General features: G+C 36.9%; 1 protein-coding gene across 1 annotated transcript; it reads left to right on the forward strand.

Moving 5' to 3' along the window:
- The first annotated feature begins 51,049 nt into the window (after nucleotides 1-51,049).
- Nucleotides 51,050-118,775, forward strand: LOC149778578 (uncharacterized). The gene is made up of 7 exons (XM_089938511.1): nucleotides 51,050-51,182; nucleotides 63,634-63,702; nucleotides 64,463-64,560; nucleotides 66,914-67,186; nucleotides 99,786-99,854; nucleotides 101,822-101,921; nucleotides 117,432-118,775. The coding sequence occupies exons 1-7, from the start codon at nucleotides 51,100-51,102 to the stop codon at nucleotides 117,727-117,729; spliced, it is 990 nt and encodes a 329-aa protein (XP_089794637.1). The 5' UTR covers nucleotides 51,050-51,099; the 3' UTR covers nucleotides 117,730-118,775.
- Nucleotides 118,776-144,179: the final 25,404 nt, after the last annotated feature.

Here is a 144,179-nt window from a genome sequence, read left to right on the forward strand (position 1 = left end):
GGTTTAAATAATTCGTAATCGCCTGCCTTAAATAATGTAGGGATTTGCTAATGTATTTCATTGCCCTCGTTTGAATAGATAACAACGATCATGTATATCGACCAAAATTTGTATATTCCTGCCCACGATCATGTATTTTGTATTAAACCGTATATTACACGAGCGCTCTGTGGCGAACTCGGCGGGGTGGGGTGGGGGGGCTCTATTATACCCGCTATATCAGTTGAGAAATATATTGAACTGATCAGGCCCCAATACTCTCGCTCTGACAAACATTAAAATAATTATATGCAGAATATCGGTATGTCTCCCTCTTGCCGAAAATGTCAGCACCATATATATTTTGCAAGTAATGTAATGGGTATAGTAACACACACACGCACACACAAACACACTTTTTTGGGGGGGGGGGCGCCGGAAATATGCCCCCCCCCCCATTTCCAAAAAATTAAAAAGTATTTTATGTTTGTGTCTTTCCCCCTCAGATGTGTTGTATGTTTTATTTAAAACAAAATTTTATATAAAAAAATTTAGTTTGTAGATATTTTGATGGGGTATTTATGTTTCCATAGTGTTATCTAAAGGGTTGTTCGTCCGAGTCTGGTTTCCCTCACCTTGCTCGAAGTTCCTTCCCTTGAAATATTTTGTGACCTTTGCTATATGTCGCCTAGGTCTCAGTGTTTGCTATATGTAATGGTGCTATATTGTATGTATGCTATATTTTCTTTATGTTTGAGACAGCAAGTATAGATCAACTATCTTTCCCAGTTGTATTTCTTCCTTTATGATGTTATATTGTATCTTTTAATTTGTTTTATGGTTTTCTAATTTTGACGATGGAATGGTGTACTATTTAGATTTTGTTTAAAAAAAAAATAATTTCTCATTTTATTATTCGAGTGATAATATGATCGTTCCTCATAATAGGTTTTAAAGATGTTGATAGGTAGGTTACGCTCGATCCAAGGTTCACGCTTCTTTATTCTTTATGTGTTTCTCCTGGGTCGCATTAGGCTTCCTTCATTTAGTTTATCTGATTATGCTTTATTGAAAGATCCAAACGTATGTATGAGACCACATTATTGTGCAGTGGTCAACCATGCAGTGCGGGAGCTGTATGGATTTTAAGATATAGAAGTTAGTAGGGTTTTAAACTAAGTGTTATACAGTATGTATTTGTGTCTCTGTTTTGTCTGTTTATGTTCTACATGGCGTGTTTTCAAAGACTTTTGATGGGCCTGTCCACTTCGCTTAGCGCCATGTGACTTAGCCCCATGATGTCATCGCTATTTACTTCCCCCTTATATTTTCCCTGTATCCCTTACTATATATGTCTTTAGAATTTTTTTTTCATAGAAAGAAAAAAAAAAATAAATTACAAAATTCTTTTATTGTTTTCTTTCTTCCTTTCTTCCCTTTTCTCTTTTAAAAAAAAAGTTATATGGGTTTCTTTGAAATATTTGAAATATAATTTGAAATTTTCTTTAAAATATGGCTGTTGTGGGGTGCGAGGAGGGGGTATGGGTATGGCATCAGCTCGCAATTGCGCTACGCGACCCTTCGGTCTGTCATACCTATTCCTCTCTCCCCCAATTCCAACATAAATTGCGTTATATCAGCCTGACGGTAAGTATCTGTTCGTCGTAAGACGTACTGAGTTCGTATTGTGGTTAATATTCTTATTTTTACGGCGTATCCTATTTAAAAATCTTTATCACCTGTTCACAGGATATCATCGTAGTTACTATATAGTCTATACATTTTTAGAACGATTTTGTTTTCGTAGTCTACATCTATGAATAAAATGTTATTTTTGTTATACTTATATTTTTTTTGCAAATTTCCATTATTAACTTTATCCTATTATGTTTAGTTTTTTTACATTGGGCAATCGTATGTAGTTTGGTGAAGTTCGCTGTTTTACATAAAGGGCATTTCGGCATTATCCTGAGCATACGACGTTTGATTGCTTCTTCGTCTGTTAGCCAGGTGTTGTGCAGGTATTTAAAAAATTATACTTTGTGTTTGACAGATCTTATTTTCACCAATTTTTCCAAGTGTTTGTCCAATTTACCCCCCAGTTGTCCTGCTCTAATCTACATTTTATATTTTTGGTTACCTCCTCTCTAATCCAAGCGTCACTTTTACTTATTTCTATTTTCCATAAATCTGTTTTGTCTCTATATTTTAAAATTAGTTCTCGTATATATTTAAATTTGCGTGGCACTTCAATTTTTTATATTAATTTGTTATTTTTGTATATCTCTGGTCGGTTTCTCAAGGTGAAGCCGAACCAGTAGATGTACAGTGCTTCCCACGCTGTAGCCGGGTCTGATTGCAATTTTTTAATCTATTGATTATGTTAGTTAATTATAGTAGTAGGGGGCTCGGCAACCCCAAGCCCCCTTTACTTTTGGCCCTATATAATGTCTCTTTTTTTACATAATGCATTTTATGATTCCATATATAATCTATTATTTCCTTGTCTGTTTTGTTTAAAATAGTATTATCCGTATATATGGATTTAATTATGTAGTTAATATTTGAGTATAAATAAGTCTTGGCCACTTGGGCCCGCTCCATGATACGTAATGGCGCCATGGCCAGATTTTCATATTTTCTCTTATTTTGTTGACAATATGTTCATAGTTTTCTACAGCTTCTTTTCTTTTTTTACCAAAGTAAACCCTTAGAGCCTTTACCGTGTCTCTCAGTAGGTGTGTGTGTGTGTGTTGGGGGGGGGGGGGCAATCCAGGGTGGTTGCCCCTCCAGTTAACTATTTTTAAGATTTCGTGCTTGTTGTGGTTTATTTTGGAACCCGACGCTTTACCAAATTTTTCAAATTCTTCTACTAGATGCATATAGCATTTCCCCTCTCTTATAAAGTTGGTGCAATCATATGCATGTTAGAGCATTTTTTATTCTTTTTTAGGTTTGGTATTTGTATGCCTTGCATTCAGGGGCGGATTAAGGCTCACTGGTGCCCTAAGCACTGACAAATCTTGGTGACCCCTCCTTTCAACGTACACCTGGGAAGATAACCCTAGGGTGTACCATGATCAAGAAACAGAACATTATGATCAATTGGCACTAGTTTTATCAATTTGTTTTTACAAATCTTCATTCGCTTTTTTTTTTCTTTTCACCCTTTTCTCAACTTTGTGGTGCCTCCTTTGGCCCTGGTGCCCTAAGCAAGTGCTTAGTCTGCCTAATGGTTAATACGCCCCTGCTTGTATTTCTGGGTTGTTTCTTATCGTGTGACTTAGGATTTCTATTGCCATTACGTATTGTAGCATTGATAGTGGACATCCTTGTCTCACTGATCGTTTTATTTCAAATTATTTCGTGCATTTCCCGTTTAATTGTACACATGAAATTATCCCAGTTTGTAGGATTTTGGTCCATTTCAGAAACTGGGTCTGAAACCAAATTTTTTAAAAACATTCTTTATATAGTTTTGTTCAAATCGGTCGAATGCTTTCTCCTGGTCGAAGAGTACCATAACACTCATCATACATGTTTCATTTATGTAGTTAATTATAGTTTTAATGTTTAAAATTTTGTTTTGTATATCCCTCCCCCACAAGTTTGATTTACAATAATTATTTTGTTTATCCTACCCGTTACTCTATTTGTTAAAATACTACTTAAAATCTTATAGTCCGTGTTTAAAAGTGATATGGGCCTCCAGTTTTTAATCTCGTCTCTATCCCCTTTCCCTTTGTATATAAGTGTGATAACTCCCTCCCTCATAGATTTAGTCATTTTATTTTTACTTAAAAATATATTGTTATACAAAGCGTTTAAGATCGGGGTCAGTTCACCGTGGAACTTTTGATAGAATTCCACGGTGAGTCCATCGTTCCCTGGCGATTGTTGTGAGTGTAGATATACTTTTTGTGATTTCTTGATCTGAGATGACGTCATCACATTGGTCTCTATGTTCTGTTGATGTCATCTCACAGTCGACATTTTTTAAGTAGCTGTCGATTGTGCTGAAGTATATGTTCTGTGTGGTGTATAGTTCTTTATAATATTGGGAAATATTATTTAGGATATCTTCTTTTACAGTATGGGTTACATTGTTTATTTTGATTTTGTTTAAAATTGTATCACCCCCTTTTCTAAATTCTTCTCGTTTATATAAGTTTTTTGCCTTGTTGTAGATCTCTATAAATTTTCCCGCCCTTATTATTCCCCCTTGATTTTCGTCTTCTTCAACGATTATAATTTTGTCTGTCAATCGTTCTTTTTCTCCATCGTCGTTTGTTGTTTTGCTTAGTTCAAATTTGAGTTCGTGTTTGTCTTTTTTCTGTTTTTCCGCCCTCTATTTGAGTACTGAATATATATTCTTTTCATTATGTTTTTCAAAAACATCCCAATCAATTATTATATTAATATTTTCTTCATTTTTGAAGGTTTCAATTTCTTTTTTTATTTTATTATTTGGCCCATATTTTTCTATTATTTTTTTTTTCATTTTTAGGTCAATAGTGAACATGAAATGGTCTAATAGTTTTTGGTTGGTTATTGCAGCATTAATATATATTAATGGATCATAAAAATTCCCGTAAAATTTATAAAACCTGCTAGACTGGTTTTATTTATAGTTAAAGGTAAATTCTCTTCTTAAAATGTTCAGTTTTCTATGAATGTCATGTAAATTGTGTTTATTTAATAAATTTACCATTTCAGTTCGGTATATTTTGTTACTTGTTAGGTCAGCCGTTCTGTCAATTTCGTCCCCTACCCAGTTGAAATCTTCCCCTATGATTAGATTTTCCATCGAATATTGTTGTAGGTAGGTATGTAAGTTTTCTTTAAAATTAGTTTCTTATTTTTATTAGCTGGCATGTACACATTTATAATATGGCAATTCAACATTTTAACATGTAGCAACCGTCCCTTAAAAAAATTCCCCCACCTCAAACCTTTACTAGCTTACTGCCTGTTTTATTAAAAAATATTATTGTTGCAACCCACTCTAATATCATTGTTTGTAAAATTGTTGCATATGTTTATTGCGTTAAGTTTGTCTTCTACTAAAATTTTGAATTCTGGCTTAATTCCATAGTGTGTTTCTTGTATCATTATTATCTCAAAGTTTGTTTCTTTGGCTATTTTGTCTGCTTTCGCTTTGTATATCCCCTTGCTGTTGATAGTAGCGATCCGGAAGTTTGTTTCTTCCATTTTTGCTTTACTCCCAGGTGCCGCATCACTTTTAAATATAATTTAATTGTATATATTTCAGTTAAAGTTATTATATTTACACACACACCAGCACGCTCGACAAAGAGCGCTTGAGTAATATACAGTTTGATACATCCTACATGGTAGTGGGCAGGAATATATATATAGGTCGCTATCCTTCTGGACCGAAGTAGTAATATTGTTCCAATGTTACCACTCGACGTCCTCGATTTGTGCTTCATCGTATTTGCAGTCTATACACTTAAAGTTACAATGGAAAAGTGTACATGAACATATTTATACCATAGACAGAGCCTTGAAGTACTACTTATTTCGGTTTAGAAATGTAAATTAAAAAAAAAAAAAAAAAAAAAAAATTATAAAAATAAAATAAAAACCCGGCTTGTGATAGTTCATTTCGATACATTTGCACAAGAGCATTTGACGTTCATTTTGATGTCAATATTATTTATATCGACTAAGTGCGATTTGTTTTCAAAGTTACTTTATTGCTGGTAGTGCTTCTGTTTTCAAGTTCGATATATAATAAAACCATGGAGCAGTAGTAATAAAACAAATCATGAACAGCAACCATCATCATCATCATCGGGATTATTATTATCGTATATGTTGGTCACAGCTATGATCATTAATAAAAAGCGGTTGAAATATGAACAAGATTCCATCTCTTTAAATAGCAAATACCCTAGTAAAGTGTGTGTGTGTGTAATTTTTTACGTAGCTTTAAAAAAATGCAATCATATCGCTACCATGTCTGCATTGTGACAGTTTATAATGATGTGTAGCAATGTGGCATCATGCCACAAACATACAGCATTTTGTCCCACCCAATCCCATTATCCTGACACCTGTCCGACCAATCCGAACACTAACCTCTTAATGATGGGCGCCAAAAGAGGCAGCTGCTAGTGCCATTTTTACAAGTCTTTAGTATGATTCGGCCGGGGTTTAAATCCGCGACCTCTCGCATCCAAGGCGGACGCTCTGTAGAGACACTGCACCACCGGAGCGATCGCTTAACAAAGAATGTACGATATTGGTTCCTGTTGTTCTTGACAACTCAACCTGGAGACCTACCTGAGGGAAAATGAAGGCGCATTATAAGGTTATAATATACGAATCCAGAATTTTTTTGATAATTATAATTTTCAAGAAAGTTAGTGCCTGTTAGAATTTGACAAAGTATGCTTGCAGTAGCGTACTAAGGGGAGGGGGAGTTTACAACATACTTCGATGCTGACACTACTGATTTCAAGCATAAAATTAAAGCTAAACAACAGCATAACATGTTAATATATTTTATTAAGTACGTCTTCATTTGTCTTACCGTGCGCCAAATGCCTTCCTACACGAACATGTTCCACATAGGTAAATAAGTTGTACCAATCGTAAACGACCACCGATTTCGACATATTTGATATCAATTTATAGGTTTCTCATCAGTTTAAATCGATCTATGCCACACACACACACACACACACACACACACAATAAAAAAATATGGCGAAAATGAATAATAAAAAGTTGCTATTTGTGACTCATTGTCGCTTGCGACTTTACCGATCTTCGTATCCTTGATGCTTCCATCCTTGCCGTTTAGGATGGTAGCACATAATTGGATGCTAATACTATAGATTTGAAGCATATAATTAAAGCTGTATAACAGTAAATAATATGTGTATGTATCTTATTAAGTAAGTCTTCATATATATGTTCGTGCGCCCAATGCCTTCCTATACGAACGGTTTCGATATAAACGAATAAGTTATACCAATAGTAAACAAACACCAATTTTGACAAATTTCATATTATTATATAGGTTTCTCATCAGTCTAACTCTATCTGTGCCAATAGACATGTGTTAACATGCAAAATACAAAAAAGTGTACTTTTTACTGAATATTGGGTTCGACTTTACTGATCTTCATATCCTTGCTACGTTCATACAGCGTTCCCGTTCTGCGATGGTCGCACATACTTCCATGCTAATACTATAGATCTGAAGCATAGAATTAAAGCTGTACATAATTATAAAATATGTGTATGTATCTTATTAAGCACGTCTTTATCTGCCTTTCCGTGTGCCTACATCTGACCTATACGAACGTTTTCCATATGGGCGAATAAGTCATACCAATCGCAAACAAAGAACGATTTTAATACGTTTGATATCAGTTGACAAGTTTTTCATGAGTCTAAATAGATCTGTGCCAATATAAATGGGTGAAAATGCAAAATAGAAAAGTTAATATTTTTCACTCAGTATCGCTTGCAACGTTACCGATCATCGATTCCTTGCTACGTCCATCTGCCATTCCCGTTTTGCGATCGTATCACATTTTTACGATGCTAATTCTATAAATCTGAAACATATAATAAAAGCTGCACAACGGTAAATAATATGTGTGTATGCATCTTATGAAGTACGTCTTGATTTGTACGTCCTTGCGTTTAGTGCCTTCCTAACCAAATATTTTCCATATAGGTGAATAAGTCATACCAATCGCAAACAACCAGCGATGTTGACAAGTTTGATATCAATTGATAGGTTTCTCATGAGACTAAGTCGATCTGCCAATAGACATGTGTGAAAATGCAAAATCAATCGTTTTGTTCTTTTTACTGAATATTGGATGCGACATTACCGATCTTCATATCCTTGGTACGTGAATCTACCATTGCCGTTTTGCGATCGTACCACATATTTCGTTGCTAATACTATATATTTGAAGCATGTAATTACAGCTGTACAACAGTAAATAATATGTGCATGTATCTTATTAAGTACGTCTTCATTTGTCTGTCCTTTCGCCCTCTCTTCCTATACGATCGTTTTCCATATAGGTGAATAAGTCATAACAATAGTAAATAAACCCGGATTTAGCCAAATCTGATATCAGTTGATATTTTCTCATCAGTCTAAATCGATTTGTGCCAACATAAATGTGCGAAAATGCAAAATAAAAAAGTTTATATTTTTGGCTCGGTATCGGTTGCGACTTTAACCATCTTCATATCCTTGATACGTCCATCAACCATTGCCGTTTGCCACGGTACCACCTACTTCAATGTTAATAGTATAGATTTGAAGCATATAGGGAAAGCTATACAACAGTATATAATATGTGTATGCATCTTATAAAGTACATCTTTATGTGTCTGTATGTCAGCTCAATGTCTTTCTCAATGTGCGTTGTCCATATAAGCAAATAAGTTACAACATTAGTAATTTTTTTAAAAACGCGATTTAGAAGAATTTGATATCAATTGATAAGTTTCCCATCAATCTAAATTGATCTGTGAAATATATAAATGTGTGAAAATGCAAGTAAAAAAGTTGATATTTTTTACTCGGTGTCGCTTGCGATATTACGGATCATCAACGGATCATCATATTCTACCTACGTGCCTCTACCCTTGCCGCTTTGAGATGGTACCATATAGTTCGATGATAATCATTTGAATGTTAGTGCTCCTAGATCTTTACAACACGAACGTTTATCTTAGAGTCGAATAAGTCATACCAATCGTAAGCACACAAAGATTTTGACAAATCTGGTATTATTTGATAGGTTTCTCATCAGTCTAAATTGATATATGCCTACAGAAATGTGTGAAAATGCAACCTAGAAAAGTTAATATATTTTACCCATTATCCTTTGCGACTTTACTATTACCAATCTTATATTCTTGTTACGTGCCTCTACCATTGATGTTTTGCGATGGTATCACATATCTCGATGCTGATACTAATGATATGAAGCATATACTTAAGCAATAAAACAGTAAAAGTTATGTGTATGTATCTTAAGTACATCTTCATTTCTCTGTCCGTGCGCCTATATCCTTGCAACATGATCGTTTTCTATAAGGCTAAATATGTCATGTTAATCGTAAAAAAAACCCCAAAGATTTGGACATATTTGATATCCATTTATTGGTTTCTCATTAGTCTAAAACGACCCGTGTCAATATAAATGTGTGAAAATGCTACCTTGAAAGTTGCCTTTTTTGTCTCGGTATTGCTTGAGACTTACCGATCTTCATATCTTTGCCACTCGCTTCTACCCTTGCCGTTTTTTGATGGTTTGTATATAATCAAATAAGTCATGCCAATTGTAAAGAACCACCGATGTTAACACATTTGATATCAATTTATAGGTTTCTCATCCTCCAAATCTTTCTGTTTTTAAGAAACGTTTTTCTAATTCAACTAACGGGTCATCACGCTAAAATTATGCTACTGACAAATGTCATCTTAATATCCTACATACTAAACTTAGATAAGCAGGTAGTCTCCTGAATTCCGACCTTTACATGGTGAATTTAGTTAACTCTTTCACGTGTGCATGTGCTTATGATAATGAAGAAGTTGAGCACTTTGTCTATTGCCCCTTACCTAATGCCAAAGATCCCAGCTCTTTCGCTCTACCTTTCAACACACTTCTTGGTTAAGTCTAGATTTATCATTGAAAAGTGACGTGACTACCCAGCTACAATAAGATGTCTTTCTGCTTGTGTGATGATCCGTTAGTTAAATTAGAGAAACGTTTCTTAAAAATAGAAAGATTTGGAGGATTTCGGATAGCATCAGGGAGAGAGTTCTAAAGACGAATCGTATATGGTAAAAGGTCGTGTGAAAATATAAAGTTTGGTAGAGATTGGTGTGATACTTTGAGAGTAACGTAGACGATAATTAGATGCCTCATATCTCCTTTGTGGAAGAAGTTCGCTTAAATAGTTAGGTACTTGAGTATTTATAATCGAATACATAATGCATAATCTCTTCCTTTTCCTTCGTTGTGCAAACCAAAGAGTTTCCGCATAAAGAGACTATCTAGAAGAATTAATGGGTATAGATCTGGAACGATCCGTGCATCTTCCATCTGATTTTCCCCCCTTTATTCTGATCTTTCCGAATCTTCAATAGAGCAATTATCCCAGACTCCAGAAGTATATTCTAAGGTTGGACTTATGAATAGTGTATATAATTTAGCCGAAGTCAACAATTAGTCTGTATTTAGACGGTAGTGTTTTATCTCCTTTCTTATACATCGGTATGTCATACGCTAGCTTGCACTATGTTAGGAACACGCTGGCTGGGAGTGATTTATTTAAAAGTATTTGCAATGGAACATACATTTCTTCAACTATACTTGTACAAGTTTATTACTTATTGGATTGGTTCCAGCGGTTTTGTTTAGGTCAAGACTAGTTATTACATCAATAATTTCTTGTTTATATATAATGATGGCAGAAATAAAAGTTTGATTTCTAACTTCAAAATGCGGTAACTGTTTATCATAATTTTTTAAACGTGTAACATATCAAACTTGCGAGTTCAACAGATCGCACTTCTCCTGATCACTTTTTGCAAATTTAGATGATCATTTCGTACGTTTCAGTGGAAGTAATAGGTTCCATGTCTTTGTAGAATGTACTTGTTATCTCATTATTTTCCAATAAGGTCGAGGATTTGATCCGATGGCAGGGGTTGAACCTGCATCCTTTCGGTCGCAGGTCTGAGACGCTAACCACTGAGCCAATGTGGCTCCTCTTAAGATTAATATACCCATATGATATTTTCCAGTATCATACGTAACTATATGATACGTTTAATAACACCCAATAACTCAGCAAATGCCGGCATGACGACATATGAATTGAAGGTGTAATGACGAATGTAATTTAAAGTCAATTATGTAACCTATTTTTATGCTTTTTATTGAATATCATTTCTGTCATGTGATACACATAACATAATCTTACATTTAAGATTATTTAAAATGAAATTTATGAAATTCATTAAATAGTTTCAATCTTTTGCGACTCTCGTAAAAGATCCTTCATTGTTGTTCATGTAATTTTACATGTCATTATATTCCTTTATTGATTTGCACTTTGGTTATACAAAAGAGACAACTTTGTTACAAAAGAGACAACTTTGTTACAAAAGAGACAACTTTTGCAATTTAAAACTTATTTCATCTATACTACACTAGTATAGCTAATGAAATGAAGGCAGTTTACTTGGCCTCTAATTCATCTATAGGGAATGATACCTGCGGGAGACTGCTCTATCTGATCAGTGTGTAACTATGGAAACGGTAATTTAGTGACCTCTTCTCCAGCATCGAGCTTTAGGTTAAGACTGAAATTCGTTGTCTTATGTAATGTTCTGTCTCTGCAGTTTAAAGCTGGGAGAATTATACAAAGAGAAAAGCAAGTAAACCCTTCTGTAAACGGAGCAAACTCGCACTTTTACATTGTAAAACTAATTTCTCTTACAATCATTTATGAATAATTAAAAATTACTGAGTAGTAACTAAGAATATATAAATTCTTTAGATGGAGACCCAAATTTCATTTTTTAAATTATCGTATTTTTTTATGTTTACTTTCCAGATACATTTTAAAAAAATTTCTCAAGAAAATATGAAATCTAACAAAAGATGAACGAAAGTCTTATTATTTTGATTTTTTGTAAAGAGCAAAGAAAGAAAACTATTGACGACATAACCTTTCATCATGACATATACACACTAGCCTCCTCAGAAGTACTTTTATGACAGTACGGTTAAAATAGAAATAAATATGCATATCCAGTTGTAAACTTTCCCGATTTATGACTAAACATTTATACTGTGATAGGGTATTCTTAGTAAGTAAAATGTGTATTATACAATAAATGAATAGGAGGTATTCGATGAATGGACTGCATGCATTTCAGGTGCAGTGGCTACTCAAGATTATTTACTGATGCACAAACTAGTTAGAGTTGTCATACTGGTTGTCATTCCAGGGATACTGACAGTCAGTGATTTCCACCTTGTAAAATCTTTCCTCTAGGGCGGACAATAATAATAGTTTCTGAAGCTGATTTTATTAGCAATGGTTTGCAAAACAACAACAAATATCCTTGTGTTTTATCAACTCATTATGGTTCCGCTGCTTTGATAGAACAAAAAGGAATGCTCTTTATTGTTTTATGAATGTTATGCCCTGTGACAATGGCCAACATTATGCAGGTCACAATCACTTTGGCATAAACTTATTTTATGCATGGCAGTTGGAAACTACGAAAATCTTCTTAGAGGCGAGCTGTATAATCGGCAATTACATTGTTATTCTGAAAGAGTTCTGATAACTAAATAAAAAAGTAGATAAATAAAAACACCAACTTTTATCATTAAAAGTTGCCAAGTGTTGTTTATACATTGTACGTGGCGTAATTCGTAAGTTTACTCGGCATCTTTTCAACTCAGTAACGCCTGGTAACGGTCATAATTTTACCTAAATATGTGGGTCCTTTGAGAGCATCGTAAATGTATGGAGGAAAAGAAATTGTCTTTTATGCTCATCTCAAAAGATTTGTTTGTATTTCTGCGAAATAGTCATGCCTAACCAAAGAATAGCAAAGAAAATCCCCCCCCATTGTAACTACAAAACCTTGAACAAGTGCGAAGTTACCAGTTAATTTTATTGTTTGTTTCTATTTTTCAAGTTGTCTTCGTGTGTGTAAATTGAAAGCTTGTTATTACTAGTCAATATCGTCAATCATATTTGCTCCATTATTCCATGCATATAAGAAAGGAACTAATTTTGTGTTGAATTTGTGCCCCCACCCCCCACCCCACCCCGGCACGGTACAATAAACAAACACTTGATTGAAAATAAAATAAAAGAAACTAACCTTGCATTGTTATAATGTATTCCTTCTTTTTTCATCATGCGAAATTTAGAGAACAAAATATATCAACGAACTCCGTAAATGTAGCGGATGCCGGCATGCGTATGCATCCTTACTGTGTGTGTATCGCTAATGTCAAATAAAAAAAAATATCGCAAAAGAAACGAAAATATCACCAGATTGCTTGAAGGCGCCTGCCATTCACGCATGATAAGTTACAAGGTGCAAACGGACCAAGATTGTATTGTATCCAGGTTAACTATACGACGATATCTCGCAAATAAAAAAAAAATCATTATTTTAAAGAACATACAATGTGACTGCAAATGATAATCTTTCGCTAGTATGGGTTACGAAAGTATTATTATTTATTTTTTTTTTTTTTTTTGGGGGGGACGCACCAGACAGATGCACCCCCCACCACAAAAAATAAAGTGTTTTCATGTACTCTTGTATACCCCAAGATGTGTGTGCTTGTTTAAAGTTTTAAAAAAGGAATTTTGATCAAACGTTTAGTTTATAATTAGTCCCAGTGTTTTCTAAAGGGTAGTAGTCTGAAACATGGGTCTTATTCCCATTTTCAGATTTCATATCCTTGATTTTTAGTGATCTTTGCCAAGGATTTCCTATGTTCCGTGTATGCTATGTGTATCAATGCTATGGTGTGTGTATGCTACATAGTCTGTGTATAGGGACAGCAATACTATGTCAAATTTGTCCCTGTTGTCTTAATATATATTTTTCTATGGACTTTTCAAATTTATTTGTTTGTCCTGGTATAAATTTAGTTGCTTTTGAATTAATTTCAATTTAGAATTCCGGCGAGATGAACGGTATACTACCAGTTGAAATTAAAATAAAACCTATTGTTTTATGTGAGTGACTATGGTGTGGCGTTTCTCACATTAAAGTCTATTTTCAAAATGAGGCAGGTTGTATTCGAGTCAGGGTCCGCACTTTCTTTAATTATTTGTGTTTCTCCCAATTCGAGTTAGGCCTCCTCTCTAGTATTTCATTTATAATGTAAAAGAAGTAAATATCCAACCCAAAACCCCTTAGGAAGCTTTATACATTTACGGGTTTGGTTTTAGCATGAAAAACGTAAGTGACATCTACAAAAATAATAAACTGGTAAAAAGACTAGAAAAACCAAGGACCTTTAGAAGTATAAAGGAACTTTTATGTAAATATAGGGAAAATGAGGAACTTTGGGGAATTGAAACTAAGGAAACATATAATTGGATAAGGGAAAACTTAACCTCTAAAATTAAAAATAAAGTAGAGGAGGAAATATCTCGGTTAATTGGGACAGACCTTGGAGGTACTGGACCAACATCGGCTCTCCAAAAATACAAAGCTTGATATTCAAATATCTACACGACATATGGCTGACTGGTAAAGTGGCACTCCGAAGGAGAATGATACGCATACATGTAAAATATCTCATGTGCAAATGTGCGAACTCCACAAAATATCATGCGATAGCACAGTGCGAGTTTAGGAAACAAGACAGGATACAATTATTATGGAGATATCCAAGAAATAAGAATACAGAAGAAACCAAATTTTATATCAAGATGGCAACTTTAACAAAAATTTAATAGGAAAAATAACAGATTACATAACTAAAACCATGATGGCATGTGACCAAGTCATAAACATAAAAAAATGAATAGGCCAATTTTTTTGTAATCCTTTCAAATTAATTAGAAAAAAGACCTTCTAGGAAGATTTGTGAATGGGAGGGACGGGGCTGCAAAGGGTGAAAAGAAGGGGAGGGAGATGGGGCAATGGATAGTCTCCCCTTAAAGGGGACCACCACAAAGTGAACCCTTGCCCCCATACCCCCACCCCGGATTGGAATCTGCTGTAGCCGCCACCCTTTTAATTTCTTATAAATTTTCCTAAAAAGCTTCAGTTTCTTTTTATTATCCATTAAAATTAAAATTAAATAATTAAATAGACTTTAATTATATTACGCAACCTATCACAAATCTTAATTATCGGGACAGAGAAACTATATGGGAAAAGTACGAGATAATGACGTCATGGGCTATGAAAGAGTCGGGGAAAACACCCCATATAGGAAACTTTACATACAAACACGAAAACAAAGGATCTAATAAGTCTCTCTTCTAATTCTATTCGCTCTAAATGTGCAGCTCTCGCACTGCACGGTAAATCCCCACTGTGTGTGTGTGTGGGGGGGGAAGAACAACCATTTTTAGAGATTTTGGCAGAAATCCAATGAATAATTTGAGACGGCCTAACTCTAGGTGGGAGAAATACAAGCAAATAAAAACGTGTATGGACTCCAACTCGAGTACAGCGGATTTCAATTTACAAATTCAATATGTGAATAATGACACAATATATTTGCACACAGAACACATTAAGGTTTTTTTTTCTTAATTAAATTATAATACACCGTTACTTCGCCAAAATTCCAAAATATATTAAATAAATAAAAATAAACCTTTTCTTGATCCGATTATAAGGTCCTAAGATTACTGGGGAGATTTGGGAAAAAAAAATATAGGATATCCCAACATGGAAGCAAAATATAGCATACACAAACTATAGCATATATACATATAGCACACACGGGATATAGGCGACCTCTAGCCAAGGTCAACCAAGAGTATAGGGAAGGGATTTCAAGTCAGGTGATGGAAAGATGGAAACCTACTCGGAAAAACAACCCTATAGATAAAACTAAGTTTAAAAAAAAATACCCCGTTAAAAATTAGAATTAAATGTTTTTTACCTAAATTCTTTTGCATAATATAAAACATACAACACATGGGGGGGGGGGAATAAATACACATAAAACACCATAATTTTTTGGAAAAGTGGGGGGGATCTGTCTGGTGCCCCTCACCCCCCACCCACCCCAGTACTTCGTCTTGTGGGGATAAATGTACGTCATTTCCTGCTGGCGTCCTCTATAGGTGGAAAATCGTAGCTAAGTAACAGTGATGTATACTTTTATTTCGAGAAATTAAATTATTTTTTCTGTACACTTGATAGTTTTTTTTTTTGGTTCTTTTTGTTCAAGTATAACTACTTTTAATCATGTTATGCAAATCTGATGCAAAAAGAAAAATGTTGGTGCATGGCCGGTAACTTTTATTCGTCATGGCAACGGAAATTAAATTCCGCGCATGCGCATTTTGTGTGGGAGCACAAAAAACCCCACACAAAAACAAGCAAGTGAATGCAAACATCTACTAAAACAAGCCATTATGTGAGAACTTGGCCTGAAAAGAGCAAATATAGGTACTATAAAATGTTGTCTAGTCTCGGATTTGACAATCCTTATTTTTTTATGCTGATGAAACATTTTTCAGTAGAATTTTTTATCCTACAGTTTAAATGCCTATATTTACTGTTTATAATCATACCTGTTCAAATGTACTGGTCACATAAAATAATATCGTCGAAATATTAACTAATACCATGCTGGATTTAAATAGAATGTCTAAATGATCATAAAACTAAAGGTGTAATTGATTATAACCAATATATATTTTTTGCAATAACAAGATAATGAGATCCGAACATTGACCAAACAGTACTTAGAGAAATTCAATATCGATTAGTTCATCCTCAACCTCCAACTGATATACTTTATTGCAAGGGGTAAATGGTACCCTACTGAAATGGAACCGTATTGAAAGACGTGTTAGGATAAAAGATACCATTGTTAAAGAATATTCTGACCGACTGAGATCTCAACATCGTACATCATAGCTGAAAACAGTGCAAGCCAGTATACATATTTGCATTATGCTCACGCAAGAAATATTGTATCAACCAAAGGGGTTTCTTGACCGAGCGATGTCAAGCCCTTGCGCGAATCCCGCTACGAGTCATAAGTTTCCCCTGATTCAAAGGAATCCTGTACAACTACTTCTGCAAACTGGAAAGTCCAACGCGTCCATTCTATCAATAATGTTACTCTAATTAATACATGACCACAAATCCCAATTTCCCAATTGAATGTCAAGGTCACAACTGCAAAGCTTCTCTTCGTTAACTTTCCGTAACTTACCACCAGTATTTCACGCCGTGAAACTATACAACTCAACAACCTAATACAGGGAACCGTTTTTACTACGCCACCTTAGGCCATTTAAATCATGATTTTTTTGCTTAATTACGCCTGTAACTTTGTAATATATTTACCACCATAGCAACAATAAATGGCGCCTGCCGACGGCGGAACAGTCCTTTCCTGTTGATTCCATTGTATAATTTACCAATCTCCAGTCATAAATACTGCACCTGGAGTCACACGATCAATTCACGCAACTAGATTTGAATAGGGACTACTGAGTGACAGGGACACTCATGCGGCTCTGACCTGAATTCACCAAAAGTAAACCATGTCATCTTGAAACTCACTTACACTTCACTCCGTAACGTTTGCCCCTAGTAACTGGCTAATTATTTCGGTCTAAAGACTATAATCCCAGCACCGACTTCCCATATTCAAGCAAGTATATAATGAATCCTTAAAATGGAGAGCTGTAAACAAATGCGCATACTCCAAAATATATTACAATATTATACATACTTTGGAATTTTATTAACTATTTTTGTTTATATATTTTCATTGTACTCGTGAATGGGCAATGTGATTTTGCGTTCTGCCTTGCTTATAAAATGTATTGTCTTTGGTCAACAAAAGTTGATTTAGAGTGGATAAGAAAAGAAGTCTTGTTAAACGATGATGGAATTAAATAAACACTGGGGACAATATCGTACGTTGCATCAAAATGATAACACATAAATCGCAGAGATTAACTGAGATTTTGCTTAACGGTCAATCAGTCCGCACTCGCAGTAGGGAAATAAGTGAATAATGCAAAAGCCGACCATTGTCTGATAATCGACGTACATCTGCCACTGCCATATATTGTAAAAATCCCATTACTACAGGGAAAAAAGAATTAACTACAACTGCTTCTTTGGGGCGTCATGTGTGACCAGTGTATATTAGTATTGTGTTAGAAAAATATTGCGACAAACCAAAGTAAAGAAAACAGTCACTTTTATCAATCAGTCCATATCGTTTTACAAATTATACTGAATAATTGACTTCAGTAGAACTCAGAAGAATGTATTCCTGTAAGCACATCACGATTGCGGTGTTTGTACATTTATATAAAGTGGGATCATTTTACAAGCAAAGTATACATTTAAAAATTAATACTACAAATGAGACAACACATAAGTACATACGGATTATAATCGTGAGATGGCAAAGAATGGTTCATATGTTGAGAGGTAACCAATACACCAACAAAATAAGAGTTCGTAAGAACATCTTATTTCCTTCTAAGATATACTTAGCCATAATGCAAATTGTTTCATAATATGAAACATTTAAACATATTCCGACCATGCTGGAAACAAAAATAGTAAATTTAATTTAGTTTAGAGTAAACTGTAAGTTAGTTCTTTCCTTTTGGCATGGTGTCTGAATAAAAAAGTATATTTCTCAAATTTGCTAACCACTACACTGTCATTATGTAATTAGATACCTAATTGTTGTACCATGGTTGTATACATATATCTATAAATATATATAGTTTTGTGGACATGTACGGTTGAATAATACCATCCCGTGTTTGTGTAGGACAATGCGTACATCACAATCGCACTCATAAATTTGAATCAATACCATCTCATGAATGGTTAGGGGCCGTCCATTTAGTATGTACGCATAGAGGGGGGAGGGGGGTAACCCAAATGCATAGGCTTGCGTATGGAGGTATGCTGATAATAAATGTACGCATTTAAGGGGGGGGGGGGCGCTGAAACGTCGAAAATAAGTTGTATAATACGTATCCTGTTCGACTTGGTTCAGTAGGCTTTTGCAGTTTAGCGGACACAAGACAAACTTGTCCCACCCAGTCACACTATCCTGACAACAGGCCGGCTAATCCGAACACTAACCTCTTAATGATCGGCACCAAAAGTGGCAGCTGCTAGTACCATTTTTTATGTCTTTAGTATGATTCGGCCGGGGTTTGAATACGCGACCACTCGCATCCGAGGCGGACGCTCTATAGACACATTGCACCATCGGAGAAGTCGCTTAGAAAAGAATGTACGATACTGGTTCCTGTTTTTCATGACAACTCGACCTGGAGACCTACCTGATGGAAAATGAAGGCGCATTATAAGGTTATAATATACGAGTCCACAAAATTATTAAAATTATAATTTTCCAGCAAGTTAGTGTCTCTTAGCATTTGACAAAGTCTGCTTGCAGTAGCGTACTAAGGGGAGGGGGGTTACAACATACTTCGATGCTAATACTACTGATTTCAAGCATAAAATTTGGACATGAGGATGTTGATGACAAAAATGAGAATGTTGTATTTGAAGGTGTAGTTAGACGTAGAACAAGGCGCTTTTATGTGGGTGGCATTGGCGTCAAATCTACTGCTGAAGGCCTCGGTAAATTATTGAAAGAATACGATATAGATCCGTTATCCATAAAGTTTATCCACAGTAGACGTAATTGTCTATCGGCCAAGCTGACTGTATATAATTCAGACTGCGACACTGTTGAAAATGATGTAACATGGCCAAAAGGTGTTTATGTAAGAAGGTGGTATGGGAATCAATCTTGGCGAGACAGGTTTAGCAATCGCGATCAGGAGGCAAATGAAGGTGGAGGATGCGATATTCTGTGACTAGGGTGACAGTTAATTGTTCATAAATTTGCCATTATGTTCTGTCGTAAGTTAATGTGTTTTGTCATCTTTGTCATTTTAGTCCTGCTTTCACGATGCATAAGTATTAATATGCCTATATTGCAAGTTAATATGAATCTTAATATACTGACCTGGAATGTTAGAGGAATTATGTCCTCTGCTCTTAGCTTTAGTGCAATGCTGGATAAATATAATGTTGACGTAGCTTGCGTAACTGAACATAAACTATTACAGCACATACTTCCATTTTGCGATACTATTCGTTCTGATTATAAATGCACTGCTAAGGCAGAGGATATTTCCTCTAATTGTATGTTAATAAAATGTGGTAAAGGAGGAGTTGCAATCTTCTGCAAAACTTCTCTCATGAGATATGCTAACTTTATAGATGAAGTTAATAGTGACAGAGTTGTTGGCATAGAATTCAAATTTCCTGATATGCAAAATGTATATATTTTTTGTGTATATATGCCGACCCTATTATATGGCATAGATTGTTACAAAGCGCAAATTGAGTTGATTCAAAATCTCTATGATCAGTACTCACAGCTGGGGGACGTGTATTTTACTGGTGATTTCAATGCAGTAGCTGAACCAGCCACTTTCAGAGATTACAAAGATAGAGTATTTCATGAGTTCTTGCGATATAATAATCTAGTGAGTGCTGGACATTTAATAATATGCACTGGTTCCCGCTATACGTTCACCCCAGCAAGAACGATGATTGATCATTTTGTACTGTCGGATCAATGCATAGGTAGATTACGAAGTGTGCACATTGTTTCAGATCACGAAGAGCACGCGATATCTGACCACCTCCCTATCCTTACTTCCCTTCGTACAGTGACCTGTGGGAGAGACTTCAGACAGTCTATGAAGAGAAACAACATAGCCTGGAATAAATTAAACGCTGATATCTTGAAAAACTATCAATCTGAGCTGGACCTTCGCCTGAAAACTTTAGATATAGATACTATTTCGGACAATGTTGATAGCTTTTACCAGCACATTGTTAATGCAATACAGCAGTCAAGCGACATCGCGCTTCCAAAGTCTAAATTCAATTATCATGCCAAACCATATTGGTCAAATGAACTCAAAGAAGCACATAAACTTCAAAGACAAGCTAGGTATACTTGGATAAATGAGGGAAGACCGAGGGGTAGTCAATTTAATTCTTACAGAGAATATAAAGACAAGAAGAGAGACTTTAGAAACGTTCAAAAACTGGCTGTGGAAAAATATATGGGGGAGGTGTATGAAGAAATTGAAAAAGCACATGAATGCGATGTAAGACACTTTTGGAAAATGATCAACATTAAGAGAGGGAACAATACAAATTTTTGTCAGGAACTATCAACTGATGGAGTTTGTGTCCGTGATGATGATTCCATCGCAAATGGCTTTGCTAGATACTATGAGGACATTCACACGCCGAATTTAAACCATAGTTTTGACGGAAACTTTTATGAATTTATAGAGAGAGAATTAAATCGGGGTCTACAGGACGAAGTAAGCCATATCGAGGCCTTACAGACCAGTATCAGTTTAAATGAAGTAAGAGAAATCATTAAAGGTCTAAAGAAATCAAAAGCATCGGGCCATGATCAAATTTGCAATGAACATTTGATCTATGGCAGCGACTACCTCATCGAGTGTATGACAATTTTATTTACTCGGATGATTGATCAATCTTACATACCTGTAGATTGCAAAAAAGGGTTAGTAATACCACTGTACAAAGGTAACAGAAAATCAAAGAACTCCCTCGAAAGTTACAGGCCTGTTACTTTACTGCCTGTTATCTACAAAACCTTTGAGAAAATTATTCATGAACGTTTGGTAACTTGGCTCAAAGATACTAATTCTAGTATACCCAGTTCACAACAACATGGTTACCAAAAAGGTTTAGGCTGCACAACAGCGAGTTTTGTGCTGTTGCAATCAGTACAATATAATGTAAACATGGGTTCACGGGTTTTTGCTGCTTTTCTTGATACAAAAAAGGCATTTGATGCCGTGTGGCACGAAGGACTGCTTTTTAAATTATTCACGTTGGGAATTACGGGTAAATCCCTTTTGATATTTTTTAACATGTATACAAATTTACAGACTAAAGTTCTTGTAAATGGGCAATTTTCAGATTGGTTCTCAATTGGCCAATGAGTGAGACAAGGGGGTGTTTTGTCAACCTTGATGTACACAATATTTATAAATGACTTGCTGCTACAGTTAGAAAATAGTGGATTTGGAGCAAAGATTGGATCCTTAGCTGTGGGAAATCCAACCCTAGCTGATGATATTTCACTTTTGGCTATATATCCTAGCAATCTACAAAAGCTGTTAGATATAGCATACGACTACAGTAATAAGTGGCGATTCGAGCTTAGTGTTACAAAGTCATACATTATCATTTTCGGACCCCAATACAAGAATTTTATCAATATGAAATGGTATCTTGGCCCGTCATGTTTGCCGGTCACCGATTCGGCAACACACCTGGGTCACCGGATTAACTCAAAGCTGACGTCGCATGACGCAATACTCGATGCATGCAAGAAAGGGAAAAAATCTTTTCACGGTCTGTTTGGTATTGGCATTAAACCGAATGGTTTAAATCCTTTGGTTGCTGCAAATGTAATTAAAAAGGTAATTTTCCCTTCAATGTTTTATGGAAGTGAATTATGGTGTAACATTTCAAAAAGTGACCTCGCTTTATTGGATAAAACTCTGAGGTATTTTGCCAAACATTTACAAGGTTTTCCAATACATACAAGATCAGACATTGCCCTGGGAATGCTAGGATGGACATCAGCGCAGTCCAAAATTGATAGAAGAAAATTGATGTTTTTACACAGATTGTGTTTGATGCCTAACAATGTACATACTAAACGTGTGTTTAACGTTGCGTTATTTCACTTCATTCTGAGCGGATGCATGTCAAGCTGCGGGTTAATTTCAAATTTATATTATACCTCAAAGAAGTTTGACTTGCTCGGGTATCTAACTGATTATTTACATTATTCTGAAATTCCAGATAAACATAATTGGAAAGAAATTGTAAGGTCAAAAATTGTTGGTCTTGAAAATAGCCTCTGGAGAGTTCGTATGTCTAATCAAGCAGATTTTGATAGATTCTCTTCGATACACGAATACTTACGACCTGCCTCAGTGTGGCAGTCGGCTAAAACTAGACAACACACTAAGGTATTTACATATGTAGCTAAACTATGGGCTGCTGTTCCACAAACACAGCTTGATATGTGTATTAGATGTGGGAATGTTTATACAGACTTGATACTTCATTGTTGTGTTAGTTGTCCTTATATGTCGAACTTTCGAAATTCTTTCTGGGATTTCCTTACTGATAAATTTCCCCTGAGCCTGCACATTACGTTATTTAATGCAGAAGATGAGCTGCAACTACAATATCTTTTAGGTAAAAGGTTACCATCAGGAGTAATCGACAAAGAAAACTCCAAGCTATTCGTCCTGTATGCAGCATACTTTGTCATGCAGTGTGCAGCTATCTTCTGTAAATAAGGTACTGAAACTTGCAACTTATGAGTTGACGAACACTTTGTTGATTGATATTGTGTAAGAATTTGTATTCCAATATAGAATATTTTTTTTTTTTTTTTTTTTTTTTTTTTTTTTTTTATATTTATTGATTGTATTCAGATGATTTATTCTTATATCATGTAATCTTCCATGGAAGGAAATAAAGATGATGATGATGATGATGATGATGAAGCATAAAATTTAAGCTAAACAACAGTATATAACATGTTTACATATATTATTAAGTACGTCTTCATTTGGCTTTCCGTGCGCCAAATGCCTTCCAACACAAACATTTTCCATATAGGTAAATTAGTTGTACCAATCTTAAACAACCATATATTTCGACATATATAATATCAATGTATAGGTTTCTCATCAGTTTAAATCGATCTGTCCCCCAAAAAAGTCGAGAAAATTAATAATAAAAAAGTTGGTATTTATGACTCATTATGGCTTGCGACTTTACCGATCTTCATATCCTTGATATGTGCATCTACCCTTCCCGTTTAGCCATAGTATCACATACTTGGATACTAATACTATAGATTTGAATGATATAACTAAAGATGTACAACATTAAATAATATGTGTATGTATATTATTAAGTACGGTTTCATATGTCTGTTTGTGCACCCGATGCCTTCCTATCCGAACGGTTTCCATATAGGTGAATAATTTATACCAATAGTAAACAAACACAGCTTTTGACAAATTTCATATTAATATATAGGTTCTCATCTACCTACATCGATTTGTGCCAATAGACGTGTGTGAAAATACAAAATAAAAAAGTTCCACTTTTTACGGAATATCGGGTGCGACTTTACCGGTCTTCATATCCTTGCTACTTTAATACACCCTTCCCGTTTTGTGATTGTAGCACATACTTCGATGCTAATATTAGAGATCTGAAGTATAGAATTAAAACTATACAATATTATAAAATGTGTGTATATATTTTAATAAGCACGTCTTTATTTGTCTGTCCGTGCGCCTAGATCCGATCTATACGAAAGTTTTTCATATGGGCGAATAAGTCATAACAATCGCAAAAACAAGGTTTTGACACATTTGATATCAGATAAAAAATTTGATTTTAACTGATATGTTTCTAATCATACTAAATCGATCGGTGCCAATAGACATGTGTGAAAATGCAAAATAGAAGGTTTTGCTCTTTTTACTGAATATCGGGTGCGACTTTACCGATCTTCATATCCTTGCTACGTGAATCTACCATTGCCGTTTTGCGATCGTACTACATATTTCGATGCTATTGCTATATAGCTAAAGCATATAATTAAAGCCGTACAACTGTAAATAGTATGTGTATGTATCTTATTAAGTATGTCTTCCTTTGTCTGTCATTTCGCCTAATGTCTTCCTATACGATCGTTTTCCATACAGGTGAATAACTCATAACAATAGTAAATAAACCCCGATTTTGACAAATTTGATATAAATTGATAGGTTTCGCATCAGTCTAAATCGATCTGTGATAGTAGAAATGTAAGAAAATGCAATATGAAATTTTTGGTATTTTTGACTCTGTATCGGTTGTGAATTTAACGATCTTTATATCCTTGATACGTGCATCTACCATTGCCGTTTGCCTCGGTACCACAAACTTCAATGTTAATAGTATAAATCTGAAGCATACAAGGACAGCTATACAACAGTATATAATATGTGTATGAATCTTATTAAGTACATCTTGATGTGTCTGTATGTCCGCCCAATGTCTTCCAAAGCGAGCGTTTTCCATATTGTGTATTGTTCCACTTCCTATTTTTACACTACCTAATTTTGACCTAGTTTAATAAACACCCATTTCTACAGAGGACACATCTGTCGCAGCCTCGACATTTGTTTTACACATATCAGCATTGAGTCACGCAGACTAAAAGATTTGTCAAAAGTCATATCATTATTATTAATGAAGTGAAACAAGGACACATACGATGAAAAAAATAATACATTTCTCAAATTCACTTTTTTCCAACCAGGAAGTCCTCTTACAATCTTTACCAACTATTCTGACAAGGCAAATACAATTCCTACCATACCAAGCATCCAGTCTGCTACTCAACATGTGTTAGCTATGTGACTCACAGCTGATAACTGCATCTCCAACACTTTTTTAGAATTGTGTTTTGTGTTTTACATGAATATGTCATTACTGATTTTCTGAGGTGGTTCTTGGATATTTTACTTTGGAGTAATGAACATGAAACACACGTTTATGGTATATTTCATAAATAAATCAGCATCCTCTACATTACTGTTAATTCAAATAAAGTACATGTATTACTATTAGGATTTTTCTCTCAAAAATAGGCAATTTTACTTTAATACTAAATTTTCAAACGTCCATTAAACTAATCTTGATATTTAACTTATTTTGACAAATTAATTCTTTCTAACTGTCTTCTGTCTCCTATTATTTGCACTATTAGATAAATAAGTTATGAAGTATGCAAAACAGTTTTGTACCTTAAACAGTACATGTACATTACTAATTAGCATTATTGAAAACTTCTTAGATATCATAATAAATAGTATATATGTAATTATGTATGGTGCTTTTTGGCGACATTGGCAGATTATTCACTCCACATCCTGGTTCCCGGGCAGTTGTGATCTCTCACAATAATAATCACGGGCACAGCGGCTCGTTACAAAGAAAATCAACAGATGTGGGTTCTAACCTGTAACAATATTAACATATTATATTGTTACAGGTTAGAACCCCATCCCTTGATTTTCTTTGTAACGACCCCCTGTCATCATGGGCAGTAAATTTGAAACATACTACTTCCGGGTCAATCTATTTTTACCATGTAAGAAATGCTTGTACATAATGGGAGGTAACTCAAGTTGTGCTATTCAATTCAATTCATTAATGAAAAAATGGAAATAAATAGGTAAAAAGGCAATTATTTATTTTGCAGATGAATATTTATCGAATATTTAACATTCAGCAGCGTAAATATGCATTTATTTTATTTATATTTGTGGCAAGAGTGCAGAAAAGGACGACGTGCTTCATGGGCAGATTTCCATCTGCCCACGAAGCTTTCATCTGCCCACGATACCAGTCCGAGGACGACAAAACTGCCCACGACCCACCTTAAATAATAGTATATATATATATATATATATATATATATATATATATATATATATATATATATATATATATATATTTATTTATTTATATATATATGCAATAACTGACAACGAACAGTGCAAAACTAGTGTCTAACATGCCTGAGTGCGTTTAACTCCTAATGAGTTTTGTTCAGGCAAATACAGAACATAGGCAAGACAAACAATTAAGATACAAGAGCCATTGTGCTTGCAAAACTTTACATGGCTGTTCCTACAGGAATTAAACATTTAAATGTATTATGTTTCAACTAGTTTATTTCAACTTTTTGCGGATGATGGAAAATATTTGTATTAACCATAAATTCATGAACCATACCGACATGTTGTTTTATGTATATCACTTGCTAGATATACCGCCTTAGAACATTGAAGCCAAGCGGTTTAAACCAAGAAGATTAGAAAAAGGACAGCTATGCACAAATAAAATTATCTTTTTCGGCTAACATATTTTATTTTAAATTATTCTCAAAATTTTCTTAATAACCTATAATTACCGCTATCACCATTCAATATCCGGGAGATAATTTGAGATTAGATAAATTTACATAAAAACAACAGATGTCGCTATGGCTCATCCAAACAACCATCATAACCATGTACATTTTTGCAAACAACCTGTTGATTTAGATACTATAAGCTACCTGATTTCGTTTTTGTTTGCTTCATTTTGTAAAATTTTTAAATTAATAATATGGACAAATTCTCAAAATTTTAAAATACATATCCTTTAAGTTTAACTCAAATTTCAATACAAATAAGAACAGGAAGATAACATTTCACTTTTGGCACAATTAAAGTAAATTTCCAAAAGAAAATCCAAATTTTAGCATCAACCCTCCTGGAATTGGCGACGTATAGCCGACAGGAAACGAGTCAGGAGCCATCTGTTTCCTGGAATGGTCAAGTGTACCCCATCAGGAGCCATGAATACACTACGGAAGCCTTCTAGCCGACAATACACAATTCTACTTCTACTGGTAGTACACGAAATAACTAAATTTACAAGTCTCATCCTCCGACTGTACTGTGCATGAGACAAACCTCGAGGCACAAAACGTGGTAACAACGATCCGACCATGATAAATGGAACACCTTGTTCCAGGAATAGTCTACATAACTGTAGAATTTGATTGACAATTATATTGGGCTCTAGATACCCAATGTCATTTTCTCCCAACTTGATCACTATTATGTCTGGCAATGGATCCAAAACGCTAGGACGATTAATAAAAGTTTCAAGTCTTGCCCCTGGACGGCCGTCCCAGGTAACAACATAATCCGAAGGCATTCCACAAATAAAAAGCAAATGAGGCAATTGGCTCAATCGTGCCACAAAACTATGTCCGACAAAGTGGATATACATGGTAGAAAAAAATATACGTAATTACTTTCAAATAGAGTACAGAAGCGTAGAAAATAGCTCTCACACAGAATACGATCCGGACAAAGAATAAAAACGAAACAGAAATGGCCCTGACCTAAGAAAAGCCATGTTTTAGATTTTTACATTTATTCCTTACCTCATCACTACTGCTAACGTTGGTGCTACAATTCATCATTACAATGTACCAGTCGCTTGCCAGTAGCTTCTCGTGGGTCGGTGGTTCTTCCCGGGGTTTTCCCGGGTTCTTCCTCCACCATTAATACTGGCCGCCATACATAGCCTATCATGTGCTGAAAAATGGCGTTAAACCCCACAACAACAACAACAACAATATACCAGTCACTTGTAACTACAGTATGTATAAAACACATAAACGTTGAATGTTGAGTAAGCATTATTTTCTTTTGACAGATGGATATTTTCCTTTTCACCTTTTGGCGAAGATCATTTGTTAATTGTCGTTTTTCTTTCTTAAACAAAGATAGCGTTCCTTTCACAAACATTCAGATCATTGATTAACACCACACACGCCATGAATAACTTTCGTTCTGAGGGGAAAATTTTTTTAAACATCTTTCGTATGTAATCCTCTAAGTCTTTGGCTTTTGGAATTATGTGTACCATTGCCACAGGGTAGGAAGAAGTCATAGCGTGGACATTTGTATTCGTTATGGAAAATTGTTCAATATGTTACCATTTGAACACTTTTAAAACGATGAATCATCAAATAGCATTCACGTACACTGGTGAAAACATCTATGTGGTAAAGGATAAAATTGTAAATTGTGTTTAACCTGAACCTGTTCAAGTGCACTGCAAATGCATTCTCGTTGGTCAAGATGCAAACTACGACTGTTTTCTTCTAAGGTATCGATGTGGTTAATTCGTAGATCTTTACTCCACAACTGAGCCGTTGTACTTTCTCTCCTTCTCAAGTAGTGGGCCTTTCACTATGTTGTTATTTTTAATTATTAATCTTCTGTTGGACGGTTATTGTATTTGCAAGGAATTGTTTTCTTAGAACGTTTATTTTATTATATTTCAGTGTGTTCTTTCTATAAAGTACTGTACTTGAATTCGCACTCGTTTGTGGTATACAATGGTCAACTGAAAACTTTTTGATTTTGTGTGGGTCCAATGGTTTTCAGAGAATCGATCCTACCCGGGCTCTAAAGCTTCCTTTTAGACGACAAAAGGTTACACCTTGACAGGAATGATAGCTGAATATTAGAACTTTGAGTTTGTATTTTGTATGAATTTCTACATGTTGGTCTATGTATTTGTGTCGCTAATCATTTTGTTATCCGCTAGCTAAACTCGCAATTGTGCCTGCTGTGGGTTTGTCACTCCATGCAACAAACGGTCCTCTTCGATATCTGGGTGACGGCTATGAAGGCAATGTATGTACATATAACTGTAGGCGCCAAAATAGAGGATATGATAATAAATGTCAAGAAGCATTATGCAAATTTAAAAGGGCATTGGAGGTCAAATACGATGAAGAGACTAAAATTCCCAATGTGTCCTGGGGTGCAAATTCTGTCACTTCTTAACTTTTCAAACCTTCACCGAATATTTCCATATGTTTTTCCCCCTGCGGGTCCGGGGTTGTAGAATTGGCCCGACGTGCCTCGCTAAGTGTCGTAAAAGGCGACTAAGTAGAGGCAACCTGTTTGCCGTGGGTTGCGTCCCGTGTCGGGGGAGGAAAGGATCCTGGTAGTTGAGCAGAGGCTTTCCCTGCAATACACTACTTTGGCCTCTACTTCTCTTAGACGGGTGGTCGGGATGGGCCCGGTTCCGACAAATCGGCTGGTCACGCCGAGCCCTAGGAGGTCTTTATTAACTTTCTCACCTTCTTTCTCTTTCTCCTTGTATCTCTCTTGATACCACCGTTGCCCCTATATTCTATTCCTTCATTTTTCCCTTTTCCAAGTCTTACAAGGCTTCCTAGAAGGCGGTGCCTTAACGGGTCAATCGGGGGGTAATTTTACCGACCTTAGAAATTGGCGACTTCAGGGTCAATCAAAGGTAATTTTATCAACTGAGTATGGCATTTGTGTATCCCTGGCACTTGAAAAGTGTCCCCTTGTTGGGCTCCTTGGTGGGTGGGGAGCACGGGTGCTGAATTTTTAATCTAGCCATCATGGATAATTAAAACAAAATTCAAAATAAAAGATCGAAACCCTTATCAGAGTCTAACGATGAACCATGTAGTGTGGAGTCATTTCCACGCTTCATGGTCATACAGTCAAAAGATGCCACGAAACCGCTTGCCGCACTATCTCCATTTGTCATGGAAAACACTATCACAGGATCGATTGGCACACCCAAAAGTGTTAAAAATTTGAAATCGGGTTGTCTTCTTATTGAGTGTGAGCGACGAGGTCAATCAGACAATATCAGGAAAATGAAAACGTTCTTTGATATCCCAGTAACCTCATTCGCTCACACCACACTGAATACGTCCAAAGGCGTGATTCGCTGCCGTGACTTAGCTGGAGTCACCGACGCTGACATCATCGAAGGAATGAAAGGTGAAGGTGTCACTGCAGTCCGACGAATACGTATTAAACGTAATAACAATCTGCAGGACACCAACACCATTGTACTCACCTTCAACAGGCCAACTGTACCCAAAGTGGTAAAAGTTGGCTTTTTGCAAGTAAAGGTAGAGATTTACATTCCCAACCCCCTTCGGTGTTATAAGTGTCAAAAATACGGCCATCACGAAGACCGCTGCTCTAAAACCCAAATATGTGGCCGATGCGGAGACAATGCTCATCAGGAATCTGATTGTAGAGCAACTCCGCATTGTGTCAACTGCGGAAAAGAGCACCACGCAAATTCCAAGAATTGCGATACCTGGAAATAGCAGAAGGAAATTCAGAGGGAAAAATACACAAATAATATTCCCTATCCAGAAGCCAGAAAAATTGTACAGGCAAAAACAGCCCATCCTGGCCCATCCTTCTCCACTGTACTGAAGAGCAATCCTAAAACAACGAAGGACGCTCAAACACAAACAGAAGCACCCGATTCAACACCAAATTCAAACACCCCCCCATTACCAAGCACGGAAAAACACGGCATCTACTCAGACTACATTTAATAATACCCAACAACCTAAATCACCAAAGAGTAAAAAATCTCACGGAAACAGGCAAGAAAAGGGGTCAGATGACCCCATCAAACTTTATAACAGGTTTGGAGACATCGAGAGAATGGATGCAGAAGAATCTGCTCCATGCGCCCAAGGGAACTCCAGACCTACAGACAAAAAATTCACCCCCGTACTTCCTCCAGAGAAATAACAAAACAAATTCCCTCTGTGAAAGGTCTAACCTAGCTCCACAATCTTTAATTTAAATTTATAATGAAAAACACTATCATACAATGGAATTGTCGAGGACTTAAAGCAAATTACAATGATATTCTTCTGCTTTTAAGCGAACATGATCCTGCAGTACTATGCCTTCAAGAAACATTCTTGAAAGATACAGACAATATCACATTTAAAAACTACTCCCTGTTTAACACCTGCTCTCCAAATGTTGATAGGGCATCAGGAGGAGTTTCTGTTATTGTAAACAACAGAGCTCCTCATAGCTTCATTCATTTAAACACCAATTTACAAGCCATTGCTGTAAGCGTCACTCTAAATCGAGTGATTACATTTTGCTCTATTTATTTACCACCAAACACTAACCTAGTACCAAACGAACTCGATAATCTTGTTCAACAGCTTCCCGCACCCTTTGTTTTACTCGGGGATTTTAATGCCCATAACATTTTATGGGGATCAAATCATATAAGTGACAGAGGTCACAAAGTTGAAGACTTTATTTCTAGACACGATCTGTGTCTATATAATACCAAAACACCTACATATTTACACCCAGGCACGGGTACATACACATGCATCGATTTGACAATTTGTTCTCCTCCTCTGCTTTTGGACTATGAATGGAAGGTCGCTGATGACCTTCACAGCAGCGATCACTTCCCAATCTTTCTTGTAAATCTTAACTCTACAGTCGATGAAGTAATTCCACAATGGAATTTAAAGAAGGCCGACTGGGCCAAGTTTGAAACACTTTGTAAAACTAGGCTGAATGAGGATACAGTTTTCAATGTTGACGACACCATTCAGCATTTTACATCTATTTTAATAGAGATTGCAGAAGAATCCGTTCCCAAGTCCTCGCCATATTGTAAAAGAACCCCAAAACCTTGGGTCACTAAGGAATGTAAGGAAGCCATTAAACTACGCCGAGAAGCATTAAGGAAATTTAATAATGAACCGACGCCCGAAAACTTAAATATATATCGCATTTCCCGGGCCAAAGCTCGCCGCATAATCAAGGAAAGTAAAAGAGCATCATGGAAGAAGTATGTTTCTTCTTTAAACTCTCGTTCCTCTGTTAAAAAAGTTTGGGACACTATACGCAAAATAAACGGAAAGAGAAAGCAAAACCCTCTCCGACATCTGACACTGAACAATAACAACTTTAGTTCAAAACGTGACATTGCAAATATTCTTGCTGACAGTTTCTCGAAAAATTCCTCATCATCTAATTATTCAGAAGCCTTCCAAAAACTTAAAACTCAAAAAGAAAAGTCACGTTTAAAATTCACATCCAACAACTCGGAAAGTTATAATCAATTGTTCTCACTATCGGAGCTTAGGGAGGCTTTAGATAAGGCCCATGATAACATCCGCTGGGCCTGACGAGATACATTACCAGTTTCTGAAACACCTTCCAGAATCATCATTAACATCTCTTTTGAAACTCTTCAATGATTTATGGATTACTGGTAATGTACCAAAAATCTGGAAAGAAGCAACTGTAATACCAGTCCCCAAACCCGGTAAAGATAGCGAAGACCCCAACAGCTATCGACCAATTGCACTCACAAGCTGTGTGTGCAAAACAATGGAACGAATGATCAATTCTCGGCTTGTCTGGTATTTGGAAACTAACAATTTAATATCTCCTTTCCAAAGTGGCTTTCGATATGGCCGGAGCACCAATGATCATCTGGTTAGACTAGAAACATTCATTCGCGATGCATTTATTAAGAAAGAACATTTAGTAGCGGTTTTCTTTGATTTAGAAAAGGCCTATGACACGACATGGAAGTACGGGATAATAAATGACCTGAACGATCTAGGTCTAAAAGGCCGTCTGCCCTCTTTCATATCCAATTTTCTCTCCGACAGAGAATTCAAAGTACGAGTGGGCTCTACCCTCTCAGATCTACACGAGCAAGAGATGGGTGTGCCCCTGGGCAGTATTTTATCTGTGACGCTCTTTAACATCAAAATTAATAGCATCACCAAGTGTTTGACTCTTGGTGTGGATTGTTCGTTATACGTTGATGATTTTCTAATATGTTATCGGTCAAAGCACATGCATACAATTGAAAGACAACTGCAGCAAAATATAAACAAAATTCAAAATTGGGCCAATGCAAACGGTTTCAAATTCTCAAAATCAAAAACGATATGCATGCATTTCTGTCAGTTACGAAAACATCACGATGAACCGTACCTCACGCTGGATGGAACACCTATTCCAGTTGTTCAGGAAAGCAAATTTTTAGGTATAATCTTTGACAGAAAACTGACCTTTATTCCACACCTAAAGAACTTAAAAGCTAAATGCTTAAAAGCACTTAACCTGCTTAAAGTAGTAGCGCACACTGACTGGGGTGCTGATAGAAAAGTCATCCTAAATTTATACAGAACGTTTATTCGCTCCAAAGTGGACTATGGTTGCGTTGTGTATGGTTCTGCCAGAAAATCGTATCTTAAAATGCTTGATCCAATTCATCATCAGGGAATAAGACTGGCTCTGGGAGCATTTAAAACATCCCCGTGTGAAAGCCTTCTAGCTGAGGCGAATGAACCACCGTTATCGCATCGTAGAGAAATGCTTTCCGCACAGTATGCTCTCAAATTAAAATCAAACCCTCTGAATCCTGCTTTTTCGGCTGTTTTTCAACCCAAATACAAAACTTTATACGAAAATAAACCAAACGCCATACCTTCCTTTGGCATTAGAATATCATCCAGCCTTGACACTACAAATATAGATCTTTGAAAAATTCAGAAAACATCCATCTCCGAAACACCACCCTGGCTAATTAAACAACCAAAAGTACGTTTTACGCTACACGATGGAAAAAAATCCGAAACAAACCCTTGTATCTTCCACAACTCTTACCATGAACTCCTCACCGAATTTAAAAACTACACCAGAATTTACACTGATGGATCAAAGGATGAGGAAAAGGCTGCTGCAGCCTTTGTTTGTGGAAATCACACAACGCAAGTTCGCTTACCAAATGGAGCATCAATTTTTACAGCCGAAATCAGAGCAATAGACCTTGCTCTGCAACATATAGAAAAGAACCGTATTTTAAACAGTATCATCTTCTCCGACTCGCTATCAGTACTCCAGTCACTACACAATAGAAAACTGGAGAACCCATTATTGAAAAACATACTCGTAAAAAATACCGAGCTGAGTGTCTCCCACAAGATAATATACTGTTGGTTACCTAGCCACATTGGTATTAAAGGTAACGAAAAAGCAGATCGCGCTGCTAAAATGGCCCTTTTTCAAGAACCATCTGATTTTAAAATACCATATACTGATTTTAAACCTTGTATCAGAAAGTTCTTACGTCAGAAGTGGCAGGCATCATGGAATGATGCTGTAAATAACAAACTTCATGCAATCAAACCAACTCTAGGAGAATGGACTCCTTCCTACAGAACCATTCGTAGGGAGGAGGTAGTCATTGCAAGAATCCGAATTGGTCATACTTATATCACCCACACCCACATACTAAAAGGTGAAGACCCACCCGAGTGCGTTTCTTGCAATGAACCATTCACTGTCAAGCACTTTATGATAGAGTGCTTTGACCTACAACCTACGCGCGATCGTTATTACGTTGTGCATGATATGAAAGAACTTTTTGATAATATAAACATCACTCGTATTATCGAGTTCTTGAAAGCCGTAAATATTTACTCTAAACTCTGACTTTTATGCTATCACCTTGTGCAGTTTTATGCAATATACATTCCGTCCCATTTTAATACCTATTCATCTTTTTTACATCTCCCGTTGATCGGGAAGCTTTATTTTGCACCGTTACCATCTTACCGTTTTTAATTTCAACCATTTGTTCTTTTATATCACTGGTCGATATAGAACCTTTTATAAGTTTTAAAAGATTATACAAGTAACACTTTGTTTGGCGCTAAATAGCCTAAGAGTGCTGATGCGCCGTTAAAAAACAAACAATCAATCAATCCATATGTTTTATGAGTTTTCCGTTGTCGTCATCCAGTTGAAAGCAGTGACTTGGATCTGATGTCTGTAATATTTGTCGTTCTACCAATTCATCCCACGAACAAATCAGCATCACTTTCTCAAACGATCGTCTCCTTTCGTTCTTTACCACCTGTTTCAATGTGTTCCAATGTGATGCCTTCCTGTCTATGGTACAGTTCTTTCGATTTGTCCTCGTCTTTGTGAAATCAAGAACGATAACCACAAGTTTCTTCTTTCAATTCTGGCAGTTCGTTGACGTATCATGAGCATATTCCTAAACGTGCGTCGTCGTCTTCTTTGTATTGTTCTTTGACCGGAAACTGCCAAATATTGTACACTTTTAAGCAGTTTATATACATGGTCGAAAACATTTAACAATTCGAATCTCGCACATATTCCGGTCAAGGCATCTTCTTCATTTAATTTTGTGGCAAAAAGCTTGATCATTATTGCATGTCTCAGCAGAGGCGGTATAAACAAAGCATCAGTTTTTCTTAGCATTGGTGTGGTATGACAGGAGGTAGAAGTTCGTTGCGTGCAATACTTTATATTAAATCAAGTTATCATAATGACGAATCTATTCAGCATCTTTTTGTAATTGCAATATTTCAGGATGGCCCCCCTGGGAATCTCTGATACTGGCTCAACCAGGGATAAAGAAAAACACGTATCGAGTATTGAATGTCATCTCCTTCAGATTCGTTCACGTCCTACGACACTAGTATCGTATTGGTTCGTCCTCCAAACAAACTCTCGCATGTTTCAAAAGCTCAATGTCAACCACGGCATAACTTTCCGCAATGCACCTAATTTCTCAGTCGGTTTCGAAACGTCCATCGTTAATGTGATCGCACACATCTATCACATGGTATAATAACTTTCTAAACTAAAATGTTTTTGTTTGTTAGTACAACTCATTCATTGCAAACTCTGACACAATACATTTCAAGCGTCGTTGAGGAAACCAATCCGGACATACCTGAAATAAACATTTAATGGAATTTGTACACCATCTGCTTTTTTGATAAACTCATGGTTCTATAAAGACTTCAAGTTTACTTGTCTCCACCTTGTCAAGCATGTTGTATATATTGATCTTAAATTTCACACTAATACTAGAACCGGAGTAAACCTTTGGGCTTCGAGGGTTAATCAAGAAATATGATTGAATGGTATGTTAGCTAGTGTATTATCGGTCATGAATTTAACTTTGATTCGTACATTTTAGTGAAGGCAGAGGCTTCCTTCACCGTTCGATTCCTCTGTGATCCTTCAATAATTATCAAAAGTGTTCGTATCAACGCTGTCTACGTCAGACTGGTAATATTTCTTCTTTTACAGTCAACGGGTCTTAAGAGTGAGTTTGGTAACAAGCGAATAATGCTCATCGTTCTATATCTGTACCATTGGGGTCATCATAGCTTCTGTTTTGAAAACGTGCACAAAAAAGACTTTGGCCATTTCAATCATTCCAAACGTTATAGGCATTATGCTTAAGGCTAAAGAAGCATTGTAATCTTTAACACGTACCTGTCAAACATCCAATGAGTTTGATTTTGTTGATGGTAACTGCTGGATAGTCGTTTCCTTGTTCTGATTAAAAGGAAGGTTTCCGACGTTACCCATGAAATTATGAGCCATAACGGTATCGTATCGACAACAGTCTCTGTAACACTGAATGTCCTCTTCGCTCTAATGAACTTCGATTGGGGTTAAGATCTTTTCCGAAAAAATAGGCAAACGTTTTTGTCTCCGAAATATTTTTGCTATCTTTCAGGAATCTTGTTACAGTTCGGACAGTGACAAAATATAAGTTCTTAGCAAGTCGAACATATATTTCCCTTATTCAATACTCAGTAACTGAAACTTAAATTATATGACAAAACAGAAAGTAAGACGAAACAATTTTTATACTTCAAACATACATACCTATTTTTGGTGTTTATATATATATATAATGTTAAAACCCAGGGGTCTTTGCTTGACCGTGCTATGTCAAACCATGGCGTTATTCCCGCTAGAAGTCATAAGTTTACCCCGAATTTACAAACACTTCCATACAACTTCAGTTGTAAATTATTAAGCCCAATGTGTCCGTTCTATACATCAATTATATTCGAATGAATGCAAGACCACCAATCTCACAACCTGCTAAATATATATCAACCGCACATCTGCATGGTTTCTTTTCCCTAGGTTTTCGTTCCGCACTCAGTTCACGCCGTTGAAACTATACCACTATCCCTTAACACAGGGAACTAATTTTACTGCGCCACCTTAGGCTAGTACAGTTATTGTTTCTAGGCACATTTCGCCAGTACAAATGCATCAAATTTGCCACCATGGCGATATAAAATGTATCTGCCGAGTCCCTCCTGATTGATTCAATTGTGTAATTTACCTGTTTCCTAACATAAATACTGCCACTGAAGTTGCACCGCCAATGTACACCACAAGGTTCTAATAGGGACTTTGTTGTTTCAGGGACACTCATTCGGTTTGAACCTGACTTCACTACTAGTGAACCATGGCATGATGGAAACTCACTACCACTTTACTCCGTGACGTTTGCTCCAAGTAATCGGTTAAATATTTTGGGCAAACGAACATTTATATTGCACCGAATTCTAATAATCAGACAAGTAATCACAAAAATCTAAGAAAACTTAATACGGTGCTATCACGAAATGCGCATACTCCATATATATATATATATATATATATATATATATATATATATATATATATATATGACATTTTTACTGTGCATGAAACTTTTAAACATTAAAGCAACTTTGTTCTTGTGGGATATAGTGGGTAGAAGGATATTGTCACAAATTAATAAATTGGGAATTTTTGACTAATCCAATCCCCACCCCCGTTGAAATACCTCAATATCGGCTATAATTACTGATAGCAGTTACAAAAATAACGTTGCAATTTATTTACCAAATGGAGACGAAACAACAATAACCGCATGCGTCTGTGAAGTCTTTGCATGAATTTTAATAAAAGAAGATAATTTTACTAAACCAGCTTTTATTTATGAGTCATTACAGTAAAGATTCGTTTTCAAACCCCTAAGCCCCATGGATGGGTGGCTGAACCTAAAAGATGGACGGGCGGACTAAATGAAATACACACACACACACATATATATATATATATATATATATATATATATATATATATATATATACATATATATATATATATATATATATATATATATATATATATATATATATATATATATGCAATAACTGACAACGAACAGTGCAAAACTAGTGTCTAACATGCCGCCCCCTGCGGGTCCGGGGTTGTAGAATTGGCCCGACGTGCCTCGCTACGTGTCGTAAAAGGCGACTAAGTGGAGGCAACCTGTTTACCGTGGGTTACGTCCCGTGTCGGAGGAGGAAAGGATCCTGGTAGTTGAGCAGAGGCTTTCCCTGCAATACACTACTTTGGCCTCTACTTCTCGTAGACGGGAGATCAGGATGGGCCCGGTTCGGACAAATCGGCTGGTCACGCCGAGCCCTAGGAAGTCTTTATTTACTCTCTCATCTCCTTTATTTTTCTCCTTGTATCTCTCTTGATACCACCGTTGCCCCTATATTCTAATCCTTTATCTTTCCATTTTCCAAGTCTTAGAAGACTTTCAAGAAGTCGGTGGCTTAACGGGTCAATCGGGGGGTAATTTTACCGACCTTAGAAATTGGCGACTTCAGGGTCAATCAAAGGTAATTTTATCAACTGAGTATGGCATCTGTGTATCCCTGACACTTGAAAAGTGTCCCCTTGTTGGGCTCCTTGGTGGGTGGGGAGCACGGGTGCTCAATTTTTAATCTAGCCAAAATGGATATTTCCAAAAAATATCAAAATGAACGTACGAAAACTTTATCTGACTCGGACGACGATCCATGTAGTGTGGACACATTTCCACGCTTCATGGTAATACAATCTAAAGATGCCGCAAAATCCCTTGCTTCACTCTCTCCGTTTGTGATCGAGAAAACAATTGCAGGTTTGATTGGTACGCCAAAGAGCGTCAAAAAAATGAAATCGTGTTGCCTTCTCGTGGAATGTGAGCGACGAGGTCAGTCAGACAATATCAAGAAAATAAAAACTTTCTTCGATATTCCAGTGACCTCATACGCTCACACCACACTCAATACGTCCAAAGGCGTGATTCGCTGTCGTGACTTGGCTGGAGTCACCGACGCAGATATAATTGAAGGAATGAAAAGTGAAGGTGTCACTTCAGTCCGTCGAATACGTATCAAACGTAATAATAACCTGCAGGACACCAACACCATTGTACTCACCTTCAACAAGCCAACTGTATCCAAAGTGGTCAAAGTTGGCTTCTTGCAAGTGAAGGTTGACATCTACATTCCAAACCCCCTTCGATGTTATAAGTGTCAAAAATACGGCCATCACGAAGACCGCTGCTCTAAAACCCAAATATGTGACCGATGCGGAGAAAATTCTCATCAGGAAGCTGACTGTAGAGCAACTCCGCACTGTGTCAACTGTGGAAAAGAGCACCACGCAAATTCCAAGGATTGCGATACCTGGAAACAGGAGAAGGAAATTCAGAGGGAAAAATACACAAATAATATTCCCTATCCAGAAGCCAGAAAACTTGTACAGGCGAAAACAGCCAATCCTGGCCCATCCTTCTCCACTGTAGTGAAGAGCAATCCTAAAACAACGAAGGACGCTCAAACACAAACAGAAACACCAGATTCAACACCAAGCTCAAACAACCCTCATTACCAATCACAGAGAAACACGGCATCTACACAAAATACATTCAGCAATACCCAACAACCTAAATCACCAAAAGACAAAAATAAATCTCATGGAAACAGGCAACAAAAGGGGTCAGATGACCCCATCAAACTTTATAACAGGTTTGGAGACATCGAGAGCATGGATGCAGAAGAATCTGCTCCATGCGCCCAAGGGAACTCCAGACCTACAAACAAAAAATTCACCCCCGTACTTCCTCCAGAGAAATAACAAAACAAATTCCCTCTGCGAAAGGTCTAACCTAGCTCCACAATCTTTAATTTAAATTTATAATGAAAAACACTATCATACAATGGAATTGTCGAGGACTTAAAGCAAATTACAATGATATTCTACTGCTTTTATACGAACATGATCCTGCGGTACTATGCCTTCAAGAAACATTCTTGAAAGATACGGACAATATCACATTTAAAAACTACTCCCTGTTTAACATCTGCTCTCCAAATGTTGATAGGGCATCAGGAGGAGTTTCTGTTATTGTGAACAACAGAGCTCCTCATAGCTTCATTCATTTAAACACCAATTTACAAGCCATTGCTGTAAGCGTCACTCTACATCGAGTGATTACATTTTGCACTATTTACTTACCACCAAACACTAACCTAGTACCAAACGAATTAGACGACCTTGTTCAACAGCTTCCCGCGCCATTTGTTTTACACGGGGATTTTAATGCCCATAACATTTTATGGGGATCAAATCATATAAGTGACAGAGGTCACAAAGTTGAAGACTTTATTTCTAGACACGATCTGTGTCTATGTAATACCAAAACACCTACATATTTACACCCAGGCACGGGTACATACACATGCATCGATTTGACAATTTGTTCTCCTTCGCTGCTTTTGGACTATGAATGGAAGGTCGCTGATGACCTTCACAGCAGCGATCACTTCCCAATCTCGCTTGTAAATCATAACTCTACAACTGATCAAGTAATTCCACAATGGAATTTAAAGAAGGCCGACTGGGCCAAATTCGAAACACTCTGTAACACTAGGCTGAATGAGGATACAGTTTTCAATGTTAACGATCCCATTCAGCATTTTACATCTATTTTAACCGACATTGCAGAAGAATCTATCCCCAAGTCCTCAACAAACTGTAAAAGAACCCTAAAACCTTGGCTCACTAAGGAATGTAAGGAAGCCATACGGCAACGCCGAGAAGCATTAAAAAAATTCAATAATCACCCGACGCCCGAAAACTTAAATATATATCGCATTGTCCGGGCCAAAGCTCGCCGCACAATCAAAGAAAGTAAAAGAGCATCATGGAAGAAATATGTTTCTTTAAACTCTGGCTCCTCTGTTAAGAAAGTTTGGGACACTATACGCAAAATAAACGGAAGGAGAAAACAAAACCCTCTCCGACATCTGACACTGAACAATAACAACTTTAGTTCAAATCAAAACGTGACATTGCAAATATTCTTGCTGACAGTTTCTCGAAAAATTCCTCATCATCTAATTATTCAGAAGCCTTCCGAAAACTTAAAACTCAAAAAGAAAAGTCACCTTTAAAATTCACATCCAACAACTCGGAAAGTTATAATCAATTGTTCTCACTATCGGAGCTTAGGGAGGCTTTAGATAAGGCCCATGATACTTCCGCTGGGCCTGACGAAATACATTACCAGTTTTTGAAACACCTTCCAGAATCATCTTTAACATCTCTTTTGAAACTCTTCAATGATTTATGGATTACTGGTAATGTACCAAAAATCTGGAAAGAAGCAACTGTAATACCAGTCCCCAAACCCGGTAAAGATAGCCAAGACCCAAACAGCTATCGACCAATTGCACTCACAAGCTGTGTGTGCAAAACAATGGAACGAATGATCAATTCTCGGCTTGTCTGGTATTTGGAAACTAACAATTTAATATCTCCTTTCCAAAGTGGCTTTCGATATGGCCGGAGCACCAATGATCATCTGGTTAGACTGGAAACATTTATTCGCGATGCATTTATTAAGAAAGAACATTTAGTAGCGATTTTCTTTGATTTAGAAAAGGCCTATGACACGACATGGAAGTACGGGATACTAAATGACCTGAACGATCTAGGTCTAAAAGGCCGTCTGCCCTCTTTCATATCCAGTCTTCTCTCAGACAGAGAATTCAAAGTACGAGTGGGCTCTACCCTCTCAGATCTGCACGAGCAAGAGATGGGTGTGCCCCAGGGCAGTATTTTATCTGTGACGCTCTTTAACATCAAAATTAATAGCATCACCAAGTGTTTGACTCCTGGTGTGGATTGTTCGTTATACGTTGATGATTTTCTAATATGTTATCGGTCAAAGCACATGCATACAATTGAAAGACAACTGCAGCAAAATATAAACAAAATTCAAAATTAGGCCAATGCAAACGGTTTCAAATTCTCGAAATCAAAAACGGTATGTATGCATTTCTGTCAGCTACGAAAACATCACGATGAGCCGAACCTCACAATGGATGGAACACCTATTCCAGTTGTTGAGGAAACAAAATTTTTAGCTATAATCTTTGACAGAAAACTGACCTTTATTCCACACCTAAAGAACTTAAAAGCTAAATGCTTAAAAGCACTTGACCTACTTAAAGTAGTGGCGCACACTGACTGGGGTGCTGATAGAAAATTCATCCTGAATTTATACAGAACGTTTATTCGCTCCAAAGTAGACTATGGTTGCGTTGTGTATGGTTCAGCCCGAGAGTCATATCTTAAAATGCTTGATCCAATTCGTCATCAGGGAATAAGACTGGCTCTGGGAGCATTTAAAACATCCCCGTGTGAAAGCCTTCTAGCTGAGGCGAATGAACCACCGTTATCGCATCGCAGAGAAATGCTTTCTGCACAGTATGCTCTCAAATTAAAGTCAAACCCTCTGAATCCTACTTTTTCGGCTGTTTTTCAACCCAAATATAAAACTTTAGACGAAAATAAACCAAACGCCATACCTTCCTTTGGCATTAGAATATCACCCAGCCTTGACACTACAAATATAGATCTTTCTAAAATTCAGAAAACATCCATCTCCGAAACACCACCTTGGTTAATTAAACAACCAAAAGTACGTTTTACGCTACACGATGGGAAAAAATCAGAAATAAACCCTTCTGTCTTACACAACTCTTACCATGAACTCCTCACCGAATTTAAAAACTACACCAGAATTTACACTGATGGATCAAAGGATGAGGAAAAGGCTGCTGCAGCCTTTGTTTGTGGAAATCACACAACGCAAGTTCGCTTACCAAATGGAGCATCAATTTTTACAGCCGAAATCAGAGCAATAGACCTTGCTCTGCAACATATAGAAAAGAAACATATTTTAAACAGTATCATCTTCTCCGACTCGCTGTCAGTACTCCAGTCACTACACAATAGAAAACTGGACAACCCATTATTAAAAAACATACTCTTCAAAAATACCGAGCTGAGCGTCTCCCACAATATAACATACTGTTGGTTACCTAGCCACATTGGCCTTAAAGGTAACGAAAAAGCAGATCGCGCTGCTAAAATGGCCCTTACTGAAGAACCATCTGATTTTAAAATACCATATACTGATTTTAAACCTTGTATCAGAAAGTTCTTTCGTCAGAAGTGGTAGGCATCATGGAATGATGCCGTGAATAACAAACTTCATGCAATCAAGCCAACTCGAGGAGAATGGAATCCTTCCTACAGAACCATTCGTAGGAGATAGTCATTGCAAGAATTCGAATAGGTCATACTTATATCACCCACACCCACATACTAAAAGGTGAAGACCCACCAGAGTGCGTTTCTTGCAATGAACCATTCACTGTCAAGCACTTTATGATAGAGTGCTTTGACCTACAAGCTACGCGCGATCGTTATTACATTGTCATTGACATGAAAGAACTTTTTGATATTGTAAACATCACTCGTATTATAGAATTCCTGAAAGCCGTAAATATTTACTCTAAACTCTGACTTTTATGCTATCACCTTGTGCAGTTTTATGCAATATATATATATACCGTCCCATTTTAATACCTATTCATCTTTTTTACATCTCCCGTTGATCGGGAAGCTTTATTTTGCACCGTTACCATCTTACCGTTTTTAATTTCAACCATTTGTTCTTTTATATCGCTGGTCGATATAGGACCTTTTATAAGTTTTAAAAGATTATACAAATAACACTTTGTTTGGCGCTAAATAGCCTAACAGTGCAGATGCGCCCTTGAAAATCAACCAATCAATCAATCAATCATCAGGGAATAAGACTGGCTCTGGGAGCATTTAAAACATCCTCGTGTGAAAACCTTCTAGCTGAGGTGAATGAACCACTGTTATCACATTGTAGAGAAATACTTTCCGCACAGTATGCTCTCAAATTAAAATCAAACCCTCTGAATCCTGCTTTTTCGGCTGTTTTTCAACCCAAATACAAAAGTTTATACGAAAATAAACCAAACGCCATACCTTCCTTTGGCATTAGAATATCATCCAGCCTTGACACTACAAATATAGATCTTTCTAAAATCCAGAAAACATCCATCTCCGAAACACCACCCTGGCTAATTAAACAACCAAAAGTACGTTTTACGCTACACGATGGATAAAGATCCGAAACAAACCCTTCTATCTTCCACAGTTCTTACCATGAACTCCTCACCGAATTTAACAACTACACCAGAATTTACACTGATGGATCAAAGGATGAGGAAAAGGCCGCTGCAGCATTTGTTTGTGGAAATCACACAACGCAGCTTCGCTTACCAAATGAAGCATCAATTTTTATAGCCGAAATCAGAGCAATAGACCTTGCTCTGCAACATATAGAAAAGAACCATATTTTAAACAGTATCATCTTCTCCAACTCGCTATCAGTACTCCAGTCACTACACAATATAAAACTGGAGAGACCATTATTGAAAATATACTCGTCAAAAATACCAAGCTGAGTGTCTCCCACAATATAATATACTGTTGGTTACCTAGCCACGTTGGTATGAAAGGTAACGAGAAAGGAGATCGAGCTGCTAAAATGGCCCTTACTGAAGAACCATCTGATTTTAAAATACCGTATACTGATTTTAAACCTTGAATCAGAAAGTTCTTACGTCAGAAGTGGCAGGCATCATGGAATGATGCTGTAAATAACAAACTTCACGCAATCAAGCCAACTCTAGGAGAATGGACTCCTTCCTACAGAACCATTCGTAGGGAGGTGATATTCATTGCAAGAATCCGAATAGGTCATACTCATATCACCCACACCCACATACTAAAAGGTGAAGACCCACCAGAGTGCGTTTCTTGTAATGAACCATTCACTGTCAAGCACTTTATGATAGAGTGATTTGACCTGCAACCTACGCGCGATCATTATTACATAGTCCATGACATGAAAGAACTTTTTGATACTATAAACATCACTCATATTATAGAGTTCCTGAAAGCCGCAAATATTTATTCTAAACTCTGACTTTTATGCCATCACCTTGTGCAGTTTTATGCAATATATATACCGTCCCATTTTAATACATTTTCATACTTTTTCATTAACATAGAACATTTACATCTCCCGTTGATCGGGAAGCTTTATTTTGCACCGTTACCATCTTACCGTTTTTAATTTCAACCATTTGTTCTTTTATATCGCTGGTCGATATAGAACCTTTTATGAGTTTTAAAATATTATAGAAATAACACTTTGTTTGGCGCTAAATAGCCTGACAGTGTTGATGCGTTGTTAAAAAATCAATACATCACCAAATTGAATCGAACACTAGCTGAGCGGTTATTTGGATATCAATATGAGAACGAAATAATTCAGAAATATATGAGATCTCGCGAATGGGTTGCTAGATTACCAAGTATGATAGATGCGTTAAATAATGAAATAAGGACATGACTTTTCAAAAAACTAGTACTAGGTTTGATTGATTTTATTTTTAACGGCGCATCAGCACTGTTAGGCTATTTAGCGCCAAACAAAATGTTATTTGTATAATCTTTTAAAAAATTATAAAAGGTCCTATATCGACCAGCGATATAAAAGAACAAATGGTTTAAATTAAAAAGGTTAGATGGTAACGGCGCAAGATCAAGCTTCCCGATCAACGGGGGATGTAATTGTTGTATGTTAATGAAAAATGATGAAGCGGTAATAAAAAGGGACGGTATATATGTTGCATAAAACTGCACAAGGTAATAACATAAAAGTTAGAGCTTAATGTAAATATTCACTGCTTTCAAGAACTCTATAATACGAGTCATGGTTATAGTGTCAACAAGTATGTTTGGAGCTACCTTGAGCGCATGGAGCAGTTTCTTCTGCATCCATCCTCTCAGTGTCTCCAAACCTGTTATAGAGTTTGATGGGGTGATCTGACCCCTTTTGTTGCCTGTTTCCATGAGATTTATTTTTCTTTTTTTGGTGATTTCGGTGGTTGGGTATTGTTGAAAATAGTTTGTGTAGATGCCGTGTTTTTCTGTGCTTGATAACGGGGGGGTTGTATTAGAGCTTGGTGTTGAATCGGGTAGATCTGTATGTGTTTGAGCGTCCTTCGTTCTTATAGGATTGTTCTTCACTACAGTGGAAATGGATGGGCCAGGATGGGCTGTTCTGGCCTGTTCAGGTTTTCTGGATAGGGACTATAAGTTGTGTATTTTATCCTCTGAATTCCCTTCTCCTGTTTCCATGTATTGCAATCCTTGGAATTTGCGTGGTGCTCTTTTCCACAGTTGACACAATGCGGAGTTGCTCTACAGTCAGAGTCCTGATGAGAATGGTCTCCGCATCGGTCACATATTCGGCTTTTTGAGCAGCGGTCTTCGTGATGGCCGTATTTGTGACACTTATAACATCGAAGGGGGTTTGGAATGTAGATCTCAACCTTCACTTGCAAGAAGCCAACTTTGACTACTTTGGGTACTGTTGGCGTGTTGAAGGTGAGAACAATGGCGGTGGTGTCATGCAGATTATTATTACATTTGATACGTATTCGACGGACTGCAGTGACACCTTCATCTTTCATTCCTTCAATGACACCTGCGTCGGTGAATCCAGCCAAGTCACGACAGCAAATCACTCCTTTGGATGTATTGAGTGTGGTGTGAGCGAATGAGGTCACTGGAATATCAAAGAAAGTTTTCATTTTCTTGATATTGTCTGTCTGACCTCGTCGCTCACACTCAACAAAAAGGCAACCCGATTTCATCTATTTTACGCTCATTGGTGTACCAATCAATCCGGTAATAGTTTTCTCAATTACAAACGGAGAGAGAGAAGCAAGCCTTTTTGTGGCATCTTTAGATTGCATGATCATGAAGCGTGGAAATGACTCCACCCTACACGGTTCGTCATCAGAGTCAGATAAAGGTTTCATACGCTTGTTTTGATTTTTTTGTGGAAATATCCATCTTGGCTTAATTAAAATTGAGCACCCGTGCTCCCCGCCCACCGTGTAACCCAACAAGGGGACACTTTTCAAGTGCCAGGGGTACACAGGTGCCATACTCAGTTGATAAAATTACCTTTGATTGACCCTGAAGTCGCCAGTTTCTAGGGTCGGTAAAATTAGAATGTGGTAAAAAAAGGAGCGACTGATCCTATTTGGTGTATTACGACACATTACATTTCCAGCATGGTAAGATCCAAGGGTAGACCAACAGACTAGATTCAACTGCTCCTCAGCGTGGATTTGAACGTGAACAATTATAACAAGTAATGCATGAAGACACACAATTACCACCGCATTCATTTTTTGTAAAGTAGCACCTCGACGTCGATAACATTCAAGACAGGTCAGCATTATATTTCCGCGTGTACGACCAAGACTAATATTGATTCTGTTTACGGTAAATTATCTAGGATTATTATTTGAATAATGCCACAACATTACTGTGTTACAGCTCGCACAATAAGTATTCTGTCATTGTTTCAATGTCATGATAAATTCTACATCGGAATCAAAGTCGCGTTTGTTGTTTTTTTTAGGTCACACTGTTTGTAACTATTTTTTTTCTTACTAATCCACCGCTAGTTTCATGAATTTGATTATTATTTTCTGCGAAGTCTATGACAATTCTCCGCAGCTAAGATATTCTTCTGACTCGAGACACTGAGATATAAACTAAATTTGACCATTCGATACGATCATCGATGATCCAAACATTTGTATCAAAGATGGTTAATTATTGTGATGAATGAATTGTCATTGCGTATCCTAGCGTCCATGGAGTTTTGACCATAATTAACGCGATCTCAACAACACTGACAAGAACTAAAACAATATAATTTAATACAAGATATTGTTTTTTTGACGATCCTGGTATATCAAAGTCGATAGCCTGTCCTCGCGTATCTGCTGCTCGATAACACAATGGTAAGGGTAGACTTAAAAAAATTGTAAAAGTGTATCACGAACTACCTTTCTACTTGCATTGTCAAACCATTTGGTCTCCATAAATTGCAAAAGTTGCTAAGAGGAGTTTCTAAAATTAGTTCACGTATTGTTTCACACTGAACTTTATTCGGTTGTAGTCTGATTAATTTCTTAAACTCTCTTAATTCTGGATCAAGTGCGCTATAATCATCAGTTATTTCTCCATAATAATCTACAAAATTCCTCAGCCAATTATTGGACAAAAAGGCGGTGGTTGACTATGATCGCCATCAATAAATATGTGTAACGTTTCTAATGAAACAGTGCATATTTCATCCCAAATAATATTCCCAGGAATGTATTTCTCCCATTCGTTCAGGAGTCCTATTATCTCCCTTCCATCGAAAAAATTTGTGATATGTGCATGATTTACTATTTCTTTCTCTCATTTCTCGTGCAGGTCTGTGTGTAGGTGTGAATACAATGAATTCCGCGGCCCTGACTTGCATGGTTTCACCATTACAATGAACAGTAGCCATGCAAAGTAGATGAAACCAATACTGGTTCCAAATTTAATTATATCTTGGATATGATTTAACTGTGATCTTTTGTTTAATCAGTGCATACATATATTGCGATATGAATTTGCTTAGGATGTATACTACCTGCACCAAATGGGGGTTAATGGCTGAATTATTGCACTGTGAATTCTGCAATCACTTTCAGGACACCGATATTATTTGTAACTGATGCCATAGCATGTTTTCATCCATCCTGAATGGTGGTTGGGAAAGTCTCATTGTAAAAGAGATAAATTGAAAAGTAGTACCTGAGTAATTAGGCAAACAATTACCAGAAGAGAGTGTGACTTTAAATTTATAGAAGGCCTTTGCTTGACAATAATTGTACTTAAATTCAGCTAGTCAAAGAAACGTCTTACATGTATTTTCTAATGTTGAATAAAATTGTAACATTGTCCATGTTTGGACTTATTTTGAAGGCCTTTAATATATGCTATCAGTATTTCTTCTTGATCATCATACTTAAATTGATACAATCAATGCGAAGACGTGCATTATCTTTGACATTTATAGGGTATGTCTCTTCGAAACAGATGCACTTGCGATAATGTTAGTATCCCTAAAAAGGCATGATAAAAGTGGCAATTGCATTAAACGCGGGAAACAATTTCCGGGATATGCATTTACTAACGTTAAAAAGCCACCTACTACGAATTACGGTTACGTTAATACACCATTGCCTGTATAATAATAATGGCATAAATTAAGGAATCGATACAAGTTCATGTATGGATCGTATACAGCATTTACTCGCGTGTTACCATTTTATTATAATAAACAAGGTCATAAAAAGATACATAAACATTACAAATAGTAATACGACCAATAAATTTACAAATTTTTACATGATTGATCGATTGAATGATTTTTAACGGCGCATCAGCACTGTTAGGCTATTTAGCGCCAAACAAAGTGTTGTTTGTGTAATCTTTTAAAAATTATAAAAGGTCCTATATCGACCAGCGATATAAAAGAACAAATGGTTGAAATTAAAAACGGTAAGATGGTAACGGTGCAAAATAAAGCTTCCCGATCAACGGAAGATGTAAATGTCTATGACAATGAAAAAAGATGAAAAAGTATTAAAATGGGACGGTATATATATTGCATAAAACTGCATAAGGTGATAGCATAAAAGTAAGAGTTTAGAGTAAATATTTACAGCTTTCAGGAACTCTCTAATACGAGTGATGCTTATATTATCAAAAAGTTCTTTCATGTCATGCACAATGTAATAACGATCGCGCGTAGGTTGCAGGTCAAAGCACTCTATCATAAAGTGCTTGACGGTGAATGGTTCATTACAAGAAACGCACTCTGGTGGGTCTTCACCTTTTAGTATGTGGGTGTGGGTGATATGAGTATGACCTATTCGGATTCTTGCAATGACTATCACCTCCCTACGAATGGTTCTGTAGGAAGGAGTCCATTCTCCTAGAGTTGGCTTGGTTGCATGAAGTTTGTTATTTACAGCATCATTCCATGATGCCTGCCACTTCTGACGTAAGAACTTTCTGATACAAGGTTCAAAATCAGTATGCGGTATTTTAGAATCAGATGGTTCTTAAGTAAGGGCCATTTTAGCAGCACGATCAGCTTTTTCGTTACCTTTAATACCAATATGGCAAGGTAACCAGCAATGTATTATCTCGTGGGAGACACTCATCTCGGTATTTTTGACGAGTATGTTTTGCAATAATGGATTCTCCAATTTTCAATTGTGTAGTGACTGAAGTACTGATAGTGAGTCAAAGAAGATAATACTTTTTAAAATACGTTTGCTAGTTATATGTTGCAGAGCAAGGTCTATTGCAATACATATGCCGTCCCATTTTAATACCTTTTCATCCTTTTTCATTAACATAGAACATTTACATATCCCTTTGATCGGGAAGCTTTATTTTGCACCGTTACCATCCTACCGTTTTGAATTTCAACCATTTGTTCTTTTATAACGCTGGTCGATATAGTACCTTTTATAATTTTTAAAAAAAGAGTATACAAATAACCTTTTGTTTGACGCTAAATAGCCTAACAGTGCTGATGCGCCGTTAAAAATAAAGTTAATCAACCTTACTTTGCATGTTCTTTATTGAATAAGCAAATATCTTCCTTGTTAAAATTTGTATTTAACATCAAGAGAGCTGAGAGTTTCAGTTTCCGCCCTTTTCCGTGTTGACAGTAGAATACATTTGGCTGGTCGATATGCAGGCACGTTTTTAAGTTTATGTTGCTGTTTAACAGGGATGGAAATAATTGTTTTCTTTATTCGTTCTTTCCTTAGTGTGGCATTGTCACAAGTCTTTGTAACGGATGCAGAATGGAGAGGGTAAGTAAACATAATGTATCTGTGAGAAAGTAATCGTTTCTCCCTCCCACTGTCTCGCAGAACATCAAGACACTATCACGTGTCTGAGTCATTCAATTTCACAGAAAATATGCAGCTAACAGGAGTTGAAGGGTTGATTATAATCGTGGTTGGAAGATAAGAAAAAGCAATTTCAGAATTTCTAACAGATCACCTTTATAAAACTAAATTTCATTCAAGGTTATTACATAGCCACAACATGCTTGAAAAAGGAGTGAAAGACAACTTAGCCATTGCTGATCATCAATAATAATAGTAATAATTTGTTTTTGTGCTTGAAGGGTTTAACGCTTGTTTTCAGCATACGATACATGGCGGCCAGTACTAATGGTGGAGGAAGAACCCGGGAAAACCCGGGAAAGAACCACCTACCCACGAGAAGCTACTGGCAAGCTTTCTGACATACCCACATTGGCTGAATCAGAGACTCTAACCCACGCAGACACAGGTGAGATGGCAGTGATCCGTAACGGAGAGCAAATAATGATAATAATAATAGCAGTGTAATAACAGTAAAATATTCCCTGCATAGCTTTCCTCACATCATTTTAAGCTACAAAATGTTTTGTTGCTACTTTGCAACAATTTGTCTGGAATAATAGGACATATTCTTTTCTTCATTAGTTTTGTTTCCATACCTGATTTCTATCGTTTGCATTATTTAACTCATTGCACCAAAATTGTAATCTGAAGTCTTAGTGTACGTGTGTGCATTTATGCACCCATCTTAACCGTACCCTTTCTTGTGTGTATTAATTTTATGTATTGTTGAATATGAAAGAGCAACGAATTTCATGGATACTTTCCTGTCTGTAACTAGATATGATTTTTTCAACTGTACTACCCACTGGTTTGCGGTTGTTCTAGTTGTATCCATGATTCAGTTCAATTAATAGGTCTTGCGAGTATGTGTTTTCATGATTTTAGGTTTTCATGCTTGTGGGTGAGAACATGTGTATTACTACTCGTACACAAAGTATCACCTCGCTCGGCATTTATATCTGTTACTGTACCTATGAATTATTCGAAGAAATAACAACCTATCCTTTGTTTTATGCATTGATAAAAGTGGCTTTGTTTGGTAATATGCATGTGTGTTTATTTGTTAGTTAACTAGGATTTTTGCTTGTTTGTCCATAAGAAGCTGCGAACGACCCTCGCCTGTTTCACTTCATACTATATTTTTTGTGTATGCTGGTTTCTTCATTTAGTGTGAGATTAAGGCCATGTCAGCTTGAAATGTTTAGCTTTGCGTTTAGTTTTTCTATATTTTAATACAATATTATGACATTTGCTCTTAGATAAATTCCGTGTTAGATTCAGAAGTGTAGCATTGCATTTAGACCTGACGATATCTTTAATAAAACATGTCGGCTTATTTTATTTAGTTGCTTTGTTTGGGCACTCGTCTACTACTTTTTGTCTAAACCGTTGTTATAAATATTATCAATATTTATCTAATTAAATACCCCTCTCAAATATTAATATATTGTCATAATACCTTTATAATGCTAAACTTCGCTTGTCCCCAAACCTTCATATTTTTCAAATGCCGAAATCATATGCCTCTCAGGCAAAAGTGCCACTAAATATCTCACACGTTCTACTCCAGAATGACATGTTTTTGCTACAGCGTTTGGATGGTAAGGTTATAATTGTGTGACACTGCCAGTCTAAATCAGCTTAAGTGGGAAATGATAGGTATGAACTCTGTTTCTGCTAGAAGACTGATATCTAGAGATACGAGAAAGAATGGTCTGTAAATGTGCATAAACTTGTAGAAGTTTCATTAATCCCCTGGTGATAGCGACCTTTCAAATATGTATGATGCATATAAATTTTGTATTAGGTTTGTGAAGTTTATTTTGAAACTATCACTACGTTGCTCAAGACAGTGACAAAAAAACCTCTAACTAGATATGAAATATGTATTACTGAAATAAAAGCTATCAAAATCTAATTATATTGATTGATTAAAGCCTACATAGATATTTATTTGTAAACTCCTAAGATGTATGTAAATGTTCGATCAAGCTCTATATCATTTTCGTCCCATCGTACAGGTTACAGTACCATCTGATTCTTTTGGCATGTGTTTTATGGCGCAGATATATGAATATGTTATTGAACGTTGCGGCAATTTGAGTAATGTGCTTTGTTCAAAGACGAATTTAGGTAGCCATATTGTATTGATCCAATGGTAGGATTTGAAACTACACTATTTGATTAATAGTCCGGCATACTTACACCTGAGCCACATTCACTGCTTTCCTCCAATATCAGCCTTTTATAACACACTGACGTATTCTACATCCCCGTGTCTGCAGGGGTTTAATTGTATGGTATATGTATCTATTTCGTATGATTAAATTTGTCAAAACAAATTGAAAAGCCAAAGCTCTTCATTCTTGAATCTCATGATACTGTTTACACTTATATACAATCAATGATAACAAATGACACAGCAACAGGAAGCAAACTTAAACTAAATAAAGTGCTTATACAGAATGGTACCAAACAATGGGTTTTTGACTCTAGTCAAAGATATTCATTTATTGTTCTGCCTTGTAATCACTCTACATCACTTCAAAGATCTTCCTTAGGATAGCGGAACTATTATATTTCCGAGCATATAAATGCAGTCATTAATACTAACAATTAAAAAGTAATCGCATTGTGAACTTATCACGCTTTATCAACATCTAACACAGTTTTCAACCTTTAACCTTCAACAAGACCAGATAAAAATTATTAAAAAATACTTGTGCAATTGTTTTATGGTATTATTACAAAATTTATAAATGAATCATCTCTCTCTCTCTCTCTCTCTCTCTCTTTCTGCATGTATATATATATATATATATATATATATATATATATATATATAGATTCTCTTAAAGAGGCAATCCCTCGGCGGCGTCTGGACGCGCCATATTGCAAACGATTAAACGATTTTATGGACTCGGAATTCCATAACTATTGCTGTGAAAGTGTTGTTGATTATCAACTGACCAACCTGACTGTATCTATATAATTTTCTATCCTTCAATTCATCCACCCAGCCATCCAGTAGTGAGGACAAGGAAATGGGGTTAGGAAACCAATATTCGAAGTCAATTTCACACAAATGAAATACATTCGAGTAAACCACGTTCTTATAATTACATTTTCAATATCTAGACAGAACGACAAAGCATGCTCACAATATGGTATATTGTTGGGTATCGCAGCAATTTTGGTATTAAAACTAAGGAAAAAGCAGGCCGCTCTGTTGGAATAATATCTGAAACCATTTGCTTTTAAAATACTAAACACTGATTTTAAACCTTGTATCAAACAATCCGTATGTAATAAATGTCAGCAATCGTGGAATGATAATAAGAATAACAATTTCCATATGATCAAACCTACCTTCGGCGAATGGCCTCCTTACTGCAGGTCTCAGGGAAGAGGTGGTCGTTGCAAGAACTATAATTGATTATAACCAAGATCAGCATGCGTGCGTTTCTTACAATGAACCCTTCACCGTGAATTACTTTATTTGGATCTCAAACGAAAACGCGATATTATTATAATGCTCAGCACATGAAATATCATTTTGAGACGGTACATGTGAGTAGCATTTTACATTTCTTGACGAAATTCCACACTTATTCTTAAATATAACTTACGTGCAACCCTATTTGTTGAGTATTTTAATCAACATTTGTATTGTTACTCACCCTAATTATGTCGTGTTTTAATTACCGTTAATACGCTCTATTTTCACCTCTTGACCGCGAACCTTCACATATTCTCATTTATTTATGCTTAATAGTTTATCGTGTAGTTTTTCGTTTCGTTATATATCCTTAAAGTACTTGTCAGTCATACAATCCTAAATAAATCAATCATACAACAATGGAGTTCTTATTAATAGGTAACTGTTGTTGAGCTTGTATGTTGGGACAAGTCCCTGCTATAACGAAGCTGTCGTAGAACATAGTTCAAGCCCGTGTTATATTATAAGAAATAAGGCACCCTAAACTTTGAGGATTTGCTTTCTTGTTACTCTATCGCACAAATTTTAACAAAATTCAGAAATTTTAAGCTGAGATTTAAGTTTGTTATTTTTAGTTTGAGTTCAATTTTGAGCTCGGACTCTTTGGTGACTGTTTTAGAGATGAATAAAACACACAATCAGTAAACAAAGCACAACTACATATATGTACATGGTTCACATTATAATTGACTTTAAGTTCCTGCCGATGATCTTCATTTTTCTCAAGAATGTATTGATATTCTACAGTCTCTGTTTTTAATCTCACGCTTCCCTTACTGAAATAATATTCATATCAGATATTAATGCCATATATAAGGTATTGTCCTATTCTTGTGGTTCATTGTACAAAAGCTAATTGATGACAAACGTTATAGACAAAAACCACTTAGTTGCCGTAAACAATATAAACCTGAACATCTCTTGATTTTATTCTTGCTGGTAAATGTGTGCTATAATAGGTAAATGACTGCGAGGTCATTACATTTTTTCTAATTTGACAAGTTTATAAGTATATACACCTACATAGGTGGAAATGAGGAACGAAAAATAATAACTACAATTTAGAACGATCAGCATCCGAGGATAAAATCATTCAGTTATGCAACAGAATAGTTCAAAGAAACTGGAGGAATACAACCCAATTCCCCATTCGCTGGCTGATTTATGTTCATCTAAGTCACATCTGGACACAAATATGACATTGTTCTCGAACATTTCAACAGTTGCATAATTATTGAAATCGCTGAGAAACAACGTCTGGGTTTTTTCTCCCATAATTTTAAACAACATTTTGTTTTACAAACCTGATATAAAGAGAATAAAGTGAATTATGAAGAAAAATTATTTTAAATGATCTTAGAAACACATTGACCAAATTATAAAAGTTTAATAGGAAAAATAGTTTGCGGAAATGTATTAGTGAAGATGACCTTCTATAGCCTCCAAATCAGACCATTATCGGAATGATCATCACATGATGAGTTCTTATAATGTGAAAATATTGATAAATTATATTTAAATTGAATTATCAACAGGCAAAGGTTAAACATAGAAAATATTCATTTATTCTACCTACAATGAACGTTATGAATATTTGAGATTTATAAGAGTAGGAAACAAATTCTTAATTAATAGATACGATAAATATGTAGACATCTGTATTTCCCTTACATGAGAAGGTGAATAGCAATGATCTTGTACCCTGTATATAGAAAATCTAAATGATCACGCCTATAGTAAAACGAGTTTGCTGGGAAAATGCTAGAGCTTTTGGAGGGGAAGGTTGGAATAACATCTGGATAGGAAACGGACCACAAAAGGATTCCATATTACAATCGATGATATCATTTTTAAATAAAAGTGCAGTTCTAGTAACATATATGTGAAGAACATTTATCTGAAACTACACCATCTTATTTGTTATCAAATTTTCTATAAGACTTTATGTATACTGTTGTGTTTAAGGTTTGTTGAGTATTTTACACCTAAAGATGTAAAGTCACTCTCCCTTCAAGTTATCTGATAACTGTCACAGCAATAAAGATAATACTAAAAATAATGATAATGAAAATAATGGAACGTATAACGTGTATGTAAAGTACAAGTCCAAAGATGTAGGATACAATTAAATGAAGAATAATAAATAAATGTTCATAATAAATAATAATACTCCCATACTTTTAATATTATAACTCTCACTCAGTATTGTCATCATCTTTATCATTAGTGGTAGTTACCCTTGTTAGAACGAAGTTATTCGGACAGTGTTATTTTGCTAACCAGGTTCCAGTAGCCTGGAATGAATTGGCGCCAGATCTTAGACGTAATTACACAGTGTTATCATTCAAGAGTGCAATTGAACCTGATCTATTCCGACTGCAAGAAAAAGACTTAAAGATAACATTCAGCCCTTATATTAGTGCGCTTCTGTTTCGTAATTTCATGGTGATTGCTTTTATAGTAATCTCGTCGTGAACTATGTTTTATATATTATATATTATTGCATAGCTCTTTGGTTTTGTAAAGACTAAGGACTGTACTAAGTCCACATTATTATTTAATAGTAGTAATGCAAATTTTCAATGTGCTAATGATATCGGTGACTATAGTGATATTAATGCAAAGAGATGTATTAACAGAACAAATAGAAAATACGTACGATACAGTTAAAAAAGTGGAAAACAGTCAATCCATCATGTTTCTCAAGAAATAGCAATAACGATGAAAACTGCATAAGCATACTCAATAAGGAAATGGTAAGGTTAATAGGACTGAGGATATATTGTATTTGTTTTACAATGTACATGATATAACATATTCTTCGCATAATACATATTAAAATCATTATGACTGAAAGTGAATGCAATTTCTGTTTGCAAACTAATACTTCCACTGCTACGACTACCACTAATATTATTAATACAACTTATAATAATAATAATAATAATAATAATGGGCTCAATTGTTTACACATCTAACACCTTTCCAATGTTAATGTGCAGTTAGAAAATACTGACACGTCATGGTTGAACTTCGTTTCGTAAAAGAAGAAAATTTCGAGTAAAGAGTACAAACGGTACATTACTCATTTAGATTTAGGGTACATTTCTAAAGATTTGATCCTTTTTGGAACATGTTTTGTCATATGTGATGGTTTGATGCTTTCAATTAAACATTTCATTTCGCAAATGTGCATGCACACTCTATGTTTAAAAGACGATCTTTTAATTACCGCACGTATGTGCTGAGCATCGTATTATCCCTTTCCGGGAAACAATATAAATTTGTGTCAGCCTCTCACCGTTAAGTGCCACAATTTTGAGACATGACCTCTGCTGCCAAGGACGGTGAAAAATTGAGAAGCAATTATGCAAATTATGGATGGAAAATATTATAATAGTCTACATTTTCTAGATACGGAATGAAGTTAGTTAACGATTCCTGATTCCTAGGATCATGACCTCAACACCAAACTATATAAAATAGCTTGAATTTGGTTTCAGTTCGTTTCTCTACAATTTGCAAGAATCAGACGACAGCGTAATTCGCACTATCTTAAAGAATCATGAATATATTTCATTTCGACTCATGAATTTTGTCATTGGCTATAGCTGTTTACCCCATTTGTTGTACTCGGAGATTTCAGTACCCATATAATTTTCTGGGGGTCAATGGCACACAAATGACAGAGGCAAAAATGTGGAAGGTTACATTTCCTGCCAAGATTTGTGGCTATATAGCTCCAAGTCACCGACATATCTGCATCTGTTAAACAGTATATATATATATATATATATATATATATATATATATATATATATATATATATATATATATATATATATATATGCGTAAATCTGTCAATTTGTTCACTATGTCTGCTTTTGGATTACGATTTGAAGTCCACTAATGTCCACCAAAGAAGCAGCCACTTCCCAATGTCTCAAAAATATATTAACACATCCACTCTATCATTAATGCACCGATTTCACAGCAGAAATTACCAGAAAATGACGCGACTAAATTTGAAGCTGTTTGCATAACTAGACTTAACAAAGAAACTTTGATAAACATCAATGACCCTTTATGACTTTTAACATCATTTTTACTTGAGATTATGGAAGATGAATCCTTAAGGCCTTGATTATCTATCACGACGACTTTTTCATAAAAGATATTTTAGTTTATGCACCAAAGTCAAACATTTGGTTGTTAGTACAAATATGTAGTCCATGAGAGAAAAACTTGGTCAAGAATTCAAAAGTGCATTTATGTAATGGAAATGTTTTCGTGAAAGTCGCTCATAACACGTTAAATTGAGAAATGTTTGGAGGTTGGACAAAATACCCTTTCATCTGACATGAATGCTCGATCCTGAGGCGAAACAGACTCATCTCTTTCAACAATGAGTATTGTTTTCCCGATGACTAAATCCTTAGCCATGTTTCTCAACGCAGTCTCCGTATCCCAGAAATCCTGTGATCGTAGTAACAGCATGGAAATGATATTTCTGATAGTAAATGTGTATGTACTTTCTATCTGTGACATTAGGTACCCGAAACACGAGTTTTCTGCAAACATGTTAAGAGTAATATTTAAGTGTATAACAAGGCGCCAGCGCGTTTCAAAGATTTTGTATATGAGGAATTTTAAGCATGGTCTCTGTGGAAATACCAGTTTGGTCCAAAGGAGCAGCTTATTTCCGTTGTTTGGCTATTTCAGATCCTCTAATGTTTTCCAACGAACATTGCTATGCTGCTGTACCGTTTTGGTCTGTGCATACTTTTGAGACAACATGATCGCACGAACTCAACACATCTGGTCTTCATCATCGTTAATCTAGAAATTATTAGTTTTGGTACGGCGCAGTTGATGTACCAATAAAACTTTGCATCACCCTCGCCCTCTTGGAATTAAACATGCCTCACGTGAATGATACCTTGAATTTGTAAATGTAACAAAGCAAATATAAATCTAGGCAATAATATTTTCACTCCTCGTCCTAGGATACAAAAAGCACTTCATAATAGTAGGAATGGCATAATCCTAACTAAACGGACAACAACTAAAATTAAATGATTTTCTGATTTGATCTTATGGAAGATTTTAACATTACGTTTCCAGTTCTGGGTTAGAGAACATCCATCATGCTAACAATAGGATGTAATCGTAATTTTCGTTGTCCCGCAAATGTCATTTCTATAATGACGGCTTATGGTTAATTTGCATTGTCCCAATAATCGTTGATTTGACTTGATTGATTTATTTTTAACGGCGCATCGGCACTGTTAGGCTATTTAGCGCCAAACAAAGTGTTAGTTCTATAATCTTTTAAAACGTATAAAAGGTCCTATATCGACCAGCGATATAAAAGAACAAATGGTAGAAATTAAAAAACGGTAAGATGATAACGGTGCAAAATAAAGCTTCCCGATCAACGGGAGATGTAAAAATGATGAATAGTTATTAAAATGGGACGGTATATGTATATTGCATAAAACTGCACAAGGTGATAGCATAAAAGTCAGAGTTTAGGGTAAATATTTACGGCTTTCAGGAACTCTATAATACGAGTGATGTTTATAGTATCAAAAAGTTCTTTCATGTCATGCACAATGTAATAACGATCGCGCGTTGGTTGTTGGTCAAAGCACTCTATCATAAAGTGCTTGACAGTGAATGGTTCATTGCAAGAAACGCACTCTGGAGGGTCTTCACCTTTTAGTATGTGGGTGTGGGTGATATAAGTATGACCAATTCGGATTCTTGCAATGACTATCTCCTCCCTACGAATGGTTCTGTAGGAAGGAGTCCACTCTCCTAGAGTTGGCTTGATGGCATGAAGTTTGTTATTTACAGCATCATTCCATGATGCCTGCCACTTCTGACGAAAGAACTTTCTGAAACAAGGTTTAAAATCAGTATATGGTATTTTAAAATCAGATGCTTCTTGAGTAAGGGCCATTTTAGCAGCGCGATCTGCTTTTTCGTTACCTTTAATGCCAATGTGGCTAGGTAACCAACAGTATATTATATTGTGGGAGATACTCAGCTCGGTATTTTTTACGAGTATGTTTTTTAATAATGGGTTCTCCAGTTTTCTATTGTGTAGTGACTGGAGTACTGATAGCGAGTCGGAGAAGATGATACTGTTTAAAATGTGTTTCTTTTCTATATGTTGCAGAGCAAGGTCTATTGCTCTGATTTCGGCTGTAAAAATGGTAAGAGTTGTGGAAGACAGAAGGGTTTGTTTCGGATTTTTTGCCATCGTGTAGCGTGAAAAGAACTTTTGTTTGTTTAATTAGCCAGGGTGGTGTTTCGGAGATGGACCTTTTCTGAATTTTAGAAAGATCTATATTTGTAGTGTCAAGGCTGGATGATATTCTAATGCCAAAGGAAGGTATGACATTTGGTTTATTTTCGTATAAAGTTTTGTATTTGGGTTGAAAAACAGCCGAAAAAGCAGGATTCAGAGGGTTAGATTTTAATTTCAGAGCATACTGTGCGGAAAGCATTTGTCTGCGATGCGATAACGGTGGTTCATTCGCCTCAGCTAGAAGGCTTTCACACGGGGATGTTTTAAATGCTCCCAGAGCCAGTCTTATTCCCTGATGATGAATTGGATCAAGCATTTTAAGATATGACTTTCGGGCTGAACCATACACAACGCAACCATAGTCTAGTTTGGAGCGAATAAACGTTCAATATAAATTCAGGATGACTTTTCTATCAGCACCCCAGTCAGTGTGCGCTACTACTTTAAGTAGGTCAAGTGCTTTTAAGCATTTGGCTTTCAAGTGTTTTAGGTGTGGAATAAAAGTCAGTCTTCTGTCAAAGATAATACCCAAAAATTTTGTTTCCTCAACAACTGGAATAGGTGTTCCATCCAGCGTGAGGTTCGGTTCATCGTGATGTTTTCGTAACTGACAGAAATGCATGCATACCGTTTTTGATTTCGAGAATTTGAAACCGTTTGCATTGGCCCAATTTTGAATTTTGTTTATATTTTGCTGCAGTTGTCTTTCAATTGTATGCACGTGCTTTGACCGATAACATACTAGAAAATCATCAACGTATAACGAACAATCCACACAAGGAGTCAAACACTTGGTGATGCTATTAATTTTGATGTTAAAGAGCGTCACAGATAAAATACTGCCCTGGGGCACACCCATCTCTTGCTCGTGCAGATCTGAGAGGGTAGAGCCCACTCGTACTTTGAATTCTCTGTCGGAGAGAAAGTTGGATATGAAAGAGGGCAGACGGCCTTTTAGACCTAGATCGTGCAGGTCATTTAGTATCCCGTACTTCCATGTCGTGTCATAGGCCTTTTCTAAATCAAAGAAAACCGCTACTAAGTGTTCTTTCTTGATAAATGCATCTCGAATAAATGTTTCTAGTCTAACCAGATGATCGTTGGTGCTCCGGCCATATCGAAAGCCACTTTGGAAAGGAGATATTAAATTATTAGTTTCCAAGTACCAGACAAGCCGAGAATTGATCATTCGTTCCATTGTTTTGCACACACAGCTTGTGAGTGCAATTGGTCGATAGCTGTTAGGATCTGCGCTATCTTTACCGGGTTTGGGAACTGGTATTACTGTTGCCTCTTTCCAGATTTTAGGTACATTACCAGTAATCCATAAATTGTTGAAAATTTCTAGAAGGGCTGTTAATGAAGGTTCTGGGAGGTGTTTCAAAAACTGGTAATGTATTTCGTCAGGCCCAGTGGATGTATCGAGGGCCTTATTCAGAGATTCCTTCAGCTCATACATTGTAAACGGTTGATTATAACTTTCTGAGTTATTCGATGTGAATTTCAACCATGTCTTTTCTTTGTGAGTTTTTAATCTTCTGAATGCTTCTGAGTAATTAGAGGATGAAGAATTTTTTGAGAAGCTATCAGCAAGTATGTTAACAATGTCATGTTTGGAATTGATATTCTTGTTGTTTACTTTGAGATGTCGAAAGGAATTGTATTTCCTATTTCCATTGATTTTGCGGATCGTGTCCCAAACTTTCTTTATAGAGGAACGAGAGTTTAGAGTTGAAACATATTTTTTCCATGATGTTCTTTTACTTTGTTTAATCGTGCGGCGAGCATTGGCCCGAATAATACGGTACTTAGTTAAATTTTCGGGTGTTGGACGATTATTAAAATTTTTCAGTGCTTCTCGGCGTTGTCTAATGGCCTCTTTACATTCTTTTGTGAACCATGGTTTTGAGAGTTTTTTACCGTTTGGTGAGGACTTGGGAATGGATTCTTCTGCATTGTCGATTAAAACAGAAGTAAAATATTGAAAAGGGTTATTGTCGTTTAAGACAGTATCCCTATTAAGTCTAGTTGTACAAAGTGTTTCAAATTTGGCCCAGTCGGCCTTCTTTAAATTCCAATGTGGAACTGCTTCGTCAATTGTAACGTTGCTATTGTTAAGAGAGATTGGAAAGTGATCACTGCTGTGAAGGTCATCAGCGACCTTCCATTCATAGTCCAAAAGCAGCGATGGGGTACAAATTGTCAAATCAATACACGTGTATATACCAGTTCCTGGGTGTAAATATGTCGGTGATTTGGTATTATATAGACACAAATCGTGTCTGGAAATGAAGTCTTCTATTTTGTGACCTCTGTCACTTATGTGATTTGAACCCCATAAAATGTTATGGGCATTAAATCGTCACACATTCGCAGGAAATCTATTCGATACCAAACAGACCCTTCATGTCCCAATATTAACATTTCGCTTCGTGTCTAATTACCATAGACTTAAACAACAATTTACGTTTTTTCATATATAGGATTCCCTTAGACCTTAAAGTCTTGCACTAAACTGTTGTTTTAAAGTACTTTATGCAATTTTATTATTTCAGAAACGTTTGCAAAGTTAAAGGAGTTATCTACTTGTCAGAACGTTACTGTGCCATTGATACCTTTATTGGGTAAGTATTGTGTTGTATGACTTCAAATATAGTTATCCGAGGAAGTATAACTATATCGCCAATTATGTCTATTACTGTAAGATAATGATTTCGTGCAAGATTTTAAAGATCAAACATAAACCACTTGAATGTGTGTATCCTTTATTACATGTTATAAATGTTACTCCACGCTAGTTATAAATGCTTATAGTAAACTTGAAAGATTAAGTTTGTAACTTTGTCTTGCTACTTATTTTTCTGTTACTATTGGCGAAACACAAGTCAGATATACGGGTAGCAAAACCTTATCGTACAAATGAAAAGGAAGTATAGCAAGTATCATTCTACCAACTGTAAATTATTTTTCTTCTCGAAAATGTATTTAGTGGATACTGATAAATAAACGTGAATCTATATAGGATAACATTTACGTTTTCACACCATGTACATGTTGCATAAAATGTAATCTGATTGCGCATACATTCGAAGTCGATCGCGCTAAAGTCCTTTTATCCTGACTATAAAGCCATGCAAAGGATAAAGTATCATGAGCATATGAATACTAATCTTTAAAAGATTACATTCCTAAGGGTTTTTTTTTTGTAGAAAATATTATATATATATGCATGCATGTATGTCTGTATATGTGTGTCTTTGTAAGTGTATGTGCGTGTAATCATGCTTTTCATAAACATTTTTCATAGAAAGATCGACTTGTTCTTCAAACCTAATTATACGACTTATAAATATATCACTTTATATCACTCGTGTTTTTTCAAAGGTGCACATTATACAAAACGAGACTGAGACTAAATTATTTTTATTACGAAACCTGTTGTCCAGGATGGAACCACAATGGCAACAAGATTTGTAATATCCGTAAGTGAATTTTATTTTCTAAGCCACTATATGTGAGTCTGATTTAAGGGCTAATAAATTATAAATTATTTTTCAAGCTAACCGATCCAGAAAATATGATTTAGTTCCAAGATTAGGATAGTAATTTTCATGTTTTCTAATCTGTCAATCCTTTGAACTTGAATTTCCTTCCATTTTGTGATACAATTTATATTAATAATATCGAGAACTATTAAAATATATTGGTTTCGTTCTTGTTGTTAATGAAACAGGAATTACATTTTTGTCTGTATCTAATTTGCATTCAGTGATTGTTTTATGAGAATGTCCAAAATGGAGGAACATGTATAGCGCCAGAAGAAAAAAAGAAAGTACAGCGGGCCAAGCATTGTTAATGTTGTTGTTGTTGTAGGATTTTGACGCCATTTTTCAGCACTTGATAGGCTATACATGGCGGCCAGTACTAATGGTGGAGGAAGAACCCGGTAAAAACCCGGAAAGAACCACAGACCCACGAGAAGTTAATGGCAAGCTTCCTCGCATACCCACATCGGCCGAATCCTAGACTCGAGCCAACGCAGACAAAGGTGAGATGGCAGTGATCCGTAACGGAGAGCGCCACTCGGGGCCCCTTCAGGCATTGCAAGGGTTAGCTTGATTGTACAACGAATAGGTTAAAAGCCAACTTTAAAAATCTAAAGTTCATTCCCATTTCGAATATACATCATTATCTAATGTTCATACTATTGACATAGTGCCATATATAGTTATATATATGCGTTAAAGAGAAATGGAATGTAATGTGTTTGTGTAAAGCAATTTGATATATCAATAGCATTGGTATATCAAATCGTGATCCGTCCATTGCGGATTAATACGCAAATATAAAGATTCTTTCAACATTAGTTTTTTCTCAACAGTAAGCTATCACTTCCATAATCAGTAGAGTTGAAATATAATAACGACCAGAATATTAATAATCTCCGTTTTTTAAATGAATCTCTGCTCCCCCCATATATAAGAAAATAAATACTGGGAAGAATGAAGATGGAGAGAAAAAAAAGATAACTGAAATTGCACCAAAATAACTGAAAAGAAACTAGACTTTGTAACGGTTAGGTGTAAACGTTCCATGGGATTTTAACACAGTGTTCAAAATAGCAATGATACAAATTTGCAGTAGCCTGTCGTGACTTATATGATACAATTATTTGTATGTATGAATAAACATGCTTTAATATATTTAAAGCCCTGATTGTCTTTCTTTCCACACGTTTTATAAAACCTATTGAAATGGGTATAAACACATATCATTTAATATTAAATGTGTGCAGGCCGATATACCCTCCCACAAACGTTCTCTATCACTGTTATGGTTGGTAAGGCAGCAAATTAATAAATCAATATAGAAAAACATTGTGACAGGCAATGAATGAGTGCCTTTACGGTATATCTCTCCAATCACAAAACCAAATCTCTCTCTCTCTCTATCTCTCTCTGGACCTGCATAGAGGAGATCAGCTAAAATCTGTTAGAAAACGAGGCTGGTGGATTTTCGCCTTTGTGTTTCTGGATTTATGAATGACAGGAAAATGTACTCACACGAAGGGACGGAAAGTGGAAAATAAAAATAATCGATTGGCTAGTAGCAATGCTAATTAAGTCATAATAATGTCTTAGATGAATTTCAATGATATCTAAATGTTCCTATACTTCTTACATGTTCCCCAGTTTGCTTAATTGATATTCTCAACTCATTTAAATATTCTAGCCGGTATGTGAAAGCCAACGTGTTCAATGTTGAAGTATTTAACCGTGCGATGTTCGTGGTGCTCTACGTTCTTCATTCAAACCAACTTTGTTATTTAAATCATAAATGAATATTCTTATTTAATCAGGATGAATGAAAACATAAGTTCAAAAACTTTAAGAAGCAACTTAATAATTTGCAAGGAGATTGCGATTATTCGCATAAGGTTAAGTGCTACATTTTGTAGCGGACACATTGGAAGTGTCAAGAGGTCATTCATTCCGTCAATACACAGTTGTTTGTAGTCAATATTTACTGCGCTAGAAATCTAACTATGTGATTTCTACAGATATAAGTAATATATAGGTATCGTATGTATGCTGTATCACTGATATACCAATTGTATAAATTTTCATTAAAAGTAAACTCAGCAAGCCTCGATTCTGTATAATGAACACATTTTACATGTCGTGGCATGTGTATATATATATATATATATATATATATATATATATATATATATATATATATATATATATATAGATAGATAGATAGATAGATAGATAGATAGATATATCAAATTTTTCATATGTACATTCTTGGCTGATATATTGTGTTCTTTAGATGGCCCAAACAACATTATCTTCAGCCCAAATGAACCAATTATTCCTGAATTTGGCTCCTTAAACATCACGTGCATGCCTGACTGCAATATATCCTGCTCATTTCAATGGATGAAAATCGGTGTACAAGAGATTCCAGAAAAGCTGGTATCGGACTTAACCACATTGCAAATTGCAAACGCTACCAGAAAGGACGCTGGGAATTACTCATGCAGGACAACTAATAAAGACACCAATAAAACTGTGGTTAAAAGCATCGCACTGAATGTTATATGTGAGTCTCCAGTTACGATCTTTTCAACTCTATGTATACTTTTTTATTCAAAGTATTTCTTCATGTCAATATACGCTTCCATTTCATCGGCATCAGCAAACCAGAATGTAATCCACAAGTTCGTACCTCGCCACTGGAATATTTTAACAGTATCTTGTAGGCACTGTCAAAAATAATTTCATGCAGGAAATAGATACATTCCAAGTTAATGTCTCAATGTTTTGGCAACTGTGACAATCCTAAGAAATATACCGGTGAAAATGCATTAACTTATACCATATCAAAGTAGACGTACGTAAAGAACTCGATAAAACACATATTTCATAATGTTTTTTTGAAATATTTTTTCTTAATATATGTTAAAGCTATTTTCAATGTCCACCCTTTGAATGTAATTTATTTTTCTAAAAGACATATACTTTTGCAACCTTGGAAGAACACCTTGAAAATCACTATTAGAACAATAGTGCATGCATCAGTAATTAATTTAATTAGTCCCTGTACTTTACCTTTACCTTACTTCACAAGGCAAACATTCAGATTACTAAAAAATTTAAAAATGGAAAAAATGACAACATAGAAATGGAGTATTTGGTAATAGAAAAGCCAGTTACTTGTATAAACGTATCCATTGTGTAACCAAACGGTCTAGAGTACATACGATATACAGGTAAATGCGAGCATTTGAAATAGCTAGAGCCATTTTATAGCTTGTTTCCTATAACATATATTCTAAAATGTTGTAATTACGTTTCGGATCTCATTTCCAACTGCTATAATGTGGGACTTAGAAAACTTATATTCAGTTATGATGATCTGTTTTTTGTTTCATCTTCAAAACTTTGGTGGTATTGGTCTTGAACCTAAATATTAATTTTTGTCTCTTCTTGTTTGTTGAATGCCATTTGATGAATTTTCAGAAGTGATCACGGTGAAATAGAATTTAGAAAAGAATATGTGTATGGTTGTATGAGTTAAAAATATAAAACTCTTATAGCACTAGTGAACCCACAAGGCGTGCAGAGATATAACTTAGAAGCTTGCTAATTCTTTGATGGTCTTTAAAGTAGGGCAAATTATTTTTTTAAGTTATCAGTATACCAGATTCTAGATAATTAGCCCCTCGTTTTATTTGAAAGAATTTATATTACAATATTTTTATAATATTTGGTTGAAATGTATTTTCTTTGCTAACTAATGCATAAAAGGCCGGGTTACACGTTCTGACCGCATTAGATCAGCCTAAGTTCATAAAAATATTATTTTAAATGAATACTATCTGTATTACGGCAAACGGCAGATAAGAGAAAAGATTACAAAAAGCCCACAGCAAATAAAATGTGCACAAACGTGAAAGATAAGGGCTCCAAAATGGTATTAAGGTATCATGGAACGTAAACAATGGTGTTTCCATAATTCTGAAAGAAAATAATTTCGAATGTAATGCACCCTCAGCTCTTATCACCTTGTACAACAAATCAAATGATTTAACTCATTCAATGGGAATTAACTTAATTCTTTACGTCCCCCTGCGGGTCCGGGGTTGTAGAATTGGCCCGACGTGCCTCGCTACGAGTCGTAAAAGGCGACTAAGTAGAGGCAACCTGTTTGCCGTGGGTTGCGTCCCGTGTCGGGAGAGGAAAGGGTCCTGGTAGTTGAGCAGAGGCTTTCCATGCAATACACTACTTTGGCCTCTACTTCTCTTAGACGGGTGGTCGGGATGGCCCGGTTTCGACAAATCGGCTGGTCACGCCGAGCCCTAGGAAGTCTTTATTTACTCTCCCACCTTCTTTCTCTTTCTCCTTGTATCTCTCTTGATACCACCGTTGCCCCTATATTCTATTCCTTCATTTTTCCCTTTCCAAGTCTTAGAAGACTTCCTAGAAGACGGTGGCTTAACGGGTCAATCGGGAGTAATTTTACCGACCTTAGAAATTGGCGACTTCAGGGTCAATCAAAGGTAATTTTATCAACTGAGTATGGCATCTATGTATCCCTGGCACTTGAAAAGTGTCTCCTTGTTTGGCTCCTTGGTGGGCGGGGAGCACGGGTGCTGAATTTTTAATATAGCCATCATGGATAATTAAAAATAAAATCAAAACAAGAGAACGAAACCGCTTACCTCACTCTCTCCGTCTGTGATCAAGAAAACAATTACATGTCTGATTGGAACACCAAAAAGCGTTAAAAAAATGAAATCTGGTTGCCTTCTTGTGGAATGTGAACGACGAGGTCAGACAGACAATATCAAGAAAATAAAAACTTTCTTCGATACTCCAGTGACCTCATTCGCTCACACCAAACTGAATACGTCCAAAGGTGTGATTCGCTTTCGTGACATGACTGGAATCACCGACGCTGACATCATCGAAGGAATGAAAGGTAAAAGTGTCAATGCAGTCCGACGAATACGTATTAAACGTAATAACAATCTGCAGGACACCAACGCCATTGTACTCACCTTCAACAGGCTAACTGTACCCAAAGTGGCAAAAGTTGGCTTTTTGCAAGTAAAGGTAGAGATTTACATTCCCAACCCCCGTCGGTGTTATAAGTGTCCAAATACGGCCATCACGAAGACCGCTGCTCCAAGAGCCAAATATGTGGCCGATGCGGAGACAATGCTCATCAGGAATCTGATTCTAAAGCAACCCCGCATTTTGTCAACTGCGGAAAAGAGCACCACGCAAATTCCAAGGATTGCGATACCTGGAAACAGGAGAAGGAAATTCAGAGGGTACAATACACAAATAATATTCCCTATCCAGAAGCCAGAATATTTGTACAGACAAAAACAGCCCATCGTGGCCCATCCTTCTCCACTGTAGTGAAGAGCAATCTTAAAACAACGAAGGACGCTCAAACACAAACAGAAGCACCCGATTCAACACCAAATTCAAACACCCCCCATTACCAAGCACAGAAAAACACGGCATCTACTCACATTACATTTAATAATACCCAAAGACCGAAATCACCAAAAAGTAAAAAATCTCACGGAAACAGACAACAAAAGGGGAGTAGAGGCAACCTGTTTGCCGTGGGTTGCGTCCCGTGTCGGAGGAGGAAAGGATCCTGGTAGTTGAGCAGAGGCTTTCCCTGCAACACACTACTTTGGCCTCTACTTCTCTTAGACGGGTGGTCGGGATGGGCCCGGTTCCGACAAATCGGCTGGTCACGCCGAGCCCTAGGAGGTCTTTATTTACTCTCTCACCTTCTTTATCTGTCTCCTTGTATCTCTCTTTCTCCTTGTATCTCTCTTGATACCACCGTTGCCCCTAAATTCTCTTCCTTTATCTTTCCCTTTTCCAAGTCTTAGAAGACTTCCTAGAAGGCGGTGGCTTAACGGGTCAATCGGGGGGTAATTTTACCGACCTTAGAAATTGGCGACTTCAGGGTCAACCAAAGGTAATTTTATCAACTGAGTATGGCATCTGTGTATCCCTGGCACTTGAAAAGTGCCCCCTTGTTGGGCTCCTTGGTGGGTGGGGAGCACGGGTGCTGAATTTTTATTCAAGCCAAAATGGAAAATCAAAAAAATCAAACTAAGCGTACCAAAACGGGAACTGACTCAGATGATGAACCATGTGGTGTGGAATCGTTTCCTCGCTTCATGGTCATCAAATCAGAAGATGAAACCAAACCCCTAGCCGCACTATCGCCATTTATAATCGAAAAGACTATACTTGGTTTAGTCGGCAAACCAAAAAGCGTTAAAAAGATTAAATCAGGTGGTCTGCTTGTGGAGTGCGAACGTAAAGCACACACTGAGAACATTCAAAAAATTAAGGTATTTCATGACATCCCAGTGACTTGTTTCGCACACACATCTCTAAATACATCAAAAGGCGTCATTCGTTGCCCTGACTTGGCTGGAGTCAGCGACAAAGACATCGTAGAGGGGATGAAAAGTGAAGGTGTCACTGCAGTTCGTAGGATTCGTATCAAACGAAACAACGATCTGCAAGACACCAACACCATTATACTCACCTTCAACAGACCAACGGTACCGAAAGTTGTCAAAGTTGGGTTCTTACAAGTTAGGGTTTAGGTATACATACCAAATCGCCTCCGATGCTACAAATGTCAAAAATACGGTCATCATGAAGACCGCTGTTCCAGAAACCAAGTATGTGGACGATGTGGAGACCCTTCTCATCGGGAATCCGAGTGCAAAGCCACTCCGCATTGCGACAACTGCGGCAAGGAACACCATGCAAATTCAAAAGATTGCGATATATGGAAACAGGAGAAGGAAATCCAAAGGATCAAATACACATCCAACATCCCGTATCCAGAGGCCGGAAAGCTTGTTCAAACTAGAACATCACTCCCCGGCCCATCCTTCTCAACTGTAGTAAAGAGCAATCAAAAAGCAACCAAAGACGCCCAAACCCAAACAGACCCACCTGAATCCCCTTCCGTCTCGAACATATCGCATTACAAACCCCCAACAAACTCAACATCGACGCAAACAAAGTTCAACAATCCTCCACCATCAAAATCACCAAACAGTAAGAAAAAGTCGACAGCAAATAGGCAGCAAAAAGGGTCTGATGACCCAATAAAACTGCACAATAGGTTTGGACACTTTGAGGATATGGATGCAGAAGAATCTGCTCCGTGTCCTCAAGGTGGCTCCAGACCTAACAGCAAAAAATTCACCCCCGTACTTCCTCCAGATAAATAACCAAAGACATTGCCTCCGCGAAAGGTCTAACCTAGCTCCAGAATCTTCAATATAAACTTGTAATGAAGAACACCATCATACAATGGAACTGTAGAGGACTTAAAGCCAACTACAATGATATTCTTTTGCTCTTAAACGAACGTGATCCTGCAGTACTATGTCTTCAGGAAACATTTTTGAAAGATACAGATAACATCACACTTAAAAACTACTCCCTGTTTAACAACTACTCTCATAATGTTGACAGAGCCTCAGGAGGAGTCTCTGTTATTGTGAACAACAGAGCCCCTCATAGCGTCATCCCTCTAAACACAAATTTACAAGCCACTGCTGTGAGCGTCACTCTGCATCGGGTGATTACCTTTTGTTCTATCTACATACCACCAAACACCAATTTAGTAACGAATGAATAAGACGAACTTGTTCAACAACTCCCCGCACCCTTTATTCTACTCGGTGATTTTAATGCCCATAACATTTTATGGGGTTCAAATCACATAAGTGACAGAGGTCACAAAATAGAAGACTTCATTTCCAGACACGATTTGTGTCTATATAATACCAAATCACCGACATATTTACACCCAGGAACTGGTATATACAGGTATATTGATTTGACAATTTGTACCCCATCGCTGCTTTTGGACTATGAATGGAAGGTCGCTGATGACCTTCACAGCAGTGATCACTTTCCAATCTCTCTTAACAATAGCAACGTTACAATTGACGAAGCAGTTCCACATTGGAATTTAAAGAAGGCCGACTGGGCCAAATTTGAAACACTTTGTACAACTAGACTAAATAGGGATACTGTCTTAAACGACAATAACCCTTTTCAATATTTTACTTCTGTTTTAATCGACAATGCAGAAGAATCCATTCCCAAATCCTCACCAAACGGTAAAAAACTCTCAAAACCATGGTTCACAAAAGAATGTAAAGAGGCCATTAGACAACGCCGAGAAGCACTGAAAAATTTTAATAATCGTCCAACACCCGAAAATTTAACTAAGTACCGTATTATTCGGGCCAATGCTCGCCGCACGATTAAACAAAGTAAAAGAACATCATAGAAAACATATGTTTCAACTCTAAACTCTCGTTCCTCTATAAAGAAAGTTTGGGACACGATCCGCAAAATCAATGGAAATAGGAAATACAATTCCTTTCGACATCTCAAAGTAAACAACAAGAATATCAATTCCAAACATGACATTGTTAACATACTTGCTGATAGCTTCTCAAAAAATTCTTCATCCTCTAATTACTCAGAAGCATTCAGAAGATTAAAAACTCACAAAGAAAAGACACGGTTGAAATTCACATCGAATAACTCAGAAAGTTATAATCAACCGTTTACAATGTATGAGCTGAAGGAATCTCTGAATAAGGCCCTCGATACATCCACTGGGCCTGACGAAATACATTACCAGTTTTTGAAACACCTCCCAGAACCTTCATTAACAGCCCTTCTAGAAATTTTCAACAATTTATGGATTACTGGTAATGTACCTAAAATCTGGAAAGAGGCAACAATAATACCAGTTCCCAAACCCGGTAAAGATAGCGCAGATCCTAACAGCTATCGACCAATTGCACTCACAAGCTGTGTGTGCAAAACAATGGAACGAATGATCAATTCTAGGCTTGTATGGAACTTGGAAACTAATAATTTAATATCTCCTTTCCAAAGTGGCTTTCGATATAGCCGGAGCACCAACGATCATCTGGTTAGACTAGAAACATTTATTCGAGATGCATTTATCAAGAAAGAACACTTAGTAGCGGTTTTCTTTGATTTAGAAAAGGCCTATGACACGACATGGAAGTACGGGATACTAAATGACCTGCACGATCTAGGTCTAAAAGGCCGTCTGCCCTCTTTCATATCCAACTTTCTCTCCGACAGAGAATTCAAAGTACGAGTGGGCTCTACCCTCTCAGATCTGCACGAACAAGAGATGGGTGTGCCCCAGGGCAGTATTTTATCTGTGACGCTCTTTAACATCAAAATTAATAGCATCACCAAGGGTTTGACTTCTGGTGTGGATTGCTCGTTATACGTTGATGATTTTCTAATATGTTATCGGTCAAAGCACATGCATACAATTGAAAGACAACTCCAGCAAAATATAAACAAAATTCAAAATTGGGCCAATGCAAACGGTTTCAAATTCTCGAAATCAAAAACGGTATGCATGCATTTCTGTCAGTTACGAAAACATCATGATGAACCGAACCTCACGCTGGATGGAACACCTATTTCAGTTGTTGAGGAAACCAAATTTTTAGGTATTATCTTTGACAGAAAACTGACCTTTATTCCACACCTAAAGAACTTAAAAGCTAAATGCTTAAAAGTACTTAACCTACTTAAAGTAGTAGCGCACACTGACTGGGGTGCTGATAGAAAAGTCATCCTAAATTTATACAGAACGTTTATTCGCTCCAAACTAGACTATGGTTGCGTTGTGTATGGGTCAGCCAGAAAATCGTATCTTAAAATGCTTGATTAAATTCATCATCAGGGAATAGGACTGGCTCTGGGAGCATTTAAAACATCCCCGTGTGAAAGCCTTCTAGCTGAGGCGAATGAACCACCGTTATCGCATCGTAGAGAAATGCTTTCCGCACAGTATGCTCTCAAATTAAAATCAAACCCTCTGAATCCTGCTTTTTCGGCTGTTTTTCAACCCAAATACAAAACTTTATACGAAAATAAACCAAACGCCATACCTTCCTTTGGCATTAGAATATCATCCAGCCTTGAGACTACAAATATAGATCTTTCTAAAATTCAGAAAACATCCATCTCCGAAACACCACCCTGGCTAATTAAACAACCAAAAGTACGTTTTACGCTACACGATGGCAAAAAGTCCGAAACAAACCCTTCTATCTTCCACAACTCTTACCGGGAACTCCTCACCGAATTGAAAAACTACACCAGAATTTACACTGATGGATCAAAGGATGAGGAAAAGGCTGCTGCAGCCTTTGTTTGTGGAAATCACACAACGCAAGTTCGCTTACCAAATGGAGCATCAATTTTTACAGCCGAAATCAGAGCAATAGACCTTGCTCTGCAACATATAGAAAAGAACCGTATTTCAAACTGTATCATCTTCTCCGACTCGCTATCAGTACTCCAGTCACTACACAATAGAAAAGTGGAGAACCCATTATTGAAAAACATACTTGTAAAAAATACCGAGCTGAGTGTCTCCCACAATATGATATACTGTTGGTTACCTAGACACATTGGTATTAACGGTAACGAAAAAGCAGATCCCGCTGCTAAAAAGGCCCTTTCTCAAGAACCATCTAATTTTAAAATACCATATACTGATTTTAAACCTTGTATCAGAAAGTTCTTACGCCAGAAGTGGCAGGCGTCATGGAATGATGCTGTAAATAACAAACTTCACGCAATCAAACCAACTCTAGGAGAATTGACTCCTTCCTACAGAACCATTCGTAGGGAGGAGGTAGTCATTGCAAGAATCCGAATTGGTCATACTTATATCACCCACACCCACATATTAAAAGGTGAAGACCCACCAGAGTGCGTTTCTTGCAATGAACCATTCACTGTCAAGCACTTTATGATAGAGTGCTTTGCCCTACAACCTACGCGCGATCGTTATTACATTGTGCATGACATGAAAGAACTTTTTGATAATATAAACATCACTCGTATTATAGAGTTCTTGAAAGCCGTAAATATTTACTCTAAACTCTGACTTTTATGCTATCACCTTGTGCAGTTTTATGCAATATATATACCGTCCCATTTTAATACCTATTCATCATTTTTACATTTCCCGTTGATCGGGAAGCTTTATTTTGCACCGTTATCATCTTAACGTTTTTTAATTTCAACCATTTGTTCTTTTTATATCGCTGGTCGATATAGGACCTTTTATAAGTTTTGAAAGATTATAGAAATAACACTTTGTTTGGCGCTAAATAGCCTAAAAGTGCCGATGCGCCGTTAAAAATCAATCAATCAATCAATCAATCAATCCACCATCAAAATCACCAAACAGTAAGAAAAAGTCGACAGCAAATAGGCAGCAAAAAGGGTCTGATGACCCAATAAAACTGCACAATAGGTTCGGAGACTTTGAGTATATGGATGCAGAAGAATCTGCTCCATGTCCTCAAGGTGGCTCCAGACCTAACAACAAAACATTCACCCCCGTACTTCCTCCAGATAAATAACCAAAGACATTGCCTCCGCGAAAGGTCTAACCTAGCTCCAGAATCTTCAATATAAACTTGTAATGAAGAACACCATCATACAATGGAACTGTAGAGGACTTAAAGCCAACTACAATGATATTATTTTGCTCTTAAACGAACCTGATCCTGCAGTACTATGTCTTCAGGAAACATTTTTGAAAGATACAGATAACATCACACTTAAAAACTACTCCCTGTGTAACAACTACTCTCATAATGTTGACAGAGCCTCAGGAGGAGTCTCTGTTATTGTGAACAACAGAGCCCCTCATAGCGTCATCCCTCTAAACACAAATTTACAAGCCACTGCTGTGAGCGTCACTCTGCATCGGGTGATTACCTTTTGTTCTATCTACATACCACCAAACACCAATTTAGTAACGAATGAATAAGACGACCTTGTTCAACAACTCCCCGCACCCTTTATTCTACTCGGTGATTTTAATGCCCATAACATTTTATGGGGTTCAAATCACATAAGTGACAGAGGTCACAAAATAGAAGACTTCATTTCCAGACACGATTTGTGTCTATATAATACCAAATCACCGACATATTTACACCCAGGAACTGGTACATACACGTGTATTGATTTGACAATTTGTACCCCATCGCTGCTTTTGGACTATGAATGGAAGGTCGCTGATGACCTTCACAACAGTGACCACTTTCCAATCTCTCTTAACAATACCAACGTTACAATTGACGAAGCAGTTCCACATTGGAATTTAAAGAAGGCCGACTGGGCCAAATTTGAAACACTTTGTACAACTAGACTTAATAGGGATACTATCTTAAACGACAATAACCCTTTTCAATATTTTACTTCTGTTTTAATCGACAATGCAGAAGAATCCATTCCCAAGTCCTCACCAAACGGTAAAAAACTCTCAAAACCGTGGTTCACAAAAGAATATAAAGAGGCCATTAGACAACGCCGAGAAGCACTGAAACATTTTAATAATCGTCCAACACCCGAAAATTTAACTAAGTACCGTATTATTCGGGCCAATGCACGCCGCACGATTAAACAAAGTAAAAGAACATCATGGAAAAAATATGTTTCAACTCTAAACTCTCGTTCCTCTATAAAGAAAGTTTGGGACACGATCCGCAAAATCAATGGAAATAGGAAATACAATTCCTTTCGACATCTCAAAGTAAACAACAAGAATATCAATTCCAAACATGACATTGTTAACATACTTGCTGATAGCTTCTCAAAAAATTCTTCATCCTCTAATTACTCAGAAGCATTCAGAAGATTAAAAACTCACAAAGAAAAGACACGGTTGAAATTCACATCGAATAACTCAGAAAGTTATAATCAACCGTTTACAATGTATGAGCTGAAGGAATCTCTGAATAAGGCCCTCGATACATCCACTGGGCCTGACGAAATCCATTACCAGTTTTTGAAACACCTCCCAGAACCTTCATTAACAGCAATTCTAGAAATTTTAAACAATTTATGGATTACTGGTAATGTACCTAAAATCTGGAAAGAGGCAACAGTAATACCAGTTCCCAAACCCGGTAAAGATAGCGCAGATCCTAACAGCTATCGACCAATTGCACTCACAAGCTGTGTGTGCAAAACAATGGAACGAATGATCAATTCTCGGCTTGTCTGGTACTTGGAAACTAATAATTTAATATCTCCTTTCCAAAGTGGCTTTCGATATAGCCGGAGCACCAACGATCATCTGGTTAGACTAGAAACATTTATTCGAGATGCATTTATCAAGAAAGAACACTTAGTAGCGGTTTTCTTTGATTTAGAAAAGGCCTATGACACGACATGGAAGTACGGGATACTAAATGACCTGCACGATCTAGGTCTAAAAGGCCGTCTGCCCTCTTTCATATCCAACTTTCTCTCCGACAGAGAATTCAAGGTACGAGTGGGCTCTACTCTCTCAGATCTGCACGAGCACGAGATGGGTGTGCCCCAGGGGAGTATTTTATCTGTGACACTTTCAATATCAAAATTAATAGCATCACCAAGTGCTTGACTCCTGGTGTGGATTGTTCGCTATATGTTGATGATTTTCTCATATGTTATCGATCGAAGCACATGCATACAATTGAAAGACAACTCCAACAAAATATAAACAAAATTCAAAATTGGGCCAATGCAAACGGTTTCAAATTCTCGAAATCAAAAACGGTATGCATGCAGAACGTTTATTCGCTCCAAACTAGACTATGGTTGCGTTGTGTATGGTTCAGCCAGAAAATCGTATCTTAAAATGCTTGATTAAATTCATCATCAGGGAATAGGACTGGCTCTGGGAGCATTTAAAACATCCCTGTGTGAAAGCCTTCTAGCTGAGGCGAATGAACCACCGTTATCGCATCGTAGAGAAATGCTTTCCGCACAGTATGCTCTCAAATTAAAATCAAACCCTCTGAATCCTGCTTTTTCGGCTGTTTTTCAACCCAAATACAAACTTCACGCAATCAAGCCAACTCTAGGAGAATGGACTCCTTCCTACAGAACCATTCGTAGGGAGGAGGTAGTCATTGCAAGAATCCGAATTGGTCATACTTATATCACCCACACCCACATACTAAAAGGTGAAGAACCACCAGAGTGCGTTTCTTGCAATGAACCCATTCACTGTCAAGCACTTTATGATAGAGTGCTTTGACCTGCAACCTACGCGCGATCCTTATGACATTGTGAATGACATGAAAGAACTTTTTGATACTATAAACATCACTCGTATTATAGAGTTCCTGAAAGCCGTAAATATTTACTCTAAACTCTGACTTTTATGCTATAGTCTTGTGCAGTTTTATGCAATATATATACCGTGAATTTTAATACCTTTTCATCTTTTTTCATTAACATAGAACATTTACATCTCCCGTTGATCGGGAAGCTTTATTTTGCACCGTTACAATCTTACTGTTTATAATTTCATCCATTTGTTCTTTCATATCGCTGGTCGATATAGGACCTTTCATAAGTTTTAAAAGATTATAGAAATAACACTTTGGCGCTAAATAGCCTAACAGTGCTGATGCGCCGTTAAAAATCAATCAATCAATCAATCAATTCTTTACGATACCACCTGGCGCCCTGTCCATTGGGAAAATGGCCCGAAACTCAAAAACATATTTACTAAAACTGTTATTATTAGTAAGTATAAACACCTAGGTAAGCATCTATTTATAGATATTAAGGCAATTTAAGTTCTAAACATATTACAATGTACCCTAAGCAGATACACTAAATCCAACTATATAAAATCACTACAATTTACAATCATGATAACAAGTACAATAATTATAGATAAAATCATGTAAGAGGAGTTTTAAAAATATAGATATACATAACATACCATTGCAAACAACAAAGAAGGCTTCTTCTCCGGCCAAAACAACATCATCAGCAGTGGAATCGGGGTCTTGCTACCTGGAATGATTGCTTGTTGACTCTTCATGAAGAAATATTTGCAGATATTTAGGCCTTCTATAGATTCTAATATTTTCCGTCCAACCACTGCTGCAGTGTCCACGTTGCCCAACTGAACAGATTCTTGCATTCAAGATCTGTGCCAGTTTGTCACTGTCTTTGCAGTCTCACTCCTTCATTCCTTCAATAGTTTGAAAGATTGCACCTGCAAATTACTCCATGTCATAGTTGATTTCAGTGCAGGCAGGCGTTGAATTGACCAGCACATGCCTCTTAAACTCTGACACAACTCTTCCTCGGAACAGTACTCTTGTGGTATCGATACTAAGCATTCCACAGAATATCCCACTACGTTGTAATGTATTTTCATAAAGGTTTCATACACACGTAGATCATTAGTTTCAAGATTTGCCATTTCTTGAAGCTAGACATTAACTGGCTTTGCACAGAGATTATTCCTTGCTGGATTGTCTCGTAGACGACCAGTGGAAATTCTAGTTAACAGTTTTATTCTTCCCTATGGAAACCCTACATGATGTCAATCATGTTTAGGTACTGCATCCATAATAGGCTATTTCTGTTGCATTGAATCTTTTCTTTTGTACACCTTCCAGGTCTTGCATTGACCTTATCAGTCAACATTGTATGTAACTGCATTGCAGACATATTCAATTGCAAGCATCTTTCGAAGACCAGAGCCATCCATCAGGTGTCAAATACAGATTAGAAAGCTCATGTTAGTGTTAAGTCCACGAAGTTGCAAATGAAATCAATGTTCTATGATAGTATGAGCTGTCGGTCAGAGCGGTTAGACGAAGGTTGTCACGTTATTCTTACTAGCTCGACTTTTTTAAAGATCCGTGTAGATGAAATACATGACAGATCACGTGGGTCCAACTCAGTCATAGGCAGGAATGTATTTGATGCTGACCATACTTGATTTCCTTGCTGAATAATTTTTATAAAACCTAACCAAGTGTGCGTTGCCATTATTATTGCCTAAGCATATTCCTATGTACGCCCTTGCAGAGCTCAAATTATAGTTTTGTAGCAGTGAGGTCAGCAAATGTGACGATTTCGCGTGCCTTTGGAAAGTTATACTTTTGTCCTTTACAGAGTGACCCTACGTTGAGCAAGTCATTAACCTCTACCTCACCGCCCTTTAAATTCATTTTAAATTTATACGGAAAAATCCGTAACAGGGTAAATCACTTTTGCTCAATAGAATAAATTATATATTCATTCAGTTTTTACAGGGATAAATAGATTATTATAAAGATATTTTTAAAAAAGTTGTGGTCGAATACTTAATAAAAAGCTATATTTTGTGGAAAACGTAACCCTACAAAATATGAAAATTTATATTTCCGCACCAATATTTTCCTATACCTTTAGTATCTTAATTTGTTGATCTTACCAAACGTATTGTGCAAAAAACATTTTATTGCAGAAAAGTTCTCGATTACATTGTCCCTCTGAATTTGCATTTACTTTTCCTCTCTTTGAATTTGCATTTCTTTCTCATCTCCCCCGTATGCATTTAACTTCCTTCAATTAATTTTGCTCTGCCTCTTTTCTTCATCTTACTTTCTTAACGTCTTTACTCTCTTCCTCTCTCTTTTCTCTCCCTCTCTCTCTCTCTCAATCTCTCTCTCTCTCTCTTGTTCTCTTCCCCTGCTGGTCCGGGGTTGTAGAATTGGCCCGACGTGCCTCGCTACGTGTCGTAAAAGGCGACTAAGTAGAGGCAACCTGTTTACCGTCGGTTGCGTCCCCTGTCGGGGGGAGAAAGGATCCTGGTAGTTGAGCAGAGGCTTTCCATGCAATACACTACTTTGGCCTCTAATTCTCTTAGACGGGTGGTCGGGATGGGCCCGGTTGCGACAAATCGGCAGGTCACGCCTACCCCTAGGAAGTCTTTATTAACTCTCTCACCTTTTTTATCTTTCTCCTTGTATCTCTCTTGATACCACCATTGCCTCTATATTCTATTCCTTTATCTTTCCCTTTTCGAAGTCTTAGAAGACTTCCTAGAAGACGGTGGCTTAACGGGTCAATCGGGGGTGGGGGTGTAATTTTACCGATCTTAGAAATTGGCGACTTCAGGGTCAATCAAAGGTAATTTTGTCAACTGAGTATGGCATCTGTGTATCCCTGGCACTTGAAAAGTGTCCCCTTGTTGGGCTCCTTGGTAGATGGGGAGCACGGGTGCTGGATTTTTATTCAAGCCATCATGGATAATTCCACAAAAAAAATAAACGTACCAAAACTGGATCAGAGTTGGATGATGAGCCATGTAGTGTGGAATCCTTTCCTCGCTTCAAGGTCATCCAATCGAAAGACGAGACTAAACCACTTGCTGCACTATCGCCATTTATAGTCCAAAAGACTATACATGGATTAGTCGGCAAGCCGAAAAGTGTCAAAAAACTGACATCAGGCGGCCTACTTGTAGAGTGTGACCGCAAAGCACATGCTGAAAATATCCTAAATATTAAGAATTTTCACTATATTCCAGTAACCTGTTTCGCCCACTCTACACTTAATAGATCAAAAGGCGTCATTCGTTGCCGTGACCTACCTGGAGTCAGCGACAAAGAAATTGACGAGGGGATGAAAAATGAAGGTTTCACTGCAGTCCGCAGAATTTGCATCAAGCGAAACAACAATCTGCAGGACACCAACACTATTATACTCACCTTCAATAAGCCAACAGTACCTAAAGTGGTCAAGGTTGGAATCCTACAAGTTAAGGTTCAGGTATACATACCAAATCCCTCCGATGTTACAAATGTCAAAAATACGGTCATCATGAAGACAGATGCTCTAGAAGTCAAATATGCGGCCGATGCAGCGACCCCTCCCATCGGGAATCAGAGTGCAAAGCCACTCCGCCTTGAGTCAACTGCGGCAAGGAACACCATGCCAGTTCAAGGGAATGCGACACATGGAAACAGGAGAAGGAATTCAAGAGGGTTAAATACACGTCCAACATCCACTATCCAGAGGAGATTGTTCAAGCTTTCTCACTCCCCGGCCCATCCTTCTCAACTTTAGTGAAGAGCAGTCAAAAAGCAACGAAAGACGCACAAACTCAAACAGACCGACCTGAATCCCACTCCAATTCGAACATCCCGCACTACAAACCCCAGAAAAACTCAACATCGACGCAAACAACACTCAACAATACTCCACCACCAAGATCACCAAATGGCAAGAAAATGTCACAAACAAATAGGCAGTAAAAGGGGTCTGATGACCCAATAAAGCTGCACAACAGGTTTGGAGACTTAGAGGACATGGATGGAGAAGAATCTGCTCCATGTCCTCAAGGTAGCTCCAGACCTAACAACAAAAAATACACCCCCGTACTTCCTCCAGATAACTAACCAAACAGATTGCCTCCGCGAAAGGTCTAACCTAGCTCCAGAATCTTCAATATAAAGTTGTAATGAAGAACACCATTTTACAATGGAACTGTAGAGGACTTAAAGCCAACTACCATGATATTCTTCTGCTTTTAAACGAACATGATCCTGCAGTACTATGTCTTCAGGAAACATTTTTGAAAAATACAGATAATATCACACTTAAAAACTACTCCCTGTTTAACAACTACTCTCAAAATGTTGACAGAGCCTCAGGAGGAGTCTCTGTTATTGTGAACAACAGAGCCCCTCATAGCGTCATCCCTTTAAACACAAATTTACAAGCCATTGCTGTAAGCGTTACTCTTCATCGAGTGATTACATTTTTTTGCTCTATTTACTTAGCACCAAACACTAACCTAGTTCCAAACGAATTAGACACCCTTGTTCTACAGCTTCCCGCGCCATTTATTTTACTCGGGGATTTTAATGCCCATAACATTTTATAGGGATCAAATCATATAAGTGACAGAGGTCACTAAGTTGAAGACTTTATTTCTAGACACGATCTGTGTCTATATAACACCAAAACACCGACATATTTACACCCAGGCACGGGTACATACACATGCATCGATTTGACAATTTGTTCTCCTTCGCTGCTTTTGGACTATGAATGGAAGGTCGCTGATGACCTTCACAGCAGCGATCTCTTCACAATCTCCCTTGTAAATCATAACTCTACAATTGATTCCACAATGGAATTTAAAAAAGGCCGACTGGGCCAAGTTTGAAACACTCTGTAAAACTAGGATGAATGAGGATACAGTTTTCAATGTTAACGACCCCATTCAGCATTTTACATCAATTTTAACCGACATTGCACAAGAATCTATCCCCAAGTCCTCAACAAACTGTAAAACAAACCTAAAGTCTTGGCTCACTAAGGAATGTAAGGAAGCCATACGACAACGCAGAGAAGCATTGAAAGAATTTAGCGATCATCCGACGCCCGAGAATTTAAGTAAATATCGTATTCTCCGGGCCAAAGCTCGCCGCACAATCAAAAAAGCAAACGAACATCATGGAAGAAATATGTTTCCTCTTTAAACTATCGTTCCTCAATTAAGAAAGATTGGGACACGATCCGCAAAACAAACGGAAAGAGAAAACACAATACTTTCCGCCATATGAAACTGAACAGTAACAATTTTAGCTCAAAACGTGACATAGCAAATGTTCTTCCTGGTACATTCTCTAAAAATTCCGCATCATCAAATTATTCCGAAGCCTTCCAAAAATTGAAAACTCAAAAAGAAAAGTCACGTTTAAAATTCACATCCAACAACTCGGAAAGTTACAACCAACTGTTTTCACTCTCAGAACTTATGGAGGCTTTAAATAAGTCCAATGATACTGCAGAAGGGCCTGACGAAATACATTACAAGTTTTTAAAACATCTTCCAGAATCATCGTTAACATCTCTTTTGAAACTCTTCAATGATTTATGGATTACTGGTAATCTACCTAAGATATGGAAAGAAGCAACAGTAATAACAATTCCCAAACCCGATAAAGATAGCGAAGATCCTACCAACTATCGACCTATCACACTCACAAGATGCATGTGCAAAACAATCGAACGAATGATCAATTCTCGGCTTGTATGGTACCTGGAAACTAACAATTTAATATTTCCTTTCCAAAGTGGTTTTCGTTATGGACGGAGCACCAACGATCGTCTGGTTAGACTAGAAACATTCATTCGCGATGCATTTATCAAGAAAGAACATTTAGTAGCGGATTTCTTTGATTTAGAAAAGGCCTATGACACAACATGCAATTACTGGATACTAAAAGACCTGCACGATCTAGGTCTAAAAGGCCGTCTGCCCTCTTTCATAACCAACTTCCTCTCCGACAGAGAATTCAAAGTACGAGTGGGCTCTACTCTCTCAGATTTGCACGAGCAACAAATCGGTGTGCCCCAGGGCAGTATTTTATCTGCGACACTTTTCAATATCAAAATAAATAACATCACCAAGTGTTTGACTCCTGGTGTGGATTGCTCACTATGTGTTGATGATTTTCTCATATGTTATCGGTCAAAGCACATGCATACAATTGAAAGACAACTACAGCAAAATATAAAGAAGATTCAAAATTGGGCTAGTACGAACGGCTTGAAATTCTCAAAATCAAAAACGGTATGCATGCATTTCTGTCAGTTACGACGACACCACGAAGAACCTCACCTCACGCTGGACGGAACACCTTTTTCCAGTTGTTGAGGAAACAAAATTTTTGGGTATTGTCTTCGACAGAAAACTGACTTTTATTCCACACCTAAAAAACTTGAAAACCAAACGCTTAAAAGCGCTTGACCTACTCAAAGTAGTAGCGCACACTGACTGGGGTGCTGATAGAAAAGTCATCCTGAATTTATATAGAACGTTTATTCGCTCTAAACTAGACAATGGTTGCGTTGTGTATGGTTCAGCCCGAAAGTCATATCTTAAAATGCTTGATCCAGTTCATCACCAGGGAATAAGACTGGCTCTGTGAACATTTAAAACATGTCCGTGTGAAAGCCTACTAGCTGAATCGAACGAACCACCGTTATCGTTTCGTAGAGAAATGCTTTCCACACAGTATGCACTCAAATTAAAAGCAAACCCTCTGAATCCTGCTTTTTCGGCTGTTTTCCAACCCAAATACTAAACCTTGTACGAAAATGAACCAAACGCCACACCTTCCTTTGGCATTAGAATATCATCCAGCCTTGACAGTACAAAAATTGATCTTTCTAAAATTCACAAAACGTCCATCTCCGAAACACCAAACTGGCTACTTAAACAACCAAAAGAACTTTTTACGCTACACGATGGAAAAATATCTGAGACAAACCCTTCTGTCTTCCACAACTGTTATCAAGAACTCCTCACCGAATTTAAAAACTACACAAGAATTTATACCGACGGATCAAAGGATGAGGAAAAGGCTGCTGCAGCCTTCGTCTGTGGAAATCACACAACGCAAGTTTGCTTGTTAAATGGAACATCAATTTTTTTCAGCCGAAATCAGAGCAATAGACCTTGCTCTGCAACATATAGCAAGCAAAAGTATTTTAAACAGTATCATCCTCTCCGACTCACTATCAGTATTTCAGTCACTACATAATAGAAAACTGGAGAATCCATTATTGAAAACATACTCGTCAAAAATACCGTGATGAGTATCTCCCACGATATAATATATTGCTGGTTACCTAGCCATATTGGTATTAAAGGTAACGAAAAAGCTGATCGGGCTGCTAAAATGGCCCTTACTCTAGAACCATCTGATTTTAAAATACCGTATACTGATTTTAAACCTTGTATCAGTAAGTTCTTACGTCAGAAGTGGCAGGCATCATGGAATGATGCTGTAAATAACAAACTTCATGCAATCAAGCCAACTCTAGGAGAATGGACTCCTTCCTACAGAACCATTCGTAGGGAGGAGGTAGTCATTGCAAGAATCCGAATTGGTCATACTTACATCACCCACTCCCACATACTATAAGGTGAAGACCCACCAGAGTGCGTCTCTTGCAATGAACCCATTCACTGTCAAGCACTTTATGATAGAGTGTTTTGACCTGCAACCTACGCGCGATCGTTATTACATTGTGCATGACATGAAAGAACTTTTTGATACTATAAACATCACTCGTATTATAGAGTTCCTGAAAGCAGTAAATATTTACTCTAAACTCTGACTTTTATGCTATAACCTTGTGCAGTTTTATGCAACAAATATACCGTCCCATTTTAATACCTTATCATCATTTTTCATGAACTTAGAAGAATTACATCTCCCGTTGATCGGGAAGCTTTATTTTGCACCGTTACCATCTTACCGTTTTAATTTCTACTATGTTTTTTATATCGCTGGTCGATATGAGACTTTTTATAATTTTTAATTTCTAAATAGCCTTACAGTGCTGATGCGCCGTTAAAAATAATCAATCAATCAATCAATCAATCAATCAATCTCTGCATATGTTTGTCTCTCCTTTCCCTCTTTCTGAAGGTTTCTTTGCATCTTTTTTTCTAAACATGAAGCTTTATTACTTCCGATTCAACCTGATCTTGTTCACTGCAATTTATTTAATTTCCTATCAAAACCAATTACATTGTCTTTATAAACACAAATAAATATCACCCAGATTTACTTTCCCAGGAAAGACTGGACTATAATATTCTTAATTTCTTGCTTTGTGAAATATGCGTTTACTTTTGAAATATCATAACGTCTGGCAGGCAATCTCAAGCAACTCGTCGTTTTGAACATACTCCAAGCCTTCTGAGCAGGATTTGAACGGTGAAACCTATTGGTTTGACTTTAGATTTCTTCAGTGTTTAGTAGGGACGAAGCCAAATGAACTTGTCAAGACAATTTTAAAACGTTTCAAAGAAATCCTGTCCGAGCCTCCGCGTCTTATTCCGACTGGAAGGTTTAAAAGCAGGTAAAAGAAAAGATGTGACACCAACAGTGTAAGTAAAGTTCAAAACAGGTCTTAATTTTATATAATACAAACTATAAGCTCATAAAACACTTGCAGTATTATGATTTAAATCACAAATAGTCTTAATTGTTATATCAATGGTTCGAAAGAACAGAATAGTCCAAGTTAATTCAAATCGTCTTGAATGTCCTGATATAACAAAGATTGATTATTCTGATGTGTCAAGTGTCAAAGACACTCTGGATTTTGTATATATATATATATATATATATATATATATATATATATATATATATATATATATATATATATATATATATATATATATATCCAGAATGTCTTTGAATTAGTTATCAATAACCCCAAGGTAGAGTTTTAGTCCTTATGTGTAACCTTATAATTCCCATCAATAATTCAAAAAAATATCCCTCTCAAACTGTATCCATAGGCAGCTATAACTTTTGAGAATAGATTCCAAAATACCGATACAAAACATTATTGTTCTTACCAAAATCGTTCTATATACATTTCCTACTTGACCGATGACGCAACAGACTGTTCAGGAATTCATTAAGTGTTAGTAAATCCTAACGGAAAATTCATTCAATTATCGACATGTGCGCTACCAGAAAATTCAAAGTTCATAAACAAAGTTAGGCATTGAATTCAAATTTTAATAAACATCTTAAAAACATGACACAGATTAGGTAGGTAAAACCTTCATTAATACAACCTTCAATCACGGACACAATATAAGTACACAATATTAATTATATAAACATAACAAGATATAAACAAATTTTTATTTAAGTCTAGTGGGTAGTACAATAGGCCATTTACTTGAGCTCAAAAGCAGTGTAAATATTACTAGACTAATCAATGGAGGTTTTTATTAAATATCACGGAATCCGTCCAATACTGGAATCAAATCACATATAAAATTTGAATTGTCCGACGGGCAGTCGAAACAGTCAAAGATGATGCATCTAGTAAACCTGCGTATGTGCTTTCTAATAATAACAACAATAATGGTAAACATCCTCATTATTATTATAAACATAATATTATACGTTAAGCCTTGCATCATTTTGTATAGTGAAATATTAATGTAAATGAGACATATCTTTCTCATTTTCTACCCATTACATTCCAGAATTGCAATTTAATAATTGTCTTGTTCCCTCTTATATGAGCATAATTTTTATAGATAGGAATACTTTCATTAGGAAGAATGCATATGATCTAATTTCCTTCGCACTTTGCACTAGCAATGTTTAGTCCTAAGTACGCATTGTTCAAAGTGTGAACAAGAATAATCATCCAGGAAATATTATAAGCGGTCAAATGTTATACACAAATAGCTGCATGATGTCACATATGAGGTCATGTGTCCATTCATTTATCCAAATCCATATATAAGCACCATGCGAGAAACGTTCCACAGAAAACACTTGTTTAATAAACTGAGTGATGAAGCTTCTGATGCTTTTAAAGCTATACAAAGAGTGTTAATACTTTCCAAACTTTTTCTACGTATTTGAACTAGCACTATTGGCATTCAATATGGGGTTAGATTTAAAATGTTCAACGTTTTCGAAGAAAGAAAGAATAATAAAAACGTAAATAAGTAAAAATAGTAGAAAAAAGAAGAAAGTGGAAATATGTATACGCCAATACGCTTTTGCAGAAGACTTCAGATCATAATGGTCGTTGTTAATGTGACTTAAATCCGGTCGATGGAGTTACCATTGCCGTCATGAGTGGAGAGAGTGTTTGTAATGGTTGCAGTATAACGTATAACAGTAGTTGTTGTTCCGGAGGCAATGAAAACTTTCCATGCACGGTTTTAATGGTTTTGTTTAGCGACATGATCCCCTTATAAAACTAATGCATTATTATTATTATTATTATTATTATTATTAGAAATTATTATTAGTATTATTATAAGTAGTAGTAGTATTTTTCTATAAGACTTGATTCATCTTTAATAATGCAAAATATTGGATTACAGGAAAGAACACAAAAAATGTCATTCAGTATCAGATCAAGGGAGCATTAAAAGGTGGGTCACTTCAAAACTAATATGACAATGGGTTTGTCTTTTGTTGTTTTTCTTAAAAGTTCCTGTCACACAGAAATATATAATATCAGAGAAGCTGCATTTTAGGCTGACTGATAGTATGTCCCAAGTGACAGTGAAAATGTGTTATTCAATAGTGATACAAAAGTTGACTCTGTAATACAACAGTAAAGAGTGTGTGAGGAACGGATGTACATGCCAGTGAGTCAATTAACTAACGCTATGAGCAATGAGGAACGCAAAATAAAGGTTCTGGCTTAATTTGCCTTCATACAGATAAAGTGCAGTTGTGTATACTTGGAATCATTCTTCTACCTTTTCTATGATATCCCATCTGTCACTGGGAATGTGCTCAATTGGCTCCGTTTTAGAACTTATTATTAAGACTATTATTAATAATGTCGGCACATATGTAAACATCTACTTATAGATCCTATATTTTAATAGAGCCAGTTCACGTACACTTTAATAAAATAACAAAAGATATTCTATACAGTTTATAACCTCGAATAAAAATACAAACATTAATTAAAATCATGTACCAAGAGTTTGAAATTATATATATATATATATATATATATATATATATATATATATATATATATATATATATATGTGTGTGTGTGTGTGTGTGTGTGTGTATGTGTGTGTTCTTTAGAATGAAAGCAGCATTCGCTTTATTTGTAGACCACAATGATTCCATTAATAATAGAAAAGATGATACGAAGGTTCTTCACGAGGGACCTCCTATGTCAGGTGTCTATCTCTCTATATATCTACCGACCTATTCCTCTGTTTCTATCTATCTGTCTATACTTATATAAGAGTGTATGTATTCATGTATTTAATTACTATTCGTATATTTATTAGACTTATTTATCGCTCCAACCACGCACAAACACACACACACATATTTCGGATCAGTTAGATTTTATACAACTCTAAGAACAGCTTCACCAGCCACCCTCGCTGATACTATTTTCGAACAATACGAAATTAAATGTGTCAAGATTTAAATAATTGCTGGGCCACTCAGTCAAGAGGGTATTTTTTACAAACTACTAGACCGATCAGATTACGAAGAGAAAAAGCGATCACAAAAAAATATGAAATCACTACATATCATAGATAACAGTTTGATGATGCTACATTTACTTGATTTCACAAGTTTAATATGAACACATCAATGTTGGCAGACAAAGGTAATGTGTTATATTTGAGATCAAATCTGGTTTGTATCATACTGTACCATTAAGAGAACAAAGTTGCACGTGTACTTATTTCGAGATTTTAAAACAAGAAGAAAAGGAAAAAGGAAATGCAAACGCAATGCCATAGGAGGAAAGAATAGAGCACCTTTTTGATGAGGGTAATTACACAAGTATGTATTCAGCTTAGAATGCAATATTCTTTGAAGATATTTTAAATTATGCATCGTCAATCAGCACTCAGTCGCCAAATTAGGAGTCACAGTTTATGGGGAATGATGTTTTTGTTTCAAACTGCAAATGCTAGTCGATTGATGAATCAGCTGTTTTAGAATCAACAACATAGAATGGGAGAAATCTTTTATACGTCAAAAAGTATTCAAGAAGCGTGGCAACATTATGGCACGTTTAAATGGATGTTTAAGGCTGTCCTAAAGTTGGCTTGTTGACAATTGATCAGACATAATGTATTGTACATCGCTATGATACATCCGGTCGTGTTTGTAATGAAAAGGAAAGAAATCGGAACAATTTTTGTAATTCGTGTAATGCTTTCATAGAGTATGGATTGCAGGCCTTTTCTTTAAATTGTACAAATGTGGTATATTAGGCAACGCGCTCGACTAGCTGTAAGATTAGCCGCATAACAGAGCATAGTGTTGTTCGAAAAGATTGCAACGATAAAATTGATAGAAATGGAACCTGGAGAAGAGACATTACAGTAATATTATGATTAAGGTTCTTAAACAATGTTAGTTTTCCCCAAAACGCCTTGATAACTTAAAATATATTGGACGTTGAGCGAACATACAAAATGTATTCTGGCATGATTATTCATGCAAAGAGTATATTTTTCATTTAAAAGACCACATTTCGTGAGTATTCAGACGTTGTGTGGAACAATTGTGCTAAGGAGGAAATCACCTTCATCAGAAGTTAACACTGAGACTGCAATTAGCGCCAACTTAGACAACGTGCTAAACAAGATAATAAATTGTCCTTAAAAAGGAACCAGCGTGTTATTAAAGATGGGGGATACGAACAATGGAGAGAAAATGTGACTGGTGGTTCACAGGAAATATCTTAGGTCCCCGTCTCTTACTGATATAAATATTTACACATCTATTTTTCTAGTTTTCTAGACCTTACCTGTTGTTATATAAACGTTGATAATGTCGACACAGCACCAATTAACGTCAGTAATAATCTTTCAGCCATTATCTCTTGATGCAGAACACGATTCCCTGCTAACACTTCTAATAACACTGCAACAATGCTTATATGGACGACGAATAGGTTTCAAGCTCTTATTGTCAAACTTGGATTTGTTTCCTTACACTATTATTTTCATTAGTCTTCCCAAACAATGGTAGTTGATCCGAACATATATTTGATAAGCTCGGGAAAGACTGAATTTCTTGCAAAATTATATTAATTTTGATTTATTTGATTATTAATTTTAAGTCCATTATACCTTGCCTTGAACATATATATATATATATATATATATATATATATATATATATATATATATATATATATATATATATATATATATATATATATATATATATTGCACACACGAGGACAGTTATAGAGTATGCAGACAATTTGTGTAATATTATACCAGAAAAGAAGAATACCGTCTAGAAGAAGATAGCATTGAGGTCTCAATTAGCAATCATGTTATCATTAAGGGATTGCAAATCATTGGAATAACGCATCTTTAAAAACAAGTATTTTTTTATAATTTTGTATATAGACTGTTTCCTGAAATTTCTTTCTAACTTTGTTTCTGATAGAAATAAACCTGCAGATACTTTACGAAAGTACGACTTGAAACCATTTGTTACAGTAAAAACAAATATTATATCCATAATTCTTTGTTTCTCCAATAATCCATAGCTGGATTCAAGCCCCAGCTAATTTCAGAAAATGTAAGTGAACTCGTAACTTTAAAATATTAAGAAATGACTATCGCTATAATATTCCTGTAAGTAGTAATTACAGCAAACATTATTTAGGATTTATCATACTATATAACACTATCTATTATTATATAGCTGGATTCAAGCCCCAGCTCATTTCATAAAATGTAAGTGAACTCGTAAATTTAAAATATTAATAAATGACTATCGCTTTAATATTCCTGTAAGTAGTAATTACAGCAAACATTATATAGGATTTATCATACTATATAACACTATTTATTATTATATCTTCAAGAATAGACACGTATTCAAATGACATACATTTGCTCTCATACATATAAAGTGCAGTTGTGTATACTTGGTATCATTCTTCTACTTTTTCTATGCAAAATTAGACATTTTTTTATTGCAAAACACCTAATATTTTTCACATTACCAATTAAAACAGCCGTTGATTTCTATGCAGACCAGGACGTTTCCAGAAATAACAAAAATAAGCAGATGGTGCCCAAAGAACAAGATTATAAAATTTAAACAATTTAATTATCAATTATCAAAGTTACAAATGAAAATGTGAGAGTAACAGTATTATGAAATGAGTCCAAACTAGTCCTGATAAAGGTCTATGAAAGTCCTAAATGAATAAAAAGTTCCTTATCAAACATTTCTTGTCCTCCAGGAAACGTAATGTTGTTAGATCTTAATTCATTTGAATAAATTATAAAAGTTTCAGACTAATATTATTGTCCCAATAATGACCACTTTCTATTTCCATTGTACAGTCCAAACAAATGTTTTTCCTCTCTGACTGATTGATTGATTGATTGATTGATTGATTGATTTTTAACGGCGCATCAGCACTTTTAGGCTATTTAGCGCCAAACAAAGTGTTATTTGTATAATCTTTTAAAACTTATAAAACGTCCTATATCGACCAGCGATATAAAAGAACAAATGGTTGAAATTAAAAAAGGTAAGATGATAACGGTGCAAAATAAAGCATCCCGATCAACGGGAGATGTAAAAAAGATGAATAGGTATTAAAATGGGACGGTACATATATTGCATAAAACTGCACAAGGTGATAGTATAAAAGTCAGAGTTTAGAGTAAATATTTACGGCTTTCAAGAACTCTATAATACGAGTGATGTTTATATTATCAAAAAGTTCTTTCATGTCATGCACAATGTAATAACGATCGCGCGTAGGTTGTAGGTCAAAGCACTCTAACATAAAGTGCTTGACAGTGAATGGTTCATTGGAAGAAACGCACTCTGGTGGGTCTTCACCTTTTAGTATGTGGGTGTGGGTGATATAAGTATGACCAATTCGGATTCTTGCAATGACTACCTCCTCCCTACGAATGGTTCTGTAGGAAGGAGTCCATTCTCCTAGAGTTGGTTTGATTGCATGAAGTTTGTTATTTACAGCATCATTCCATGATGCCTGCCACTTCTGACGTAAGAACTTTCTGATACAAGGTTTAAAATCAGTATATGGTATTTTAAAATCAGATGGTTCTTGAGAAAGGGCCATTTTAGCAGCGCGATCTGCTTTTTCGTTACCTTTAATACCAATGTGGCTAGGTAACCAACAGTATATTATTTTGTGGGAGACGCTCAGCTCGGTATTTTTTACGAGTAAGTTTTTCAATAATGGGTTTTCCAGTTTTCTATTGTGTAACGACTGGAGTACTGATAGCGAGTCGGAGAAGATGATACTGTTTAAAATACGTTTATTTCTATATGTTGCAGAGCAAGGTCTATTGCTCTGATTTCGGCTGTAAAAATTGATGCTCCATTTGATAAGCGAACTTGCGTTGTGTGATTTCCACAAACAAAGGCTGCAGCAGCCTTTTCCTCATCCTTTGATCCATCAGTGTAAATTTTGGTGTAGTTTTTAAATTCGGTGAGGAGTTCCTGGTAAGAGTTGTGGAAGATAGAAGGGTTTGTTTCGGACTTTTTCCTATCGTGTAGCGTAAAACGTACTTTTGGTTGTTTAATTAGCCAGGGTGGTGTTTCAGAGATGGATGTTTTCTGAATTTTTGAAAGATCTATATTGGTAGTGTCAAGGCTGGATGATATTCTAATGCCAAAGGAAGGTATGGCGTTTGGTTTATTTTCGTATAAAGTTTTGTATTTGGGTTGAAAAACAGCCGAAAAAGCAGGATTCAGAGGGTTTGATTTTAATTTGAGAGCATACTGTGCGGAAAGCACTTCTCTACGATGCGATAACGGTGGTTCATTCGCCTCAGCTAGAAGGCTTTCACACGGGGATGTTTTAAATGCTCCCAGAGCCAGTCTTATTCCCTGATGGTGAATTGGATCAAGCATTTTAAGATACGATTTTCTGGCAGAACCATACACAACGCAACCATAGTCTAGTTTGGAGCGAATAAACGTTCTGTATAAATTTAGGATGACTTTTCTATCAGCACCCCAGTCAGTGTGCGCTACTACTTTAAGCAGGTTAAGTGCTTTTAAGCATTTAGCTTTTAAGTTCTTTAGGTGTGGAATAAAGGTCAGTTTTCTGTCAAAGATTATACCTAAAAATTTGGTTTCCTGAACAACTGGAATAGGTGTTCCATCCAGCGTGAGGTACGGTTCATCGTGATGTTTTCGTAACTGACAGAAATGCATGCATATCGTTTTTGATTTTGAGAATTTGAAACCGTTTGCATTGGCCCAATTTTGAATTTTGTTTATATTTTGCTGCAGTCGTCTTTCAATTGTATGCATGTGCTTTGACCTATAACATGTTAGAAAATCATCAACGTATAACGAACAATCCACACCAGGAGTCAAACACTTTTGTGACGCTATTAATTTTGATGTTAAAGAGCGTCACAGATAAAATACTGCCCTGGGGCACACCCATCTCTTGCTCGTGCAGATCTGAGAGGGTAGAGCCCACTCGTACCTTGAATTCTCTGTCGGAGAGAAAGTTGGATATGAAAGAGGGCAGACGGACTTTTAGACCTAGATCGTTCAGGTCATTTAGTATCCCGTACTTCCATGTCGTGTCATAGGCCTTTTCTAAATCAAAGAAAACCGCTACTAAATGTTCTTTCTTAATAAATGCATCGCGAATGAATGTTTCCAGTCTAACCAGATGATCATTGGTGCTCCGGCCATATCGAAAGCCACTTTGGAAAGGAGATATTAAATTGTTAGTTTCCAAATACCAGACAAGCCGAGAATTGATCATTCGTTCCATTGTTTTGCACACACAGCTTGTGAGTGCAATTGGTCGATAGCTGTTGGGGTCTTCGCTATCTTTACCGGGTTTGGGGACTGGTATTACAGTTGCTTCTTTCGAGATTTTTGGTACATTACCAGTAATCCATAAATCATTGAAGAGTTTCAAAAGAGATGTTAATGATGATTCTGGAAGGTGTTTCAGAAACTGGTAATGTATCTCGTCAGGCCCAGCGGATGTATCATGGGCCTTATCTAAAGCCTCCCTAAGCTCCGATAGTGAGAACAATTGATTATAACTTTCCGAGTTGTTGGATGTGAATTTTAAACGTGACTTTTCTTTTTGAGTTTTAAGTTTTTGGAAGGCTTCTGAATAATTAGATGATGAGGAATTTTTCGAGAAACTGTCAGCAAGAATATTTGCAATGTCACGTTTTGAACTAAAGTTGTTATTGTTCAGTGTCAGATGTCGGAGAGGGTTTTGCTTTCTCTTTCCGTTTATTTTGCGTATAGTGTCCCAAACTTTTTTAACAGAGGAACGAGAGTTTAAAGAAGAAACATACTTCTTCCATGATGCTCTTTTACTTTCTTTGATTATGCGGCGAGCTTTGGCCCGGGCAATGCGATATATATTTAAGTTTTCGGGCGTCGGTTGATTATTAAATTTCCTTAATGCTTCTCGGCGTAGTTTAATGGCTTCCTTACATTCCTTAGTGACCCAAGGTGTTTGGGTTCTTTTACAATATGGCGAGGACTTGGGAACGGATTCTTCTGCAATCTCTATTAAAATAGATGTAAAATGCTGAATGGTGTCGTCAACATTGAAAACTGTATCCTCATTCAGCCTAGTTTTACAAAGTGTTTCAAACTTGGCCCAGTCGGCCTTCTTTAAATTCCATTGTGGAATTACTTCATCGACTGTAGAGTTAAGATTTACAAGAAAGATTGGGAAGTGATCGCTGCTGTGAAGGTCATCAGCGACCTTCCATTCATAGTCCAAAAGCAGAGAAGGAGAACAAATTGTCAAATCGATGCATGTGTATGTACCCGTGCCTGGGTGTAAATATGTAGGTGTTTTTGGTATTATATAGACACAGATCGTGTCTAGAAATAAAGTCTTCAACTTTGTGACCTCTGTCACTTATATGATTTGATCCCCATAAAATGTTATGGGCATTAAAATCCCCGAGTAAAACAAAGGGTGCGGGAAGCCGTTGAACAAGATTGTCGAGTTCGTTTGGTACTAGGTTAGTGTTTGGTGGTAAATAAATAGAGCAAAATGTAATCACTCGATTTAGAGTGACGCTTACAGCAATGGCTTGTAAATTGGTGTTTAAATGAATGAAGCTATGAGGAGCTCTGTTGTTTACAATAACAGAAACTCCTCCTGATGCCCTATCAACATTTGGAGAGCAGGTGTTAAACAGGGAGTAGTTTTTAAATGTGATATTGTCTGTATCTTTCAAGAATGTTTCTTGAAGGCATAGTACCGCAGGATCATGTTCGTTTAAAAGCAGGAGAATATCATTGTAATTTGCTTTAAGTCCTCGACTTGTATGATAGTGTTTTTCATTATAAATTTAAATTAAAGATTGTGGAGCTAGGTTAGACCTTTCGCAGACGGAATTTGTTTTGTTCTTTCTCTGGAGGAAGTACGGGGGTGAATTTTTTGTTTGTAGGTCTGGAGTTCCCTTGGGCGCATGGAGCAGATTCTTCTGCATCCATGCTCTCGATGTCTCCAAACCTGTTATAAAGTTTGATGGGGTCATCTGACCCCTTTTGTTGCCTGTTTCCGTGAGATTTTTTACTCTTTGGTGATTTAGGTTGTTGGGTATTATTAAATGTAGTCTGAGTAGATGCCGTATTTTTCTGTGCTTGGTAATGGGGGGTGTTTGAATTTGGTGTTGAATCGGGTGCTTCTGTTTGTGTTTGAGCGTCCTTCGTTGTTTTAGGATTGCTCTTCACCACAGTGGAGAAGGATGGGCCAGAATGGGCTGTTTTTGCCTGTACAATTTTTCTGGCTTCTGGATAGAGAATATTATTTGTGTATTTTTCCCTCTGAAATTCCTTCTCCTATTTCCAGGTATCGCAATCCTTGGAATTTGCGTGGTGCTCTTTTCCGCAGTTGACACAATGCGGAGTTGCTCTACAATCAGATTCCTGATGAGCATTGTCTCCGCATCGGCCACATATTTGGGTTTTAGAGCAGCGGTCTTCGTGATGGCCGTATTTTTGACACTTATAACACCGAAGGGTTTTGGGAATGTAAATCTCTACCTTTACTTGCAAAAAGCCAACTTTTACCACTTTGGGTACAGTTGGCCTGTTGAAGGTGAGTACAATGGTGTTGGTGTCCTGCAGATTGTTATTACGTTTAATACGTATTCGTCGGACTGCAGTGACACCTTCACCTTTCATTCCTTCGATGATGTCAGCGTCGGTGACTCCAGCCAAGTCACGGCAGCGAATCACGCCTTTGAACGTATTCAGTGTGGTGTGAGCGAATGAGGTTACTGGGATATCAAAGAACGTTTTCATTTTCCTGATATTGTCTGATTGACCTCGTCGCTCACACTGAATAAGAAGACAACCCGATTTCAACTTTTTAACACTTTTGGGTGTGCCAATCGATCCTGTGATAGTCTTTTCGATGACAAATGGAGATAGTGCGGCAAGCGGTTTCGTGGCATCTTTTGACTGTATGACCATGAAGCGTGGAAATGACTCCACACTACATGGTTCATCGTCAGACTCTGATAAGGGTTTCGATCTTTTATTTTGATTTTTTTTTTTGAATTATCCATGATGGCTAGATTAAAAATTCAGCACCCGTGCTCCCCACCCACCAAGGAGCCCAACAAGGGGACACTTTTCAAGTACCAGGGATACACAAATGCCATACTCAGTTGATAAAATTACCTTTGATTGACCTTGAAGTCGCCAATTTCTAAGGTCGGTAAAATTACCCCCCGATTGACCCGTTAAGCCACCGCCTTCTAGGAAGCCTTGTAAGACTTGGAAAAGGGAAAAATGAAGGAATAGAATATAGGGGCAACGGTGGTATCAAGAGAGATACAAGGAGAAAGAGAAAGAAGGTGAGAAAGTTAATAAAGACCTCCTAGGGCTCGGCGTGACCAGCCGATTTGTCGGAACCGGGCCCATCCCAACCACCCGTCTAAGAGAAGTAGAGGCCAAAGTAGTGTATTGCAGGGAAAGCCTCTGCTCAACTACCAGGATCCTTTCCTCCCCCGACACGGGACGCAACCCACGGCAAACAGGTTGCCTCTACTTAGTCGCCTTTTACGACACGTAGCGAGGCACGTCGGGCCAATTCTACAACCCCGGACCCGCAGGGGGAGTTTTTCCTCTCTAATACCTACGTACAACATAAAACACGTCTGCAGACATACATCAAGAACACAATAAGCGTGAATGACTGCAAAAATTGGAATTTAATCACTTACTTTTCTCCTTACATACACCGTTCATTGCTACTGTACCGTGCAGTTGACCCCACGTGAGAACATACACTATTGATTTTGCTTCGAATTAAGCATACTCACATGACCTTTCACAGCCAATAGGAAAGTAAAGAATTATTCTCCGTACATCGATATCCCATCAGTCACTGGGACTCTACGCAATTAGCTCCATTTTAAATCGTAGTATTAAGACTATTTTAATAATGTCAACACATACGTAAATATCTTTTATAGATCCTATATTTTTAACAGAGCCAGTTGACGTACATTTTAATAAAATAACAAAATATATTCCATACAGTTTATAGCCTCGAATGAAAACTACAAACATTAAATAAAATCACGTAACAAGAGTTAGAAATAATATAGGTATACATAGCTGTACATATATATCTATCTACGTATATAGCTGTCTCTCTCTCAATATATATACTTCCAATGAAAGCAGCATTTGCTTTATTTGTAGACCACGATGATTCCATTCATAATAGAACAGATGATACGAAGTTTCCACACGAGGGACCTCCTATGTCAGGTCTCTCTCTCTCTCTCTCTCTCTCTCTCTCTCTCTCTATATATATATATATATATATATGAGTATGTATTCATATATTTAATTACTATTTGTATATTTATTAGACTTATTTATTCCTCCAACCACACACACACACACACGCACAAACACACACACATACACACACGCACAAACACACACACACATACACACACACATATTTCGGATCCGTTAGATTTTATACTACTCTAAGAACAGCTTCACCAGCCAGCCTCGCTGATATTATTTTTGTAAAATACAAAAATGAATGTGTCAAGATTTAAATAATTGCTGGGCCACTCAGTCAAGAGGGTATTTTTTTACAAACGAAATCACTACTAGACCGATCAGATTATGAAGAGAAAAAGTGATCACAAAAAAACATATGAAATTATTACACATCATAGATAGCAGCTTGATGATGCTACATTAACTTAATTTCACAAGTTTAATATGAACACATCAATGTTGGCAAACAGAGGTAATGTATTATATTTGGGATCTGGTTGGATCATACTATACCATTAAAAGAACAATTGCACGAGTACTGATTTCAGGATTTCAAAACAAGAGGAAAACGAAAAAAGGAAATGCTACAATCCAATATTGTAGAAAAGACGTTGATTAAAGATTCAATTTAAAGATGGGATTTAGAATTGACATTGGTAACATTAGATCTTGGGGCAAACGCTATGCCCTAGGAGGAAAGAATAAAGCACCTTTTTATGTGGGTAAATACATAAGTTTGTGTTCGGCTTAGAATGCAATATTCTTTGAAGATATTGTAAATTATGCATCGTCAATCAGCAATCGTCCACCAAATTAAGAGTCACAATTTATGGGGAATGATGCTTTTCTTTTGAAACGGCAAACGGTATTCTATGTATGAATCAGCTGTTTTATAATCAACAACATAGAATGGGAGAAATCGATCATACAAGAGAAAGTATTCAAAATTGTGGCAACATTATGGAACATTTAAATGGATATTTAAGGCTGTCCTATGGTTGGCTTGTTGGCAATTCATCAGGCATAATGCATTGTACATCGCTATGATACATCCGGTCGTGTTTGTAATGTAAAGCAAAGAAGTCGGAACAATTTTGGAAATTCATGTAATGCTTTCATAGAGTATGGATTTCTTTAAATTGTACAAACGTGGTATATTAGTCAACGCGCTCGACTAGGTGTAATATTAGCCACATAACAGAGCATAGTGTTGTTCGAAATGATTGCTCGATACAATTGATAGAAATGGAACCTGGAGAAGAGACATTACAGTAATATTATGACTAAGGTTCTTAAACAATGTTAGTTTTCCCACAAACGCCTTGATGACTTAAAAAAGATTGGACGTTTAGCGAATATACCAAATGTATTATGGCATGATTATTCATGCAACGGGTATATTTTGCATTTAAATGACTACATTTCTCGAGTATGCAGACGTTGTGTGCAACAATTGTGCCAAGGAGGAAAGCACCTTCATCAGAAGTTAACACTGAAACTGCAATTAGCGCCACCTGCAACGTGCTAAAACAAGATAAAATATTGTCCCTAAAAGGGAACCAGCGTACTATTAAAGATGGTGGATACAGAGAATGGATAGAAAATGTGACTGGTGTTGCGCAGGAAGTATCTTCGGTTCCCGACTCTTTCTGATATAAATACTTATACATCTATTTTTCTAGACCTTACCAGTTCTTATATAAACGTTGATAATGTCGATACAGCCATTGACTCTTGATACAAAACACGGTTTCTTGCTTACAATGCTAATAACACTGCAATAATGATTATATGGACGCCGGATAGGCTTTTTACTTACATAGTAGAGTTTCTCTTGTTTTTGAATAAAACATAAGAAAATAAACATCGTATTTAATGCATTTAAAAATGCATGTAGTAGGACGCCCATTGTTTGTATCTAGGATATATCAATGTTGCAGATACAACATCGATGCTGATTCTGACAATTATCCTGTTAGGCGTAGCTGTAGTTATCACGTGTTTGGTCTGTGGAATATGTGCATATAAGTCACGAAATCGGTAAGCACGGCTTCCTACCCTTCTCATATGACTTTTCACAGCGATACGCACGCACTCTCTCTATATATATTGTGAAGGATATTATTTCTTTTTAAGTTGTTTGAGTTAATGTTAATATTATTATGTTAGGAAATTCTAACAATGTAGAACGCACTGTAAACGTCAGGTCACGTCAAGTGTGTAGTTACATTACAATGCGGTGTAAAATTTACATCAGGATTGATTGCTATGTTCATAAGATCAGCTCTTTTGGTCAAGTACGCAACGCATTATTTGAATAGAGGTCATGCCAATATTGCGAATTCCTTGGAGTTCATTTGTCCCGTAGAGATATCGTAGCGTTCGTTGGCTCGAAAATGAAAAAACTATTATTGACGACCAAGATATTTAGGAGGCAAAACTAATTTAAATGCGTTCTCATTCTTCAGTTATATTCTAGTTTTGTAAGATTCGTGAGAGGCAATCTGATGTATTTATAACTTGTTCGTTGAAATTTCTGATGATATCTTTTTATTCTGAACAGACATTATCTCACTACAATGTTGTGAAATTATTGAGAGACTTGGATATTTAACAATTTCGTTGAATTAGGTGAAACATTCAAGGAGTTAATTGACATTCAACTTTCACTGGATTATCTTTATATAAACCTTTGTATTAATAGAATAGTGTTTCTTCAATGGTTCTAGCAGATAAGCATATTAGAACCATAATTCGGAATACCGTTGGATCGTTTCCGGAATAATATTAATATTAGTATTTTATTAACGTAATACTGATGTTTGGTTTCTTTGAAAATATCTTGAGTTCCAGTAAACACATTTACAGATTCTCTGATAACATTGAGATGACCAATTTTGTGTAGTTATTACATCCTAAATTATTCTTGAAATTCATTCAATAGTGTGAGTTCTTTTTAAATTATTTTTCACTTTGATTTTAAATTATGACGAAATAAATTTATATTTTGCCCATTTGGTATTATTGTTGTCGTTTTACCTTGTTTTTCTGACGTAGTTTAAGCCCCTAATGTGTCATTATATATATATATATATATATATATATATATATATATATATATATATATATATATATATATATATATATATATATATATATATATATATATATATATATATATATATATGATGACGTATTAGGGGTTCAGCTTTGTTGTGGGGCTGTCAAGGGATAATGGTAATTTAACATAGGAATTTTAGCATAATCTTTAAAGGGCTAAAAAGTACTGGGCCTGTCTAGTGACAATGTAAAAATACATTGCAGGCAATGTGACGTCACAGGACTGGAGATGGGTAACAATGTAGCAAGGGCTGACCTCAATAGGACTAAAGAGCGGAAAAAACCATAGAACATTTGGGCAGAACAGAGATAAAGATAATACATACAACAGACAATATACAAATACTAACAACTATACACCAGACCAAAAGAAATTATTCAAAAAAGAAAATCTCTTCTTGGCATATGAGCGGCCCTGAAAAGGGCATTTGGGTTCTGCTTCTTCTTCTATTTGCTCCAGTTCTTCCACCATTTTCTCACTTTCTCAATAATTCCTTTCTTCTTTTTCTTTTCATCCTCTGGAATCCAGTCAGGATGGCCCATTGATCTAAATGTCACCTGCACCTTCATCCAGTTTGATTTATCTGTGAAAGTCCTCGTTTTTCTTTCTGTTTTCTTTGTCCTTTCTTTCTTTAGCCCATCTATCTTTTATCTTCTTCACGCCTTCTTCCAACACTTTTCTCATTATTTCTTCTCCTTTTTTTAGTTGCTCCAACGATCATTTCACAACTGGACACATCGTCAAATGCAATGCGTTTTCTAAAAAAACACCTCACTTTCTTTACATTATCAAGGGCCTCCGTCAAGGTTTCAACTCTCACATATGTTGGTTGAATGAAGCCTCGTAACTTTTCTACTTCCTCTTCTATCATGCCTTGTACAAGATCCCTGGCTACTTTCCGGCTGGTCACTTGACGTCTCACAAAGTCATTGGTAACTGGATATCTTGATTCCTCTCAAGCCTTTCCACCACATAGGTAGCATCCACCATCAAGTACCAACTGTCTTTTAACTTTTTAAACAACTATATAGCCATCTTCATTTATTCACTGTTGAATAGCGCGAACGATGGACGCTTTCACTTTATATGTCAAGCACGGACGTGAAGGAAATATCCCTTACACTCTACTATCCACACAAACGTCCTCGAGCTCACACACACACACAATCACATCAGTAACGGAGTGATTTGTTTAAATCACCTTACTCCACATTCACACCATTCGGCAACTTGAATGTTGTCTCTTTTCTAAAGATTTGGGTATTCCTGGAAAGGGCCCTTTTATAACTCTAATACCACCTGGCTAATGGAGACAGCTTTCAGGCAAGGCACCACAGATACAATAACGACTCCTATCTATCTCCCAATTCACTGTTGAGTTTGGGAGCGCATAGGGTCTTGATTGGCTTCACTCACCCAGTCTTCACTTTCAGGGATAGTGAAGACTTCATCTGTCTTCTCCTATTCCACACTTTTGGATATTGGGGCCTCATTATATCCTCAGCACACACCTGTATTGGTACTAGCTGTGGTGATGGTATACGCAGCGGTGTTGGTAGTGGCTGTTCTGTTTGTATCTGTAGAGGCGTCCTCGCCTCAGGCTTGACCTCACACACAGGTGTCATCATGATGTAAAGCTTTGATTGATTGATAGATTGACTTGATTCATTTTATTTTTAACGGCGCATCAGCACTATTAGCATTTTTAGCGCCACACAAAATGTTATTTGTATAATCTTTTTAAAAATTATAAAAGGTCCTATATCGACCAGCGATATAAAAGAACAAATGGTTGAAATTAAAAACGGTAAGATGGTAACGGTACAAAATAAAGCTTCCCGATCAAAGGGGGATGTAAATGTTCTATGTTAATGAAAAAAAAAAGATGAAAAGGTATTAAAATGGGACGGGAATATGTATTGCATATTGTTGCACAAGGTGATAGCATGCAAGTTAGAGTTTACAGTAAATATTTACGGCTTTCAGGAACTCAATAATACGAGTGATGTTAATAGCATCAGAATGTTCTTTCATGTCATGCACAATGTAATAACGATCGCGCGTAGGTTGCAGGTCAAAACACTCTATCATAAAGTGCTTGACAGTGAATGGGTTCATTGCAAGAGACGCACTCTGGTGGGTCTTCACCTTATAGTATGTGGGAGTGGGTGATGTAAGTATGACCAATTCGGATTCTTGCAATGACTACCTCCTCCCTACGAATGGTTCTGTAGGAAGGAGTCCATTCTCCTAGAGTTGGCTTAATGGCATGAAGTTTGTTATTCAATGCATCATTCCATGATGCCTACCACTTCTGATGTAGGGACTTTCTGACACTAGGTTTAAAATCAGTATACGGTATTTTAAAATCAGATGGTTCTTGAGACATGGCCATTTTAGCAGCGCATCTGCTTTTTCGTTGCCTTTAACCAATATGGCTAGGTAACCAACAGTATATTATATTGTGGGAGACACTCATCTCGGTATTTTTGACTAGTATGTTTTTCAATAATGGATTCTCCAGTTTTCTATTGTGCAGTGACTGGAGTACTGATAGTGAGTCGGAGAGGATGATACTGTTTAAAATACGTTTATTTCTATATGTTGCAGAGCAAGGTCTATTGCTCTGATTTCGGCTGTAAAAATTGATGTTCCATCTGGTAAGCGAACGTGCGTTGTGTGATTTCCACAAACAAAGGCTGCAGCAGCCTTTTCCTCGTCCTTTGAGCCGTCGATGTAAATTCTGGTGTAGTTTTTAAATTCGGTGAGGAATTCATGGTAATTGTCGTGGAAGACAGAAGGGTTTGTTTCGGATTTTTTCCCATCGTGTAGTATAAAAAGTACTTTTGGTTGTTCAAGCAGCCAGGGTGGTGTTTCGGAGATGGACGTTTTCTGAATTTTAGAAACATCTATTTTTGTACTGTCGAGGCTGGATGATATTCTAATGCCAAAGGAAGGTGTGGCTTTTGGTTTGTTTTCGTATAAGAATTTGTATTTGGGTTGAAAAACAGAAGCAAAACCAGGATTCAGAGGGTTTGATTTTAATTTGAGAGCATTCTGTGCGGAAAGCATTTCTCTACGCTGCGATAATGGTGGTTCGTTCGCTTCAGCTAGAAGGCTTTCACACGTGATGTTTTAAATGCTCCCAGAGCCAGTCTTATTCCCTGATGATGAATTGGATCAAGCATCTTAAGATATGACTTTCGGGCTGAACCATACACAACGCAACCATAGTCCAGTTTGGAATGAATAAACGTTATATATAAATTGAGTATGAATTTTCTATCAGCACCCCAGTCAGTGTGAGCTACTACTTTAAGTAGGTTATGTGCTTTTACCCATTTATCTTTCAAGTTCTTTAGGTGTGGAATAAAAGTCAGTTTTCTGTCAAAGATAATACCTAAAAATTTTGTTTCCTCAACAACTGGGATATGTGTTCCTTTCAGCGTGAGGTGAGGTTCTACGTGGTGTCGTCGTAATTGACAGAAATGCATGAATACCGTTTTTGATTTTGAGAATTTGAAGGCGTTCGTGCTAGCCCAATTTTGAATCTTGTTGATATTTTGCTGTAGTTGTCTTTCAATTGTATCCATGTGCTTTGACCGATAACATATGAGAAAATCATCAACATATAGTTAGCAATCCACTCCAAGAGTCAAACACTTGGTGATGTTATTAATTTTGATATTGAAAAGTGTCACAGATAAAATACTGCCCTGGGGCACACCCATCTCTTGCTCGTGCAAATCTGAGAGAGTAGAGCCCACTCGTACCTTGAATTATCTGTCTGAAAGGAAGTGGGATATGAAAGAGGACAGACGGCCTTTTAGACCTAGATCGTGCAGGTCTTTTGTTATCCAGTACTTCCATGTTGTGTCATAGGCCTTTTCTAAAATCAAAGAAAACCGCTACTAGATGTTCTTTCTTGATAAATGCATCGCGAATGAATGTTTCTAGTCTAAGCAGATGATCGTTGGTGCTCTGTCCATAACGAAAGCCACTTTGGAAAGGAAATATGAAATTCTTAGTTTCCAGGTACCATACAAGCCGAGAATTAATCATTCCTTCCATTGTTTTGCACACACAGCTTGTACGTGCGGTCGATAGCTATTAGGATCTTCGCTATCTTTACCGGGTTTGGGAACTGGTATTAGTGTTGCTTCTTTCCATATCTTAGGCAGATTACCAGTAATTCATAAATCATTGAAGAGTTTCAAAAGAGATGTTAAAGATGATTCTGGAAGATGTTTTGAAAACTTGTAATGTATTTCGTCAGGCCCAGCGGAAGTATCATGGGCCTTGTCTAAAGCCTCCATAAGTCCTGATAGTGAAAACAGTTGGTTGTAACTTTCCGAGTTGTTGGATGTGAATTTTAAACGTGAATTTTCTGTTTGTTTCTAGATCTGGAGCTCCCTTGGGCGCATGGAGCAGTTTCTTCTGCATCCATGCTCTCAATGTTTCCAAACCTGTTATAAAATTTGATGGGGTCATCTGACCCCTTTTGTTGCCTGTTTCCATGAGATTTGTTTTTGTTTTATGGTGATTTCCGTGGTTGGGTATTGTTGAAAGTAGTTTGTGTAGATGCCGTATTTTTCTGTGTTTGATAATGGTGGTGATTGGAGCTTGGTGTTGAATCGAGTAGATCTGTTACTGTTTGAGCGTCCTTCGTTGTTATAGAATTGCTCTTCACTACAGTGGAGAAGGATGGGCCACGATGCGCTGTTTTCGCCTGTATAGTGTTCTGGCTTCTGGATAGGGAATATTATTTGTGTATTTTACCCTCTGAATTTCCTTCTCCTGCTTCCAGGTATCGCAATCCTTGGAATTTGCATGGTGCTCTTCTCCACAGTTGATACAATGCGTAATTGCTCTACAATCAGATTCCTGATGAGAATGGTCTCCGCATCGGCCACATATTTGGCTTTTTGAGCAGCGGTCTTCGTGATGGCCGTATATTTGACACTTATAACATCGAAGGGGGTTTGGAATGTAGATCTCAACCTTCACTTGCAAGAAGCCAACTTTGACCACTTTGGGTACTGTTGGCTTGTTAAAAGTGAGAACAATGGTGTTGATATCCTGCAGATTATTATTACGTTTGATACGTATTCGACGGACTGCAGTGACACGTTCACTTTTCATCCCTTCAATGATATCTGCGTCGGTGACTCCAGCCAAGTCACGACATCGAATCACGCCTTTGGATGTATTGAGTGTGGTGTGAACAAATGAGGTCACTGGAATATCAAAGAAAGTTTTCATTTTCTTGATATTTTCTGTCTGACCCCGTCGCTCACCCTCAACAAGAAGGCAACCCGATTTCATCTTTTTTACGCTCTTTGGTGTACCAATCAATCCGGTAATAGTTTTCTCAATTATAAACGGAGAGAGAGAAGTAAGCGATTTTGTGGCATCTTTAGATTTTATGACCATGATGCGTGGAAATGACTCCACACTACATGGTTCGTCATCAGAGTTAGATAAAAGTTTTCGTACGCTTGTTGTGAATTGTTTTGGAAATATCTATCTTGGCTTGATTAAAATTCAGCACCCGTGCTCTCCGCCCACCGTGGAGCCCAACAAGGGGACACTTTTCAAGTGCCAGGGATACACAGATGTCATACTCATTTGATAAAATTACCTTTGATTGACCCTGAAGTCGCCAATTTCTAAGGTCGGTAAAATTACCCCCCGATTGACCAGTTAAGCCTCCGCCTTCTAGGAAGTCTTCTAAGACTTAGGAAAGGGAATGATAAAGGAAAAGAAAATAAGAACAACGGTGTTATCAAAAGCGATACAAGGAGAAAGATAAAAAGGTGAGAGAGTAAATAAAGACTTCCTAGGGCTCGGCGTGACCAGCCGATTTGTCGAAACCGGTCCCATCCCGACCACCCGTCTAAGAGAAGTAGAGGCCAAAGTAGTGTATTGCATGGAAAGCCATTGCTCAACTACCAGGATCCTTTCCTCCCCCGACACGGGACGCAACCCACGACAAGCAGGTTGCCTCTACTTAGTCGCCTTTTACGACACGTAGCGAGGCAAGTCGGGCCAATTCTACATCCCGGACCCGCAGGGGGACTTTGATAGTGGAGATAGAGGGAGCAGAGACAGCAGATTTAGATACAGTGCAAGGAATAGTCAGTTTTGACACGAAGACAGACAAGACAAGAGTTTGTATACTTTGCAGGACATGTTTATTGATTTTTGTAATGGAAAAACAAGAAATCAAAAATACATATAAGCCAAATGGTTACATTACGCAATAAAAAACGATCACAAACAGTGAAATATAAAAAAGTCACTGTCAGCATGTTTTTGGTATCCAAGATGTCCTATGGACAGTGTGTAATGTTCTTAAAGTCTCTACATTGAGCACAGTCACATAGGTAAACTCCTGGAATGCCCTTTTGGGAATGTCCATGACAGTCATGTCCTGAAGGGAGTGGTGTCCTCGGTGACGGGTTCTTCTTCTTCTAGCACTGTCACTAGCACAGGTTTAAAATTTACTTTTTCCTTGAACGTAAGAATTGAGGATCACAACTCTTGAGCATAATTGGCCTCTTCTTTGGTCCAAGCTTTAAAATCCTAATTTTTCCAGTCACGTACATCTGTCCAATGAGGGTGTAAGTCACATGCTACACATACAACGTCATATACTTCTTCTGTACTTAAAAGTTGACGAATCTTTTTTCCCGTAGAGGTCGATAAGTATCCAGATGAAAACGCAAGGCTTTGAACAAAACGAGTTTTTCGTACTCATTTAAAGGGACAAGTTACCTGTTTTGTTTGGTACCAAGTACTGTTCGTAAAGAGTCACGAGGATTCGGCTGGTAATCGAAATCCCAGAAAGCAAGTCACTATGACACTCACCACACGTTCACCACAATTCATGGGACACCATTCTCGTAATACGTATTGGTAATCCTCTACAATCTAAATTTTGTCATTGATTTCCTTCCACGGATTCTGTTGTGTCACGAGTGATAAGGTTGTGGCATGATATACCCTCTTTTGATGGAGGTAATAAGTGTACATTTTGCACAAAACTGATTGTACTCCAGTAGCCAAACCAAATTATTTATTCACTAGTTCACATACTACACATGGCACAGAATTTTCCTCGAGAGAGAAAATTTAATAGCGTAAAATATTTTGGTAATCCACTAACTCTTCCTTTGGTACTCGTTGAAATATGGCCAACATGTAACAAGTAGATGAGTAGACACGAAAAGTCTTCTGGTCCTCGCCAATTGAACAATGTCTTACCATTGTAACGTTTTCAAATGAATCAGTCCCCTTATAGCATTCATGTACCAGGGGTTTAAAGATCGGTGACGTAACGGATGCAATTGTTATTTGTGTTTCACTTATATTTTTACCAGCTCTAGCTAAAAGCGTTCTTTCAACTCCACCGGCAAATCACGAATGTTCTCTTGTAAGGTATCCATGATCATGTTAGTCAGTTCTATTTTATTTGAAATCTTCTCCTACAGCGAAAGTAATGGACATAGTGAGTAAATTCTGACCAGGGTAACGGTCAAGAATGTGAATAAAATCTTCTAATGGAAACGGCTAAAGCGGAATAATCGGATGAACCCATACTTGATCCAGAGAAATCTGACGCGTTTGTTAACTTTTCTCAATTTCTTCTTGTGAATTTCTCGACACAAAAGTTCTACAGTCAGCTATTGAGATTTTGCTCCGACAAGTCCCTGCCAAACTTCCTTGTAAATCTTATCTTGCAGTTCGGTTGGTAATCCTTGAACATTTTTTTAAAATGGGGTTTAAAAACTTGTCTCAGTGTTGTCCAACGTTTGACTCCTTGCTAAGCTGGTTTCTTAAACGACATGGTATGCCACTTCAACGACTGGGGTCACACTAAAGGTAGGTAGCAGAAATTCGGACACCAATGATCATGTTCCAGGTAAAATGAATCTTTCTGCTCCCACTGGTGACGTGAAACATTGCAACTGAAGCACTTGACTTTATCCCCTTCGCCCGAGTAGAAAAATTTAGCTCTGGCTAATTCTTCGGTGATAGGTCCTCATAGATGCTAAGGTCATTTTTCTTGGAACGTTTGAAAACGACTTTCAAAGTCGCAGTATTCAAGCAAAAGCACGGAGAACGAACATTCGTCTTTCATAGGTTCGTTTCGACGAGGACAGGGTGAAATCGATAGGAGTTTGCTCAGTTTTGGATAACATCCGTAGGGTGGTAGCCGCATGGTCTCCCGTGAAGGTTGACATTGACAATGAAAACCAGTAGAGAGTTCAACGATAACGAGTGGCATCGCTTTTGCATCCGTCAGCTTTGCACATCATCACTTTCCATGGTAGGTGCAGTGGCAGTAGTAGTAGTAGTAGTAGTAGTTATCGCAAAGTTCCCATCATGTGGTACTGCATCGTTGTGGTCACAACATACGGCATCGCTCTCATAGCAATGCACAGCATAGCACTCCACTTCAGAATCCCCAGAATTGAATGATTTCTGTTTAAAAGGATTCATCCTTCTCACTTAACGTTGGCAGATACAATGAATTATCAATCTAGGACGTTATCCCTTTTTATATGCTAACCAATATCGACGTGTCCGTACGGCAAAGTGAAGTGTTTGGGAAGTCGCACTCGCTTGAGGTACACGATTTTACAAAGGCCGACTGACGATTTGGTGTGTGGGTAAATGTACAATCATATGCGGTTCGTAGGTGGTCACTCTAAAATGCCCATCCCGTCCAGACTGCAAGACTTCTTTCAATACGCCAAAGTTTACCACTCGACGGATGCGATAATGAGAGTCAATCCTTACACGTTACATTCGGTGTGCACTTCTCCTTGTTTGTTTCAGGTATTTGTAGTCGTAATTGTTAGGACCGCCACTAGCAAAAATTATAATCTTTTCGTCGGGGTGTTCCTCTGTATAGGCTCCTAAACGGTATCCCTCAATGACAGGGTGATGTAGATCCGGGCGATTGATGTAGATGCAACTGTCAATGTGTCAAATTATAGGACGCGATCTCCTAACAGTTCTTCGTACTATTTTAAGCGAGCATGGGCTGTCAGGTAAGCCGCAATCATTACATTTCCAAATTCGTGAGCTTCTACAAAGTCAAGTTCTTCTTCGTAATTGATTAAGGTCAAGTCCTCACGATTGACGTCCACGTTTTTCATGTATTTGGTTTTGTCGTGAATCATCTGGAAGTACCGGGAAGGTTCTGTCAAATATTCTGTCTTGGGGAAACACGGTCGTTGTACCATTTTGCCCCACAAGCAATTTAACATAACTTTGCCAAACGATCGCCTGCCTTCGTTTTCTTGGTGTGGTCTAAAGTGATTCCTTCCTGCTCCCAGTATTTCTCTTTGAATTTGATTTGGTCTTCGGGAGTCTGACACCAGGAAGGTTAGCCGCTGACTTTTTGTTTCAGTTTCAAAAAAGCATCCACGTAGTCCGCGAAAATGCCTTTCTGAATCTTGTCACCCTTATGGTTCTGTTCTTTTTCCTTGGCAATGGTGAGGTAAAACGGAATGGTACAAGACTGTGGGAGGCAAGGCTTTGCAATTGATAAAATCTCCGTATTGTCGAATGTTGTCCAGGTCGAAGAGTTCCGTCAGCAATTGGGGGTATCCTGCTGGAAAGCGACAATATCTGCACACGTACGGATACACACTTCCAAGTATTTGATTTCTTCTCCTTTCTCCTCGTCGATTTGGTACAGCAAACAGCTGACATTTGTCCTCCAACGTACAAACTAATCCGAGGGTTCGGTGCGTCCACCAACTTGTAACTTTCCACGATAAGTTTAAACTCAGGATCGGTTTTCAAATGTGATCGTACTCGTGTTTCCATATTTCCACCACTTGGTATCTTTGCTGTTCTAACTTCAAGCGTCACTGACAAGTGGCTTGATACAAGTCTTGCATGGTCCGTTGTAAAAACTCATTTTTAGTGTCACGTTCAGGTTAGCAGAGGGGACATCCGTGAAATAAGGAACTGTTAAACTCGTACACGATCTTGGGGTTTTCTAAGCCCCAACTATCCACTGAATACGTTCCGATGGTATTTTCGCCTCCTCCGTTGCGAAAATTTAGGATCCATTTGTCTTCCCTGTCGCACAAGTAATGTAGCCAGCGTAAGGCTTTGACCGAGTATTGACGTTTCACAAAGCTGATCGTTTGAGGGTTGAAGACAGCCAGGGTGATTTCTGGCATGAATCGTTGGCTTTACACTAAGGAAATCGCTTTGGCAATGGTGCAGGTTTCTTTCAAAGGGTCGAAACCTCCTTGTTTCAAGAACAACTCTGGAAATTTCCCACAGCAACGCCGTAAAATGTCCACGTCTGAATGACAATAATTTAACATCTCTTCCTGAAAGTCAAAGGGGCCGAGGCGTGAGCCTGGTACCTATCGTAGATAGCTTCTCGTTGTTCGGTACGCATGTTTTTGGTGTCGTAGTCGTGAGCCTCAGACAAATGGGGTAAAACGGCGTGTTGATTGGCTTCGGTATTGAAAAAGGCGGAAAGTAACCTTTGGTCATTTCTGAAATTCCAAACGTTTTAAGCATTCGGCTCAAAGGCATGGTCAAGTAGCTCATCGAATCTTTACACTGTACTTGTCCCACTTAAGGACTTTCGGTGCCTTGTTCCGTATAGTATCTATATAAAAAAACTGTCCGTCGTATCCCGAGAGATTGTGAGCCATCACCGTGGCATGGCGATGACAATTGCCGTAACGTTCGATGTCCTCTTGGCTCCACGTTTCCTCGATGGGATATGAGATCCATTAGGCGAAATCAGCTAGCGTGTTTGGTCCCCGAAAGATGTTTTCACGCCCTCCCGGAAACTTGCTGCAATGATGGCAATGCCTAAAGATAGGCTCGTAGATACAATTCTCGCACGCTCGTTGAGCAACGCAGGAAATAGGAATGTGAATGCCAGTCTCTTGCATGCATTCGAAATCGAAAAAGATGAAATTGCCTTTCTTCTGGTCATTTTCCTCCTCTTGTTTGGAATGGTATTTTTGAATGTGGCATTCTTGATCTAAGCACGATCTGGTGACAAATGTGACATCGTTTCTTTCCTGAACATACGTGTGTCTTGGCATTATTGATACGTATGCCTTGTCCACAGGTATAGCACAATCCCAGGAGTTGACAGGCACTTTTCTGCTGTGAACATTTCATTCTGCAAATGTTGTTGGTAACAGGTAGGGCTGAGATAAGTGCGCTGGCAAGCTGGGCAATGCACTCGTTTTTGTCTTTCGTCTAGAAAGGGTTGAGGGGCCAAACATTTTGATCCACAATGTTCGTGTTGCTATCGATTGTTATAGCCATATTCATATTTATCACAATAATAACTGTATACCAGGAATGGGGCGATACTGGTGATGGCATCAAAATGTTCATCGTGATGATAGACGTGAATGTATTTGCCGTCTTTAAAATCTTAGCCTCGAATCAACAGAGGTCGGCGGACTTCTTGAGGTTTCACTTTCAATGTCTAACGTGGAGGTAGGACATCTTGCAATTTCTGCATTTCAGGAATACCACAAGGTATGTCTTTGGATAGCCCCGCTTGCTGTACCAGGAGTTCTGTTTCTCTGAGTGGTTTGACTTGGTCCGAATTTCGAATCTTCTTCCAAGCTCTTTTTCATTCTACCGTGTCGTTCTTGTTGGCAAAACATCGTCCTACTACGATGGCCCTGGTTAAACACATTTTGTCTTGAGGGTTGTTCATTTGGACGAGACTCGTTTTGATGCTACGAAGTTCGTCGACCAATAACACCTTTTTGTGTCCGGTCCCTTGGGGTAGAGACACGTGTTTCATAAGCAGTGTTGTGTTTCCATCGGTGATGTGAAACTTGTCGTTGGATTGTTTCACGTTTTGAATCTTGTCGATGACAATGGAAGGTGTTAGTTCTGCTGGGCTGCTAAATCCGATCTAAACGGGGGACTTTAAACTGTCGTGATGAATGGAAAGTCTCAAACGATCGTCTTCTTTAGACTGACATTGTCATTTCAGCGTGGTTAACAAAGAATCCCACACCACAGAGATGAAGCCCTCTGCAATCTCCAGCGATACGTCGGGCTTGAAATCTTTCGACTTCACCACGTACGTGTGTCAGCCGTCGTTCTAAATTTTCTAGAGGAGAGCTATTTCGTCTCTCGAATGTGGTAGTACTTTTCAGGCTTTACCAATGGTGGTGAACTTTGGTTGCGTGTAGACTCTCTGGGTCTGGATTCTGCCTCACTCATGTCATCTTCAAAATCACTGGCGTTAATTTGTGCCAAGACTTTAGCTACTGTACGAGCAATAAACCGCGTTTCTGCCTCCTACTTTCTTCTTTTTTCACGAATTGATGCGATCGTTTCATCTTGGCTGCAAAAGGTCAAACGACTACATGTGAAACACCATGGGTCACTTTATATCTATGACAGATCAGCGTATATATAAAGGGCGTGTGTCTTGCCTTCCACTATTCATTTCACTCTCAAACCGAGCAGAACGATGGAAGAGCCACACAGATCGAACTTCTGATCAGAGCTTTGCGAGGTGTCATAATAAAATTTTCTTCAGACAAGCCGACGGACTACTCCCCCTCCTTTCGAGATAAAAGTCAAGATACTTGCTATATCTGTAAGAAGAAAGGGCATTGGACAAAAGAGTTTCCAGACCGTCAAAAAAGCAAGACAGGTGTCAAAAGAGAAAATATTCAAGATACGTGTTATCATTGTCAAGAGAAAGGACATTGGTCTTCAGAATTCCCTAAGCAACAACAGGAGCAAGAGAATGAGAGGGGTTCTGAACAGGACGAAGAAGTATCCTCCCCAAAGTAAGAACTCAGACACGTGTAGAAACATAAAAAGAGAAGAGCTGAATGGAGAAAGTGAGGACGAAGCGGAGAATCAACCAGTGAAAGTGAAAACATTCAAAAAACAGAGAGAGTGAACAAAGACACAGAAGTTCATAAACTTTTTAAAGTGTTGTGTTTTGTTGTGAATTGGCTTATAAAATTTGTACCAGAATATACCAGACAGAAAACGTCTCTTGGTTTTGATTTTTAGAATATGGACCTACACTCACGCAGTCACACACGTACATCATGGGTTAAAAGGGGTTTTGAGTTCTAATTGATTTTGGCAGTTGAAATACTGTCTCTTTTCGAGAGAAGTGGGTGGCCTTGAAAAGGACCGTTAGGTATTTGCTTGTGTAAAACAAAACAGGAACGGGACGTAATCTGCCTTAACTGTCTTAAACCTTTGCCACGGCCAAGGCCTACTTCTGGACTTACTCCTGTCAATTATGATTTGGTAGAAATCAATAGGGGTGGTATCGCAGGCGTAGTAACAGGGCTGGGTTGTTTAGCTCGGGAAGGTCTTTTTCTCTTAGGTCGTAATAAAGAAGTCTGACACATTTGTTTCAGACTACTTAACTCTGCTAAAATGTCTAAGAGTACCGCTACCGTTTGGCTTTCAATATTCTCCATCTCTCCTAGACTTTGTTTCTTCTCTGCTGCTTCTTCCTGTCGTTTCCGTTTTGCTTCTAATTATTCTCCTGTTGCTGATGAAGGCGAAAAGTTTGTTCTGCTTCTTTCTGCTGTTGTAAAAAATTACCCAACTCTTCTTTCTGTCTCTTTAAAATTGGTCAGTTGTTTAGTTGTAAGTATTTGTATGATGTATTTGTTATCTCTGTCTCTGTCCCTCCCCACGTTCTATGTTTTTTCCCCGCCTTTTAGTCCTATTGAGGTCAGCCCCTTGCTACATTGTTACCGAGCTCCATCCCTGTGACGTCACATTCCCTGTAATGTATTTTACCATTGTCCCAAAACAGGTCCAATACTTTTTGTCCCACAATAGACCCACTCGTGTTACAATTCCTATGTTAAATTCCCATTATCCCTTGACAGCACCACAATGTTAAAAACCCATTGTCCCAAGAAGGCCGGGACCCTATTTTTAATGGTAAGTCCCACCGTCCCTAGACAAAATATATTAGAAAAATAAATTACACTGGTGTCAAAATTTAACTGAACTGGTCTTATATTTACAGCAATATTTTAGGTGTAAATAAAAGTTAACATAGAAAATGATCATTACCTGAACTGCCCAATCGTCTGTATTTTGATGTATTAATGAATTTTCCTATTCTGTTGCGCAAATTCTTAAAATGAGTTCTATTCCATATTTTACTCCGCTATCATCACTTATACATGCTTAGAAATGAACATATGAAAATCTCGAACAGAATACAGAACGAGAAAAGAAACTTAATGTTAACGTGATTGTTACAAAATAAATCTTAGACCAACATTTGCAATTCAGTTTTCTCTACAATAGAAGAAGGTGCATGATGTTTACGAATTTCTCCCGTTATAAGTTTTCTTTCGTTTTTATTTTGAAGCACATTTTAAAATACTATATTTGTATTCGTATTGCAGGCTAAATAACAGCATGAGCACCGGTGCAAATCCGGAGCATGGTCTACCAGATGCGGACATTGGAATTTGCAACGAGTTTGATATGCTTCCTATTAATATTGATCCGAATACTAACTACTGGACAATAGGAGCAGATAACACCGGGGGTCTAGGAACAGTTATCGACCAGACTGATACTTCAGGAAGCCTTAGCTTGGGATCAAGACTGTGTCATATATACCAAAATGAGATTCAACATAACCTGGAGGAAGTTCATCGTCTTCAGTCAGATGAAGATGGCTACCTCCATGCAATATGAATACATTTTTATTTGTACGGCCATTGAGCTACATAAATTATCAAATGATAAACATATTAGAGCTTTACATAGTAATAATTAAACTTGTAAAATTATCTCCAAAATTATCATAATAAACGTTGGGTATTTCCTATTTGTATTTACGTCTCTCTTTACAGCTTTGTTAGATTTTAGTTGGCATTTCTTGTTCATGGGGAGTCCTTGATGAAAATATAAATTTTCAAGCCGAGTACTTAATCAATTTCTATGAGTAATCGTCATGTGTACATTATTCACGAACTTATATGGTAGGATGGAGTAGTTTCGTAAAATGTATCACCAGATTTTCTTAGCATAATGTCTTCGCAGATATTTGAATATAAAGGTATTTATTTAGTCATGTTTTCTAGAAGTAGTTCTTTGTATTCAGTTCGTGGGTGCTTTTGTTGGTTTGTGCATGAGCTACCGATGCACGGATTGAACAGGCATACTGATTGGTCGTACAAATATGAAACATGAAGACCTATGCAAGTGTGAATGAGTCGTGAATATGTGGCCATTACATGATTAAAGTTTATCTGTGGTGTTTGCGCACTATTGTCTTGCGGTCCTTTGAAGCAGAAAAAAACATCGACCGCAAACCATACTCACGAAATGTTGTTTGATTCGCTAGTGACTCTTGCTTGTTACAACATATTTTTCGCTGATAACTAATGTAATACAAGCCAATATTGTTTGATTTGCTGAGGTTTATCTGAATGGCAGAACATAAAAACTGTCACAAAGAAAGATAAGCAAGCATAAATAAATCATGTCATGAGTCCTATTTTTTAATTTTGCTTACATAGTCTTTCAAAGAAGTTATTTGAATTTACAAGTCCTCGAGAAAAACAATAATCATCGATATGTATTTTTAATACTAACAATATTAATACAGATTTTATACGTCGCTTTATATAAGAAAGTCAAAGAGAGAAAAAGTATTACGCAAAATATTGAATTGTATCCAACCTTTTTCTGACAAGGTGTCCTTTTTAAAAGCATCTCGTCACTTCATCATACCGTTGTTCATCCGATATATTTAATACATTAAAGTTTTACAATTTTCAATAGTGTCTCCTCCTTTTTGTTCGAACCAAAAAAGGTTTCCGAAAACAGCTTTCTCTACTAGCTATAGGTCCATCATATCTCTACTGTATTTCATTATATATTTGTACCAAAGTATCTACTTGTGCTTTTAAGCCAATGTTTTTTATATATATCGGTTGATATGTATGTTAACATAAATATATAGATAATTAACAAAGTTACCACGTGGGTTAAAAACAAATACAACTTTATCCCTATGTACTGTTCAGTTCTCTTTCGCTTAAAACCATGTCGCTTATTTTAGATTGTTTATTTCATATTTGTCATCAATACGTTACTATAAAGGTTAATAATTGTAAGATATACAAAATAGAGAAGAACGTGATACGTAGAGTTCGTTTTTGCTTTCGTTGTTTGAAGACTAAAACATTTTTGTTCAAAGTTTTGAAGATATATAAACCAAACAAGCAAAACAACGCATTTGTAGTCTCTGTTAATCATTTTTATATATTTCATTATCAGGCCGAGGATTTGTTCATTTTTTATTTTTCTTTAACATAGAAATTGATAATTCATACCATCAGAAGCATCGGACTTGGTATCAAATTTCTCATTATCATCATTTCAAAAGTTCCCCCTGTATTTCATTTCATTGATATAAACCCATATGTCACGTTGATCTGGAGATATGAAGAGCTCGTTAAAGGTGCATTGATCGTACCTAAGTACGATAAACGTAGAACCTGATCTGATGTTATATAATGCCCCGATAATTTAGGGTCTACGCTAATCTTGAAATTTTAAAGAAGCCCATGCATTATGTGAATGCGCTGAGAGATCAGCGTCTACACTGTTAGAAGATTAGCGCACTTTCATTTACGAGCAAGTCTTCTTTATCCTTCAGCACTGAATTTCATCACCGCACGGGTAATTGCAAATGTCATTACAATCTGCGAAAATCCGTATACGCACTTGCAGGACATGTACATCGATTCCTTCGAATCTTTCATCTACCCGTATTTTACTTCAGTTTTACAGTCAAACGTCATAGAAATTCCTTTTCTGAAGGTATATTTAGCGAACATATCTAACTGGAAGATTGAGTAGGTTGCATTTTAGGCTAAAATTTCACTGGATAACAGTCATTTACAAAAAAACTGTCCCAGTGCATTGTGAATTCCTTTCTACCAAAATTCGGAACCCTCCAACGTCCATCATAAGACATTGCAGAAAGAAGGTTCATTGTAATAAGCGGTCGAAGACTGAATGGTGTGGTCCAAAGCTGTATTTACGAGTTTCATGACCTATTTTTGACTGAATGAAACATCAAGAAACATATTTAGCTGCAATTGAAACTGAGACAATTTATCAATCGTACGACGCTCAAAATTTGAAGTAGGTACCGCATGGTCAGGGATAAAGAGTTCAGAAAATATGGGACTCGATCCGCAAAAAAACTCACTAAGGTAAGGAACAAATTTTTCGGTTATTTAAAATCAACAACAGAAAATATCAACTACCACCATGATATAGCAAATGTACTTGCAGATAGTTTTTCTTACTATTCATCATCGTATAATTAGTCAGCAGATTTTTGACACCTAAAAAGTCACAACGAGCAGATAGGTTTAACATTCACATCAATTTAGAAAGATATAACCAATCTTTTTTCCTTATTGATCGTATGGAAGATTTAAGCTGGACCCATAATGCATCCACTTAGCCTGAAAAAATACATTTCCAGTTCTTGAAACACCTAACGCAGCCATCATTAATCTCTCTTTTGGAAATTTTCAATTATTCATGGAACACTGGTAATATGCAAAATATGTGGTAAGAGGCTACAGTAATGCCTGTTCCCAAAGTAAGCAAGGGTAGCACAGATTTTATCAACTACCGTCCTACGGACTAGGAAAGCTGTGTGCGTAAAACGATAACTTCCTACGTGGCTTCCGATATGGCCGTAGTACTAATGATATTTTGGTTAGATCTGAAACTTTTTTGAGGCGATGTTATCAAGAAATATATCCTAGATTTAGAAAAGGCCTGTACAAGAACATGGAAGTACATAATGATGAATGGCCTGTACGATCTGGGTCGAAAAGGCCGTCTCCAAGCCCTTATATCGAATTTGTTTCAAACTGATAAATCAAGTGGGCTCCATCCTCTCTGACACGGGCGTGCCCCAGGGCAATATGTTATATGCAACGCTTGTCAACATCAAACTTAATAGCATTACCAGACGTTTACTGTCTGCTTTAGATTGATCCCCATATGTTGATGAATCCTTAATATGTTATAGATCGAAAAACATGCATTCATTTGAGAGAAAGTTGGACGAAAACATGAAAAAGATTCAAAGTTGGGCCACTTTTAACTGTTTAAAGTTCTCCAAATCTCAATCAGTACGCAAATACATCTCTCAGCGAAGAATAAATCACGATGATCCGAAATTCACGCTAGAGGGAATACCTTTAAAAGTTATTGAGGAAACAAAGTTTTAGGTATTGTCCTTGACAGAAAACTCACTTTTATTCCACTCTTACAGAATTGGAAATTGAAAGCCCTGAATATTCAAAGCAGTAGTAGCGCATATTGTATGTGGTACTGATAGGAACGTCGCTCTTGATCTATATATAACCTGTAGTCACTCCAACTTGATACATGGTTGTGTTGTATATTGTTCAGCCAAATATTCGTACTTATAGTTGCTTGAGTTAAATCACCATCAAGCAATACGACTCACTATTTGAAAATCCTTTGGCTGAATCAATATAGCCACATATATGACATCGTAGACAAAAACTTCTTTACAATATGCCCTCAATGTAAGACCCAACCTTTCGAACCAAGCTTGTATGACTGGATACTGTTGGTTACCCAGCCATGTCGTTATTAAAAGTAATGAAAAGCAAACTGCTCTGCTAAATAAAGTAGTCGTATCTGTACAGCCATCTGATTTTAAAATGCCACACCGATTGAAAACCTATTGTCAAAAACATCTTTATTTTGTTTGTGGTGGTCGTCGTGAAATGAAAATAAATGAAAATAAACAGTTCATCAAACCAACCCTAGGCAGTTGGCTTCCTTTCTACAGAACCAGAGGTAGTCATTGCAAGATTTAAAATTGGTCATATTGACATAGACATCCCCTACATATTAAAGTGTGAATGACTACCGGAGTGCTTTGCTGCATTGAACACTTTATTTTATCAATGCTTCTTTCGACCTCCATCCTAACCGCGATCGTTACTACAATAATAACGACATGAACGACTTTTTGAAACAGTAAATATGTCTTGATTTTTAAATTTCATGTAGGAAGTTACCATTTATTAAAGAGTTAAACTGTGTGCAATCCTATTTTTTTGAATATTATGAACAAACACTCTTACTGTTAATGATACAATAAACATTTACATTAATCGGGAACACTCTTATATTTTCACCATATCGTCTTTTGCTAGTGTCCCTTTACCGCTGTTTGATAATAACCTGCATTGATTGTTCAGGTTATCATCTAACCTTTTCAGTTGTGCTTTGTAGCCATACTTTGCTAGCACGCCGAAAATCGTGTAACAATAGAAACAACTAATCAATCAGTATTTCAAATACTGTGACAGAAAGTTCTTTATATATATTAATATTTAAAACTATGCTCTATTGCCATCAAAATGGCATCTCTCATATGTCTGAACAAATGGCATGAGCGTATCTAAAGTACCCTAATGTAATAATACAGGGATGATGGCTATTTTTCGAATATAGAAAATATCAGCGTCCGAAGCGAAAGTAAATTAATTATAAAATATATATAAGGCAGACTAAAAGGTTGTATGATCTTTTTTCTCCACTTTACCTTTGATGTCTAAGCTAGCATTATTTCGAGAGGTGCACATCTAAAAAAAGGCCATAATGTTTACTTGATAACGTAAACTACACTTCTTGAGCATGTACCAAAATAAAGAAATGTAATGGCTATTTTAACAATATCAGTGACTTACAAGATCTTTTTTTAAATAACTAGAGTGGAGAACGTGGGATAATGTTTTCTTTAAAAATTAGCTTTTTCCATTTTCAATTTCTGCATTTGTTTTTTCTTACTCGCTTCGAGTCATTTTCGTTCTTTTCAGAGGTAACAGTATTTTGATTAATGAAATGAAGGCTACATATTTCTCTCTTCCGATTCAGACATATGTTCACAAGAATATAATTATGGTGGGACATGTGTCGCGCCAGACAGATAGGAATGCAGAATAGGTCACAGGGGACGTTACACGGCTTGTAAAATCGGCAGGTTAAAATAATAATTAAAGAATCTAAACTTCGTTGCCATTTCGAATATATACTGTTTTCTGAACTTTACAAGAGATTCTACAGTGGCCTGTACTTCCAATCCAATTATTTTGGCCTTCATCATCTCCTTGTTATTCTCTTTTTGTCTGGACTAGATTGATCCAATGTTCTTCCTTTTGCGGTTGTTTTCTTGGCTTCTGTCTAATTTGCAACGCGTTTTACATAAAGTGATCACATGTGACTTAGTAACTGGGAGACAGAGCCGTTTTGAGCCTGATATCTCTCTAAAGAAGGTACAAATGTTTCCTCAACAACTGGAACAGATGTTCTATCCAGCATGAGTTTAGGTTCATCATTGATGTCTTCGGAAGTGACAGAAATGCATACACACCGTTTTAAATTTCGAGCATTTTAAACCGTCGGTACTAACCCAATTTTGAATCTTGTTTATATTTTCCTGCACTTGTCTTTTAATCGTATGCATGTGCTTTGATCGATACCATATTAGATAATTGTCAGCGTATAACGAGCAATCCACACTAGGAGCCAAACACTTGGTGATGCTATTGATTTTTGTGTTTAGAAGCGTCACAGACAGAAATTTTGGAAATTTTATGAAGCACAATATCTTGCAATAGGTTTCCTGATGAGAGATGACAAACGTATCCTGAATATAAAAGTGGACAATGAGAGATAATGATCGCAACCATTGATCAAAGTCCATAGTATATATGCGGAAATCGAGCATAAAACATTGTGTTGTTTAAAACATTAGCCAATGTATTAGTCATCAAATAATCGGTCTATCGTTTACTTTGATAATCAAAGAAGTTTTACATCGTACAAGCCTGCTACGAGTCCCCAATCCCTGATATTACAATCTTGTATTTCCGTATGCTTACTAAACACATACATTAAACTTGTGATTGTACATATTGATAGTTCTTCGCATTAGTGGAATTAACACTAATCTTCTTTAGACCCTTTGATTAATTGTAATTGCAAAAGTCGTTATATATACCTTACTCTAAAAATTACTACAGCCAAACCATAAGATAGTACGAAAACATTTAAAAATCACAAATACAAGAGGACAGTGAAATGAATATAAACTGATGTGTATACATTTTTGCACATCATTGTTTTGAACCCAAATCAGAGGTGCTTGCAATATACACGTTTCCACAAGATACAGATATATGCAAAATGCAAACTTGCAATAGACAGTAATCAAAGGAGACAAATCTGTTCTTTGGCCATTACGAGTGAGGAACTTGCTCATAGCTATTTATTATCAGTACAAAATATTCAACGTGTACATATTCTGTGACGCTGGTAATGGTGTATATAAAAGCCTACGACATCTGCACTTATCTGTTAGGCATTGACTATATTAATGTGAGTGACCAACAGTCAGTAGATTTAATGCGATGTATCAGGACTTTCTAATGGTCATGTGATATGGTTAATTTAAGTTGTGATTCCATCAACGGTCAGATGCAAGATAAACAAAATGTCCTTTAGAGATGGGGTGAGGACACCAGCGAAGGAGTACTAATTTCTTAGGATTGGGAAACTAAAGTTCAGCAGAGGAGGTATTTTAACGGTTTGGGATTTAATATAATGAGCAAGACAAAGCACTCTATATCAAAGGTCAAATGTTACACATTATATATATATATATATATATATATATATATATATATATATATATATATATATATATATATATATATATATATATATATATATATATAATCAACCGAAAACGGCTCACACCTAAAGGTGCCAGAATGGATAATTAGAGATAAACATAAGCATTCAAAATAAAGATGTTGGTAGTTTTTGTTTTCATTTTGTTGCGAATCTGTTAAATGCACCAAACGAGCACGTAGAGTGACTAACAGAATCCAGGTTGAACGAGACAGTCATTTGTTGATTGATTCACTTACAAAAATGGATATAGAACAACATAAAATTAATTCTAGGCATCTTTAAATACGTAAGAAATAGTTGAACTATATGACACAAAGTTTGTTCGAATAACTAAAACGGATAGACAAAGACGTGTTAACATGTTACTTATATTTACATAATGACTATGAGAAAATACGGTACCAATACGTTGGAAAATAAATGGAAACTAAATGTTTGTGTCATAAATAAAAGTATGACATATACTCTTCTGCTCAAATATTGCTCGATTGTTTTCCTTACACAAAACAGCAATTATAAGAACACAGAAGAGCATTACAACGTAGATAACTCTTTGGATATTATATATGGTGCACAAAGAAGGTCAAGTTTTAAAGTTCACTAACTATGGACATGAATCAAAAGTAAATTATATTATTGTGAATTGAAAGTATCGTCACAAAAGAGGAAATGACCATACGCGTACCAATGTGTCTAATACACATATACCTGCGAAAAAAGAAATTGAGACAAAAGTTAAAGCACTATCCCTGCCAATAAATCAAAATGTTCCTTAGGTTCTGGTTGTAAATTAAGTCAATTCACAAGATGCATGTGATTAGTTTATATGGGATTTAAGTTTTACTGGGAAAATTTGTATAACAATGAAGAAATAAAATGGAAAAATAAATAAAATAAAGACAATTGCAAATCTAAGGTGTTGAGAAAGAAAGATCCGAAACAATTTACTAAACTATACCATAACTCTGAAAGAAAATGTTAGAAAATGTCGCTTTAACAAATCAAAACATTCGTAGCGAATATATAGGTATTCTTTTTGCTAAACTGGTGTCTAAAATAAATAATATTGTTGATTCAAATTTTACCCTTCAATACAGGAAGTTAGCTATTCGGGTTGAATCCACAATATACGTATTTAAATCAGAAAATGTCCGGAATACCATTATTCAGTAACACGATATCAAAGCCACCTTTTGACGAAACATTATTTAGAAATAATCAGATGTAGAGGTAAAAACTCCTACCCAACTCATTTTAAGCACACGTTTGACAAAGATCTATTTTGTATATGTTAATCTAAGATGGAAAAGACAAAAAAGACTCAATATGACGATCAGTCCTGTAGAGAACGTAAGTCTCATGGGGCAGTCTAGAAAACAGATAGCAAAAATGTGAAAGATGCCAAGCCTCCGGAAATAAAGAAACAGCTGACAAAGCTTCAGTAAAAATATGGGAGAAAATATATTTATCAATACTACGAATACAGGAATGAGTTAGAAAGATTCAATACGATATATACCACTGAAACGAATGTTGTATTTTTCATTTAATGTTTCGAACATCTGAGATCATTCTTGATTAGCAATGCAGTAAATGCCATGGAGTAATCTTGAAAAACAATGGAATCAACATGACAGAAAACAACTTCACATAACGTCACATTCTTTAAGAGTCTAGGCATGTATTGCATTCTTGTCCCTGGAAATTGTAAGGACAAGCTTGTCGGGCAAGGGTTAAACTACTTGATGCAAAACTTTTAACATTTGCACAGTTATAGTTAAAAAGGTAGAATTATTATGATACCAGATATATATTCTGAATCACGTGTGGAATGCTACATGGAATGTGCAAGAATGGTTAAATAAATATGATGGTGTTTACGGAAGGTTGATATCAAGATCATTCGTGTAAATCTAGATGGTAGTGAATCTGTATGGATCGCTTACGGATAACAAACCCAAATTCGTTAGACAGCTAATGAACATATTAGATGGGCGATGGAGAGAGTACATAGCAGGGACAAAGACACGTGCATGACCATTCATTTGAAGTATTTGTTATTTCCAAACACAATAACTCGAGATGACCGCTGATTATGGAAGCAGCTTTATCGAAACCTTTATGTAGAATGAAACAGTAATACGAGAAGTGTAAAACAGTTCCAGAAACTAAAAATTATATACATTGTGACTAAAAACTAGGAAGATGGAATGCTGTTTTGTTTGATCAATGACGATGGTTTAAGCTATGATGAACACAAATGTATGATAAGCAACATATGATTCTGAGAAAAACGTTTCTAATATCGACAAGTGATTTTCTAAACGGTCAATAAATCTCGGGGTAAAGAACAAGAGTTAAAATATATACAGCTGCAGATTCACTGACAAAACATCAAACTAATTATTATTTTCACAAAGAACAATTATTGACAATGCCTTAGTGCTAGCTTGAACAACAAAACAAATTAACCAAAGTAATTTACAATGAGTGTACATTGTTGGAGATGAGCAAGTGATTACTATACACATTCTGTTACAAGAAAATGGAAAACAAATCGGGCGAAATACGTAGACGCATACTGACTGATAGCAAGCAGCTATGGTGAGATAGACGACTATTACATTACATGAAACAACACACGAAATTGTATGATGCTAGTGACCATAAAGATGGGAAAATACATATTTCGACATAGAGGTATAATAACGTCCTTGGACGCTTCAAAGTTGAAAAGTGTGTCAACTATAAAGTTAAGTTTGTGAAATAATTCATAGCTGTATTTATGCAAAGATGCCTAGAAAGACGGCATGAAATAAGATTATCAAAAGAAATTAACGTTCGTAGTTGCGTATTCAAGCACAAGGAAAATTTAAAAGGAATCAATCTACGAAATACTAGTCAGGAGTTCTACTCAGACAAAATATTGTTCTTTTAGTCTTGAAAGAAATATTAAACCTCCAAATAGTTTAAACATTTATATTTATCAATTGATTTGACCCCCTGCGGGTCCGGGGTTGTAGAATTGGCCCGACGTGCCTCGCTACGTGTCGTAAAAGGCGACTAAGTAGAGGCAACCTGTTTACCGTGGGTTGCGTCCCGTGTCGGGGGGGGGGGGGGAGAAAGGATCCTGGTAGTTGAGCAGAGGCTTTCCATGCAATACACTACTTTGGCCTCTGCTTCTCTTAGACGGTGGTCGAAATGGGCCCGGTTCCGACAAATCGGCTGCTCACGCCGAGCCCTAGGAAGTATTTATTAACTCCCTCACCTTCTTTATCTTTCTTCTTGTATCTCTCTTGATACCACCGTTGCCCCTAGAAGGCGGTGGCTTAACGGGTCAATCGGGGGGTAATTTTACCGACCTTAGAAACTGGAGACTTCAGGGTCAATCAAAGGTAATTTTATCAACTGAGTATGGCATCTGTGTATCCCTGGCACTTGAAAAGTGTCCCCTTGTTGGGCTCCTTGGTGGGCGGGGAGCACGGCTGTTGATGTTTAATCTAGCCAAAATGGAAAATTCCAAAAAAAATCAAAACAAGCGTACGAAACCTTTATCTGATTCTGCTGACGAACCATGTAGTGTGGACTCATTTCCACTCTTCATGGTCATACAATCAAAAGATGCCACAAAATCGCTTGCTTCACTCTCTCCGTTTGTAATTGAGAAAACTATTACTGGATTGACTGGTACGCCAAAGAGCGTAAAAAAGATGAAATCTGGTTGCCTTCTTGTGGAGTGTGAACGACGAGGTCAGACAGACAATATCAAGAAAACGAAAACTTTTTTGATATTCCAGTGACCTTATTCGCTCACACCAGACTCAATACATATAAAGCGGTGATTCGCTGTCATGACTTGGATGGAGTCACCGACGCTGATATCATCGAAGGAATGAAAGGGACGGTGTCACTGCAGTCCGAAGAATACGTATTCAACGTCATAACAATCTGCAGGACACCAGCACCATTGTACTCACCTTCAACAGGCCAACTGTATCCAAAGTGGTAAAGGTTGGCTTTTTGCAAGCAAAGGTAGAGATTTACATTCCCAACCCCCTTCGGTGTTCTAAGTGTCAACAATACGGCCATCACGAAGACCGCTGCTCCAAGAGCCAAATATGTGGCCGATGCGGAGACAATGCTCATCAGGAATCTGATTTTAGAGCAACTCCGCATTGTGTCAACTGTGGAGAAGAGCACCACGCAAATTCCAAGGATCGCGATACCTGGAAACAGGAGAAGGAAATTCAGAGGGTAAAATACACAAATACTATTCCCTATCCAGAAGCCAGAAAACTTGTACAGGCAAAAACAGCCCATCCTGGCCCATCCTTCTCCACTGTAGTGAAGAGCAATCCTAAAACAAGGAAGGAAGCTCAAACACAAACAGAAGCGCCCGATTCAAGACCAAATTCAAACACCCCCCATTACCAAGCACAGAAAAATACGGCATCTACTCAGATTACATTTTATAATACCTAACCACCGAAATCACGAAAAAGTAAAAAATCTCACGGAAACAGACAACAAAAGGGGTCACATGACCCGATCAAACTCTATAACAGGTTTGGAGACATCGAGAGCATGGATGCAGAAGAATCTGCTCCATGCGCTCAAGGGAACTCCAGACCTACAAACAAAAAATTCACCCCCGTACTTCCTCCAGAGAAATAACAAAACAAATTCCGTCTGCGAAAGGTCTAACCTAGCTCCACAATCTTTAATTTAAATTTATAATGAAAAACACTATCATACAATGGAATTGTCGCGGACTTCAAGCAAATTACAATGATCTTCTCCTGCTTTTAAACGAACATGATCCTGCGGTACTATGCCTTCAAGAAACCTTCTTGAAAGATACGGACAACATCACATTTAAAAACTACTCCCTGTTTAACACCTGCTCTCCAAATGTTGATAGGGCATCAGGAGAAGTTTCTGTTATTGTGAACAACAGAGCTCCTCATAGCTTCATTAATTTAAACACCAATTTACAAGCCATTGCTGTAAGCGTCACTCTACATCGAGTCATTACATTTTGCTCTATTAACTTACCACTAACACTAACCTAGTACCAAACGAACGCGACAAACTTGTTCAACAGCGTCCCGCACCTTTTGTTTTACTCGGGGATTTTAATGCCCATAACATTTTATGGGGATCAAATCATATAAATGACAGAGGTCACAAAGTTGAAGACTTTATTTTTAGACACGATCTGTGTCTATATAACACCAAAACACCGACATATTTACACCCAGGCACATGTACGTACACATGCATCGATTTGACAATTTGTTCTCCTTCGCTTCTTTTGGAATATGAATGGAAGGTCGCTGATGACCTTCACAGCAGCTATCACTTCCCAATCTTCCTTGTAAATCTTTACTCTACAGTTGATGAAGTAATTCCACAATGGAATTTAAAGAAGGCCGACTGGGCCAAGTTTGAAACACTCTGTAAAACTAGGCTGAATGAGGATACAGTTTTAAATGTTAACGACCGCATTCAGCATTTTACATCTACTTTAATAGAGATTGCAGAAGAATCCGTTCCCAAGTCCTCGCCGTATTGTAAAAGAACCCAAAAACGTTGGGTCACTAAGGAATATAAGGAAGCCATTAGACTACGCCGAGAAGCATTAAAAAAATTTAATAATCAACCGACGCCCGAAAACTTAAATATATATTGCATTGTCCGGGCCAAAGCTCGCCGCACAATCAAAGATAATAAAAGAGCGTCATGGAAGAAATATGTTTCTTCTTTAAACTCTCGTTCCTCTGTTGAGAAAGTTTGGGACACCATACGCAAAATAAACGGAAAGAGAAAACAAAACCCTCTCCGACATCTGACACTGAATAATAACATCTTTAGTTCAAAACGTGACATTGCAAATATTCTTGCTGACAGTTTCTCAAACAATTCCTCATCATCTAATTATTCAGAAGCCTTCCGAAAACTTGAAACTCAAAAAGAAAAGTCACGTTTAAACTTCACATCTAACAACTCGGAAAGTTATAATCAATTGTTCTCACTATCGGAGCTTAGGGAGGCTTGAGATAAGGCCCATGGTACATCCTTACCAAAAAACATTACCAGTTTTTGAAACACCTTCCAGAATCATCTTTAACATCTCTTTTGAAACTCTTCAATGATTTATGGATTACTGGTAATCTACCTAAGATATGGAAAGAAGCAACAGTAATACCAGTCCCCAAACACGGTAAAGATAGCGAGGACCCCAACAGCTATCGACCAATTGCACTCACAAGCTCTGTGTGCAAAACAATGGAACGAATGATCAATTCTCGGCTTGTCTGGTATTTGGAAACTAACAATTTAATATCTCCTTTCCAAAGTGGCTTTCGATATGGCCGGCGCACCAATGATCATCTGGTTAGACTGGAAACATTTATTAGCGATGCATTTATCAAGAAAGAACATTTAGTAGCGGTTTTCTTTGATTTAGAAAAGGCCTATGACACGACATGGAAGTACGGGATACTAAATGACCTGAACGATCTAGGTCTAAAAGGCCGTATGAACTCTTTCATATCCAACTTTCTCTCCGACAGAGAATTCAAAGTACGAGTGGGCTCTACCTTCTCAGATCTGCACGAGCAAGAGATGGGTGTGCCCCAGGGCAGTATTTTATCTGTGACGCTCTTTAACATCAAAATTAATTGCATCACCAAGTGTTTGACTCCTGCTGTGGATTGCTCACTATATGTTGATTATTTTCTCATATGTTATCGATAAAAGCACATGCATACAATTGAAAGACAACTACAGCAAAATATAATCAAAATTCAAAATTGGGCTAGTACGAACGGCTTCAAATTCTCAAAATCAAAAACGGTATGCATGCATTTCTGTCAGTTACGAAAACAGCACGATGAACCTAAACTCACGCTGGATGGAACACCTATTCCAGTTGTTGAAGAAACAAAATATTTAGGTATAATCTTTGACAGAAAACTGACTTTTATTCCACACATAAAGAACTTGAAAGCAAAATGCTTAAAAGCACTTGACCTTGCTGATAGAAAAGTCATCCTAAATTTATATAGAACGTTTATTCGCTCCAAACTGGACTATGGTTGCGCTGTGTATGGTTCTGCCAGAAAATCGTATCTTAAAATGCTTGATCCAATTCATCATCAGGGAATAAGACTGGCTCTGGGAGCATTTAAAACATACCCGTGTGAAAGCCTGCTAGTTGAAGCGAACGAGCCACCGTTATCGCATCGTAGAGAAATGCTTTCCGCACAGTATGCTCTCAAATTAAAATCAAGCCCTCTGAACCCTGCTTTTCGGCTGTTTTTCAACCCAAATACAAAACCTTATATGAAAATAAACCAAACGCCATACCTTCCTTTGGCATTAGAATATCACCCAGCCTTGACAGCAGAAAAATTGATCTTTCTAAAATTCATAAAACGTCCATCTCCGAAACACCACCCTGGCTACTTAAACAACCAAAAGTTCTTTTCACGCTACTCGGTGGAAAAAAATCGGAGACAAACCCTTCCGTCTTCCACAACTGCTATCAAGAACTTCTCGCCGAATATAAAAACTATACAAGAATTGATACCGACGGCTCAAAGGATGAGGAAAAGGCTGCTGCAGCCTTTGTTTGTTGAAATTAGACAATGCAAGTAGGCTTACCAAGTGGGACATCAATTTTTTCAGGCGAAATCAGAGCAATAGACTTTGCTCTGCAACATATAGGAAGCAAAAGTATTTTGAACAGTATCATCTCCGACTCTATCAGTACTTCAGTCACTATACAATAGAAAACTGGAGAATCCATTATTGAAAAACATACTCGTCAAAAATACCGAGATGAGTGTCTCCCACGATATAATATACTGTTGCTTACCTAGGCATATTTTTATTAAAGGTAACGAAAAAGCTGATCGCGCTGCTAAAATGGCCCTTACTCAAGAACCATCTGATTTTAAAATACCGTATACTGATTTTAAACCTTGTATCAGAAAGTTCTTTCGTCAGAAGTGGCAGGCATCATGGAATGATGCATTGAATAACAAACTTCATGCAATCAAGTCAACTCTAGGAGAATAGACTCCTTCCTACAGAATCATTCGTAGGGAGGAGATATTCACTGCAAGAATCCGAATTGGTCATACTTACATCACCCACTCCCACATACTAAAAGGTGAAGACGCACCAGAGTGCGTTTCTTGCAATGAACTATTCACTGTCAAGCACTTTATGATAGAGTGTTTTGACCTGCAACCTACGCGCGATCGTTATTACATTGTGCATGACATGAAAGAACTTTTTGATACTATAAACATCACTCGTATTATAGAGTTCCTGAAAGCCGTAAATATTTACTCAAAACTCTTACTTTTATGCTATCACCTTGTGCAGTTTTATGCAATGTATGTGCTGTCCCATTTTAATACCATTTCATCGTTTTTCATTAACATAGAAGATTTACATCTCCCGTTGATCGGGAAGCTTTAGTTTGCACCGTTACCATCTTACCGTTTCTAATTTCAACCATTTCTTCTTTTATACTTAGTCGCGTTTTACGACACGTAGCGAGGCACGTCGGGCCAATTCTACAACCCCGGACCCGCAGGGGGACACTATGAGGGGCTCTGTTGTTCACAGTAACAGAGACTCCTCCTGAGGCCCTGTCAGCATTTTGAGAATAGTTGTTAAACAGGGAGTAGTTTTTATGTGTGATGTTATCTGTATTTTTCAAAAATGTTTTCTGAAGACATAGTACTGCAGGATCATGTTCATTTAAAAGCAGAAGAATATCATGGTAGTAGGCTTTAAGTCCTCTACAGTTCCATTGTATGATGGTTTTCTTGATTATAAGTTTATATTGAAGATTCTGGAGCTAGGTTAGACCTTTCGCAGAGGCAATCTGGTTATTTCTCTGGAGGAAGTACGGGGGTGAATTTTTTGTTGTTAGGTCTGGAGCTACCTTGAGCGCATGGTGCAGATTCTTCTGCATCCATGTCCTCTAAGTCTCCAAACCTGTTATAGAGTTTGATGGGGTCATCTGACCCCTTTTGTTGTCTGTTTCCGTGAGACCTTTTTTCGGTGATTTCAGTGGTTGGATATTGAATGTAGTTTGTGTAGATGCCGTGTTTTTCTATGCTTGGTAATGAGGGCTGTTTGAGCTTGGTGTTGAATCGGGTGTTTCAAGTACTCTCATGTACGCCAATCAAACCTGGACTCTGTACGCCTCACAAGAGAAAATACTGAGCGCCTTTCACATGCGATGCCTCCGACACATACTTGGGATCACCTGGAGCGATCGAGTAACAAACAACGAAGTGCTCGAGCGTGCCAAGATTCTCAGCATGATCACACTCCTCCGCCAACGTCGCATTAGATGGTTGGGCCATGTATGTCAGATTGATGACGGACGGATCCCCAAATACAGTCTTTATTCGAAACTCGCCTCTGGTAAAAGGTCAATCGGACGGCGACATCTCCGCTTCAAGGATGTCTGCAAGCGCGACACGAAAGCCCTTGACATCGATGTCAACACCTAGGAAGAGCTCGCTCAAGACAGATCATGCTGGCGACATGCTCTGATCACTGGTCTGAAAGCCAGCAATGACAAGCTACGCCTACTAGCTGGTGAAAAACGATCACAGAGGAAGAAGAAGCAGCTCAGTCAACATCAGACGCAACCTTTAAGTGCAGCAAGTGTAGCAAGGACTGCCACTCCCGTGTTGGACTACATAGCCACAGCAGACGCTGCACAATCACAAACCGGGACATCTCTCATGAGCCCAGTTTCATCCTCTCTCGAGACGAACGGATGCCAACAACCGTCAAAAGTATCCAACTTCGTCCCAAATTTCTCATTTTCTTCATTTCAAAATTTCTCTATTTCAGTTTAATTGATAGTAACCCAAATGTCAAGCTTCATCTAAAATATGAAAATTTTACCCAACTGCCAACATCGTAGAATCTGATCTGCAGTTTAATTTAGGGTCTGCGCTAATCTTGACATTGTAAATAAAGCAGATACAAAATGTGAATTCGCTGATAGATCAGAGAGTATGCTGTTCGAATATGATCGCACTTTCCTTTAGGATAAAATACTTTTTTATTCTTCAGCATCTAAATGCATGACCGCACTGGCAATGGCCAGTCTCATTAAAACCTGTAGAAATGCTTAACCTACTCTACAAATTAGCTGGTTGAAGTGTTTTGTCGTGTTCTTTGAATGTTTCACCTACCCGTCTTTCACTACTGTTGTGCAGTCGAACTTCTTAGAATTGTTTTTCTGGAGGTACCCTTAGTATGCTTATTCAATTGGAAGCTTGGGTAGGTCCCGTTTCTAGGTTGAAATTCCAATGGATTCCTATATTCTTTTACAGCAAGTATTTGTCTCTTCATCGGAAAACCCAATATACGAAACTTTCGGAAGCTTCAAACATACATTATATGAAATCTCATAAGGGAGCTTCATTGTAACAATCGATCGAAGATTGAAGTGTGCGGTCCACAGCTGTACTTATTAATTTCATACCCTATTTAGACGATATGAAGCATCAAGAAAACTACATTTACCAAATTACTTATTTAGCCGTAATTAATGTAAATAATGATACCTACATATGATATCAAGAAACGTTTCATTACTTGAGCTGTCGTCCCTGGTAATCTGACAAGACAAAGAATCTCATTTGTTTTGGCTCGAACCTACAAAAAGAGAGAAGCACATTCAATTTTGCAAAAGAATATGCATTACCTCCTTGTAGCAGAGGATAGCGATATCGTTTTGCCAAAATTTCATTTTAGAGACAGACTTTCGATAATTACAGTTGTTGCTGTAATTTATATCAAAATGCAATTCTCTCGCCTTTGCTATCATATTATCAATGTATTTCAGTTGCAACCACTTAGAATAACACCATTCATATAATCCTCCTTCCATATGGATTATATAATATTTCGATAATTTAGTCATGTGTTACATTATAACATGCATGAAACGATTTTCAACAAAACAGCAAAATCACTAGTATAGAAGATGAAAAATAAAGTTCTTATATTTCAGCTGTAAGGTCTTCATAATGTTTACTTTCCTGTAAGCAGCAACAGAGCCTTTCCACTGACAGCCTTTAATCTAATAGAAAACATCATTATTCTAAGGAGAACTGTGAAATAATATTAGAAGAATTTATGTAAACAAGTCGGAGGAGTGATTCCTTCAGCTTCATTCAGATATACTGTTGAACACCATCTTAGAATTAAAGACATTTTGGGATATTGTACAGAAAGAAAGAAAAAAAGAATTCCAACTCCTTCTATCCATTAACAGCTGTTAAATAGACACGAACCTTACTTAGACGCGATCCGTTTTTATCGAGCCATGAAATAACTGTTATCCGCTTTTAATTTGCGGTTTAGTGCTAACATATTAACCGTTGCCTGTTATCTTTCACCGTTTAAAGATTATTCGCTATAAGCTACTCGTTCGTTTTCTTTTGAGATTAACGGGTATTTTGTAATGGTTCGACACTCAAAAAAAGAGATAACTCGTTTTTTACAACAACTATTTAGAGCTCAAAGTCAGAAACTTCTTACATTCTGCAACGATAAAGGTAATTCATGGATGCACATCAGTGTAACTAAATAAAGAAAAAGTAAAAGAAAGATGACGAGGAAAGACAGACCAGGGAAAGCATATGTATCGGGAGATGGGGGGACGAGGACAAAAACATAAAATTAAAATTTTGTTAACACCCATAGTAAAATTATAAAATTCCATTGTAAAGAATGTACCTCTTTTATGAGTCATATTACCCTTTGCACTAAACAAAATGTACGTGGCATTAAAAACATTTGTACCCATGCTACATGATGGGAGGGTACAAAAATATGTAATTAGGTGTGAGGAATATTGTGTTATTTAACATACTTAAATAATACGAGACCAATAATAAATGTATTCCTTTAAAAAGTCTGAACAAAGAAGCGGCCAGAATTCTCAGTCGATTAGGCAGAAATGTAAAATTAGAGCTTTTATATCGTGTTAGGTGGGTCACCCTGTCCCTTCTGCTGAAAGGACCAAACTTTAGTACATGTTAAATTAATTTGCACCTTTGCAGCTGTATATGTAATTTAATCAAAATTGTAATTTTAAATGATTCGTGTTACCGTGATTAGTTGTGAATAGAAACCATTGTAAAAACAATGTTACGCCCCACAGTAAGGCTGCCGAAGATAAAACTACTACTACTACTGCTATTACTACTACCAATAATAATAATAATAATAATAATAATAATAATAATTATTATTATTATTATTATTATTATTATTATTATTATTATTATTATTCTGAGGATGATGATAATTATTCGTCTGGGATATAATATAAGTAAGGAAACGATTGATTAACGGAGATGGCCCTAGAAATTGGAGCAGTTCGGTCGAGGCGCAAAATCATGTTTTTTTTTACGTATGTGTATGTGTGTGTACTTTGGATTTTTAACGTAGCTTTAATAACTCTAGTTATAGAACTACAATGTAAGCAGTGTGGCAGTTTGTAATGAAGTCTAGCACTACGGCATCATGGTGAAGATATCTAGCATCATTTCCCACCCAATAACTTTATCTTGCCACCAGGCTGACCAGTCCATACACTAACTAGCAATGCTGAGCGCCAATCGGTGCAGCTGCTAAAACATTTTTGGTGATGTCTTTGATATTACTCGGCCAGGTTTCATACCCACGACTTCCCTCATCCTAGACCGACGCTTTCACCATTTAGACCATCGTAACGGTCGCACAATGATGTAAATGTGTATATTATTATATATTTCATCGTGAAACAGAACGTTATGACGGTAACATTCGTCTTCATGCCTTTGGAAGACCTTAAATTGAAATTTCCAGTTTCTTTATCCGACAGTAGCCCTGATTACCATACCATATGGTATCGTGAATAATAACATACGCTATTGGTAAATAAGACAGCAGGTACGACGATATTTTGCTCTTTTATCATTTCCGTCGGTGTTCATAACTTTGGCAGACATATGAAGCTATTGTTAAGAAACGAAACACATTTCTTATTTTAAAATAATATATCAGTACCATTATCGTTTGCAGATTTTCGTTTTTGGTCAGATAACCTGAGATAACCTGAGATTTTTATGTTTAACAAGTATTATGGCCACAAGATATGCCGAAGAATCAAATATACCAATTGGTTGTTTTGTTAGTAATCAAGAAATAAACATTTTTGTATGCAAGAAAACAAACATCACTTTCAGAAATATATCTGTGTATTTTATTGGTTCATGAAAATAGTTTAATCCAGTCAAATATATTATCATAAACCTATGCTCAATCCTGAACCTGAAATTTGAAGCTTGTTTCAAATAAACATTCGATTATCCCGAGACGTATCTAAAAAGGCGGAGAATCAAGCTCTCGTAAACACTTTATCCAGACATTTTGTAAGACATTAAAAACTGAAATCGCGTAAAAAAATAAAGAAAACAAATTGCTATTTTCCTTCATTTAAATTCCCGTTCAATCACGTGTAAAGGGTGCCAAGTATATTCAGTCTCCTTTTAATTTAGATATAAAAACGCACGATTGTCAGAGAAGGGAAGCCGTTTCTTTTTACACCACTACAGTTTCATTAGTATTTTTGTTTAAAGACTTAAGTAGCTATGTAAGTGAGAAATGTTCACAAACAAAAATATAGATCATAGTTGTCCAGGTGGAATTGCTTAGGGTTGAATTACTTTATGGATAAGTTTGTCAAGTTGATATTTGTATGGAAACAGGACCACATCCAAGTTGGTAATCTGAATTTTGATTTAAATGCGGAGTTTTGTGTACTATTTCAAATGTGGACAAGAGAGAGAGAGAGAGAGAGAGAGAGAGAGAGAGAGGTGTTAAATGTGAAGGCAAATCAATGTATGCTACCCATTAACATTCCCGACATTACATAATTTGGACTCTCACAATCGGTAACGAAAATGTATTGAGTCCCTCAAGCATATATCTGAGTGAATCGTCCGTATATCTATATATACCTATCCAGAAAGCCAAGTAATTTGGATCTTACGCATAGCCTAGAAAAATCTACAACATTTCGCAATGATCACGCCGAACAGAGTCGCTCATTTACCTGAGCAAGAATCAAATGAACTCATTTTTTTGTGAATACACAGTTCGTCTCTTTATTCCAATCCATAATCGTAAATAAATAACTGATAAGATATGTTTATCACATGCCTAGATAATCTTATATATTTGAACTAGAGTACAAAAAAGCTGTTCAATCCGTCTTTCCTGATTAGATTAGACTTAGATTCGAGTTAGGTTTCTTATGACGTTTATGCAAGGAGGGGTAATCTAAAAAGTGCAAAACCACCTTTGACCATTGTCTAACTTGGGATCGTCTTAAACATATTCGATATATGTAGTGGTAAAACTAGTCCATGTCATGGAATGCCAGTTGCTAGATGATGTCGGAACTCATATGAATACAGCATCTTCTTAGTATCATAATGCATCATGAACGAAACTTATTTCACCTGTTTACCAGGTTTGCTTCAAATATCTTGAAAAGCTTGAGAGTTAAGCTCAGGAAGGACAATGTTATGGACACACAAACGCCTGGGAATAAATATATCCCTTCCCCACTATCATATGCAGGAGAACTATTAACAAACCCCATAAAAAAGGCACGAAGGCGGACATATCCACATTCCCTACCCCGCCAAACTATTTTGTACTAGACAGAAAGACAAATGAAACGTTTAATCAATACGAAGATCGTATTTATAAATCGTACAGACAAGGGAAATACATCATGGGTTTCCTCTATATATAAAAAAGGAAATAGTGGCCAGATGATGAACAGATAAACAGACGAGACAATTGAAACTATTGAAACTGAAAATTTGTGTATTGTTAAAGGAACAATACCACGCTGCTAATTTTATATGTATGCACATTTCATAAACGAAACGGTTATGTGAAATTGGACTTGAACCCTGAAACACAATTGTAGATAATGGATTGATGGAATGACAAAGAGGCAAAACATTATATGTATGAAAAGAATTAGATATCTTCCTTGTCAAAAGTGTAACCAACAGTAAGTGTGCAGAGAGTTTATATTTCGGTCCCATACCGTGAAAACGTTTAGGGTAGGTTTGAACCAGCGGAGCAAGAGAACGTTCTAAAGCATATGATGCTGGTTAAACAGAGATAGAGCTACGCTCTTTCTTTGTATAGTTTTAGTGGTATTATCACATATTTCTGTAAATAAGGCAGACTGGAGAGAGTAAGTCAAAATAATTTATCTTAGAACAAGTTATATCAGACCCCCCCATATACACACTCACACTCACATATACCTTATAAAGACACTTTAACTATTCTGAATGAGACAGTTTAAGCCATTTCTGAAAGCAACAACAAACAATGATTTCATAATGTTATATTTATCACCTATCGCGAAATAAATGTTTCTCGCAATTATTGCACAACCACCAAATCAAATAAAATCATTTCACTATCACCACAGAGATTTATGATCATCATCATGCATAATGTTCTTTAATATTGACTCTTCGGTCGCTTTTTTCGTGGAGACCTTACCGAGGTGGATTTGGTTTGAATATTTCAACCGGGACCGTCAAAAATCTAATTTGTCTTTACCTTGGGTATTGGTGGTGTGTGGAAAGAAAGAAAGCATTATGGTGTTGGTGTCGTGCAAAGTTCAGCTAAACGTTTGAAATGGATTCGATGAATGGCACTGACATTTTGGTTCTTCTTGCCTTCGATGATCTCCTTCTTGCACATCCCTCGCAAGAAAACACGCGCTTGGGTGAACTGAGCGAAGAGCGAGTAAAAGTGGTTCCTTGTATATCAAATACATTCTTAAATTATGTATGCTTTTTTAATTGCCGTCTTCCATATGAATTTTTTCACGCTTTTAAGTGTGCCGACTGGCCTAAGTATGGAATTATCAACTTCAAATCGAGATCATAATGCAAGTAGTCTGGATGAGTCTTGTGACTGAATGGCCATGAAGAGTGGAAATGAACCCATGCCACAGTGTTCATCGCCTCCGTCTGACATTGGCTCAGAACGTTTGAGTTGATTTTTCAATACACGTTTATGTTTTTGTCGCATATTCATCACCTGTACTTACCTCCCACCATGTTGTCCAACAAGGAGATACCTATGAAATGCCAGGGATACTTTGCAGGCAGTAATACCTCCCATTTGATACGTTTAGCCACTGCATTTTCGGAAGTTTTCTGAGGAGGAAAAGTAAAATGGAAAAGGAGTAAACATTAGGCCAGCGGTGTTATCAAGAGAGATACAGGGGAAAATAGTGCAGAAAAAGTAAGAAAAGCACGTTAAGAAGACGTGCTAGGTCGTGACAAGCTGATTTGTCGAAACCGTGGCCCATCCCGACCACTCGTCAGATAAGAATTAGAAACCAAAGTCGTCTGTTGCAACTGGGAGTCACTCATGGGTGTCCCGTTTACTCCTCTACCAGGATCTTTTTCTCTCTGGACATGGCTATCAACCACAGCAAACAGGTTTCCTCCAATCGGTCACTTCTTCCTACAAGTTGCGAGGACGCATCGGGCCTATTCTACAACACCGGACGGCTGATAGCTGTGTATGATTTTATGTTCGTAAAATGGTAGGTGTGTGATATTGCTTGTAGCCACCCGATTACCCCACTGGTATTTATCTTTGCAAATATATGAAGCATCTATAGAAATAGACTGCTAAATCTCGTGTTTAGTGTGTATAAATGTGGGTGTGTTTGTTTGCCTATATGTAGCTTTGAATGAACTTTGCAAATACCCTTTCACTCATCCGTTTTATTTGTATGAGTCGGTGTTTGTCATTTTGTGCTACCTCATGTCCACTAGCGTCCCTCATCATTTGTGTGATCTTCTTGGATTCTCAAAATAAGCCACCGTCTGCAACGTTCTGAATTTGACCATCCCTCCATCCTTTTTCACTCCTATTTAGAGATCTATATTATTTACATGTGTTTGTTTCAAACTAATTATGTGTTTATCAAAAGAAGCAAACGTATGAAAAAGTCAGTGCTTTTATACGTTCCATATTTTATTAGTTGATGATAACTAACATGAAGGATTCGTAATTGTAAAATTACTTTAAATCGGCGACATTTTTTAGGAATACTGATTGGAAGTCTTTTAGTTTAGTCTGAGACAAAGTCCATGCTATATTTTTATACAATATTTAGATTTTGTAGCCTCAGTTTAATAATGTCTTCGATTTTGAGCTTGGTATTGTTTTAGTGATGGTGATAGTTTTCATATAATAACCAGGTTTGTTTAATTAGTATCAGTTATCTGCTGATTTTAGTCCTAGCCTTTATAACTGACTTTTCCGTTGTTGTTTTTATTTGTTGCATATGTGGTCATGACCTTGTTAGAAAACGCTCTTCCTTCACTTATAGAAATTGATTAGAGTCACCATTTTACATTTTAGAGTCAAATGAAATTTCTACGCTAGGTATGATGGAGACATAACTGATCTGCATTATCATATTAGTGAGATTTTATCCTGTTGGTTTCAATCCTGATAACAGTATAATCATATATCGATCCACAATGTGAAATATATGGATGTTCATAACATTACATTTTATTTGTACTCCGTGACTTGTTCAAAATGTAGCCGTAGTGTTCAACTCCCCTTGTTCCCATACCTACAAGATTTGCCCCATGCCGGGTCCCTATACCACCCAGGCCCCAGCTTCACTAACATATCAAACGTTCTCCGTCTGACTGACAGTTTTAAGCCAAGCTTTTGGGGATTATGTGATCCTGCTTGTCCTGTCCAGCATGAGTTTATACTGTCACGCATGAATTCAAATAAGGTTTCAGGTAGAGAGTGCAGGGTACTCTGCAGATGTGTAGAAAGTTTTAGAATGTCGATTCATCTTTTGGGGGATTGGTGGCCTTTCATATATAATGTATAACGTCAATGTTATACTTCCAAACATTCAGATTCAATGAAAAAACGTATGACTAGAAAGAAATGATGTGTTCATTTAATCATATTCTACCAATACACAACATTTAACCATGAGCATGATTATATTTGAGTCATTAAGCATGCACTTGTCATTCTTGTACGGTATGGATACAAATTTAATAAGTGATTCATTTGTTCAATTTAAGTATGGTAAATAAAAATAAACGGATCATTAAAAGTGACTATACTCGTCTGCTTTTAGTGGTAGTCACATAGCAAAGGATTTTGACTATATGGAATTCCCGGGCTAATGCTGAAAATGTTTGTATCTCATATATTCATTCGCCACTCCATCCTCTAGGTTCGGACACCAAGCCATGGGGGATAGGAGTTTGAAAACGAATCTTTACTGTAATGCCTTATAAAAAAAGCTGGCTGAGTAAAAGTGTCTTCTTTTATTGACATTCATGCAAAGACGCATGCGGTTATCGATGTTTCGTCTCCATTTGGAACATTATTTCCAACTTTTCTGTTGTAACCACTGTCAGTAATTATAAGCCTATATTGATGTGTTTCAACGGGAGATGGGAATGGGGTAGTCAAACGGTTCCAGTTTATACACATATGACAACATCCTCCTACCCAATACATCTCACAAGATGTTTAAACGTTTTGTGCACTGCAAAAATGGTATATATATATATATATGTGTGTGTGTGTGTGTGTGTGTGTGTGTGAAGTGAGTGCATTAGATGTTTTACTTCACGTCCCTGCTAACAAATATAAAGCGTTCGTCGTTCGCAGCATTCAACATTGAATATTCAAAATGGATTTGTTCAATAACTTAAAAGACAGTTGGTTCTGGATTGTGGATGCTGCCTATGTAGTGGAAAGGCTAGAACATGAATGGAAGTATCCAGTTAGCAAAGACTTCGTGACAAGTCAAGTGACCCGGCTGAACGTAACCAGGGATATGGCAAAAAGCATGATAGAGGAGGAAGTAAAAAAGTAAAAAGGTTTCATACAACCAAAATATATGACAGTGGGAACCCTGAAGTAGGCACTTGATACAGTCGTCAAAGTCATGTGATTTTTAGAAGACATTGAATCTGAAAGAGTGGTCTTTTGTAAAGTGGCGGCTAGATAAACTAAAGAAAGGAGAAGAAATGATGAGAAAAGTGCTGGAAGAAGAGATGAAAGAGATCAAAGATAACTGGTCTAAAAAGAGAAAGGAAAAATAAAACAGAAATTTAAAAGAGGAGTTTGAAAGACTGAATGAAAACTGGATGAAGGTGCAGGAGAAATTTAGATATATAGGACATCCTTACTGGATGCCAGAGACGGAAAAGAAGAAGAAA

The sequence above is a fragment of the Sinohyriopsis cumingii genome, chromosome 17, assembly GCF_028554795.1.
Source record: "Sinohyriopsis cumingii isolate HCF-2022 chromosome 17, ASM2855479v2, whole genome shotgun sequence".
Taxonomy (NCBI): Eukaryota; Metazoa; Mollusca; class Bivalvia; order Unionida; family Unionidae; genus Sinohyriopsis; species Sinohyriopsis cumingii.

What these genes read in the sequence shown, in the direction of transcription:
- LOC149778578 (XM_089938511.1), top strand. Translation starts at nt 51,100, where the DNA reads ATGGAAATAATTGTTTTCTTTATTCGTTCTTTCCTTAGTGTGGCATTG. An exon ending in CAACAAGATTTGTAATATCC is followed by an intron (nt 64,561 to 66,913) that starts GTAAGTGAATTT and finishes TGTGTTCTTTAG; the next exon opens with ATGGCCCAAACAACATTATC. An exon ending in GCATATAAGTCACGAAATCG is followed by an intron (nt 101,922 to 117,431) that starts GTAAGCACGGCT and finishes TTCGTATTGCAG; the next exon opens with GCTAAATAACAGCATGAGCA.